Below are 144,179 nucleotides of genomic sequence, written 5' to 3'. Positions count from 1 at the left end.
TCAGCTTTTTCCATCTGGAAGAGATTTCAGGGAACAGAAAGTAGGAATAGCTTCATTTTGAAAAAAGTTACCATGTAATGGGTAAAATATTTGCAGAACTACAGATGAAGCAAGTAAACTGGGGCAGGCTCTCTGATGTAGCATAGGACCGAATCCAAAACCCACTGACATAATACAGAAAAACTCCTGATGACTGCTGTGGGCTTTGGATTGGGCCCCTCGTGAGGAGACTGCAACAGAAAGTTAACCCCCCCCCCCAAAAAAAAAGTTCACAAAATAGTAGAGATAGGAGGTATATTAAGCAATAAGTATGTTCCCGTGGTATAAAAGTACTTCCTTTAAACATGTGAAAGAGGGAACTACAGGAAAAAGAGCAATTCTTGCCTGACTTCAGTGTGTGGTTATGGTCAGAAAAGTGACTGTTAAAATGGTGTTTTTACTCACCAGGTTTGATCCATGTGTATACAGTCATACTTTTTGTTTGCTTTAACAACAGATATGATATTTTAGAACTGCAGAACTGATAAAGCTCTGAGAGAGTGAGCAGGATTCTTCTATGACTTAGGTCAAGACATAGAATTTGCTAGTGTTGTTTCATTTGTAGCATCTTTATTACTGATGGTGATACATGGGCCAGAAAAAAACAACAACTTGACTTTCAGTTTACAGGTACATTTTGTTAGGCTGGCTGTTTAAAATCTTTTCTTCTTTCCTCTTAAAATTGTGGATTTCTATTTTAAATAGATTGGGACTTCTAGACATTCTTGAAATAGTGATTTTATAAAAGTCTGCTTTTCAGTTGTGGTGGAATTAATATTTTTTCCTTACAATTGTGATGGAACCTTTAGCATACTTTAGTATTTAAGGAGTTGAATTTTAATAAATGGAATTTATTAGCTGGCAAAAATTACATTATTTCCTGAAACTTAAACACTTTTTAGATCTTTTCTTTTTGGCTTCGGAGTAGTTTAGTGTGTCCGTATTTAACTTTTCTCCCTTAGATTTATTTTTTGCTTAACTTTCACAATGGCTTAATGGGGGGGAGAAGGGACTGCAGTGAGGCTACTACTGTAGCTCTTGCTCTCTTGGCAAAAGTGCTGGTTGTAAATTCATACAATCTGTTGGATTGTAGCAGAACATGTTTGAAAGCTCTGCATTAGCCTGATAAAGGGCCTTTATCGTTTGAAAGCTTGTTGGTGCAATAAAAGGTAATGTGTGATAATACTTATCTGCAGGTCTTCAACAGCACTTGCATTTAATCCTGTAGTGTAATTAATAGCATGCCCATGTCTTCAAGACTTGAGACCCTAGGACAGGGGTAGGCAACCTATGGCACGTGTGCCAAAGGCAGCACGCAAGCTGATTTTCAGTGGCACTCTCACTGCTCGGGTCCTGGCCACCAGTCCGGGGGGCTCTGCATTTTAATTTAATTTTAAATGAAGCTTCTTAAACATTTTAAAAACCTTATTTACTTTACATACAACAATAGTTTAGTTATATATTATAGACTTACAGAAAGAGACTTCTAAAAACGTTAAAATGTATTACTGGCACGCGAAACCTTAAATTAGAGTGAATAAATGAAGACTTGGCACACCACTTCTGAAAGGTTGCCGACCCCTGCCCTAGGAGTTTATTTGTGTGTTTTGTTTTGTTTGGAAAGGTATCTGGAAATTCCAAAAAACATAAAACAGTAGGTATGTTCACCTGGTACTTACTTGAAAATGTTAACTAAGTAGTCCAGATCAGTTTGGTGTCACAAATTTTAACTTGTGTACTCAGAGAAAAGTTGTTTTGGAATTTTGGCTGCCTTCTTCAAACAAGAACATGCATGTAGCAGTGTGCTCACAAAACAGCAGACACAATGAAGAATTGTGGAAAGTCATCAGTTATAGTCAATCATGTACCTTTACTTGTGAGCTAGACTTCTTCAAACACATCAAAGGCACTTGCTCTTATGGAACACTAAGGTCATTTAGGACTTCTCTAGTTATTTTATGCGTTTAATAATGAGTTGTCTTTAGGGTGGATAATTTTGTTTAATTTAAAAAATTAAATTATTTTACTTAAATCACTTTTTAAATTTAAATTAAAACCTATTTGAAATTGACAACTTATGGTAAAGCCTAAATGTATTATAATCTATTTAAATAATTTAAAGTAAATACAAAAAAATAATATTAAGCCATACATGTTTGCTGCCAATTTTTAAAGAACATCAGATCACTGACGTGTTGGAAGTCTCTGGCTAAATAGCTGGAACCAGCATTTGCTGAAGTGCTAAATCAGCTTTAAACAGCAGTTGACTCTTCTGCAGGTGCAGAGGAGTAGTTTATTCACCTAGTTTAACCCAATGACTAGTTTGTTCAAAGTTAAGAGACAAATTGGGAGTTGAAAATGCAGGAAAGCTTGTTTTCCTCTTGCAATCTATGAATAAAAACTAAGTGAGAGAGGATGAGATCTACTAGTTCTAATTACACAGTGACCAGAAATAATCTGTTATCTGTACTAACTACAGATACTTCCTTTGTTTGTTAAATCGGTTAGCTTTAAATGCAAAACGTGTTTTGATAAAACTTTTTTCTTGTGCATCAAGCACATTTAAGGTAGATTTATTTAATAAAAATATTAGAGTGCTTTATGCATTTTTAATTGAATTTCCAGATAAATAGTTTGACACAAATTGCAAGTAAAAATTAATTATGTAGTAAATAAGAAATGCATCATTCACCATTTCCTAACATAAAAAAATGTGAAAATTAACAATCTATATAAATGTGAGTTAAGCTAGATAATGGCTTAAATAAATGTGTATAGATACACTGTCTCACTGGTTAGCAAAAAGAAGCACCAAATTTAGTGTAAAGGCTATATTTAGTTGCAACTCATGTTTTTATGGTTACCAGCCGATGAGTCAACCTTTCTTTAGGAAAATAACTAAAGTATAAATGCAATACAAGTAAAATTGATGATTTAAATCGAGTTTTCTTTCTTATTGATTTAAATCATGATTAAAGTAAGTGATTTGATTTAAATTGCTTTGATTTAAATCAATCCACCCTGCTTATTTTCCTTTCCTAGGATGCTCCTGGATATCAGGATGGGCAGTCCTCCTCACAACAGAACATACCTGAAGTCTTTGCCTTTTGTCTCACTACTTCTCAGGGATCATGATAACCTTGGCTTCACCCACACAGCTCTCTGCTCTTCAAAATGACAGGCAGGCAGAGAGAAACAGAAGAAAAGCTTATTAGATACCACATTCCTCTAGCCTTCCTCTGCTTATAGCTATCTCCACTCACACTGAAGGGAGTATTCAGTTACTTTCATAGAACCTTCCCCTTTCCCCCCATTCTCCCCCTCTAACTGCCTCAGAAGATGCTGAATAGAGTTGAAGTCTGCGCTGGAGGTCAAGGGGAGGGGGAAAGCGGGAGATGATTAGGCAGGCTGGAGGATAGAGGTGGGGAGGGCTGTGCTGGAGGTAGGGTCTTCAAAGCCAGAGCTGTGGTGGAGCTACAGGACCTCTGTGTGCATATGATTCTGGTCTCCTAATCAGGATTGTCTCTGAGATTATCTTTCTGTGAGCCCCTCTTTTTGGGTTTTATGGTGGGAGGGGAGTAACTGGCTTCATATTATCATACACGGTTTTTAAAAAAAGTTGTTAAATATGGATTAATTACCAACTCAGAAAAGTGTTTCCTCAAATGTTCTCTTAATTTATTTAATTTAGCATGCTGGTGCAGCTACGCAGCCTGGTGTGTTGGGGTTGGAGCCAAGGCTCTGCCCAGATCACACAACAGCCCACCCACCTACAGGAGGTGATGCTCCTTTACACTCTTGTGTGTCCATCAAGGGGAGGGTGGGAGGAAATGGAAAATTACAATACAGTCATAGGAACCACAAGAGGTAAAACAGTAGGGGAAAGCTGTTCAACATCTTAGATGTCTGTAGACAAATTCAGGGAATATGGAGAATACGTAAGCTAAATTATGACTTGATGGAATAAATCTCATGACTGGAATATTGGTGTAGTGGGGTATATTGTTCAGGAAAGACAGGCAGGGGAAAAAAAGGTTGCATTAAACATCAAGAATATGCATTTGTTCTGAGGTCTAGAAGGTGGTAAGAGACTGACCAGTTGAAAGTGTCTGGGTAAATGTAAATGGGGGAGGGGGGAAGAAACCGGGGTGATGTCATAGTAGACATCTGTTGTGGATCACCAAATCAAGAGAACAAAAATATCCAAAACACAAGACCTGGTAGTAATGGAGGACTTTTAACTACCCAGACATGTATTAGTAAAGTCGTACAAACATACAAAATATCCAGTGACTTTCTAGAATGTACTGGGGACAATTTCTTGTTTCATAAGGTAGAGGAAGTAACCTGAAGGACAGCTATTTTAGACTTGATTCTGACTAACAGGGAGGAATTGATAGTGAATCTGAAAGCCAACGATAATGAGGGTGAAAGTGATCACGAAATGATAGATTTCATGGTTCTAAGGAAAGAAAGGAGTGAAAGCTGCAGAATAAGGACAATGGAATTAAAAAAAGCAGATTTCAACAAACTCTGAGAACTGTTAGGTAAGGTCCCCATGGGAAGAAAAATCTAAGGGAAAAAGGAGTTCGGAGAGCTGGTATTTTCTCATGATAATATTAAAGGCACAGCAGCAACCAATCTCCATGTGAAGGAAAGATAGGTCTCTTACTATTCTGCCTATATGACTCCATAAGGAGCTCTTTAATAATCTGAAAATCAAAATGGAATCCTACAAGAAGTGAAAATGTGGGCCAATTGCTAAGGATGAATGCAAAAGAATAGCACAAACATATAGGGACAAAATCAGAAAGGCTAAGGTGCAAAATGAGTTACACTTAGCCAGGGACATAAAGGGTAACAAGAAGAGGTTCTATAAGTATATTAGGAGTAAGAGAAAGTAGAGGACCTACGCTTTCCTTTGACTTAGCATGGAGAAGAGGAGCTGATAATGGATGACACCAAAAAGGCTGGGGTGTTCAATGTGTATTTTGCTTCAGTCTTCACTAAAAAGGTTAATGGTGACCAGATGCTTAACACAATTAATATTAACAACATGGGTGAAGGAACACAAGCCAGAATAGGGAAAGAACAGGTTAAAGAATATTCAGATAAGTTAGATGTGTATTCAGATCAGCATGGCCTGATGAAATTAATCTTAGCATATTTAAGGAACTAGCTGAAACCACCTCAGAACCATTAGCGATTATCTTTGAGAGCTCATGGAGGAGGGGTGAGGTCCCAGAGAACTGGAAAAGACAAACATGATTCCTACATTGAAAAAGGGGAACAGTCAGCTTAATTTCGATATCTGAACAATACACGAACAAATTATTAAAGAATTAGCAAGCACCTAGAGGATATTAGAGTTTTAAGTAATAGCCAACATGAATTTGTCAAGAACAAATGATGCCAAACCAATCTAATTTCCTTGGTCAGTTACTGACCCAGTGGATTTGGGGAAACAGTAGATGCAGTGTATCATGATTTTAGTAAGGCTTTGGACATGGTCCCACATGACATTCTCATAAACAAACTAGGGAAATGTGGTCTAGATGAAATTACTATAAGGTGGGTATGCAACTAGTTAAAAAGACACACTCAAAGAGTAGTCATCAATGGTTTGCTGTCAGACTGGGAGGATTTGTCTAGTGGGGTCCCGTGGCGTCTGTCCTGATTCCAGTATTTTGATCAATGACTTGGATAATGGCATGAAATATTCTTATAAAGTCTGCAAATGACACCACATTGGGAGGGGTCATTTGCACTTTGGAAGATTAGATTAGAATTCAAAAGGGCATTTGTTGATAAATTGGAGAATTGGTCTGAATTCAACATGATGAAAATCAATAAAGACAATAGCAAAACACTGCACTTAGGAAGGAAAAATCAAACACACAACTACAAAATGGGGAATAACTGGCTAGTCAGTAGTACTGCTGAACCTCCAGATCCTTTTATAGTGGATCACAAATTGAATGTGAGCCCACCCCGGGGCTGAAGCCCAAAGCCTGAGCCCCACCGGCCCGGGAAGGTGGGAACTCACTGGCTGCCTGCTCCTCCTACATGTGCCCCAGGTGTCTCCAGAGGGGGGCAGGACCCAACCCTGCTGGTGGCCCCAGCAACCAACACCAAGGCTGTGCATCCAGGAGCAACAGGGAGAGGGAAGGGCTGCTACTTTGCCCCCTCCCTGCCAATCACCACCCAGGAGGCTGTGGCTGCAAGAAAAGCCCCTGGTGGCCTCATGCAGCCATGGTGGCTGCATTTGAGAAATGCTGTACTAGACTTCGTGACATAAATATTCTCGTATAGTAAGTGAAAAGAACGGAAATGTGCTGATTAATTTGTGGTATTTCTTCATTGAAAATTTATGGAGCACATAAAATGACAAATTGTTTAGATTTTAATTTGTTTAATTACATTCTGTCAAGAATTACTCAGCTTTTTTTGTTTTTGCTTTGGTTTTTAAGGTCACTTTTGGATCATCGCACAAAGTCTTCAGAGAAAACAGTAGTGATTACAAGGAAACGATGCTTAACAAAAACCAGTTCATTGTCAAGTAACACTGAAACAGGAGCACATCTCTGAAGTAAGTATCACTGTGAAGTCTTGACTATGGCAGTTTAATGTGTCATTAGTGTGGAGCGATGTTCTACAAAATACTACAGAGGTCAAATGATCTACATGTCAGAGTACAAAAGCGCCAGCAAAATCTTTTTATAAGATCATTGGAGAGGACACTGCTATCTCATAGAGTGAGATAGCTGCTGCTTCTGTCTAAGCTCCCAGGCATTCTTTGGGTGTGTGGTTGTGAACAGGTAGTGGTCTGAAGAAGACATGATTGCTACATGCCTAAAACCTGTTGGTCATATTAATAACTCTGCCTGCATCAGATCTTGAATTTGAAGCTGTAATACTTACACCATGAACTACAGTTTTCCCTAATGATACATATGTTCCACTTCTTGGCAACATGGGAAATAAAATAGTATTAAAGAACACTGGATAGTAAAGTATGAATTGTGAATCCTGGGTGGTTTGCTTATAGAACTGTCAACATACCAGCCTCTGCAGGTTCACTTAGAGATTCATTTTTTTACTGTTTGTTTTTCAAACCTGACCTGAGGTTCATAAATATAATAGAACCCATCCTGATATCCAGCTGGTTCTGGATTGTATGTGGCTATTTCAGAGCCATAGTCACCAGCATAATCTAAGATAAAGTGACCCAATTTGTATTTATAGCTGTCATTTGTAACCACCCTGTTTAGTATTTCATTAAGTATTGTTCCATTTGAGAGACCCTTTGGATTGCTGACACCTTACGCACAGACCATTAATGCTTTCCATGCTTTAGTAACAATATTTATGAGGGATGCACAATATTACTGCTTCATCTTACTACATTTGCATGGTGTTTTATGAAGTCACTTTTTGTATTCTGTGTTGTTCCTAGTCAGTGTTCATTGCTATACAAAACTCTAGCTATTAATAGTCTAGGTATAACAAAATTACTATTCTATTGTACTAAAAGGCAAGGAGGACAGACTGGGGTTATACTTCTTGTAAAGTAAGTCAAGGTTAATCTAAAGAAAATAGTGTTGGCCAACCCCTAAAAATTGCCCCAGTGATTTCCTAAGGTGCAGGAAAAAATTGTAGACAGATCAAATTGTTCTGTACATCTTAATGAATGATCCATAGTTTGGGAATTGGACTGCATTTTTCCAAATGAAGAGATATTGATAGGCTATTAGATAACCTTTTTCTTACATACAAAAAACTGTTAGGTTTGCAAAGTCAAACACTCAAATTTAGGAAATGTCAGAATTAAGATTGCTTGGGAACACTTAATTTGTCCCTCTTGCACATATACATTAGAATAGTCTCACTCAATATTACATATAAAGTATATACCAGATATAGAGCCCGTGTCCTGGTTCCCAGTCCAGTGCCTTGACCATGAGAGCATCTTTTCTCTTTTTGCATTCCTTTGTTTCATTCACTGTCCATTCTGTGCAATAAAAGATGCAGGGGTCCTGTATATCTTTCAGACATCTGTTAGTTGGTACTGGGGGATCAATTCCCTGCTCCACCATAAACTTCCTGTGTAACCTTGGGCAAGTCACTTAGGGCTAGAACCACAAAGGTATTTAGGTGCCTAACTTCCATGGATTTCAGTGGCAGTTAGGAGCCTACATGCCTTTCAGGATGTGGGCCTTAGTTCCTCTTTGCCTCAGTTCCTTATTGGTAAAATGTGAAATCATATTACTTCCCAATCTCACAAGGGTGTTGAGATTATATTAAAGATTGGAGTGCTCAGGTACTATGGTGTGATAGAGGCCATATTAAGATATAACAAATGTGATCATGTATTTAAAGATGGTATAATATATACTGTAAAATATAAGAGAGAAATATAGAAGAATTTATATAGTTTTAGTGCTTGATTGTGATCTCATTATTAAGCACATGAAATTACTCCTGAATTACAGAGGTGTAAGCAAGAGAAGAATCTGGCCATTAAAATTTAAGGAAAAAACCGTGGTTTTAGTTTGTGGCAAAAGAGCATTTTGGAATGTCTGTTAATTGACAAAGGGAAAATTATTCCTCTCTTTTTAACTACGGTACTTCATATAAAGGAGATATGTAGACAGTCATAATTTGGGCATAAAAATGTCTATGCAGATTACTGCCAGACAAGACTAAACTTTTCCTACTCAGTATTTTTTTCTAATCAAAACCAGAGAAAAATACATTGAGCTGCTGAAGTAACATTCTTATTTTCATTCTAACATTTTATTCATTTTGTTTTCTTTTTGTGGGCAAAAAATAAGTGATTTGAATCCTAAATTTTAATACAGTCAAGAGAATTAGAGAGAACCAAAATGCATAAAAATATATTTAAAAAAACTTGGGGCCAGATCCTCAGCCATTGTAAATCAGTATGCAGAGGTTTACACCAGTTACTGGTCTGGCCCATTATGTTAACTGAACAGTACAGATTTAAAAGGACTTGAGAAGTCATGTATTCTGACCATTGGTTCATTCAGTCTCAGAAACAAGGTCTAGTAACACAGATGATAATAGGGAGGCTAACGTTAGAGCAGATATTATTTCTCGTTAAAGTCTTTGTCCTTTATTAGTTTCACGTTGGGTAAAATAAGAGGAAAACATCTAGCAAATTAGCAACTTAATGAAATATTGCCTGTTTCCCACTTACAGCCTAGTTTTGGCAAGCTAGTTCTGACTCCAGAAATAATTGATTTTTCTGTTTAGTGAGTTCAGAATTCAGTCATTCCTAGTAGTAAGATAACACTGGAAAAGTTTACCATGGGAAGTGTTGAACTCAACTCACTACCATTGCTTGGGGTCTTCAAGACGAGATTAGATCTTTATAAAAGACATTCTTTAATCTTCAATCCAGGCTTTGTTCTGCAATAGCTGCTGCTCCTACTCAGAGTGGGTGCTGACAGTAGAGTTGAAATTGCTGACCAGTTTCCCCCTTCCTGCAGTCTTTCAGTGCCATATTCCCTCTTTCCTCGGCCAGAGTAGAATTGTGTTTTGAATCCCTGCACATGCTTCTTGCCTTTTAGCATATGGAATACTGTAATATAGAATATTATTCTATATAATATATAAACACAATTATAGTTAATTTTATCCATTTATTTATGAAATTGTTTCAAAATTACAGCTTGAAGTGAATGACCTTGTATGCCTCAGAACATATTTAGTTATTGAGCCCAATATTATATAATTTTCTCATTTTTAAAGAGTTGCCCAGATGGTAAGGCAATGAATTCCATGTAAAAAATGATTAAATACCCTTGGGATATGAGGCACATACTTCTCCTCCTTAGCGACATAGTCTATGGTTAATAGGTGGAGTTTCACCTTGCTAACCTGGTAACATGAGAGCAACCCTAGAGTTTCCTGAATATAGACAAGGCTTTCAAAGAAAAAACAAAACAAAACACATTGAATGTCTAATTGAATGTCAAATCTCTAAAAAGGGCTAAACAAAATTATTTACCTAACAAGAAAATAAGTACTGAAAAGCAGTTCAAAAACCCAAGTGCAAATTATTATTACCGCTACAAAAATAATACAGCACACTTATAAATAGCAAAGTAATACTACTCAGCTGCTACCTCAGCCGAGGGCCCACTGATGTCACCTCAGTGAGGGAGAGATTCTTGAAAAGTAGGATTTCCCCTGCTCTAACTCCATGTTTACCTGTTGCTGACACTGTTTTACTACCATTGCTTATTGATACAACTCTTGTGTGTGGAGGGAGCAAGAAACAATACACCTAGGAGTTAGTTTTTTAGACCATTAAAGAAGACTGGTAGTGCTGACTCTTACGTGGGCATTGATCTAAATTGTAGTATGGTCTCTTTCTTTTTGGAGGAGTTACTCTAACATCATTTAACAGAGAGAAGGTGCTTTTTTAGTGGAGTGGTTTTTTAGTATGCTAAAGAACTCTGCCTGGCAGAGTTACCACAGAGCTCTTTTTAATCAAGCACATTTTATTCTTGAAGTGAAAGCATTCAGGAGAAAACATATTAAAAACAATAAATGAACACAAATACTAAAAAGTTTAACAGAGCTTGGGACTCTGGTAGGAGTCAATCTTTCTAACCCTTCCCGGATCGGCGGCCCCCTTAGACAGAAGGACCTGTCTGCTTACTGGTTCAAAAAGAAGGCCTTGAGTCAGTTTAAACTCATACTGTTTATCCAAAAGTCCTTTGTTTGTCTGTTGATCTCTGGAGAATGTAGTTTGAACCAGTATATGTGAGCCTCTCCTAGTGGTGGCACCTCTCTGGGGGTGTTATAACCTGAGTTAATTTGCCTAATCACCCCTCACTGTTCTTAGTTCGTGGAGGGCTGTGGTCCTCCTCCTCCATGGAATTATGTACAGTCCCTGGCACACAGTGATGTATAAACTTAATATAGTAATATCTCCAAAAGATGTTGCAAGAAATTGCCATATCTGTTGCAATGTTTGTGTACAGATTTCAACTTATATACAAGGTAGTAGCTCGTGTCTTTCAGATTTGAGATATAGCACACATAAAAATAATCCTAAAATAAAATCTGAGTGATGCCTCTTCTTGCAGAATAATATAGCATGTAATTAAGATAAACATTCCACGCTGTGTGATTTGATTGGAGTAGAAGTGCTATATATGTTTTCAGTATTATTAATATCCTTTGTGTTCTGACACAAATGATCACATGGGGCAAGATCACTATTCAATTTTCTAATAACTTTTTATATGACAAAAATTGGCCCAAATGGCCTGGTAGTCTAAGAATTCGAGATGCATTTATAAATCCGTGTTGCAAAAGGTACAACTGAGGTTTAGCTAAGTCTCTTCACCATTCTGGAATTGTTAGTATATGGTTTTGAGTTCTGTTTGTGCAACAATAACCTCTTTGTATAAGAATAGGCTATGGACAGCTGCTTTTAAATCTCAGTGTAGGGGCTAACAGTAAGGCTGGGCATGTAGGAGGACTAATTGTACATTTTGGGGCAAATCAGAATTCCAGATCTAATTACTGTATATAATTGTCCTAGTAAAGATGCTGAAGTTTTGGGTATGACCATAAAGAGTCAAATTTCCCCAGACTGGTCACGCCTCCAAAATTTCTCATCTCTTCTGTTGTACATGAAAATTTGATTAGCTGAAGGATTGATTCTGGAGTGCACGGTATTTCACACACAACTGGTGTGATCAGTCTATCCTCCAAGACCCATCCATGCCCGATTGGGGAGGATGGTTTTGGATGCACTCTGTCATCCTGGAGTTAAGTTCAAAGCTGATTGTGAAGAGTTACAAAGGGATCTTACAAAATTCGGTGACTAGGCAACAACATGGCAGATGAAATTCAGTGTTGATAAATGCAAAATAATGGCTGTTGGAAAACATAATCCCCACTATACATACAAAATGATGGGGATCTCAATTAGTTGTTACCACTCAAGAAGTCATTGTGGATAGTTCTCTGAAAACAGCTGTGCAGTGACATTCAAAAAAGCTACCAGAATGTTAGGCACCATTAGGAAAGGGATAGATAATAAGACAGAAAATATCATATTGCCTCTGTATAAATCCATGGTATGCCCACACCTTGAATACTGGGTGCAGTTTTCATTGCTCTATCTCAAATAAGATATATTAGAATCGGGAAAAAGTACAGAGAAGGGCAACAAAAATTAGTAGTAGTATGGAACACCTTCCATTTGGAGAGAGATTAAAAAGACTGGGACTGTTCAGCTTAGAAAAGAGAATATGAATAGAAGTCTATAAAAGCATGAATGGTGTGGAGAAAATGAATAGGGAAGTGTTGTTTATCCCTTCACATAACACAAGAAGCAGGGGTCACCTAATGCAATTAATAGGCAGTTGGTGTAAAATCAACAGAAAGAAGTACTTCACACAAGGCACAGTCAAACTGTGGAACTCATTGCGAGCCGTGGCAGCTTCATAGACAGAAAGATCACATGTCTCATACAAGAAAATCAGTAAAGCAGCACCTGGTCATCAGTTCATACCACCTTCAAAATTCTACAAGCTGGGCATCCAGTCAACATCTGATGCTGCCTTCAGTAGAGACATGCTCCTCTCTGTAGTAACACAGTAACTATTAAGAAAGGGTTTTTGCATCAGTACATAACTGTACATCGGTGGTTCTCAAACTGGGGCCGCCGGTTGTGTAGGGAAAGCCCCTGGCGGGCCGGGCCAGTTTGTTTACATGCTGGGTCTTCAGGTTCGGCCGATCGCGGCTCCCACTGGCCGCGGTTCGCCGCCCCAGGCCAATGGGGGCTGTGGGAAGCGGTGGCCAGCAAATCCCTTGTCCCGTGCCGCGGCCCCAGTTTGAGAACCACTGCTGTACATAGTCCCCCACCAGTCTTCTCTCTCTCCCACCCCCCAAAAAAACCCTGAGGGACACTGATCTAAACATCTCCTTGTCATGGAACTGTGGCTCTCGTTACGAATAAGAAAATTTATCCATGTCGTATCTGAAAATTTCTTTATTTGGAGTATTGAGGTCCACAGATCCAGCGGCCCAAGACCTGCTTCACCTCATGGCACCGTTCTCTCCTCCTAGACGGGACAGGTTGCCGGCACTGGTCGTTCCCCGGGATCCTTCAAGGGGAAAGCCCGCTATGATGGCTGGAGCGCCACTCCCCAGCAGTGGAGCACACCCAGCAGTGCTGCCGATCCCCGAGCACGGTGCCTAGAAGTACTGCTCTCCCATGGTCATCGTTTTCAGACACCTTGGAGTCAGGCTCCTGTCGGTCCCAGAGGAGTAGGAGCAGATGGTCCATGTCAACCTGGGACCAGCACCCTTACCCGACACCGTGGCTTGCCCAATGGCAGCCACCAGCGCAATGGCCCTTTTGGACTCCCTGGGCTTTTCATCAAAGCCAAGGTCGAAGCCAAGGTTCTCTTTCCAGGGCGACAACAGTGGCCTTGGCCTCGTTTGTCCCCCCACCAGCACCGCCGGCACTGGCAGTATTGGGGGTACGCCCATTATCACCTGCGCTACCATCTTGACACCTCCACCGGCAGGGACTCCAGCAGTAACGTAGACTCCAGCACTGGCGGTGACAGCGATTCCAACATTGAGAATGACATTGGCACCGATGACACTTTCGGCACTGGCGGTGCCTGCGTCGGTGTATGCAGCCCCTACACTGAGGGGCACGACACCATCTGGGTCAGCACTGACCCAAGAAACCCAGGTGGTGCGGGACCTCTTGGGTGCTGAAGGAAGTGAGCAGCCACCCCTCATGGGGGTCTCTTCCTCATTCTCGCCAGATGCTCCACATAGCCAATCAGCGGGCCATCAGCAGCAGGTACTCCTATAACACCTGCTCGGCGATGGCTAAATTCACGGAGTTGCTCCCCTCGGACTCCCATGCCAAGTTTTCGGTGTTGGTTGAGGAAGGGAGACTCCTCTCAAGGGTGTCCCTTCAGGCAGCACTTGGTGGGGTTATGGCCACAGGAGTGGCTATGAGAAGGGGCTCATGGCTCCAGGTTTCTGACATCCCCTACGAGGTACAGCAAACCATTCAGGACCTGCCTTTTGAGGGTGAGACTCTAGCTTTTTGTCACTTTTTTCTGAGAATAAACAGCCTTAAAGACTCCAGAGCCACTCTCAGGTCCCTGGGCCTCTATATACCTTCAGCACAGCACAGACACTTCCGTCCGCAGCCTCCTCAACGGTTTGGTCATCAGAACTGCCAAGATGGCTCCAGAAGGAGAAATCGGAGCGGCTGGAGAATGCTGTGTCAACCCTCTGGCCAGGGCATGGGACATTCCAAGCCGTCTTCAGGGGCCAAATCGGTCTTTTGAAGGTGTGGTCAAGGACGGCGCACCAGAGCGAGATCTGGATCCGCCCCGACTATTCTCTTTCTACCTTGCATTACTTCGAGTATTACTTCGGACCGCTGGGTGCTCCACGCAGTAGAGAGGGGATACTCCATCCAATTCTGTGCCCTCCTGCCCTTCCACCCCCTTTCCCCATCCCTCTTCAGGGACCCCTCTCATGAGCTGCACTCGCTCCTGTCGCTAGGGACAGTGGAAGAGGTTCCTCAGGCACAGAAGGGCAAGGGCTTCTATTCACAGTATTTCCTAATACTGAAAGCCAAGGGCGGCCTCAGTCCCATCTTGGACCTGTGAGAACTCAACAAGTTTGTGAAGAAACTCAAGTTCCGAATGGTCTGTTTGGCCTCCATCATCCCCTCGCTGGATCCAGAAGACTGGTATGCCGCCCTCGACTTGAAGGACGCGTATTTTCATATCGCAATTACTCAGCCCCACAGAAAGTACCCTCAGGTTTGTGGAACTAATACCCACTAACAATTCACAGTCCTTCCGTTCGGCCTGTCCGCAGCACCTCAAGTCTTCACGAAGTGCATGGCAGTTGTCGCTGCGTTCCTGTGCAGGCACCAGGTACAGGTGTTGCTGTACTTTGATGACTGGCTGATCAAGGGCTGTTCCAGGACCCAAGTGGAAGCTCAGGTCAGATTAATCAGAGCCACCTTCGACAACCTGGGTCTCCTTCTAAACGAAGCAAAATCGACTCTGTCCCCTGTCCAGAGGATAGAGTTTATAGGGGCAGTACTGGACTCGACCCAAGCTTTGGCCATACCTGCCGGAAGAAAGGTTTCAGGCCCTGACAGATATCATTCGAGGCATCAGACAGTTTCCCATCACCACAGCAAGGAACTGCCTGAAGCTTCTAGGTCACATGGCTGCCTGTACCTACATAGTGTAGCATGCCAGACTCAGGCTTCAATCTCTTCAGTCGTGGCTTGCGTCAGCGTATCGCCCAGCATGGGACAGCTTGGACAGGATCGTGACCCTGCCTCGCCCAGTCCTCGACTCCCTCCTGTGGTGGCTCGATTCTTAGGAGGTGTTCTCAGGGGTCCCCTTCACCAGTCCGCAACAGTCTCTCTTGCAAGTGATGGACGCATCAGACTTGGCCTGGGGAGCTCATCTGGGAGACGGCAGGACCCAAGGTCTCTGGTCTCATGCAGACCTGGCTCTCCACATCAACGTCAGAGAGTTGAGAGCGGTGCGCCTAGCATTCCAGGACTTCCGTACACTCTTAATGGGATGTTGTGTATCTGTTATGATGGACAATATAACAGCAATGTTCTATATCAACAAATGGGGGCGCACGCTCCTCTCCTTTGTGCCAAGAAGCCCTCATGCTGTGGGACTTCTGTGGGGAACATTCAATACACTTGCAAGCATCATATCTCCCCGGGGTACAGAATGAGCTGGCGGACCACCTCAGCGGGTCATTTCACATCCACGATTGGTCCCTTCGCCCAGACGTCACGTTTTCAATCTTCCAGAGGTGGGGCTTTCTCCAGATAAACCTATTCACCACGCGACACAATAGGAATTGCCAGCAGTTCTGCTCCTTCAAGAATCACAGCCTGGGCTCCAGAACGGACACATTCCTCCTTCCATCGGGAGGCCATCGCCTTTCTGCCCATACCGCTCATTCACAAGGTACTCCTCAAGATCCGGAGGGAACAAGCTCAGGTCATGTTGATAGCACCAGCCTGGCCTCGTCAGCACTGGTATACATCTCTCCTAGACATGTCTGTGGAAGCCCTGGTCACTCTTCCAGGACACAAGATCATGGTCGTCTTCAACATCTGAACTGCGTGTCACTTCACCTCATGGCGTGGAAGCTCCGGGGTTGAACCCGATGGAGCTTTCCTGTTCAGACCAGGTTAGACTAGTCCTCCTTGGCAGCAGGAAACCCTCTACGAGAGCCACCTAACTTGCCAAGTGGAAGAGATTTTCAGTGTGGTCGGCGCAGCACCATTTTTTCCCGACACTAGCCTCAGTGCCGCTCATTCTGGACTACCTCCTCCATCTGAAGCAGCAGGGGCTTTCGTTTTCTTCAATAAGAGCACACTTAGCTGCCATATTGGCCTTCCATCCGGGCACGGGGGGCTGCTTGATGTGTGCTAACCCTATGGTCAGCCAATTTTTAAAAGGACTCGACAGACTGTACCCTAATGTCTGTCAGCCTGTCCCCACCTGGGACCTCAACCTGGTCCTCTAGGCTCATCGGACCACCCTTTGAACCGTTGGTGACATGCTCCCTGCTCTACCTGTCTTACAAGGTGGCATTCCTGGTAGCGATTACCTCAGCCAGGAGGGTGTCTGAACTCAAGGCCCTAATATCAAAGGCTCCTTACACATGTTCTATAAGGACAGGGTTTCCTCCCGAAGGTTGTGTCACCGTTTCACATCAACTAGGACATCTTTCTCCCGGTATTCTACCCTAAGCTGCACTCCACCTGCAGGACTTCACTCACTGGATGTCTGCAGGGCACTAGCCTTTTACATCGAGAGAAGTCATAGAGTCATAGAATATCAGGGTTGGAAGGGACCTCAGGAGGTCATCTAGTCCAACCCCCTGCACAAGGCAGGACCAATCCCTAACTGAATCCCCAAATGGCCCCCTCAAGGATTGAACTCATAACCCTGGGTTGAGCAGACCAATGCTCAAACCACTGTGCTATCCCTCCCCCCGAGAATGAAGCCATTCAAAAAATCGGTCCAGCTATTCGTGGCGGACAGAATGAAAGGTCTGCCTGTGTCGGTCACAATGCATTTAGTCATGGATCATGTCCTGCATTCGTGAGTGCTACAACCTGGCAGGGGTTCCCGCATCCCCAGTCACTGTGCTCTCTACCAGGGCGCAGGCTTCATCAACAGCGTTCCTGGTGCAGGTCTCCACTCAGGAAATCTGCAGAGCGGCGATGTGGTCCTCCATCCATACTTTCATCACGCACTATGCGATTACCCAGTAGGCCAGAGACGATGCAGCCTTCGGACGAGCAGTGCTCCCATCAGTGGAAGACTCCAACCCCACCTCCTGAACTTAGGCTTGTGATTCACCTGGTTGGAATTGAGACGAACAAGCACTTGAAGGAAAAAACGGTTAGTCACCTTCTCGTAACTGTTGTTCTTTGAGATGTGTTGTTCATGTCCATTCCAATACCCACCCTCCTACCCCTCTGTTGGAGTAGCCGGCAAGAAGGAACTGAGGTGGTGGCAGGTTGGCTGGGGTCTATATTGAGCGCCATGATGGCACGACTCCAGGGGGCCCCCAAGTCGACCTGACGGATGCTGCTAGGGAAAAATCTTCTGGCTACCATGCACGTCCTCGCACACACACCTAATGGACATGAACAACACATCTTGAAGAACAGTTACCAGAAGGTGAGTAACCGTTTTATACTGTCTTGCATGACCTTCTTATAAATAAACTAGGGAAATCCATCCTAGATGGAGCTGCTATAAGGTGCGTGCATAACTGGTTGGAAAACTATTACCAGAGTAGTTATCAGGGGTTCACGGTCAAGCTAGAAGGGCATATCAAGTGGGGTCCTGTAGGGATCAGTTCTGGGTCCGGTTCTGTTCAGTATCTTCATCAGTGATTTTAGATAATGGCATAGAGAGTACACTTATAAAGTTTGCGGACGATACCAAGCTGGGAAGGATTGAAAGTGCTTTGGAGGATAGGATTAAAATTCAAAATGGTCTGGACAAACTGGAGAAATGGTCTGAAGTAAATAAGGACAAATGCAAAGTACTATACCTAGGAAGGAACAATCAATTGCATACGTACAAAATGGGAAATGACTGCCTAGAATGGAGTACTGCGGAAAGGGATCTGGATCACAAGCTAAATATGAGTCAGCAGTATAACACCGTTGCGAAAAAAGCAAACATCATTCTGGAATGCATTAGCAAGAGTGTTATAAGCAAGACACAAGAAGTAATTCTGCCCTACTCTGTGCTGATTAGGCCTCAGTGTCCAGTTCTGGGCGCCGCATTTCAGGAAAGAGGTGAACAAATTGGAGAAAGTCCAGAAGAGAGGAACAAAAATGATTAAAGGTCTAGAAAATACAAGGGAAGATTGAAAAAATTGGGTTTGTTTAGTCTGGAAAAGCGAAGACTAGTGTGTGTGTGTGTGTGTGTGTGTGTGGGGAGGACACAACAGTTTTCAAGTACTTAAAAGGTTGTTATAAGGAGGTGGGAGAAAAATTGTTCTTGTTAACCTCTGAGGATAGGACAAGAAGCAATGGGCTTAAATTTCAGCAACGGTGGTTTTTAGGTTGGACAGTAGGGAAAACTTTGTTAGGGTAGTTAAGCACTGGAATAAATTGCCTAGGGAGGTTGTGGAATCTCTGTAATTGGAGATTTTTAAGAGCAGGTTAGACAAACACCTTCTCAGAGATGGTCTAGATAATACTTAGTCTTGCCTTGAGTGAAGGGAACTGCATTAGAAGACCTCTCAAGGTCCTTTCTAATCCTATGATTCTATGATTTAGCATCTGGATGTAACTTGCATGTTGTGGTGATGGAGGAATAGTTAAAACCAGAAGAACAAAGGTTATTTTTAAATATGCACTGGTTTTCTGGGCCAGTGTAGTATGTCCTAGGAAAGTTCATGGCCAAAAGTAATCTTTTTATTAGGAGCTTAACAACATGAAAGGTGGTCTTCAAATGCATTACAACATTTTTATAACAAACTCAAAAGGAATTAATGCAAAATTCAGACATGTAAAATAGAATTCCATTTGTAATGCTTGTTCTTTAACAGACTTGAGGAATAATTTTGTTCTGTAACAGACTTTCAGTACCATGATTTTTAGTGGGGACCATTTTTACTCTAAAATATTGCCAGTTTTGAAAAAAAAAAATTCTATCTGGTTATACTCCACAGACATTTCTCATGTGTTACAGCAGCTCCAAACAAAGGAATAAAAATTAAAGTAACCACACACATCGAAACAATGATAGGCTGCCAATTGTATTCACTATTAGTAGGGAAGGAGAGATCAAATGTTTCTATCGAAAGCTCAGAAGGACCTGTGAACTGGTATTTTTCATAACTAAGGAAAGCAAATACTCCCTTCTTGACTGCAGTAGGTTAGTTAATATTGAACATTTCAGTGTCTTCATTTAAGCAGTACTGAAACTCTTACTGCAAGCCCCTTGTTTTGAGCAGCTGCCTAAATTCTTAAAAAATACTGCAAGTTTAAATACTTCATAAAAATGGTCAAATCCTTCAGATTTATATCCTTATATCTTCATTTCAAGAGGTTCTCAAATACTTTGAAATGTAAACAGAACTCAATCAGAATGGTCGAAAGTTTCAAACAGCACTCTACTATAATTCCTCTATGTAGTGTGTGCATTATTCCTATTTGTATTACAGTAGTGCCTAGTGGCCCCAGTAGAGAGGGAAACCCATTTTGAGAGTAGCAGAAAGAAAGTTCAGATAGAGTTCAAGTGTACAGTAGCTGCGTCCCTGACTCCTTTTTAATCTCCCTTGCTTCTTGACCAATCAGAACTGATTTCTACTGTAGTGGAATGAGAAAAGTCAGCTATATAATGTGGGAGAGTGCTATCACATACCTGCCTCAACTTCTCTGTGAACCCCATGACCAAATCCTTCTGTACACCAATAGACCCCTCCCACACAGAGCCCAGCTATGGGGGCCCCCCTTGCCCAGATACTCTTCTCCCTCCCCCCCCCCCGAGCCCAGCCGTGGCCCCCACAGCCCAGACACCTGTTTCCCCCCCCCCCCCCCCCCCCCAGAGCCCAGGGATCCAGAGGGAGAAACAGCCAGATGCTTGGTCCCAGGCTTGCATGGAGTTTCCTGCTCGCCGCTGTCTCATTCCCTCAGCGTGTGCTGGGAACTGCAGTTGCTAGGACCCCTCTAGCTCCCTCCCCCTCCCACCAGCAGTGTCTTCTGTGTGCGAGCTTGGCTCTGCCGGGTCCAGCAGCCGCTAGAGGTGGCCAGCAGCACTGCAGCCCATTTCTGTCAGGGAAAGGAAATTCTGCACATAAAATGTTAATTTCTGCAAAATTCTGCATTGCACAGTGGCACAGAATTCCCCCAAGAGTAATGCTAATTAAATTCAAGATAGACTTTTCAAACCGGCGTGCCTAAAATTAAGCTCATAACTTTAGTAACAGAGGCCTGATTTTTTTTTTTATCACTTGTTTTGAGAACCTACAAATGTTCTTGGAGTCATTGGGAGGTTTAGCTGCCCAGCACCTTTGATGATCACTGTTTTTATTTAAGTATATAAATATGGAAGTAGAAGCTCAGCTGTAAGTATTCACATTTGAAAATCTTGTCCTCAACTTTCATTGTTTAATGCAGATTAAAATATGAGGGAGGTGGTAGAATAATGTTAAAATGAAATAAGGCTACAAGAATTAACTGAACAAAGCAATATAAAAAGCCCAACAATTCTTTCTTGTATATTCTTTTAAAAAGAAAAGGAAGAAATCTATCTTGATTGCTTAAATTCATACACATCTTTTTTCATACCAGTCTAACTATTACCCAACAATTAAAGCAATATGCTTAAAATATATGCCATATTATGTGTTGACATTTTTCTCAGAAAGGTAAATGCTGATTATTTTTTTTTTAAATCTAATTTCATCAACAATCATCACTAAAAGGGGCTATCTAATCTCTTATTGCATACAGTCAGTTTATGCCAGTTTAAACAGACTCCTGAGAAATAGATGCAATATTTATAGTAACTTATGATTTAGAAAAGCCTCTTCATGGCAATGTTGTAGATGTTTTGAATTCTTATAAGCTTTGCCATAATTTTGGAATGCCAATTCTGTATGAAAGTACTAGGATGAAAAAATCTTCCGGTTTCACTGATTTCAGTGTTTTTAATCATGGTATTTGTATTTTTTTTAATTGTTAAACATTTAAATTGAAATTGACCTGTACAGCTGCAAGGCCACAGTGCTTCCACTCGGTTCAGGAAATGCAGTTGGCTCAAGAAAAATCCACAGACTTGCAGTGTGAATTTGGGCTAAGCACTTAATCTGTCTGTGCCATAGTTCTTATTTGTAAAATGGAAATACTAATGCTTTTTCTTCCATCATTTCTCTCGTATAGACTGAGATCTTGGGGTCAGGGACTTCGCTTACACTGACTTTCAGTTTTAAGTGAAGAAGAGGTTTCAGTTCCATATATCCCCCAATGTGTGCATCAATTCCCTTGGACACATCCTATTCACAAGCTCTATATGAGGGATGTGAATTTCTCCATTGACTAAGGAAGAAGGGGTTTTTGTTGAAATTTTATTTTGAAAATGTCATAAAATATAACAAACCACACTTCATATTCTAACTTGCTTATCCAGCTTTGTCACCAGATACCTTTCTCTCCTGCGTTCTCAAATGTTTCCTTTCATGGTTCTTTATTCATTTTTAGAGTATTGAATGTTTACGTATTTAGAAAAATGATTACAAAGATGATATTGTCAATGCCATAGTCTGGTCCTTAGACTATGTGTTATGCTGCTGCTGTTTCCTAGTGTACTACTGTGGTTAGATTGTCCTCTAGTCTGCCAGGGACAGTGAGGTATTGTTGTGGCCTTTTCTAACTGTTTTCATTGCTGCAAGAGTCTTACTTAGTCTCTTGACTGCCACATGACAGAACAAGTAGTAAATAAAGACTGTATTGATGGCAGTGGTGTTCATCTTGGAATGTGGTGTTTAACGGTTGCAACAAGTTATTACAACACACAGTAAAATACTGGGCAAGTATAACTTTAAATTGATAAAGTTAATGGGAGCAAATTAGTTTTTCATGTTCTTCTTACCTTCTACTTAAACGTCATATTAGTTTTTCAGCAAAAACTAGAATAGAAAAGGCTTTTCTGTATTTAAAAGTTAAGTTTTACTCAGTTGATCAAATACAAATCATTTAAGCTAGTCCCTTGTTGATATTTAAATTGTGGCTTTCTATTTGAAAGAGGCAACTTAAAATAAACGGATTTAATATTTATTTTTGTATTACCATAGTATCTAGGAGCCCTAGACATGGACCAAGACCCCATTTTGCTAGGTGCTGTACAAACACAGAACAAAAAGACAGTCCCTGCATGATGGAGCACTACCTTTTTCTTAGTGCATATCTGAACATTTTATGCCAGTTTTCAGTATATCAGTTTGAGGTCAAGTATTGGTATTTCATTTTACAGGAATTCTGACCACATGTCTTGGCTGGTGGTGGAGTACACAATATGCTTTCAGATGTACAAATTACTACTGACTTCTAAAGTATATGAAGTATTCATTTAGGACTAGATTGTACCCTTGCCTTATGAGGCTGTTCAGGAGAGTAAGTGCTACTGGACATAAGTAAGGGTGTCATCAGGCCTTCAGTGTTTTAGGTTATATTGCCGATACATTTGTTTTTTCTTTCCAGCACCCCACACTCTTTCATTCTGTTCTGGTGAATAATTTGTAATTCTTTATGTTAGCAGATGAGGTACTGCATTATGGTTTTGTTTTGTTGTTTTGTTAATTAAAAATAATAGAACACCACACACTCTGCCAGTTCCCTATTAAACATTTAATCTCTGGAGTATGGCGTTCAGGAAAAAGAACATTTCCAACCTAAACATACAAGACAAGATCCAACATGTTTATTTTAAAAGGACTGAGCTAACTTGGATCAATTTTGGATGTCAATAACTTAATGATATATGCCAGCATATGATTAAAATGGATGCTGATGGACGTGCAAGATGTTTCTCATTGACTATAGTCTTCTGCTGATACATATTTTTAAAGAAAAATATGTAGGATTGTCAGACTACTGAAAGGGAAAGTGTTTAATAAAAATGATAAATTATTTGACTCATTTCTGTTTCTCCATCCCATGCTTCTCTCACACTCTCATCCCCACAGGCCAACAAAGTTCTTGTCCCCAGAATAGCTATCCAGTATTTGTGTTTAAATTGGATGAATGGCAACACTTTCCTAATTCAATTTTCAAACATAATTTAAACAATATATAGACATTACTCTGAGACAAAGCCTCTCTGAACTTAAGGATGTGCTGGGATGGGAAATTTTTAATTATAACTTTTAGTGTAGTAATATGATAATGCTTCTTATTAAATATGTAAGAATCATACCCTGATTTATAATAAACTCATAGTTCAGCTTTTGGCCTCAGAGTACCATTCAGTCCAAGATAGTTCAGGATGAAATTATTATTCTGGAAGCAGTTAGCATTCTAATATTTAGGATTAGTTAGTACTGATAATTTTTCTCTTCATGCTTCATAAAAAGGTCTCTACCATGTGTTAATGTTAGTGAGAACAATAATTTTGTGTACGTTTACCATACTATTTTGATGTACATAATGTTGCTACATCACAAAGCTCATTCAGATTACAAGATAGAAGACTTGCATTGCTCCTTTGCAATATTGGACCTGCTTCCTGCAAAGCCTTAAACACTTTATCCCAGGAGTAACCCTGCTGACCTCAATAAGACTGTTTAATTACTAAAAATATTTAAAAGTTAAGCATGTGTATGATTTTTGCAGAATTGAGACCTTAAATTGAATTGCTTTATTCTTCATTATGCCATTCCTTAGGGGATAAATTTTTCTGGTGTAGCTGTTATCCAAAACTTTCATAAAACAACTTGAAAGCTTTGCAGTTATTCATTCATTAGAATAAAATTTAATGACGTTTAAAAAATTTATCTGACCTTAGCTGCATTTTAGACTCTGGACTTGTTCTATGGCACATGTGCAAGAGTAGAATTCTTTACTTTCTTAATGAAAATAAATGCAGCCTTCCTTCCCTTTTAGAGTTAAAAAAAAAAAAAAAAAAGTTTATTTCCCTGAAAAAGCTCCAAAGATTGCAGAAAGCATAGGTATAATTTTTTTCTTTTAAGATTACTGTTTTCAGAAGGAAATGTAAGTAATTACTTTGGGGAAAGATAATATATTTTGTGCCAACTTTTACTTTTGTGAATAAAGTTTTAACTATTCAGTTTTAAAACTGTCTACAGTTACCTTTGATAGAAAGTTGTTAAATATTGGAAACCAATTAAACATAATCATACTGTACTAAAAGCATGTTTTTAGTGTATTGTGCTATATAGCATTTAGCTTACTAGATGGTTTCATAAAGATGAGACGCTGCATTTGATGATGATTAGGATAATATAAAAACAACCATATATTTTGTGATGTCCACTTTTTGGTGGATGTATAAATAATGGAAGATGAAATGACTTAAACAAAATGTAGACTCCAATCTTTGTTTCTTGATTTTTCATGGTCAGTGCCCTAATTTGTTCCAGAATTAACTTTTTAAGTATGCTCTCTCCAGACTAAAACAGAGGAATTCCTTCCTTTACCCATGTTGGCATCTGAAACATTCCTGAGGGAAACAGTGGAGGTGTGATAAAATGGCAAGCTGGGCTAGACCACTTTGACATATACAAACACACTGAGAGGGTTGGAAGGGGATACAGATTCAGCACCCAGGATCTGCAGGCTGCTGTAAAAGGAAGGTTGTTTTTGGACTTTGTGCTGCATCAGTTTCTCTACTTCTGCAGCCAAACGAAACCACCACTTTTGGTACTTTCTAATTCCTCTCTCCTCCTGGGGACAGGTTTACTATCAAAACAATTGAATTTTAAACCTAGAAATTTCCAGCCTCCTACAGGTTCACTGATTCATTACTCCCATCTTAAAAGTTTTTTGTTCCTGCCTCTCCCTGCAGGTAGCTCCTGCCAAGCCTTTCCGGTGGTTGGTGTGGAGAGTCTCTCCCCTGGTCCCCTCTCTGACCCTCGATCCCCTTCAGATTCCCTGCTGGACTACCTGCTTGTCCCTAACTGAATTCAGGTTGCCTTTTATATTTTCCCAAAAGGCCTGGTTAGTGAGCCACAGATTCCCATTGTGTTACCCCTGGAATGATTTCCTTTACCTGGGGAAGCAGGCTACACCTGGCACAGGTGTGAGGCTGAGCTGCATACATCTTAGCGGGTCAGTTCACCCTGTGACAAATGTCACAACAGGTAGAGAATATTTAAAAAAAAAATCAATTATTTTATTTTCCCATTGGTTTGAGAGAAAAGATTCTCACTCTACTTCTTCCCATTGTAGTGAGCAGTGAGAGTAACCCCATTCTCTGTCAGGTGGTGGCAGAATGAAGCTGCCAGAGTCCAGGAGAAAGGAAATGTAATAAAGAAGCCTAAACTATTCCTGTTGTTGTCAAAAGAGCAGATTTAATCCATGAGCAGCATCCTCATCAGTGGATGTCCATGAAAGAGATTAGATCCTCTGTCACTTGGAATTATATATGTAGCCCTGCTTATGGTTCCCTTGGACAAAATATTCCTTACCTGTAATACTTGTTCTCTGAGGATATACATTTCAGTGCTTTACCTTTTTTGTGTACACTTATATTTTAATCAGCTTTTATTTAGGAGTTCCCTCCTGCTTTTCAAAAGAACTGGCTGTGGTAGGAATGAGGGCAACCCGTGGCACCAACTGGAAGGGTGCTCAAATGACTTTACAAGATTCCTCAGAGACTGAAAACTTTGAAGCTGTTGGTGTTCCAACCTGGTCTCATGCTTGAAACACAGACCCAAATGTGGAAATCTACTGAGAAGTGTATTTTTAGAGAACAAAAATTTCACTAAAATAACTGTCTTGTTCAATACAACACATTAGCTGTTATGTTATTGCTCAACTTACTGTCCCATGTTTGGGTTTAAATGATTATAGTTCAAATTTGCTCAGTTAACAAGTTACTTCTTTTCCCCTAGCTGATACTGCTATAAATCTCAGCCTGGGATCCGAAACTCAAGATGGGTTCTTTACAACTAGTCCATCACCAATAATAAAGATTCTGCAGGTCAAATTATGCCTTCCAGGTACAACCAGCGCAGCCTTCCAGTGCAACTCCAATGTAAATGAGAGCATAATATGGTTATACAGATGTAACAAAGACATAATTTGACTTTCAGCATCTTTATTACTGTTGGTGATCTGCTGACAGGAATTAACCTTGTTCAGTTTTTAGATCCTTGGGTGAGTCTCTAGGGTTGGTAGTATTTAAGACAGACAAACCTTGCAAACTGACCAAATTTGATCTAAAATTACTGACACACACAAATATGAAACACCGAAGTACTACTTTTTAAAAAACACTCATTTCAGAGAACTGCACTTTACATAGGAAAATATTTGTGTTATCTAGCAAAATCACAACTTAAAATACTTGTAACTTCAAATGGTATATAATATTGAGCTGTGCTTCTAGTAAATTAAAATAATCTTTAACTAGATACTAGAAACACCAAGATTAAGTGCTGCCTTAATTACTTCCTCCTTTTGTATGATAAATGGTTTTTACAATGACAGTAGACACAAATAGTTTTGAGCTTAGGAGCCTGAAATAGCACTTTTTTCCTTTAGCTGAAATCTCTTAAATACTTCTCATGGTTCCCTTTGCCATCCGGATGTCTTCTTGGCACAATTTCAGTTACTAGATGTGAGGGTTGTTAGTTAGTCACCACGTGTTGTACAGTTTGGCCCATGACTCATTCTCACAGCAGTCCCATGTTTGTGACCAGTACTGTTCCCTTGACCTTTATGATGTCAGCTAGTGGCAGAACTAGAATCATGATTGGATATTGTTTCTAAAAGACACTAATCTGTTTCACTAATGAACAAAATGTTAAGTAAACATCTCACTAAATGAGTGCTTAGTTGTGTTAAAGTTTGCATCCTGGCTTCTTGAAATGTTCCAAACTACAGATTAACATAGGTAATTTCTAGTTTTAACCAAAAATATGAATGGAACCTGAAAGGTTTCTGATAATTTACATTGAATGTCAGAAATCAGAAAAAGATCCCAAATAAGTACATTAGGGGTTTTTGTTGTATATTTTTTCTTGGTTACAAAATATTTAGTCAAATCAGTCCCATATCTTTATTGAATATCACTATTTGAATATTGTTCACAGCATCAGAATGAGTTCTGTAATTACAAACTAATCTATTTAATCTTTAACAAAAAGAGGAGGGGGGAACAAAATGTTTGGTTTTTAAATTTCATGTTTCAAATTGAAATGGAGTGACACCCCTCTCCCCCTCCATCCCTACTGCGGCTGATTAAATTAATTCGTTTTGCTGCAGTACGTATAGCAGAACCAATGCCTGACAATAGAGATTTCACTTCCTTTATGACTACCCCAACAAGCAACACTTCTAAGCAGACTTAGGGGATGTGTGTGATGTAGAACAAATATAACTTTGTTAAATTAGAGCAAAGGTTGCTCAAGTGAATTTCCTGTCACTAAAAATCAGGGCAATTGCCAGTTACGGCATAACATGCTAGAGACAGTAGCGGTGAGGGTGATTGAATGGGGAGATACAAATACTAGACAATTCACAATATTGAAAAAAATTCATTTTAAAACAATGCATTTAAAGTATTCATTTCCCTCGATTTTTTTTCAGAACTGATATCTCATATTAATATTGAAAAGTTTGTCTTCGCAACCAGAGGTGCTTGAAATGTAACTTTCTTCAAAGAAAAAAGCTTAAAATCTCAGTTGCCAGGGCAAACTTTCCACTTGACATAGGTAGGTGAATCTGATTAATGTTAAATATGTTCATGCTGGCACCAATTCCATTCTTGGGAACTACTTAGTTTTTCTACGTGTTTTAATTTTAACATGATCTCAGTCAACATGGATTTGCTTTGAGGACCAGCTGATTGGAAACCATATACAAGAAATGAAAGAAAAAATGCAGAATGAAAATGGGAGTTCCCAGGTTTTTTGCTGGTCTTCAGTCGAGAAAAAAAATGTGCTTTGTAAGCATTTGTGTTCCTAAAAGTTATAAATGAAGGCTACTTGTTTTTAAGGTGAACCCTGCTACTCCATCTCAGTGACCACAAGCAAAATGTTACTAAATCTGAATCTTTAGTTTGATGCAGGCTGTCTCTAACAATTAGATTTTTGTGGTTCCATATAGAAGATGCAGAGATGAACAGAAACCTTCTGAAATGGCTCCAATCCTTTTCTTTCTGACTGAACCGAGCAGGTCATAATGGGCAATTGTTTCTTCACTCCCATAGCCCCTCACCTTCTGATACCCACAAGTGTTTTCCCTTGTATTATTTATCATTTACTGATAGATGAAGCCACTGGAAGACCTCCTTAGGCCACACAAACTGAAGTGCTAGCAGCATGCAGGTAACATCCAGCTCTACATCTGTTAGATTAAACAGGAATAGCACCATCTTCCAGCTTTCTCCATGCTTAGCCAAAATCAGAATATGGTTGAAGGGCAGTTGTCTAAAGTTGAATTTAGGTGACGCTGGTAAGAGAGCGGCTGCTTTGTAACATACCTGATTTATCAAAGGGCTTCTGCATTTGAGTTAAATAGCCCTACAGCTTTATGGTCCTTCTGGACTCGAAAGTGATATTGGATACCCAAATAGCCATAGTGCCAAAAAATGCTCACTATCATCTGTGATGGGCCAGAAGATTGTGTTCAATGCTGTCCTACATGGACCTAGCCATGAAGATAGATCACATACAGGCTTGACTGTTGTAACTCACATGTATTTAGGAATGGAGCCACACCTCCTGAAACAGTCCAGTTTGTACAAAATACAGTAGTGCATCTGCTCAGTAGAACAGGTTGCCATGAGCATAACCATCAGTGCTCCACTGTCTGCCGTGATTCACTGTTGAACAGAATACAGTTTAAAGTCTCTGCATGTTAGCCAAAGTCCTCCATAAGTTAGTCTCTAGCTACCGAAGAGAGCTTTTCTCCTTTTACTACCATTATCTCCCGTGGCAGCTACATTGCCTTGGAACATAATTGTCAACTGATAGGGGGAAGACTCATGATTGTAGGAGACAGAACTTTCACTGGATCAGAACCTAGACTATCGCAAGAGGTAAGTGTGACTGCAGCACTAAACTTTGCAATCCCTATATGCCATTTCCTAGCTTTGAATTATCTTTTTAGAAAATGTAATAAAGACCTAAACTGATGGGCTCCACCTAAACCAAAATGGTACCAGATTGCTGGCACTTAGTTTAAAAACTGCTCTGCAACCTTTTTAATTTTAAGGGCTGGGGGAATGCCGACAAGTGCATAGGAGCATGTGGTTTGGACAGAGACATCCCTTAGGGGAGGATCTATTAATGGAGATTCTCTATGTCCTAGTAAGGAGGAGAGGATGGAAGGTGATAAAATATGGGTAGGATCTGATGAGAAACAGTCAAATGAAAAAGAGTCCCATTCAATTACATCATGTAGTGGCAGACAGCTAAAAAGTGACAAGTTTTTAAAGTGCTTATATACAAATGCTAGAAGTCTAAATAATAAGATGGGTGAACTAGAGTGCCTCATATTAAATGAGGATATTGATATAATAGGCATCACAGAAAATTAGTGGGGTGAGCATAATCAATAGGACACAGTAATACCAGGGTACAAAATATATTGAAAGGACAGAAGAGGTTGTGCTGGTAGGGGAGTGGCACTATACGTGAAAGAAAGCATAGAATCAAATGAAGTAAAAATCTTAAATGAACCAAACTATACCATAGAATCTCTATAGATAGTAATCCCAATCTATAAAAATAAAAATATAGCAGTAGGGATATATTACCGACCACCTGACCAGGATGGTGATAGTGACTGTGAAATGCTCAGGGAGATTAGAGAGGCTATACAAATAAAAAAAATCAACAATGGGGGATTTCAACTATCCCCATATTGACTGGATATGTCTCCCCTCAGGACAGGATGCAGAAGTAAAGTTTCTTGACACTTTAAATGACTGCTTCTTGGAACAGCTAGTCCTGGAACCCTCAAGAGGAAAGGCAATTCTTGATTTAGTCCTAAGTGGAGCACAGGATCTGGTCCAAGAAGTGAATATAGCTGGACTGCTCGCAGAAACCATTCCCTGTACACAGCATGCTCTGTCCATGCAATGTCCATATTCAACTTTATTCTTCACCTCATCTTATGTTCCAGGCTTATTTTATCTATTGTAAATGTTTCCCTGGCTACTCCCCCTTATTTTAGCTAGTTCAGACATTTTGTTTCTAGCATGCTGATCCATTTACCTCCCTAATCCTGTCTACCAAGAAATGAGACCTTAACCATGTCCAATTGCTCGTGTCAAGCCAGGCTTGCAGTACTTCAGTTGCTGTTTAAGCTGACTCCAAGCCCCACCTCCTTCCATTACTGCCTCTGAGTCACCTGTGTGGAATAAAGTCCTGCAGCCACTTGACGAAAAATCGGTTACTTACCTGTACTGTAACTAACTTGTTTTTTGAGATGTGGGTGCAGATATGTATTCCATGAGCCCATGGGTGTTTATGAAGTCTGACACACAGTATAACTATTATTTATCTGTAATTTGATTACATGACTGACAAAAAATAAGTGGCAAACTATAATATACTGCTTCTGGATGTACCTACATGTATAGGTACCTTTACTTCCAGGTAGGGATGTAAATACCATTTAAAAATTTAACTGTTTAAACGATTAAAAATATTTAAATGGTTAACCGATTAAAGGGCCGGGGCTGCTGGGGTTGGGGCCACTCGGGGCGGCACAGGGGTTAACGGTTAAGGCGGGTTAATCGGTAAGACTAATTCTTACCAGTTAACATTTTACATCCCTACATCCAGGAGGGACTTTTTTTTTTTTTTTTTTTTTTTTGGTAATGGTGTTCACATTTTGCTATGTCAGCAAGACACTACATCAAAGGTAGACTTGTTAGCACTGCAATAGTCAACAATTTGATTTCATTGCAGTTGCTGCATTTTGTTTTTAATTTCCCTGTACATAAGTGTATCAGAAGAGGATCGCACTTGAGTCTGCTGCTCTTGCAAATAGCACTTCTGTGGCTCCAGAAGGCACAGCAGCTGAGTAAAACCGATATCCTTCAAGTTGAAATCCCACTTCTCCTGCTGATGTTGTAGTAGAAGTGCTTAGTGGTGAAATAATACAGGTCTGATCCCAGAGTACAGAGCAGAAACAAGGAGAAGGGAAAGAAGGATAAAAGCAGAGGAGATGTGACTAGATTGCTAGTACCAGATTTTATTTAATCTTGGACGGACCGTGATTGCCTCATCTCATATTGTTGGATAAAAAGGTTTGGAGTGCTACAAAGGCAGCTTGTTTTGTCTATGAAGGAGTGCTTTTCTGCAGTCTTGTGACCCTCCCCACCCTATAGTAAATGGAGCAGTGTTGACTGGGTCTGGAGGGAGCATTGTCCAGCCTTCCTCAACTGGAGGGTAATGTTGAATGCTGTGATGCTTTTGAGGAAGATAGAAGGGGTAGTGTATGGGTGGAGGTGGGGGTGATGGAAAGATAGAATTTGGGGAAAAGAAGAACTGGCGGGACTGTTGGGAGGGTGAGAAAGACACCCAGGATATGTCTTCACTACTGGCCAGATCGGCGTGCAGCGATCGATCCAGCGGGGATCGATTTATTGCATCTAGTCTAGACGCGATAAATCAATCCCCGAGCACTCTCCCGTCGACTCCTGTACTCCAGCTCGGTGAGAGGCGCAGGCAGAGTCAACGGGGGAGCGGCAGCAGTTGACTCACCGTAGTGAAGACACCACGGTAAGTTGATCTAAGTACGTCGACTTCAGCTACGTTATTCACGTCGCGGAAGTTGTGTAACTTAGATTGATCCCCCCAGTGTAGACCAGGCCTCAGAATACAAAGCCGGGGAAATCAAGCAGAAAGAACTAACTGAACTGATTCATATTGGTGTTGATTGTGTGTGAGTTTCTTTTGTTGTCTAGTCAGTGCAATTAGATGTAGTAATTAGCTGGATTCATAGCAAATGAGAACTCTATCACCCTCCCAAAGATATAGAGTAGGAGATTCCTGCCCCTAGACAAAAAGGACATTAAACCCCAATAAGGGGTTTTATAGACTTATAAACATGTTGCTTTTATAATCCTTAATCACTCTATTTGTGAGTAGGTAGCAGCCAGTGTAAGCTTGTTAAATATAAAAAGTATTTGAAGAGAGATGTGCTTTGTTTTTATATTTCTATATTGCTGAACGTTGTATGTACAGCATGCATTTTACCTGCATTAAAAATATTGTTTTAGGAAATGTTGAAAGTAGATGTGTTTGGGGGGGATTTCATTTTATCTAACTCAGAATTTGTCATTTTATTATGTTTAAGATATCTGAAAATGACAACTTAAACTTTGATTTTCAATGTCACACATTTTACTACCAGTTTTGAATATAGTGTTAATCAAATCAGTTAGAAAATATTTTCAATTTACACATTTCTTTATATGCAACTCAAAAGCAGTGTTTTTTACTCCACTAATGTTACAGTTCCTCATATTAATAGTTTTTCATTAGTTCAATAGGAAAAAATTAAATATTCCACTCTTGTGCCTTTATTCAATATCACACATGATACTATGAATGTAATTGATTTCTTAATCTGTACATTTTTAATTTATATACATGTGAACACCACATTTTATGAAATATGTTAATTTCTATAATCTTAGATTTGATAGCTCAGAAATATTCCCAATAATATTTAGGATCTTATCTTAGTACAAATATGTACTTTATTATTATTATGGTTGTGAACACCTACCTAGAATAGATTGGAATTAGTTGAGACTTTAAATATTGCAGAAATATGTAAACCTTTATGATCATTCCTGATAACATAATAGAATGCAGTAGAACATACATTTCGTTAGAATATACATGCTACCGTATATTCAGATATATAAACAGATTTGTTTGGTCCATTTTCCTATTCATTTGGTATTTTAACCATTTCTAGTCTGTACAAGTTTTTGACCACTACTTTAAACAGAGGTTGGTAGGTAGGTAAATTAGTGAAAAATGTGTATATATAATTAATCGTAGTTGGTAATTTAGGCCTTGATCCTGCAACCACAAAGAAGTACCTTTAGTCACTTGTGTAGTCTCTGAGAAGAATAGGAGTACCAGCCTACAAAGTTGATTACTTGCATATATTTGCAGTTATCAGGCATCTCAGGCTCCAGTAGGGTTGCCAACCCTCCAGGATTGTCCTGGAGTCTCCAGGAATTAAAGATTAACCTTTAATTAAAGGTTATGTTATGTGACGAAACCTCCAGGAATATGTCCAACCACAATTGGTAACCCCTAGGCTCCAGTCTTGAAAGATGATTTGTGCAAGCAGACCCATACAAAATCTCAGAAGAATTTAAAATGTCTGACTATAAAATGCTGAGTTTTACTGAATTTTAATTTTTTCCCTAGGTTATGATGTGGTTATGATATTCAGGTTCCATAATGCCTCCTGCCATGACAGACATCCTTGACATCTGGGCAGTGGATTCACAGATAGGAGCTGATGGCTTAATCTCTGTGGACTTCCTGCTCCCAACTGGAACCTACATCAACCTGGATGTACCTCGAGATGCCACCATATGCCATATTAAACAGGTAAATTAGTGATTGGCTTGCTATTTTAAATGAGCTCCATCGCTGATTTTGTTGAGAAGTACTTTATATATTAAATGTTATTTAAAAGTCTTCTAATAAGCTTTTAGAAGCTTGTTCCTGTCTATGAAACCAAGGTGCAACTTTAAAAAGTGAATAAAATGTAAACTTGTGCAATGTCTTACTTAGACTGTAGACCGCATGAAACAATAGCTCCAAAAAGTGTGAACTGCTCCCATTCTTCTGATCGAGTGTTACCTCTGAAACCTAACGATGACAATTTAAATGTCAGCATTAACTATTTCACTGCTGATTATTTTAGCACAGAATCTAGCTGTGCCCATCTCGCAACCCCAAAATTCTTCCTATGCCTTCTCAGGGACTAAAAACCCCAACCACCCCTTAATCATCAGCCAGAACCTTAGCTTCTCTACATGACAAATCTATGATGAAATTATACATTGTCTCACCCACCCTCAAAAAATCTAAGTTGAAGGCTGAAAGGGTGAGAACATTGCAAAATGAATTAAATTAAATATTCAAATAAATAACACAGGGGCTATTATACTGAATATATTATTTTAATATTTAACTCAAAGTGGAGGTTTTTTAAATTTAGAAATCCTGCAAGTTTCATTTAGTCTGCTATAGAAGCATGGGGGCCAGTGTACTCCCAGTTATACCTCCATACATTTGGAGTTACACCATTGACTTCAGTGGAGTAACTCAAGATCTACATTGGTGTGACTGAGAACAGAATTTGTCTCCTGGAGCCTTGCACAGATTTTAGTTTTAGTTCTCTGTGGCATACACCATGTTTTGACTATAACGATTTAAAGTACTTCTGTTAATATTATTTAAGTAATAAAACAATTTATTTTTCATTTAGCTTATATTTTGGAGGCACACATGGAGTGTGCAGTGTAGAAAATCTGAGCTAGATCTCTAATGTGAGCATGTCTTGCTGTGGCTTTGGAAAATGGAACAATGCATTTAGGTGTGTGTAGCTGTTGGTTCAGCAAAGAGTATGTATTGTGAATATAACTTTCTTTAAGCGATACAGCTAAATTTAAAAAAATCACACATCTGATTTTTTTACCTGTCGTCAAAAGTTGCACCTAAGATTACTGTAAGCAATAGGTTAAAGAAAATGTTTTCCATTTTTCTCAGTTTGTTTCAGGCATCAACAGCATTTTATACCCATATTCAGTTTCCTCTGTAGTAACTCAGTTTGCTATTTGTGTGTGACACAAAAACAAGAGAGACATCCATTGTAAACATAGGTAAATATGACTGTAAAACCCCAACTTTTCTGGTGGACTCAAAGGAAGGTGTAATGTCTGATAGTATTTTAACTATTTTTTTAAAAATTGACAATATTTCCATTTAGAGAGACAAGGTGGGTGAGGTAGTACCAACCCTGTAAGCTCAAAAGCTGACTCTTTCACCAACAGAAGTTGGTCCAATGAAAGATATTCCCTCACTCACCTTGTCTCTCTAATATCCTTTGGTCAACCTGGCTACAACAACACCGCATACAATATTTCCATTTGACAGTGTTCTTTTCATCTAAGGTCCCTGGGTTCCAGTATGTTGATTGACGGTAGTAGTAATTCTTAGAAGTGTCTTATTTGGGGCATCAGTGTAAAGAGAGTGAAAGCTTTGATTATTAAACTTGTTAAATGCTTTTTTTCCTGTAATGAACTTGGAACATCCTTGCCCATGTGTTCTAGAAACAGCTGGTTTTAATGTTCCTGTAATGTTTGTATCAAAGAGGGCTTTTACCTTTTCCTCCCCCAAGTCTTTAATTACTTTGGGATGTATTACTGTATTTTTATTTTTCAAAAGACAGTGGTGTAAACAGTCCATCCAGCAAATGAATGTCTTGCATAATTGTAAAAGGATGAATAGAATAAACTCTGGTTCCCAACATTCCTAGTTATTTTGTTCTTTAACTTGAAGCAATGGGGCTGATCTGCTTTCGTTTAAGGAGTAGTAGATTGAATGCATGGTAGGGAAGTATGTACAAAAACAGTCTTCTGCATTCTTAAACTCAAAGGTCATAAAACTGACTTGTAAGAGACCTCTTTGCTGATATCCATGCATAGGTACTGTACTGTGCTTTTATAAAGTATAAAAAATATTAGGTGGGATTTCAGATTTATTTTGTACCATGGATCTGAAGTTCATATAATATTCTAATTTCTAACCTAAGTTTGGTGCCATATTTTGACTGTTGAGGTGTAGCATATCTAAGTGCTCTAGCTCAGTAGAAGACTTCTTTAAAAGAGGGACTAACAGGCCTAAACCTTACCCATACATTGGTTTTATGTTTGTTTCTTTGAGATTTCAGTATCAGTCCTTTTAAAGCAGGGCTGATAAAGACCCACATCCTCAGCTGGAAGATGCACAAAGAAACCCAAGGTGCTATGTTCGTTGTCATCACGGATGCACAAATGAACCTATTCCTTTAGCTCTACTGTCTGTCTTTTATTATTACTTTTATTTATCAAGGACAATACAGATATAGGAGAAGTTGTTTCTCTGAGGAGGTTACGGCCTAGTTATCTGGTCTGTTTTTGCTAGGAGTCAGACTATTAAAATGGTTGTAAATGTTCCTTGGCCATAAGGATGGTGATCATGAAAAAGGCATTAAAAAGCTTTTAACTTGAGATACTCAGTGAGCCTCTTTGATCCAACAGTAAAGTAGAGGGGCTCCTTACTTTCCATGTGTCTAGGGAATACCCAGTGTTCAAATTACAGATTGTATTTGTACAAATTACAGATTACAAATTTCAAGTGCTTATGGTTTCAGGAGTGGAAAGAAACATCTCACCTTACTTCATTTAAATTATATTTTTCACTCAAATTCTGCAGGATTGCCATGGACTTCATTCCTAAACGATGACACAGTCTGAAACTTTCAATGGGCTTCTAAATCTACAATAGAATACCTCTGTTCCCTTCCTGATCTCCTCCCTCCTCCATCTTGCCTCAGAGCTTAAAATAAGGGGACTCTTTAGCTGCTTGGGGCACCCTATCTTACTTGTCTTGGCTAATGAGAGACAGAAAGGCATCCTTTAAAAAGTGGAAGTTAAATCCTAGTGAGGGAAATGGAAAGGAGCATAAACTCTGGCAAATGAAGTGTAAAAATATAATTAGGAAGGCCAAAAAAGAATTTGAAGAACAGCTTGCCAAAGAATCAAAAAGTAATAGCAAAAAAATTTTAAGTACATCAGAAGCAGGAAGCCTGCTAAATAATCAGTGAGGCCACTGGACGGTTGAGATGCTAAAGGAGCACTCAATGACTCTAAGGCCATTGGAGAGAAACTAAATGAATTCTTTGCATCAGTCTTCACGGCTGAGGCTATGAGAGAGATTCCCAAAACTGAGCCATTCTTTTTAGGTGACAGATCTGAGGAACTGTCCCAGATTGAGGTGTCATTAGAGGAGTTTTGGAAACAAACTGATAAATTAAACAGTAATAAGTCACCAGGACCAGATGGTATTAACCCAAGAGTTCTGAAGGAACTCAAATGTGAAATTGCAGAGCTACTAACTGTAGTTTGTAACCTATCCTTTAAATCAGCTTCTGTACCAAATGACTGGAGGATGGCTAATTTTTAAAAAGAGCTCTAGAGGTGATCCTGGCAATTACAGGCCGGTAAGCCTGACTTCAGTACTGGACAAACTGGTTGAAACTATAGTAAAGAACAAAATTGTCAGGCTCATAGATGAACATAACTTGTTGGGGAAGTGTGAACAATTCTTTGAGGGGGTCAACAAGCATGTGAACAAGGGGGTGCAGTGGATATAATGTACTTAGATTTTCAATAAGCCTTTAATAAGGTCCCTCACCATAGGGTCTTAAGCAAAGTAAGCTGTCATGGGATAAGAGGGAAAGTCCTCTCATGGATTGGTGACTGGTTAAAAGATAGGAAACAAAGGGTAGGAATAAATGGCCGGTTTTCAGAATGGAGAGAGGTAAATAGTAGTGTCCCCCATAGGTTTGTACTGGGACCAGTCCTATTCAGCATACTCATAAATGATCTGGAAAAAGGGGTAAAATTTGCAGATGATACAAAACTACTCAAGATAGTTAAGTCCCAGGCAGACTGCGAAGAGCTACAAAAGGATATCACAAAACTGGGTCACTGGGCAACGGAATGGCAGATGAAATTCAATGTTGATAAATGCAAAGTAATATATATTGGAAAACATAATCCCAATTATACATATAAAATGATGGGGTCTAAATTAGCTGTTACCACTCAAGAAAGAGATCTTGGAGTCATTGTGGATAGTTCTCTGAAAGCATCCACTCAGTGTGCAGTGGCAGTCAAAAAAGGGGTCTATTAAAAGAGTGGGTGAGTAAGGTTCTGTGGCCTACAATGTGCAGGAGGTCAGACTAGATGATCATGATGGTCCCTTCCCTTTTAGAGATGGGGTAATTGAGCCACAGAGCCATTAGTTCTCTGCTGCCCTGCCCCTTGTGTAGTCATTTACACATGTACAGATCAGAATGGAAGCATCGTACACCCACATTGCACTGATGTACATGACTACACAAAATACAGGACAGTCAAGAATTGGGGCCATAGAGATTGCGACTCGCCCAGGCAGTCTGTGGCATTATTGGGAACTGAATCAAATCTATGGAATCCCAGTCTGCTGCCCATCTCTCTGGATAATGTGCAAGACAGATTGTAGACAATAAAATTATGCAAGAAGATAGTGGTTTTTAACTGTAATACATGAAAAAAGACACACAACTTCAGATTTGTGAATCCAGGGATCAGTGACCCTAAAATAGTCTGAGTTTTGAAATTATGTGGGAATTGTTTTGCCAGGAGAACTTTTAAGAAAATGAAGAAAATTCTGAAGTAGTTCATCTGACAGTTGGAAACTGGATATGTATTGAAGTTTTCTTTTCATTCAGGCCCTGTTTAATTTTCATATATATCAGTAAAATCACAAATGGATATTTTTGTTCGTTCCTAAATTTTTTAATGAAATTTTCTTAAATTTCTTTTAGTTTTAATATATTATCTCTCCCTCCCACCCCCGCACCTCCCATTGACCCTTTCGGCTACTAATTCTGTGCTCTCCTTTCCCCTCATATTTTAAGCACATAACTCAAGGTTCCTCCTTCATAAATCAAGCCCCGGCTATTTAATTTACATCCAATGAGACTTGCAGCCATCAAATTCAAATATATTCATTTAAGGCTTCATTTTGTTTAGTTTCCCTCTCCTATCTGGCCCTTTGAATAAAGCATTAATTGTATTAAACACCTCTTTTAATTCAATTTTGAGAGAGGATAAAGTCTTAGTAATAAGTAATTATGAAGCCACCTGAAAGAGGCCTGCTGTTAATATTTGATGTGCAAAAAATATACACTTTAAAGTCTTTTTGTAATTGGATTTATTTTTTGTCTGTCCATGCTTGACAAATATGAAGAACATTTACAAATTTATACTGATTAAACAGCTGTGGCATTGTATGTGCCAAGAGCACTCATGTTTTGTTCCATATCAATTTGAAGTGTTTCATAAAATGCACTGAATGTAACATTTTTGTGGCTTTTCTTAAAGTATAAAAAGTTGAATCATTTTGGTGCTGTTTTCCATATGAAGAACTCAGCCTCTAGGGCTGATAAACATAAAGATGGAAATTCAGTATTGGAAGGTCAAGAGCAACTTCCCTATAGCCAAAAGAATCATGCAAGTGTCTTACAATGGAAACTTCAGTGGAGATTCTTAATTCCAGTCTCAAAAAGTGTTAGTGGAATATAAGCAAACATTGCAGAGCATAACAGTTGGAGACTTGAGAAATATACCTTTTGTTTCTAGCAACACAGAATTGGATGTCTTTCAAACCCAGCTTTCTTTACTGTAAATAAACAATAGCCCTATTTTATTCAAATTAGATGCATGGACTGACTTGGTCATCTAGTGAGACAGCTCAATTGATCTTGATTTAAAGTGCATTTCTCCAAAGCTGGAGCAGGGACCCAGAGAATGACCAGCAAAATGATTATTTGAAGCAACACTTCTCTCCTACCTCTGGCCTTAATTGGTCTCAAGCGCCATTTCAGGGGGTTAGAGGTGCATGTATCACCTGTTAAAAATAACCTAAAAATAAATATATAAATTAAATTTTAAAAAAGTAATTATATATATATATATAAAAATAGTAAAGGAGGTTTCTAGCCCTCTCATTGTGGACAGACTTCACAATACGAAAAACTTTCTACCTGAATGCTTTATTTATATTGTGAAGGCTGTCCACAATGAGAGGGCTAGAAACCTCCTTTACTACAGAAGCAAACTAGCTGAGATTAGTATTGATATTTTACAGGTCTCAAAAAATCAAGGGAATCCCAGTTGCAAACTTCAGAGCTCCAAAGATCATCTTTTTATTTTCCCTCAGGCTGGTAGAGTCCTAGAAATGGTATGTTCAGCTTCCTCTGGAGATCCTTATATTGCTGTATAAAAAATCACCTGCTAAGTAAAGTAGGATTTTTAATTTGCTCCAGAGGGAGACTTTGACCAGAGAGATGACCAGATTTGTAGACAAAGTGGGGAATTAAAAAGTCAGGATAAAAGGGGAAGACTTTCAAGACTTTGGCAGAGATGTAAAGGAACCCAAGTCCCCCTAAAAAGGAGGAAAAAACCTCATGCCTATTGTCTAAATAGGCTAGGTGGGTCAGAGGAATGCTAATGAAATAATGAAGCCTTTTCACTTCTAATTCAATGGTTTAAATAGAGTATATGTCAGCAGTGATCTATGGGCTCCTAAACTACCATTGGATGGTTTCAGAGTAGCAGCCGTGTTAGTCTGTATCCGCAAAAATAACAGGAGTACTTGTGGCACCTTAGAGACTAACAAATTTATTAGAGCATAAGCTTTCGTGGGCTACAACCATGTCAAGGCTGTATCCCCACTTTGAACTTTAGGGTACAAATGTAGGGGCCTGCATGAAAACTTCTAAGCTTATCTACCAGCTTAGCTCTGGTCCGCTGCCACCATCTTAAGAATTCCCTCCCTGGGAAGCCTTGAGAAACCTTTCACCAATTCCCTGGTGAATACAGATCCAAACTCCTTGGATCTTAAACAAGGAGAAATTGACCCTTCCCCCCTCCTTCCTTTCACCAACTCCTGGTGAATACAGATCCAAACCCCCTTTGGATCTTAAAACAAGGAGAAATCAATCAGGTTCTTAAAAAGAAGGCTTTTAATTAAAGCAAAAGGTAAAAATCATTCTGCATCCGAAGAAGTGGGTTGTAGCCCACGAAAGCTTATGCTCTAATAAATTTGTTAGTCTCTAAGGTGCCACATTGGATGGTTGTGACTATGTGAAACAGGGTGGTTTTCTCAAACCATTCCTTAGTGAACAAGTGACCACAGCACAGTCAGCGCCCTTGTTGGCATTCGTCAGCATGTCAGAGGCCAATAATTGAATAACCATGAAGACTGAATTATTTTTTTAATCTGCGGAGGTGGTCCTTCCAGATAATGGCTGCAGAACATAGAGAAGGTGTTCTAGGGACATCTGCAGTGCAGGTACCTTGCTTTTGAGAGGAAATCCTCTGTTCAAAGAATTGTCAGTGTAGTACATTTAAGGGTCTGCAGTATGAGATATTTTAGTTTCCAGTGAGCTGATTATGAGAAGTGTATTGACATGGTGGTGGCGTAATGTTTTTGTCTTCATAAAATAAGACATTCTGTACCTATTAAAATAATTTCATATGCAGTTGTTCTCTTGTATTTTAGAGTAAATGACATCTTCACTAATAATTGAATACTTAAACGAAAAGGGGAATAAATTTTACATTGCAGTCAAATAAATGTATGGTGGAAACCCTAGAAGATAGGAAGAGTGCCAGCATGCCAATATTCAAAAAGGGCAGGTGGGATGACCCAGGTAACAATGAACTGATTAGCCTGACATTATTTCTGAGTGAAATAATGGAAAAATCCATATGTCATTAAGCTGATAAAGAATTAAAGGATAGGAATATAATGTCAACATGGTTTTACAGAAAACCGTTCTCGTCAAACATCTTATTTTGTTCTTTGAGATTACACGTTGGGTTTACAAAATATGATTGTGTAGATGTAATATATTTAGACATTTTTGTAAAGTGTTTGACTTAGTACCTCACAACATTTTGATTAAAAAGTAGCATAAATAATATGATATCAATAGAGCATATGTTAAATGGGTTAAGTGGCTAAGTGACAGATCTCAAAAAGTAGTCATCCGTGGGGGTGTCATCATCGAATGGGGGTGTTCTGAGGGAGGTGTCATAGGGATCTGTATGAGGCCCAGTGCTATTAAACAGTTTTATCAATGATCTAGAAGTAGATACTATGGATAAAATACTGACACAAAGATTGGTGAAGTGATAAATAATGATGGGGCCAGGGCAATCGTACAGAGTGATCTGGGTTGCTTGGTAACCTGGGCTTATCCAAATAAAATGCATTTTAATACAGCCAAATGCAAAATTATACATTTAGGAAAAAGGAATGCAGGCCATATCTGTAGAATGGGGGAACTGTTCCTTGGAAAGCACTGACTCTGAAAAGAATGAGATCATTTGAATGTATAAACAAGAGTAGTGAGTTAGGAGTAGGGAGTTCGTTTTACCTCTTTATATGGCACTGGTGAGGCCTATTCTGGAATACTATATTTGCTTCCTATTTTTAAAAGGATGTTGAAAAACTGGAAAAGATGGAGTAAAGGGCCAAAAATGATTTGAGGACTGGAGAAAATGCCAGTGAGATACTTAAAGCTCAGTCTGGTTAACTAATCAAAATAGATTGAGATGTGAAAGTTTAAATACTTTCACGGCGAGAAAATGCAGATAACAAAAGTGTTCTTTAGTTTAGTGGAGAAAAGCATCACAAGAACCAATGGCTGGAAGCTGAAGCCAGACAACAAAAAAATAGAAATAAGACACAGATTTTTAACAGTGAGGGTACTTGTGCATTTGAACAAACTACCAAGGGAATTGTTGGGATTCTGTATCTCTTGATGTTTTCTTATCAAGACTGGATGCCTTTCTGAAAGATATGCTTTAGCCAAATGCAAGTTATTAAGGCTCAATACAGAGGTGATATTGGGTGAAATTTTAAAGGCCTGTAATATACAGGTGGTTAGACTAGATGATTTAATGGTCCCTTCTGGCCTTAAAAATCTATGGAAAAACTGGCTCTACTCAACAGAAGCACTTTGAAGGGTTCTTTGTTTAGCCGAAGATTTAAAATACTTTTGAGATCACACTATTGGTTCTTCAGTTCTTGTTCCAAAAAAGCTTTAGGAAAGCTAGGATATAAAACTTTATACACAAGACTTGAACAGTAGCTGAAGAGACAGAACTCCTTTTCTGTCAATGATTTCAGCTTTCCTGTTATGATGCTTATATCGATGCAATTTAGGAAAGTGTAAAAATGAAAGTAGCTTTAAAAAAAATCTAAATTAAAGGATGTCAGTGAAATATTAACTAGTTTTCCATGTTGAAATGAATAGGTGCAGTGTAACTCAATGTCGGGGGCCTGATTCTGAAATTATGTGCACTTGTGTAAATTAGCAGTAACTCCAGTGGTTACTGCTGGAGAAAAAAACAATGGAAGATTAGAATTGGGCTCATCGTCCATGCTGACCTTTATGAATAGTGGGTTACCTGTAAAAGGCTATTTTATTGTCCTTCTTTACATTTTTCTTTGAAACCCACTTGTGTCATGGTGCCTACAAACGTAACCGTGGTTAGGCAGCTGGCGTCCTGTGACCACTGCTTATCTTATTGATTCTAATAGTCTCATTGTTAGTCTAATATTCTAATAGTCTTGTGCTCCCCACCAGTTTGTCATATCAATCTACAGTAGAACCTCAGAGTTACGAACACCTCAGGAATGGAGGTTGTTCATAACTCTGAAATGTTCATAATTCTGAACAAAACGTTCTGGTTGTTCTTTCAAAAGTTTACAGCTGAACATTGACTTAATACAGCTTTGAAACGTTACCATTGTGACGGTCACCGGATGTGCTGAAACTACCTCTGAGCCCATTTTCCTTGCCAGCTTGGGACTCCAGAACCCTGCCTTGTTGAGCCACACATGCTAGTCTGCTGCAACACAGACCCAGGTCTGAACCACGCCCCCAAAGCTGCAGGCTTTAACAGAAAACCATTCAGCAGGTACTCCCGTCTCCAGCACCCAACACCCAGTTCCCAATGGGATCCAAACCCCAAATAAATCCGTTTTACTCTGTATAAAGCTTATACAGGGTAAACTCATAAATTGTCTGCCCTCTATAACACTGATAGAGAGAGATGCACAGCTGTTTGCTCCCCCAGGTATTAATCACTTACTCTGGGTTAATTAATAATCAAAAGTGATTTTATTAAGTATAAAAAGTAGGATTTAAGTGGTGTCAAGTAATAACAGGCAGAACAAAGTAAGTTACCAAGCAAAATAAAACAAAACACACAAGTCTAAGCCTAATACATTAAGAAACTGAATACAGGTAAATCTCACCCTTAGAGATGTTCCAAAAAGCTTCTTTCACAGATTAGACTCCTTCCTAGTCTGGACCCAATCCTTTCCCCTGGTACAGACCTTGTTAGTTCCAGCAGGCATCTTAGGTGAAAAGCAGGGGATTTCACATGACTGGGGACCCTTCTGTTCTGTTCCACCCCCTTTGATATCTTTGGCACAAGGTGGGGATCTTTTGTCTCTCTGGGTTCCCACCTCTCCTTCTAAATGGAAAAGCACTAGGTTTAAGATGGATTCCAGTACCAGGTGACATGGACACATGTCCTGTGAGACCCCAAGCCTCCATTCTTCCTGGACTGACTCACAGGAACACAGGAAGGCTTGGAAGTAAACAGAGCCATTTACAACCAATTGTCCTAGTTAGTCAATGGCAAGATTCCAAGCCACCATTAATGGCCCACACTTTGCATAATTACAATAGGACTTCAGAGTTATACTTCATATTTCTAGTTACAGATACAAGAATGGATACATGCATACAAATAGGATGAACACACTCAGTAGATTATAAGCTTTGCAGTGATACCTTACAAGAGACCTTTTGCATAAAGAATATTCCAGTTACATTATATTCACACTTATAAACATATTTTTTATAAAGCATATGGAGTGCATCACAACCATGCAAACAAAAAATTCTGCTTTCTCTTTATTTTTTCAGTAGTTTACGTTTAACACAGTACTGTACTGTTTGCCTTTTTATTATTTTTTTGGGGGGGGGTCTCTGCTGCTGCCTGATTGCATACTTATGGTTCCAAATGAGGTGTTTGAGTGACTGTTCAGTTCATAACTCTGGTGTTCGTAACTCAGGTTCTACTGTATTGTGTTAGATGAAACTTCGATTGTAAGCTCCTTTGGGCAGGGATATAATTTATATGTTTGTACCTAGTACAGCGAGGCTCTGGCGTTTAGTGTATCTGTCTCTTGTTTATTATGTAACAACAAAAAATGAAGAAATATGGGTACAATTGTATCACAGATAATCATGTTTACTAAATATACACAAACATGCAAGGCCTAGCTACATACATACTGCTGATGTGGCTTCTAAAACATTGAATGGGTCACAAACTATTTAAAGGGTAGCTACCCTATCCCTATAACACTACAGTATCTCAAACATAAGATGAAAATACCGAAAGTTCATTTTTTGGTTTGATATACTGGTAATTTAAATGTAATAGATAGATGGCATGAAAATTGGTCAAAAGACTTAGTCTGAATTTTTATGGGAAGAAATTGTTGATGGGAAATGTGTTTGCCAAAGGGTAAGGATTTTTTTTTTTTTTTTTTTTTTTAACTCAGCATAGTGATAAAATAAAACCCACAGCTTATTGGAATTACTGAAAAAAGCATGAGACCTGTATAGTATCAGTTGTTTAGCCCAACCACTTTATGTACATAGCTGTGATTTTTAGAACTGTGGAAAGAATTAATATTAAATGGAAACAATGGATACAATTATTTCAGTCTTTTATTTTTTGAAATTCTCAACATGTCTCCCCTTTGCTCACACTCTGTCCCCTACCCCTACTATCTTCTAGATTTTTCACTGTGAATGAGACTAGGAGGAAAAAATGATCCGCAAAAATTTTTGGGAAAGGAGATGGTTGAGATGCGGGGGAGGAGGGAGGCACCAGAGTGGATGGAGGAGAGTGACAGCTTGCTGACCAGCACAAAGGAGCTCTGGTTCTAGGATCTGTCTGTGCTCTGTTATTATTTTAAATCCTCGTCTTCACTATTTTAAAAAAAAAAAAAAGTGAATTTTAACTCCGGTTTCTCCAGGTAAAAATGCAATGAAGATAAGGCATGTTAGTTTTACCACCAGGTAAACTAGGAGAAATCAGCATTATACATCCCCATGGGGGCTGACCTCTCCTAGTTTGCCTCACATAAAACTACTGTGCCTTCTCTTCATTACGATTTTATCTGGAGGTAGCTCACATGCCTTAGTTACCCTGAGATAAAAATATACCTTTTTTTAGCAGTAAAGACAAGGCCTAACAAATACACTGGTATGTAGCTATAAAAATTTAATAAGCTGGCAAACAGTTCAGCCAGTTTTTCACTGTATGTTGATTTTCTAGTATACCTCTACCCCGATATAACGCTGTCCTCGGGAGCCAAAAAATCTTACTGCGTTATAGGTGAAACCGCGTTATACTGAACTTGCTTTCATCTGCCGGAGTGCGCAGCCCCGCCCCCCTGGAGCGCTGCTATATCGGGTCGCGTTATATCGTGGTAGAGGTGTATTATAATTCAGGAGCACATTCTAGTGCTCAATTTACCTTTCTCTCTCTCTCTCTCTCTCTCTCTCTCTCTCTCTCTCTCTTCGGTATTGATATGGCCCCATCAATGTAGTATCTGAATGTCTCACAATGGTCTGATTCTGAAATCAATGAGACCGTGCCATTAGGATAAAGCCCTAACATTGTGAAGAATATCAGCTTTCCGAAGATAAATGTTAAGCTTAACGCTCAACATTGCTTTTGGTACCTGAATATATGTCTGTCTATTTCTTATTTGCAGCTACTATGGAAGCAGGCACACAGCTACCCTCTATTTCATCTCCTTATGGAGATTGACTCTTACATGTTTTCATGTGTGAACCAGACGGCTGTACGTGAAGAACTAGAGGATGAAACGCGAAGGCTGTGTGATGTTAGACCCTTTCTTCCTGTCCTCAAACTAGTGACAAGGAACTGTGACCCAGGGGAAAAATTGGATTCCAAAATAGGTGTCCTTATAGGAAAAGGTAATTTTGAATTTTTTCTCTTTTGTTTTATTTGGAAAAGGGAGGGAGAATTTATTTTGTGTAAGTTAGTTTCACAGAGACCAGGATATCTCTGCCTCAGCCCTTATCTTCTAGAACTACCCATTCTAAAGCAGATAGAAAATGTAACTTGAAAAAAATTCTAAACACCATTATAACACTAACACCAGAAGTTTCAAAAATTGTAGTGAAGTCATTTTTGTAACCAGAATAAATAGAATTAACAAAAACAAACGATACAGTGTATTTCTGAGCAATTATCGCACATATCTGGTGAAGTCACAATGCACAAGAATGAAGTTCAAGTGGCTGGAACCATCTGAAAAGTGCAAGAGACATGAAGTGGATAAAGTGCCTTACTGCTAGTTTGAAATGTAATTTAACAAAAATAATAAAAATCCAAGTCACTTCTGATTAATGATGACAGTGGCATGACATTTACAGCCACTTACATCAATTTTCTGAAGATATGATCTTTAATGGCTTCTCAGTCTTTGGCCTCCAGCTCCCAGCATGAGATTTAGCAGAACTCCCTAGCTCAAAGAAGTTTGACTTCTGAGACAGAAGAAGCACTCAGCACAGACCTCCCTGCTTGCACTGTTCGTGCTCCTCCAACTGCGGCTACTTCAGCCTTAGCCAGTCCCTGATTGACCATAATCAGGCAAGAAGTTTCCTGCAGAGAGCCAAAAAGAACAGAGATGAAAGAGCTGATATGATAGTGATAATAGTTGTAGCTCCTGCCTAATCACAATCAAAAAGCATATGGCTCGAAGTTTATAAGGGTAGTGGTAGTGGCCTTTGCTAGTCAGGGATTCGTAGAACAGGACTCATTTTGAACTATTACTGCCTCAGAAAACCAAAAAGCTTTGGGCTGGGGGAATTCTGCCAGTTTCACACAGGGATCATGAGACCTATAAGTGAGAATCCCATGAGATATTTCCAAAGAAGAATTACAGACAAATATTTTCTGTAAGAGAGTGTGTGTGTGTGTGTGTGTGTGTGTGTGTGTGTGTGTGTGTGTGTGTGTAGAGGGGGTTATTTTTTATTTTCCTTGTGATACATCTTGCCAGAGAGGAGGCCCCTTGAAACTCACAGTACAGAACTTTTGTATCACATTAACATCTGTCTGAAACAGAAGATCAAGGGTTTACGTCCAATGACATTCCTAACACCTGAGTTGATTTTAAAGGCCTGTTTAGTTGTTTTTAGTGATCAGAAAAAAGTATTCTATGGTGAAGGGTGTTACGATAAGGATCCTAATGTGTGTAAGAAGGTAGTAACTAGGGCTGTCAAGCAATTAAAAAAATTAATTGCGATTAATAATAGAATACTATTTATTTAAATATTTTTGGATAATTTCTACATTTTCAAATATATTGACTTCAATTAAAACACAGAATACAAAGTGTGCAGTGCTCACTTTATATTTATTTTTGATTACAAATATTTACACTGTAAAAAACAAAAGAAACAGTATTTTTCAGTTTACCTAATACAAGTACTGTAGTGCAATCTCTTTGTCATGAAAGTTGAATTTACAAATGTAGAATTATGTACAAAAAAAACCCTGCATTCAAAAATAAAACAATATAAAACTTTAGAGCCGACAAGTCCAGTCAGTCCTACTTCAGCCAATCGCTCAGACAAACAAGTTTGGTTACAATGTGCAGGAGATAATGCTGCCCGCTTCTTGTTTACAATGTCACCTGAAAGTGAGAACAGATGTTTGCATGGCACTGTTGTAGCTGGTGTCGCAAGATATTTACATGCCAGATGCACTAAAGATTCACATGTCCCTTCGTGCTTCAACCACCATTCCAGACATACAGGGCCGTCCCTAGCGGGGTGCGGGGCCTGGGGCAGAAATGACGGATTCATCTCTTCCGGGACCGACTGCGCCGGCCAATCACACCAGCCCGCGGGGCCCCCCAAAGTGCAGGGCCCAGAGCGGTCGCCCCAATTCGCCCTACCCAAGGGATGGCTCTGCCAGAGACCATGCGTCCATGCTGATGATGGGTTCTGCTCAATAACGATCCAAAGCAGAGTGGACCGACACCTGTTCATTTTCATCATCTGAGTCAGATGCCACCAGCAGAAAGTTGATTCAATTTTTTGGTGGTTCAGATTCTGTAGTTTCTGCATCTGAGTGTTGCTCTTTTAAGACTTCTGAAAGCATACTCCATACCTTGTCCCTCTCAGATTTTGGACAACACTTCAGATTCTTAAACCTTGGGTCGAGTGCTGTAGCTATTTTTAGAAATCTTACATTGATACCTTCTTTGCGTTTTGTCAAATCTGCTGTAAAAGTGTTCTTAAAACGAACATGTGCTGGGTCATCATCCAAGACTGCTATAATATGAAATATATGGCAGAATGTGGGTAAAACAGAACAGGAGACATACAATTCTCCCTAAAGGAGTTCAATCACAAATTTAATTAATGCATTATTTATTTTTTTAATGAGCATCATCAGCATGGAAGCATGTCCTCTGGAATGGTGGCCGAAGCATGAGGGGGCATATGAATGTTTAGCATATCTGGCACGTAAATACCTTGCAATGCCAGCTACAAATGTGCCATGCAACAAATGCCTATTCTTACTTTCAGGTGACATTGTAAATAAGAAGCAGGCAGCAGTATCTCCCGTAAATGTAAACAAACTTGTTTGTCTTAGCGATTGGCTGAACAAGTAGGACTGAGTGTACTTGTAGGCTCTAAAGTTTTACATTGTTTGAGTGCAGTTATGTAACAAAAAAAAATCTACATTTGTAAGTTACACTTTCATGATAAAAAAATTGCACTACAGTACTTGCATGAGTTGATTGAAAAATACTATTTTTTATCATTTTTTACAGTGCAAATATTTGTAATAAAAATAATAATATAAAGTGAGCACTGTATACTTTCTATTGTTTTCATAGAAATCCATATATTTGAAAATGTAGAAAAACATCCAAAAATATTTTAATAAATTTCAATTGGTATTCTACTGTTTAACAGCATGATTAATCGCCATTTATTTTTTTCAGTTAATTGCGTGAGTTAACTGCGATTAATCGACAGCCCTAGTAGAAACCTATTCTTGTTTTGCGTAGTTGGTGGCTTTTTGATTCAGCTAGCTTGGTATGATTCATGGTTTCTTAATAGTTGCACTTAGACATCTTTCAACATACAATGAAAAGCTGTTAAGCTATTTTGTAGAGGCTTAACACTGCTCTATGAGTGAATTGCTTTTGGCCTTTTTAGTACAGAATTTTCATCTTTAAATACATCGTCAAATTATTCACTTGCAGACACAAATGAAGATAAATAGGGACTAGTGAGGTCATACATTGCATAGCAAAACAATGGAGAATTGTTAGTCCTTTTATACAGACTACAAGTTTTGTTTAGGTTTCAGCAGCAAACTGTCTGCTTGTTTGTTCAAACTGACAATGGAGCCATTACTGACATAGCCTGTTTAAACACTCCAAAAATAGTATTCTGAAAGATTATTTGATTAAGTATTCCAGTTTTTATGACTCTGCAAGACATTTATGTACAGAGCTAGCCTTGGGCTCCTATTTTGTGCTTTGGAAAAATGATTCATTCCAATATGAACTTTGCCTGGTTCTCAAAAGGTGCTTTAACACAATTTGGAGAATATTTTTCTAAGTGTGAGAGAAATGTGATGTTTGTATATGCCCTTGTTTCATTAGGTATTGAAGAAGTAGAGCTGATATCCTTCTCCTTTTGGTTTACATAGGTTTAGCAAAGCTACACCAGTGAATTTGGTTTGTGCAAATTTTTAATCTTTTGGTTTTGACTGGAGTATCAGATTTGTACTAATTCAAAAATCACCAAGAGAAATGCTAGAGTAAACTTGTCTGTTTGCTACACCATTAGTTCTTGTAAGCCACCCAGACCATCTTTCCATCCTCTTCTTCTACCTTCTCCCAATTATTTGTGGGAGGGAGAACTGGTGGCTTGCAAACCATTTCTCCTTGATGTCTTCAAGCTATGTCTGGCCACACTGCTTTACCTACCGTCTGCTGCCTTGCAGGATAGGAGGGAGCAGGGAGGTAAAGTGGTTTAATCTTGCGATCTTTTGGGGTCAGGGAGTAGGAGTGCTCTCTTATTTAGCAGTGACATGGAGAGGCTTTTGTTCTTGCTGTTGAACTGAGTCCTTACCCCAGACTGCATTAACATTTCTGCCCTCAAAACTGAACTAAAAACTGTATGGAACGCTCAACGCAGAATAGTCAGTTCACTCTTCAGCAGCTCTTCGGGTTCTGCAGGATGAACAGGAATAAAGTGAAGTTAAAACTTACTTACTAAGCAAAATAAGCATAGAATCATAGGACTCGAGAGGTCATCTAGTCCAATCCCCTGCACTCATGGCAGGACTAAGTATTATCTAGACCGGGGTGGGCAAACTCCGACCCGCGGGATTGCCAGCTCTGCGGTGCCACGGGCCTCACACCACTCCCAGAAGCGGCCGGCACCGTGTCCCTGCTGCCCCTGGGGGAGGTGGGGCAGAGGGCTCCGCGCGCTGCCCTTGCCTGTGGGTACCGCCCAATGCAGCTCCCATTGGCCAGGAATGGGGAACTGCGGCCAATGGGAACTTCGGGGGAGGGCCACGGGGACGTGGTGCCGGCCGCTTCCGAGAGTGGCGCAGGGCCAGGGCAGGCAGGCAGGCCATCCCGGAGCCGCTCCAGGTAAGCAGCGCTGGGCCGGAGCCCAAACCCCTCCTGCACCCCGCAGCCCAACTCCCTGACCTGAGCACCCTGCCTGCACCCCAACCCCCTCCGCACCCCTCCTGCACCCCAACCCCCTCCCCTGAGCCCTCTCGTACATCCCGCACCCCTCCTTTGCCCCATCCCCTTGCCCTGAGCCCCTTCCTGCACACTGTACCCCTTCCCACAGCCTGCACTCCCTCCTGCACCCCAGCCCTACATTCATGGCCCTGCGTGCAATTTCCCAACCCAGATGTGGCCTTCTGGCCAAAAAGTTTGCCCACCCTGATCTAGACCATTCCTGATAGGTGTTTGTCTAACCTGCTCTTAAAAATCTCCAATGATGGAGATTCCACAACCTCCCTAGGCAATTTATTTCAGTGCTTAACCACCCTGACAGGAAGTTTTTCCTAATGTCATATATGGATCTGAACAAAAAATCTTAGTCCAGGAGATTTGCCAAACAACCAAATTTTCTGCTGTATGTTTAAGAAGTACCATTGCTTGTATTTGGCTTCAAGGGGAGGAATCTCAGTTTGGATTATTCATTTTCTATAGATTTCTGAGGTAAAAAAGGCCAAACTCTTCTATCTTCTAGAATTTTTTGTTCAGAATGTCTCTTTAAAATTATTTATCTAAATCCTATTAAAAATGGTAGAGTCCACAAGTAAGATCCAGGGACCATACTCTGGCAAGAAACTGAGGAACTCTCCCCTTTTTGGTAGCTGGGCTGGAGAGCAGGGTTTCTTGCCAGGATGTTGCCCCTAGAACAAATTGGGCTCTGGCTAATAGGTGTCATTAAAACTTTTCAAGCCGTGACTTGGTATAGTTTTAATAAGTCTCTTCATAATCAAGTAAAAATGTTATGAGGTGAAGAGGAACACAAATGTAGTGTTTTAATTGCTTTATTTTAGAAATGGGGTGTGTTTTCTCCCCAATTTTATGCATGACTTTTTGTTCTAGGGCATACAAATTCTATAGAAAAATGCTGTATGCAAAATATTAAGTATCTTGTAATATCTTACATAGGTTGTGGTAGTGACTCCATGGTTAACATTGCATTGTGATTTTCTTTTAGAGCAGGACTAAAGTTCTTTGCATTACTGATTGAATTCCAGGTCTGGTACAAAAACTGTCCTGGAGAGATTAGAATTTTCTGTGCCATCTTGGAAGTAAAAAATGTTTAGTTGGGAAAACATGTCAACTGAGGCTAATGGAATATTCATTTAGCCTTAACTGGTGATTTTCTTTGTTTTTAGTGATTATGTTGATTTAAAAAAAGCACATAAGCAATCTTAACACTGTTAACAAAGGTTTTGAGGGTGTGTGGGTGGGAATAGCTATACAATATTTATGCAACTAAATATTCCTTGTTTGATTGAATCTTTTTAGGCCTCCATGAGTTTGATGCCTTACAAGACCCTGAAGTGAAAGAATTCCGTAGTAAAATGCGGCGAATAAGTGAAGAGAAACTCCTGTCGCTTGTGGGCCTGTCTTGGGTTGACTGGCTAAAGCACAGTTATCCACCAGAACAAGAACCCTCAATCCCAGAAAACTTTCAAGATAAACTCTATGGTGGAAATCTTGTAGTGGCCATTCATTTTGATAAGTGCCAGGTAGAGTTACTAGATGCCAGAATAGAAGTCTTTTTACATACATGTACTTTTTGATTTGGGATCACAGTTCATATGTGAACTACACTTCATGTTGGCTTTGACGTGAGACGAACAATCTGCTCTCTTTATTTGTCTTGTAAATAATAGTGCTCATGCACAAACAAAAAACTTTATTTAAAAAATAGTTAATGTTGGAACTTAAGTGTAGTCCAGCTAATAACCCAGAAAATTGCACTTCCTGTCCAGAAGGGAAAAAAGCACTAGTTTCAAGCCAGTTTTATTTTACTCATAGACTCATAGACTTTAAGGTCAGAAGGGACCAATATGGTCATCTAGTCTGACCTCCCGCATGATGCAGGCCACAAAAGCTGACCCACCCACAACAGAATCCTCCAGCCTGCGACCCCTGCCCTATGCTGCGGAGGAAGGCGAAAAACCTCCAGGGCCTCTGCCAATCTACCCTGGAGGAAAATTCCTTCCCGACACCAAATATGGCGATCAGTAGAACCCCGAGCATACAGGCAAGATTCTACAGCCGGACCCTCATTTTACCCGCGATGGCACGTTAATGCCTAATTGACTAAAATCACGTTATCCCATCAAACCATTCCCTCCATAAATTTATCAAGCCTAATCTTGAAGCCAGAGAGGTCTTTCGCCCCCACCGTTTCCCTCGGAAGGCTGTTCCAAAATTTCACCCCTCTGACGGTTAGAAACCTTCGTCTAATTTCAAGCCTAAATTTCCCCACGGCCAGTTTATATCCATTCGTTCTCGTGTCCACATTACTACTGAGCTGAAATAATTCCTCTCCCTCCTTGGTATTAATCCCTTTGATATATTTAAAGAGAGCAATCATATCCCCCCTCAGCCTTCTTTTGGTTAGGCTAAACAAACCGAGCTCCTCGAGTCTCCTTTCATAGGAAAGGTTTTCCATTCCTCGGATCATCCTAGTGGCCCTTCTCTGTACCCGTTCCAGTTTGAGTTCATCCTTTTTAAACATAGGAGACCAGAACTGCACACAGTACTCCAAATGAGGTCTCACCAGCGCCTTGTATAACGGAAGCAGCACCTCCCTGTCCCTACTAGAAATACCTCGCCTAACGCATCCCAAGATCGCATTAGCTTTTTTCACAGCCACGTCACATTGCCGACTCATAGTCATCCTGCGATCAACCAGGACTCCGAGGTCCTTCTCCTCCTCCTTCACTTCCAACCTATGCGTCCCTAACTTATAACTAAAATTCTTGTTAGTCATCCCTAAATGCATCACCTTACACTTCTCACTATTAAATCTCATCCTATTATTGTTACTCCAATTTACAAGGTCATCCAAGTCTCCCTTCAGAATATCCCGATCCTTCTCCGAATTGGCAATACCTCCCAACTTTGTGTCATCCGCAAACTTTATCAGCCCACTCCTACATTCGGTTCCGAGGTCAGTAATGAATAGATAAAATAAAATAGGACCCAAAACCGAACCTTGAGGAACCCCACTGGTGACCTCCCTCCAACCTGACAGTTCACCTTTCAGTACTACCCGCTGCAGTCTCCCCTTTAACCAGTTCTTTATCCACCTCTGGATTTTCATATCGATCCCCATCTTTTCTAATTTAACCAATAATTCCTCGTGCGGCACAGTATCAAACGCTTTACTAAAATCGAGGTAAATTAGATCCACCGCATTTCCTTTATCTAGAAGGTCTGTTACTTTCTCAAAGAAGGAGATCAGGTTGGTTTGGCACGATCTGCCTTCCGTAAACCCATGTTGTAATTTGTCCCAATTGCCATTCACCTCAAGGTCCTTAACTACTTTCTCCTTCAAAAATTTTTCCAAGAGCTTGCATACTACAGAAGTTAAACTAACAGGCCTGTAGTTACCCGGGTCACTTTTTTTCCCCTTCTTGAAAATAGGAACCACATTAGCTATTTTCCAGTCCAACGGTACCACCCCCGAGTTTACCGATTCATTAAAAATTATCGCTAAGGGGCTTGCAATTTCTCGCGCCAGCTCCTTCAATATTCTAGGATGAAGATCATCCGGTCCGCCCGATTTAGTCCCATTTAGCTGGTCAAGTTTGGCTTCCACCTCTGATACTGTAATGTCAATCACCCCTCCTTTATTCCCCTCTGTCCTGCTCTCTCTATTCCTAAGCCCTTCATTAGCCTTATTAAAGACTGACGCAAAATATTCATTTAGATATTGTGCCATGCCTAGATTATCCTTAATCTCCACTCCATCTACATGCTTCAGCGGTCCCACTTCCTCTTTCTTTGTTTTCTTCCTATTTATATGGCTATAAAACCTCTTACTATTGGATTTAATTCCCCTCGCGAGGTCCAACTCTACACGGCCTTTGGCCTTTCTCACTGCATCCCTACATGCTCTGACCTCAATAAGGTAGGTTTCCTTGCCGATCTCTCCCCTCTTCCATTCTTTGTACGCTTTCTGTTTTTTCTTAATTGCCCCTTTGAGACGCCCGCTCATCCAGCTAGGTCTAATTCTCCTGCCTACTAACCGTTTCCCCTTTCTCGGGATACAGGCCTCGGACAGCTCGTGCAACTTCAGCTTGAAATAAACCCAGGCATCATCTGCCTTTAGCTCTCTAAGTATGTTAGCCCAATCCACTTCCCTAAGTAGTTGCCTTAATTTATTAAAGTTGGCCTTTTTGAAATTGTAAACCTTAGTCAGAGTTTTATTTGTGTTAATCCTTCCATTTAGTTTAAACCGAATTAGCTCATGGTCACTCGAGCCAAGGTTGTCCCCTACAACCATTTCCTCAACGAGGTCCTCACTACTCACCAGCACCAAATCTAAAATGTCATCCCCCCTCGTCGGTTCAGCTACAACTTGATGAAGGAATTCATCTGCTAGCACGTCTAGGAACATCTGAGCCCTATTATTGTTACTAGCATTTGTTCCCCAATCTATGTCTGGGAAGTTAAAGTCCCCCATGATTACACAGCTCTTATTAGTTTTTACTTCCTTAAAAACATTAAATAGTTCTCTGTCCGCATCCAGGCTAGATCCTGGCGGTCTATAGCACACCCCAAGCAGTATCTCAGGGGAGGCTCTAGTAGTTCTTTTATGCAGTGTAATTATTGCCCATACAGACTCCATCTTATCCATTCCATCACTTATTATTTCTTTACATTTTAGCTCATTATTGACATACAATGCCACACCCCCACCTTTACCTTTTTTCCGGTCATTCCTAAACAGCACATACCCTTCCATACCTGTACTCCAGTCATGACTACAGTTCCACCACGTTTCGGTTATTCCTACGATATCAGGTTTCATTTCTTGGACCAGGAGCTCCAATTCCTCCATTTTGTTACCTAGGCTTCTCGCATTTGTGTATAAACATCTTACCGTATGCTGTCTATCCTTTCTCCCATTAGTTATGCAATTTGGTACGGACCCCGTACTGTCCATCCGCCCCCTCCTTCTTATGTCCAATTCCCTACCCCTACCTATATCTGTGCTTATCTCTTCGCCCTCTTTTTCAGTGTTGGAATCTGGCGTGGAGATTAACTGGACATCTCCCAACCGTCTCCCCCAAGTTCCTAGTTTAAAGCCCTTCTGATGAGATGAGCCAGCCTCCCTCCCAGAAGTCTATTTCCTTCCCTACTCAGGTGAAGTCCATCCCGTGAGAACAGCTGTCTATCCCCGAAAGCCTCCCAGTGGCCATACATCCCAAAGCCCTCCTTATAGCACCACTCCCTTAGCCAGCTATTTATCCTCACAATTCTGTCTGCCCTTTGCTGTCCTTCTCTAAGAACAGGCAGAATCCCACTGAAGATAATCTGAGCCTCGACTTCCTTAAGCGTCTTCCCCAGCCTGGCATAATCTCCCTTGATTCTCTCTAGCGAGAACCTAGCCGTGTCATTCGTTCCTACGTGAAGGACGATCAAGGGGTTCTTACCTGCTCCTTTTAGGATCCTTTTCAACCGCAGGTCCACATCCCGTATCTTAGCGCCCGGCAGACAGCACACCCTTCTGTTTTCTGGGTCCGCCCTGGTCACAGGCCTGTCTAACTTCCTCAGTAAGGAGTCCCCAATCACATAAACCTGCCTTTGCTTGGGGGCAGCGCAATCTACTAATCTATCCCCTGATCCCTGCGGCCGTAACTCCTGTCTGTCTCTATTTTCCCTTATAGTCCCCCTATTGCCATCCTGTATCCTCCTGGGGCCGAGTATTGATGCCGTCTCCATCAACTCCTCCCCCCTGTCTATTGGACTAGCTGCCCTTCTTTTCTTCCTCTGCCTCCCACCATCAGTTACCACCTGCTGCGTCCCCTCCTCGTTAGCCAAACACCCAAACCTGTTCCTGAGTTCTATTTCCCCCTCACTAGCCCTCCTTTTCCTTGGCCTGCTTCTCACGGTCACATGCTTCCACTGCTCTTGTTCTCCCCCCGACATTCCCCCCTCACAGACCATAGCCCCCGCTTCCATCTGCACCCCCGAGCATTCCCCTTCAGCCACCCCTTGCCTTTGCTCCATTAGCTGCTCAAACCCCCTTCTAAACTCTACCAGGGTCTCTACCTGCATCTCCAACCCTCGGACCTTTTCCTCTAACAGGGCAATTAGGCGGCATTTCATACAAACATACCTCTGATCAGGTGCCCCTGCTAGGACTATTTTAATTCTCTTTGGATTATTGCTTTCACAAGCATGAAGAGTTACTTTTAGGGGTCCAGCACAAAGAGGTCTTATCTCATGCTTCCCACTGTTTTCCCTTTGCTTTTTTTTTATAAACTATTTTTATTTAATTAATAAATATTAACAGGTTTACAAATCTTCTAATTTAAATATTAGAAACAAAACAATAAGCATAACAGTGAGTTATCATTTAAAGAAACATACAGGAATAATCTGCCTATTTAACAGGGTGTTACCTTTTTACAGAATGAGCATAATTACCTCACATATATTGTCATTTCTACTAATTTTATAAAATTGAATAAAATCTCTGATTATACATTTAACAGACCAGGCATGTCTATCAAATATTAATATTACAAAAAAAAAACCTGGGCAGATGTGCTAATTTTTTGGAGGTGAATGTACTTTGAGTAATGAATACAAGGTACCCCATTATCTAAGTATCTATTTGTCCTCTATTTTGCTGGGTACGTAATTGGTAGTTAACTTTTCCATAACCACAACCTTCCATATTTTTCTGAACCATACCTCTGCTGTTGGAATATTTTTCCTTTTCTGGTGAGATGCTATGAGTGTCCAAGCACCTACCAGAAGATAAGATATTAATTCTTCTTTTTGTGCGACTTTCTGCTAGGAAGTCCATGGGGTATTAGTAATAAATATCCATCCACTTGTGATATTTGATTACAGATTGCATCCCAATACTCTCTCATGACAGGACATATCTACCATATATGCACAAAGTGTCATTTTTTTAGAAAATTTCTCCAACACTTATCCCCATTCAATCTATATCTTTTTTAACATGACTGGAGTGGGGAACCACTGAAACAGTACCCTAAAGACATTTTCTTCTGTGGTGCTACAGACTGAGGTCACTGGTCCTCTTTTCTAGATCAAATTCTATTCCTCTGGGGTAATTTGTCTATCCTGGTTCTTTCATATGTGGATTTTTTTTTTGTTAGGAAATTTGTCTGCCAACATTGATTATAAATTAGTTTAAAATTTTTGTTTCTTAATCATGGTTGATACTATTACTTGTATTAAAGTTATCTTTCTATATGAAAGTTTTTTTAGAAAGCTGAGAAACGTAATACCTAACTTTGAAAGTATTCATACCCAGGGAAAGTGGGCAACTTAAAGCTAGTTTTGAGTTCTAAACAAGTTAGAAAAGTTTCTTTACTGAATAGGTGACCAACTATTTGTATTCCATCTCTCCCAATCTTTAAAGCTCTCTGGTTTGTGATTAGGTTAAGATCTGGATTTTTTTGAAATGGGTATCATTGGTAAGGGGAAAGCACTTATCTCTAGTTCTATCCCAAACCCATAGAGTAGCCTTTGCTAAAGGATGTGTATAAATTTCTGGAGAGCATAATATTTTATTAATCCATGGTAGCCTAGCAGTGTTTACATTGCCACAATTGTTCTATAACCCAGTGTTTGGCTGGGTTAGAGCTCTCCCAATCCACTACCCCTTTGATTTGTTTTAATAATACTATAGAATATTTGGATTAGCTAGTCCCCATTCTGTTCGAGAAGTTCTGTACAAAGTATCTGCACTCATTTGTAGTGTTTTCTTATTCCATATTAATTCTAACAATATCCTCTGTGTTCCTGCTAGGGTTTTATCTGGGATGATCACTAGAAAGATTTTGAAACAAGAAAGATAACATTGGCAAAATATTCATTTTGACTGTGACTGTTCTTTCCAGCCAAGAAATTGCATACTTCCTCCAGCACTCCAGATCTTTTTGTTGAAGTAGTGACATTCAAATTGTAGAGCTTTTCATGATTGCATACTTCCTCCAGCACTCCAGATCTTTTTGTTGAAGTAGTGACATTTAAATTGTAGAGCTTTTCATGATTGTCTGAGATTTGAATCCCCAGGCATTTTATAGAATTTGTTTCCCATTTGTACCCAAATGTTCTCTGAAGGAATGACTTCTTGGAGTCTGGCTCCCTTTGTTTTTACAGCACTAGAATGAATCAGGATGGCTGATTTTAAAAGAGAGTTCTCAGAACCATTGAGTACATATGGTGCAAATTCTGACCCAATTCTTAGCTATTCATGCTCTTAAATCAACTGTTCTGATTTTAAACTTGATACTAATAAAATCTCTCTGATTGAAAAGTGATTGATTGGAAACAGTAAAGAAGAACTTTGCTGATCTGGTGAAAAAGAATGAGCCTGACTACATAGTTGAGGCTGGATAATCAGTGACAAAACAACAACAACAACATTCTTCCATGTCCAGCTTAATATGAATCTTCTCTCGTACCTTCCCAACGAAGGCCTGGCTCCAGAGGCTCATGTATTTGTCACTTCCAGACTAATTTACTGTAATTCTTTGAATCTGAAGCGGATACAAAAACACTGTGAAAATTGTAGCTAGTGCAGAATGTGGCTGTTTGCCTTCTCCATAGTTTAGATTGCCGTGAACACATCAAACCTATCTTGTGGTCCCTCCATTGCTTCCCAGTCCATTTCTCCAATAGCCATTAATAGTTCCACTTTGGTACATTAGCGCTATCTGGGTGTTTCTGTTTGTGCTTTGTTAGTTTTATAAAAGCAATAATCAGAAGAGAATTAAAAAATAAAGAATGGAGAGTGGCGTCTCCTTTCAACCAGAGAGAGCAAACTGAGGAATTACAAAAAGGGTTATCCCCAAAATAATTATCTAATAATCCCCAAGATTAGCTGCCTAGAATACATCAACCAACTATGACATTAATCAAACTGGCTCCTTGATCTAGAGAGAAACCACCTCTCTCACACATTTAAATACATGTAAAGATACTCCCCAAATAAGAGTCTGTAATTCAGCATCAGCAATTGTAGGGAGAGACTGCTTCACTCCATGGCTCCCTCACATTAGTTATGGTGAGGGTTAGGGGACAAAAGAGGCCCCTGGGGTCTGGCAACAGCTGTAGGAAGGGAGGCTGATGTGGACCATACCATTTTAAAATTGAGAAAATGTTGAATTGATTTTGACTTAGTTTATTATGGTTATAATTTTCCATTTGAGAGGCTTGGCTTTTTACCAAGAAATCTATATATAAATAAAACGCAAGACAAAATAATGCAAGCTAGACCACACTACATTTGTAAATTGCTTTTAGAGTGATTACATTTTTCTAGAGTATTTTTTAAATGAAAACTCTGTGTGAGTTGTTACAAATCAACTTGTGCATAACATATGTTGAGACGGGAGAGAGGGAAGGTTTCTATGGAAGAAATATATTTCTCCTTTTTGAGACTCTCTTTAATTTCACCGTAACTTGTATCTGTGGTAGTCTCAAAGAAACTAATTTAGGTACAATAACTACATAACTTTCTCTTTTAGAACAAAAAATAGTTTAGAGCAGCATGGGGAATATGCATATAATCTCTGAAATCAATCTAAAATGTTTAACTGAAAATTCAGGTTCTTCCAATATTCTGTACATAATCGCATCAGGTATCTGCCACTTCCCCCCCAAAAATCAAATATATATTTTTTTGAAATATAATTCTGTTAGCATAGCCTAATTTTTTAACTGCCCGCCTGTTTTTTTTTCCGTGCAAGATTTTACTTACAGAACAATTTGATAAATATCTCTGTGTTGCGTTGCATCTGTTTTGCCCACTTGTTGCATCTTGTATTTAGGCCATAATCCTGAAACTGACTTCATGGGTAGCTTGTGCAGAGGCAGTTGCAGGTTTGAGTCCTTGGGTCCAAATCCTGCAAAGACCTATGTACATGTTTAACTTTATTCACTGTGACCAGTTCCATTAAGAACGTGCAGGATTGGGTTTTAGATTATAATCTTTTTGGGCAGGGTCTGTCACTTGCTATTTGTCTTGACCTGGTTGAACCCACTAGGCACTGCTGCATGACAAATAATGATAATCAATAGTTATATACAGGCAAGTAACTTTATGATTTAAAGCATGCAAACTCACAAGCTTAAAACAGATAGATATTACAAATATAGACTTTATTTTATGTTTTCCTTATTTGAGCTTGGCTGCAAGTCAAGGGCTCCCAGATACACTGTTCTCATATTATTGATCCCTTTGTGGTAAAATTTAAAAATAAAAATCATAAATAGAAAACACTAAAATGTTGATTGTGTATTCAGTTTTGGTAGACTAATATTTCTACTTAAGCTTTTGTGCTCTTAAAAGTTGTCTTGATGATAGCCAGGATTAGGAGATAACCATCTCATAGCTTCTAGGAGGGTTACTGTTTCACTCACAATAGCTGTATACAGATTAACCATAGTTGCCTTAATGATAATATTAAAAATAGATTTTCATAATTTTTTTCATTTTTTGTGGAAAGTGCAAATATGAAATCTAGATAACCTCATTTTGGCATGTATCTGTATATCTGAAGTAACCTTTCCTTGAGATAATATATTCACACAAATGAAATAACTTAAAATAGTAATAATCAAACCTATACACAAGCATTGTATCAGGTTATGAATCCAACTATGACAGATACTTTTGCGACATTTATCAATACACCTCTACCTCGATATAACGCTGTCCTCGGGAGCCAAAAAATCTTACCACGTTATAGGTGAAACCGCGTTATAGCGAACTTGCTTTGATCCACCGGAGTGCGCAGCCCCGCCCCCCCGGAGCGCTGCTTTACCGCGTTGTATCCGAATTCGTGTTATATTGGGTCGCGTTATATTGGGGTAAAGGTGTACAACTAATATCCACTCCACTTGAAATATATTGAGCAAAATTTTCAAAAGCACCAAAGTGATGTAGGCTCCTAATTCACTTAGGTGCTTCTGAAAACTCTCACTTATTTGTACACCATGGTATGAAACTTTATATTTTTTCCTTACTTTTAATACATTTCTCTGAAGAGTTGAGTGTTAAACAATCTTTCTTTTTTATGTTATTAGGATGTATTTAGTTTTCAAGTGTCTCCTAACATAAATCCTGTCAAGCTGAATGAATTGGCAATCCGAAAACGTTTGACTATCCATGGAAAGGATGACGAAGTTGATCCTTCTGACTATGTGTTGCAAATTAGTGGAAGACTGGAATATATTTTTGGTGACCACCCATTAATTCAGTTCCAGGTATTTAAATTTTTTGAATTCTAAATTTAAGACAAAAGTGGGTTTTGCCTGGAAACAAGGAAAATTAATTCACAATTATGCTGGAGTAACTTCTGGTTGAGGAATTAACTTTTTTGGAACAGCTGGGTTATTTATTTTAGAAGCGTTGTTGACCACAAAAATAAATTGTTGTTTGAAAGAAAATTTCACGAGGATTATCATGCTGAGAAGTAGAATGTATTTCCCAACAAAGCTATTTTATCTTGCTTATTAGAACCAATTTAGCATTATATCATGATTCAGAAAATAAGGACAACATTAGAATATTAAAAATAAGGCTGACTGCTCCCCCCCCCCATCACACCACTTCAGATTGAAGTGTTGTCATGAGCTTAGACATTTTTTTTTTTTTTTTTTTTGTCAGTTTGTCTCAACTTTAAATTTTAGACATAATGAGCCAAATGTTCAGCTGGTGTTAATCAGTAAAGCTCCACTGACTTTAGTGGAACTATGCAAGTTTACATCAGTTGAGAATCTGGCCCATTATTTTTAATATATATAATTATAAAATCAGTTTTATTTGGATGGTTATTTTGTCAGTTGACAATACCTCTCAAATTTATAATAATAATTCATGCCAAAGGCTCTTTTTCTCCCTGTAAAACAATAGTGTATCTGCACTGCTGCTGGCTCATTACATACACTTCAAGTGCATTCTCTGTGACTCTCATGGTAATGAGAGAAGTTTCACATTAGTGCTTAAACTAATACCCTTTTTCTATGAAGTTTCCTTCCAAATGCAATAAATTTCAGGAGTTAATTGCTCCAAATTTGGTTTTGACATAACTTGTGACACCACATAATATTTAGAAATCACAGAGGTGTCAGGTTTATCAGGAGAGGAAGTATAACATTTTATTAATTGCATGGGCACGTGACTCCATCTGAGTCTTCTCAGACTTTTGGAACATCTTGTTCATAAAAGGCATGTTCATGTATTAGTATATGAGTTAGTTCCTCCTGTAATAATTAAATACTGCATTTGTGTATAAATATAAAAATATATGGAGGTTAAGCATATAGAGGCTTAGCTTAGAGGACCTGAATTTCCAGTATGTGATCAGTATGAAACAGAAAATCATCCTGAGGTGGTGTGACATGGTCAATTCGTGGCTATAATGTCATTTATTGGGTGCAGTTCTTTCAGAAGACATCTTAAAAAAACAAGGTTCTGCCTGCCCTGTGTGGACATTAATGATTCCTTGGCACTCACCTTAATGGTTAAACTCTTTGTCCTTGGCCATATTTTCCACTTCTCATTTCATCCACCATTGTCCAGTGTTCTCCGCGTGTACCAGTGTGTTGCCTCCTTGCATCTGAGATGTAGAAAGCTTTTCCTAATATCTAATGTAAATCTCCCTTGCTGCAGATTAAGGCAGTTACTTTAACCTACCTTCAGTGGACATGGAGATCAATAGATCACCATCCTCTTTATAACAGCCCTTAACATACTTGAAGACTGTTATCAGGTCCGGACTCAGTCATCTTTTCTGAAGACTAAACATATCCAGTTTTTTAACCTTGTCTCTTAGGTCCTGTTTTCAAAATCTTTTTTTTTTTTTTTATGTATTTTTGTTGCTCTCCTCTGGACTCTCCAATTTGTCCGCATCTTTCTTAAAGTGTGGTGCCCAAAACTGCACACAGGACTCTAGCTGATGCCTCACAAGTGCCAAATAGTGCAGAACAAAAACCTCCTGTGTCTTACATATGACATTCCTACGCCCCAGAATTTTTTGAAACTGCATCACACTGATGGCTCATAATCAATTTGTGATCCACTGTAACCCCAGATCCTTTTCAGTAGTATTCCAGTTATTCCCCATTTTGTATTTGTGCAATTGATTTTTCCTTCCTAAGTGAAGTACTTTGGAGTTGTCTATATTGAATTTAATCTTGTTGATTTCAGACCAACTCTCCAGTTTATTAAGGGCCTTTTGAATTCTAATCCTGTCCTCCAAAGTGCTTGCAAATCCTCCCTGCTTGGTGTCATCCACAAATTATATAAGAATACTCTCTGTGCTGTTATCTAAGTTATTAATTAAAATATTGAACAGACCCAGGACAAACCTCAGCTGGACCCCACTAAATATGTTCTCTATTTGGCCACAAACCACTGATAACTACTCTTTGAGAATGTTTTTACAACCAGCTGTGCACCCACCTTATAGTAATTTCATCTAGACCACATTTCCCTAGTTTGTTTATGATAATGTCATGTGGGGCTACGTCAAAAGCCTTCCTAAAATCATCTTAATTTAATTTTCTTAATTATCTGAAGTTCATGAGTCAAATTTAGCATGAGCTAAAATGGTTTTAAACAATGAGAGTGGAATTATGATTATCAGCTTGTAACAACTATTTTCTGTCTGGCTTCAGTATATCCGTAAGTGTGTGATGAACAGGACTCTTCCTCACCTGACCCTGGTTGAGTATTGCAGCATAAAGAAAATGTGTGAACAGGAAATGATTGCCATAGAAGCTGCCATAAACCGAAAATCATCCAATCTTCCTCTTCCTCTGCCACCAAAAAAAACACGAACAGTTACTGTAAGTTGATATGGAGAACATTTACTAACAAAAATAACTTAAGACACACCACTGATGACTTTTTTCTTTGTATGTTTTTCCTCTCATACTTCTTTCCCAAGAGTCTCCTATAGTTACTCGAGATATTACATTAAGGATAAGAGGCCTTGTAGCCTTTACCCTGTCCTTTCCATTTTGATTCTTTTACCCTTTTCCAAATTAATGCCTCTTTTCCACTATTACTGTCACTACTTTTTACTACAAGCCAGAAGAGCAGGCGATTACCTGTAACTAACCAGTGGAGAAGTTACATGAGGGAACGATTGAGTCCACAGCTTCAGCTGCATGCCTACTCTTCATCAGCTGCAGTTTTGTGTCTGCTTCTTAACCCAGATTTGCTGCACAGTGCTGCCACTTCAATAAACTCTGAAATATTTTTACTAATTATTAATATCATGTCGGACAATTGGATTTTTTTTTTAAATGTTATCAGTCTATGTTAATTAAACTGCTATCCTCAGAATGTGATTGCAATTTATATATGTGTGAATCCTGGGAACAAGGAGAGACTTTCTTCAGTGATACAGTAGTTAATTACTGCAAAGTTTTGTTTTTAAACAGCTTGTATGTATGTGAGATGAATAGGTTTGAAACTTACAGGAGGTAACATTTATTATTCTGATTTGTCAACCATCACAGCAGGCATATTTTAGTCCCAAGATGTGGTTTACATGGGTTATTTCCTCTCCTGCTCCCTCAGGGCATCTGAAATGGTCTTGTGGCTATGATAGCTGAATTTTTCTTCATTCATTTAAAAAAAAAATCTTATTAATTAGTTTAAATATTTAATCATGCATTTTTAGCTTTATCCATGAATATTGCAAAAATATTTAATACATAAAATACTAGATCACTAAATTGCATTTAAAAAAAGACTTCCACATTTCTGTTTTCCTTGCAGCAGCTGACTCAGAGTGTGTGGGATATTAGCAGCCCTTTCAAGATTATGCTGTTAAAGGGTAATAAGTTGAACACAGAAGAAACTGCCAAAGTAAGTAATGTAGAGCCTAGTATCAGGAGACGTTCTTCTGACTGATCATTTTAATTTGCAAAGTGTTTACCGAATGTCAGCTCATAAAGGCTCCAGTTCAGCAAGGGCCTTAAGCAATATGCACATGAATAGTCCCAGTTGCACTACCCACCTGCCTAAAGTAAGATACATGCTTTAGTGCCTTGTCTAATTTGTCCCTGATTTTCAGCAAATGTTTTTCTAATGTTTGGTGTGATCGTGGCACAAAAGGTATGCATTCAGATCAAGCTATTGTGATATAGACATGTATGCCTTATACATGAGCACAGATTAAATATGAATGCACTTCTGATTCAACACTAGATATATATAGTGTTTTATGTAGCTCTAATTAAACTGTATCTTGTATAAGGCTAAGGGTCTAGATCACATGCTGCTGTGTAATCTATCCTGTTTTTAATTTACTAAACATGCTGAACATAGCAAAAATTGCAACAGCACTTCCGGTAAAACTGTAGATGGCTACATCACAGACCACAAGTTGTTAACACATGGGAATTTATTGCACAGTCCCACACAATTACATAAAGACCTTACAAACTCTTTGCCTCTGAAATAGAACAGCATGAATTTTCCTAATTTGTTTGGATGACAATTAAATAAAGAATAATCATACTGAGGCCTGGTCTACACTATAGAGTTAGGTTAATGTAAGCTGCCTTAAGTATCTGAGCACCTTACTTGTACAATGAATATCAATAGTAAATGCCCTTGTCAACATCATGCAGTCTCTGGCTCTTCTTCCATTTTAAGTTTAAATATAGATTTATTTATTTTTTAGAGCCAAATATAAGAGGAAATTTTCTGTCCAAAGCAAGATAGTTTCTGTTAAAAACTAATTCACAACTACTCACTGTCCAACTTCTCAAACTTATTTTAGTTTCATTTATGTACTCTGGAGTACTTAGATACACACCATAGTATCTCCTAAAGTATCATAGACCTCATAATTGGCTGAAAACTTCAGGAAACCACTTTCTACATTTTAATTATGGAGCTTTAAGCAAAACTAACTTCTCATCTCTTCATTCTTAAAATGAGTCATTAGTAAATCTCAAAAGATTTGATGGTATGGTGCTAATAAAATCCTCAAAGCTTCTATGCTTATCTGAATCTTTGGGGCTTGGACTGGGAACCTTCAGAGGTAAGGATCTCTTTTGAAATTTCTGGCATTTCTTCATTTTGGCATGAACACAAATACTATGACAACAGCTTCTAAGTTTCCTTGAAATAGGTCCATGTTCCTGGTTCTTTGCTTCTAATGAATGACTGAAATATACTCTTAGCTTGAAAATTTGATCTTTTGTTACAATGGAATGCACCCTGAACTTTCTGATAATTCCACAGTGATCCTAGGTCATTTCTTATCACACATGGAGGAGGAGGAGGAGCTCGCTAGTGTTGCTGTTCCAGTAGCTCAGCTGTTGCTGATTCATGCATGTATGTGCAGTGTTTTATTACATTGCTTTTTCATGGCCTAGTTTACTACAAAGTTTAGATTAAATGATTCCGAACATGCTAAAAATACATTTGACTCATGGCGAGCAAGCTGAACAGAAGTCTAGATTTTAAAAATAGAAAAAAGTCTGACTTCAGTAATTTTGGATTATTTGTTTTTTCTCAACTTTGATATAACAAATTGTGACAGACTCTTCCACAAATACAGAATTGGGGTACAATTCTATATCTTCAGTTTAAATGCTAGAAAATAAGGAAGACACAGGTGTAGTTTCTATTGATCAAATGTCAGTATCTTCTTCCTCTTCTAGGCTCTAACCTCTGTTTGGTTTTTCCACAGTTTTAAAATTTCAGTTTTGTCTTTGAAGTTCCAGTTCTTTAATTAGATTAGGCCAGTTTTGCACTGAGATTTTGACACTAGTTTCACAACCCCACTCTATTCTATAGATTCTTATACAACTCTTATCACTGTAGAATCTGAATGCTTTCCAATAGTGCACTATCATCTGTCATATGTGGTTTGTTCTCTCTTTCTAGAGCAGGGGTGGGCAAACTATGGCCCGTGGGCCGGATCCGGCCCCTCAGGGCTTTGGATCCGGCCCGCAGGATTGCCACCTCCATGGTGCCGCAGGCCCCGTGCCGCTCCAGGAAGCGGCAGGCACCACGTCCCTGTGGTCCCTGGGGGAGGGGTTGCAGAGGGCTCTGTGCACTGCTCTTGACTGTGGGTACCTTCCCCGAAGCTCCCATTGGCCAGAAACAGGAACCGCGGCCAATGGGAGCTTCGGGGGAGGTACCCACAGGCAAGAGCAGCGCGCGGAGCCCTCTGCCCCCTCTCCCCCAGGGACCACAGGGACGTGGTGCCGGCCGTTTCCGGGAGCGGCGTGGGGCCACCCCGGAGCCGCTCCAGGTAAGTGGTGCCAGGCGGAGCCCAAACCCCTCCTGCACCCCACCTCCCTGCCCTGAGTCCCCTGCTGCATCCTGCACCTCAACTCCCTGCTATGAGCCCCCTGCTGCACCCCTCCTGAGCCCCCTGCCACACCTCACACCCCTCCTGCACCCCAGCACCCTGCCCTGAGCCCCCTTATACACCCCGCACCCCTCCTCTGCCCCAACCCCTTTCTTTGAACCCCTTCCTGCACACTGTACCCCCTCTGACACCCCGCACTCCCTCCTGCACCCCAACCCCCTGCCCCGGCCCTGCATGCAATTTCCTCACCCAGATGTGGCCCTCGGGCCAAAAAGTTTGCCCACCCCTGCCCTAGAAGGAAAATTGTGTGTGCTGTTCAGGATTTTGTTTTTGGTAAGGTTTTGTTTGAGGTTTTATTTTCCTGTGTCTTGAGAGAAAGTGAGATTGAAGGCTTGCAATTGGAACGGAAGATGATGTGGGTTGTAAAGGTCCTTAATTCATGTGGGAGTTCATTCCACAATCTCCAGCCAGCCCCTGAGAAAGCAGTCTCCTGCACAGATGAACTGTGCCTTTATAGTACAAAGTTCCATAGTGGCTGAGGAGCTGAGTTGTTGACCATGGTTCTCATCTCAGAGCTTTTGGTGATCTTTTAGGTACACAAGCCCAAGCTATTGAGCACCTTGAAGATAAAGCCGGAAATCTAGTCAGCAATGAGAGAGCCCAATGACCTGAGGCCCGCAAGCCCAAGTCAGCTGGCCCAGGCCAGATACAGGTTTTTCTTTTCTGTGTAGACATACTCAGAGAGAGGAACAGGGACTTAATCATGAGCCTCTACCACAACAATAATAGCCTGTAGAGCAGACTCATTTTATCTCTCTCTTTAAGAGGTCTCAGTGCCACTAGATGGGACAGAACACCAGACCGAGAAGGTGTGTGGGTTACATACTTCCCCTAGCTGAGTAGGCGCAACCTGAGCTTCAGAGACTTCCCAGTTGAAATCCCGGATGAGCCCCCACTTGTAATGCCGACAGACCCCGGTCGTTGGTGGGGGACCTCTGGAGCTTAGTGCATGAGCCTCTTCAGCATGAGCTAAAAGCCAACTGGCTGTTAGTGAGTCTGCTCTACAGCCTTTGCTATCTCTCACTCTCTCTTTAAGTGGTCTCGGTGCCACTAGATGGGACAAAACACCACACCCAGAAGGTGTGTGGGTTACACCATCTCAATACAATTCCTCTAGACCCTGCCATGTGTCTGAGTTGGGACAGTAGAGTTCTGTGGCTGACCATATTGAATGTTTACCTGGTATTTGTTTTCCTAATTAGAAGTAAAGAATTACCAGAAATCACACCAGGCAGCTTTAGATTTCCTTTTTAGTGTTAGGAGCAACAGAGGGTCCTGTGGCACCTTTAAGACTAACAGAAGTATTGGGAGCATAAGCTTTCGTGGGTAAGAACCTCACTTCTTCAGATGCAACACTTTTTAGTGTTGTAGATCTAAGTAGGTGAAATAAAGAAAGAACCAGCCTGAACTCTGAGGCCTGGTCTACACTTAAAATTTAGGTTGACATAATCCCAGTGTAGATGCAAGTATGTTGACAGAAGAACAGTTCTGTCGACCTAGCCACCAGCACTGACGGAGGTGAGGTCCTACAGCAACAGAAAACCTCCTTCTGTTGGTGTAGGCTGCATCTACGCTACTGGGTTATGCAAGCATAGCTATGGTGCCCTAGCTTTGCCACTATAGTCCCTTTAGACATGGTCTTACCCAAAAGTCAAAAGAAAATGTTTATAAGTTCAAGAAAATTAGATTAACTTAAGTTTGATTTAAAAATTGTATTTCTGTTTACATGCAATTGCTGCAGAGGATGTGGCATAATACTGTGGGAGAGGCTGTTATCCTGGTATTTCTTTCTGGACCGGAAATAAGGAATTGTCAGAAATCTCACCAGGGAGCCTTTAAGATTTCCTTCACAGTTTTACAGACCTGAATAATTTGGATAAGCATCTGAACTTTTTGAAGTTCACCCAAGTCATCACTACCCTTACCATGCATTTAATTCTGTCCAGAACTGAATTGTAAATCCACATATATATTTTTGCTTTTTTCTAATGGGTTTTTAAGGCAACAGTTTCAATGGGAATATATAAGATTTTGAGAATAAAAAGGGGGGAAACACCCCACCATGCGTTTACTTTTTTGTATCCAGATTTTGTAGTAGTTTTGCTTTAGCATGTGGACTTTGTATAGAACAAAAGGCTTACCTTCAATTCAAGTAGAAAATAGAAAACAAGGATAGTATTTTGGACCTGACTCCTTTCCAGGAAATATTTTAAAGGGAAGAAGTGAAGTCAGTCCTCCTACTCATTATAGGCTCAAAAAAGAAGCAACTATAAAATACTGTCAGCACTTTTCTTCACATAGCTAAATACATATAACTTTATCACTACACGTTCAGTTTAATACTTATTCTGCCAACATGAGCTATGTGTGAGCACCAACAGTAATAGACACCAAAAGTGAAGTAATTTTTTTCAAGATATGATTTAGTTTCCTGTACAGTGTATGCTTTTAGGTTAATAAATACTCTGTTTTTTTAATAGACCTGGCCAGGATATGGAAATCACTTCCTGCAAAAAAATCTGGGTTTTTGAAATAAAAATTTAATTCTAAATCAGGACAAAACATCAAAATGCATAATTTCTCATGGGTATGGTTTTTGGCTTCCTGGCTGCCTGCCTGGAAGGCCCATTTCACTTGTGAAATTGACAAGAGCCTGCCAGCGAGACAGAGAGCCCCAGTGCTCAGCCTCCCTTCCCCTCCCCTATCTCCAGAGCCGGAGAAGCTAAGCAGTGAACTCTCTGCCTCTGTGGTGTCAGACCTGGGAGGGTGGTGGGGAAGTTGAGTGTCCAGGCTCTCGGGCTTTCCAACCCTGGAGCTGAGGAGAAGCTGTGATGCAAAGAGCCCTGGTGCTTGGCCTCAGCAGCCCTCTGGGAAAGCTTTTTTCAGTTTCAAATGAAATGACAAGAGCCTTCTAGGAGAACAACATTGGAGCTGTCAATTTGATTTTCCTTACAAAAAGAAAATTTTCCCATGGAAAATTCTGATTTTGTGAAAAGGGCTTTTTTCATCAGAAAATCATTTCAAAGAAAAACTTTCAACCGGCTCTTATGTTTTTAAGTAAATATTCCTGGCTTCATGGAATGTTTTTGGATACTTTTCTGTCACACCTCTATTACAGGTTCATGTCAGGGCTGGTCTTTTCCACGGAACTGAGCTCCTTTGTAAGCCGATTGTAAGTCCAGAAATATCTGGGAGAAGTGAACATGTTTGGAATGAAACACTGGAATTTGAAATCAATGTCTGTGACTTGCCAAGAATGGCTAGGCTGTGCTTTGCAGTTTATGCTGTGATGGATAAAATGAAAACTAAAAAGTCAACCAAGACAATTAATCCCTCCAAATACCAGACCATCAGGAAAGCTGGAAAAGTGGTAATGCTTTCATTTGTTTTCCCGTAATGTACCTCTTGATGTACTGAGCAGTGTATTTATAGGCATTTTATTTTCTCACCTTGGAAATCTGAAACATAAATGAAAAAAGTGGGTGACCTTAATTGAAGTAGTGCTCAGTTAAAAAAGCAACTTATTTATGAACTGTTTAGTCTCAGGGAGCTTATTTAAAACAAAAAAGGATAATTTTTCCTCCTTTTGTTAATTACTAGTGTTTATTTTTTCTTTATCCTTTTTATTCTAGCAATTTTTTTCTTAAATAAAGGGGTATTGTGAAAATCACATTTTAAAATCTTCACGTGTATTATTAATGACATCTTATATTCAAAGTAAAAGATTTTTAAAAATAAACTAATTTATTTCACATCATTTTTGTTTACTTTTTTGCATTTTACTATTCAATTTATGGTTTCCATGTACTCAGACCAAGGCTGTTTACATTCCCCAACACAGGGGAATATTCTGTTCTTATTGGGTTTTGTAAAAGCTTTTGGCCCTCCCCACACACAGAAAAAGGCCATAAACTTAAAGTAATTGGCAATGTCTCTTTAATGAGCTGAAGCTTTAAAAATTATTAGTATTTGTGAAATTGTATTCACATCTTTTGAGCTCTGAACAGGATAGGTTTTTTTTTCTAGACTGATCCAGAAAATCACATATTTAACTTTCAGTATTGAACTAAAGACAATGGGACTTAGGTACATGCTGAAAGTTGAGCATGTGCTGAATTGCTTTCCTGAATCAGTGTCTTAGTCTAGAACAATTTTTTTTTACTCTTTATTTTTCTAGTTTTGTGTCATTTACTATTTTAAAGTTTCAGATTTATTGTTAGGTTCCATTTAAACAATAAAGTCTTTCCTTCAACAGCACTATCCTGTAGCCTGGGTAAATACCATGGTATTTGATTTTAAAGGACAGTTGAAGAGTGGAGACCTCTTACTGCACAGTTGGACATCATTTCCTGGTAAGGTTTGATTTGTAATCCTGGGATTTGCTGTGTACCTTAGAGTACTCATGAGACTAAAGAACATCATTAATTTAGGATAATGGAATATTATTTGTTTTTGCCTGCCATTATCACTGTTCCAAATAGGGAAAGAGAGAGCTAACATTATTATTGCATAAAATATGTCTATGTCCCCTCTGCTTTCCTTCTGATATTCTATGCAGTCTCCTTAGTCTGGTGTTTGTTAAACTTCTGTACAGTTTTCTTCAATCCTTCTTTAAAAAAATACCAAATTTCTTGGGGATGTTTCTTGTTTAGTTTGGAAATCCGTTCTATCCTTGAAGTGTTATCCATTACTGAATAAGGACCCTTTAAAAATGGCAATGACTGTTATTTCTAGCAATTTATAATGTTTGCCATCTTTAAGATGCCATTATATTTTCATTGCTTGTGTTGGTTCAGATTCCTATGCCATAAAAAGCAGATGATTGTTTTGGTTAGAATGAAGAGTGGCACCTAAATTTCATATTGCTTTATAAGCAACCTGTATATTTCAGTGGACCAAATGTTATTATAATAAATTTCAGTCCATGTGGTTTTTATTAACTCAAAGTTAATTGCATTATCATGTCATATATATATATATATATATTACAGAGAATCTGTTCCGGCAAATTAGAGAGCTTAATCTACATTAATTTTGATCTATACATTTTTTTCTTTAATTAAATAAGAGCAGCTTTTAAATATTTATTTTAAAAATCATGCTAAAGATATTCATTCTGGATCAGATCTGCAGCTGGTGTAAATTGTCTTGGCTGGATTGAGGATCAGCGCTATGCCAGTTTATAGCTGCTGAGGATTTGGCCGTTTATTTTGTTTAATTCAGTAACCTTTTCTGTGGAAAATGGGAATTATAATGTGGTGGTTTATGCTGAACAAGCGAAGTGCATAGAATAGCCTCTGTCAGTAAATCCCAACTACTTATAATTGCCTCTGAAGTTTTGGGGAGACTTTTTATTCCAAGGATCTGTGTTTATAAGAAGCTAATTAAACCTCACAACCCACCTGTGAGGTAGGTAACTATTATGCCTATTTTGTCAATGGGGAAAATGAGGTACAGAGAAATGAATTGCTCAAAGGCTTGCATTAAATAAGTGACAGAACCAGAAATAGAACATCCAAAGTCCTAAGGACATCCTTGTGCTTTCCTGACTTGTGCTGCTCTCTCCCATAAAGCCCCACATCGTAGTCACCTTCCATCTGCGTGAGGAAAACTGGACAAAATGCCCTTTTGAGCTTATTAATCTTGCTCTTTCATTATAGAAGCAATTCAGCAACACGAGGGACTCTTGTCTTCAGTGGCTTAGAACTCCTGTTAGATGCTGGGTCATTCCCCCTTGGACAAAGTTATGGGAACCTAATCTATCCATGGGGCTGAAACTGCAGCTAGAGATTGGCATGCTATAGGGACAATTTTTACTGCCCACCTTCCATTTTCTGAAACAGTAACAAGTGGAAGTGTCATAAAAGCCAAGCTGGTTCTGTAACCTGTCTTCCTTTCAATGGATGATACTCTTGGGCATCAGACATGTTGATGTTAGGAACAGATTGTGCCAGAGATCCATTGCAAAGTAGGAGAGAATCTGGCCCTCTGTGAACAGCTATGTATATTTTTACAATCAACACAGGAAGCAGTTTCTCATGGCATTGCTGCCTTATCCAAAGACACTTTGTACTATAACATAAATTGTTCTGATATTTTAGATGAACTTGAAGAAATGTTGAATCCAATGGGAACAGTACGAACTAATCCTTACACTGAAAATGCAACGGCTTTGCACATTAAATTTCAAGAATATTCAAAACTGCCTATTTATTACCCTCCCTTTGATAAGGTAAGATATAATACACTAAATAAAGAGAAGCCATGAATGCTAGTATATAAATGGCTATCTGGTATTTACTTTCTTCCCGTTTAACACTGGCTTTTGATTAAATCCACCCTTCCTGCCTTTTAGTTTACATATTGTAGTTACTAAAACTTGGAACATATAAGTAAACCTCAGTATTCTGGCTTCCATATCTTTAGAGAACATATTGAACAGAATTTTTTAAACATTCTGCACTTCTAGTGCATGTTATTTTGAGTGTCAGAAAAAACACTGTCTATTTTTAATATTACAACTGCCTTTGACAATAATATATCACAGTTGCATTTCTGTAAACCTCAGTATAAACACATTCAGTGATATCAAACTGTACTTAATCAGGACTGAAAAGGATCTGACATTTTACGTTTAAGACTATATTTTATCCATTCTCTGTTCCCTTCAACAGTTAAAATCCTTTTCTGGAGAAATACACTTTTTATGTCTGTTTCTACACTGAAACACTTCTTTAGTTTGCTCTTGAACAAAATTACCTTTAGTTGTACTATACAATGTCACAGATACAAATAAGAATATCTGCCTAGGGACAGGAAGTATATGTGAGTGTGTGTTCAGAGTACAGCTGATGCATCTACAGTGTAAATACTAGAACAGCTAGTCTATTCACAAACCAGCCAATAAAGCTGATCCCAGGTGACAATATAAGTGCAGTTTCGCAGCACTAAGCAATTGGTACCATTTTCCTGACAGTAGTGGGAAATCTTATTACCGATTCCTGAAGAAGTTATTTCTCTTGTTTAAAAATATTTGGCAATTTTATCACCTTTTAATTATAATACTTGTTCTTTTTCTGTTAATTAGCTTGTGTACATTTATTTCTAAAAATATTTAAACTCATATGTATTTGTGTTCCTGAGATAATTTAGAATATATACTACCTTTACTAGTTAATATTTTTGTTTCTGTGTTCAGATTTTCTTTTGTGCTTTTAATTACTTACAATTGAAAATTCAAATATTCAGGCATGTTCAAACATTGTCATAAATGTGGTCAGAGGATTTTATTGAGTGCAGTACATTATATAGTCACAGTGGTTTAGTGTGATAATATGACTGATAATATTCCCCTGTCTGTCATAACTCTTGTTGGGGAACTTTATCCTCTTCTTCAACTGTACCTGAGCAATTCTGTACATCAAACTCAGGGAAATTCTAGTGCTTTTATGTGAAGTGATTTCACAGCTGGTAGAAGAAAGGTTGCTGGAAGCACTCAGTATTGGAGAACTTAGATACAAGTCCTTTTTTGGTGGTTCTTGGTTGCTCAAAACTTTCTGCTGCTTTTAATTCTCGAGAGTTGAGTAATGTTTTGTAACATCAATGGGAAACTGAAAGCATCAAAATATTTTGCTTCAGATATTTAGTTCCAATATTGAGAATGAACTGAGATCAGAGCTGCTGAGGATGAATTGCTGAGATCAGGATGGTATAGTAATTAATCTTTTTGTGAAGGAATAAAGCTCCCCTCTTTGAATGAAGGCCCCTTTGGACCAAAGTGATGGAGACAATGGGCCATATCCTCAGCTGGCATAAATTATATTTGTAGCTACCTGTTTTATACCAGCTGAGGATTTGGACCCTCATTATTTGTTTAAATTTGCAAGTAAGATTTAGCAAATACATAATTTGTTTTAATTGTTCCAGTTTTCAGTGTTGGTTGAGGGCATTAGACAGAATACCCTTAATTAGATGTGTGATCGTGGTTTGAGAGTCACAGATCCTGAAGATGAAACTAACTCTCTCTCTCTCTCTCTCTCTCTCTCTCTCTCTCTCTCTCTCTCTCTCTCTCTCTCTCTGATTTATTTATTCATATATATATATGATCATAGCATCAGTCCACCTGTTAGTAGAATATACAAAGACCCTCATTATAGATGCAAATTGATACTTCACTTTAGCCATCTTCGCTGACGCAGCAGCTAATTATTTAATGTTGTTAATCATGTGTCTGCTGTAAATGTTAGACTGTATTTAAGTAGAATTAATTCAGAAGTCCACTGGAACTGAGTCCTGAGTTACAACACTAATCTAGATTTGCCTCATCTGCTCTCTAGGATCTATTTCTGGGCTGGGAAGTCGAGCTCTCACCACTTTTCTTGAGATGATTGTATCTTGTGTTTTATTTATTGTGTTGTGGTGGAGTTTATAGCTGAAATTACCCACAAATTGCATTAAAAGCATGTTAAGGTTGCAAAGTCAAGCGCTCAAAAGATAGGAAATGCCAGAATTAAGAAGGTTGGCTGTGCTGCTTGAATTCAGCCCTGCTATGCATACACATTGATACAGTCTTTAATTCCATTATCACATACTACTATTTCCACAGGGCCCCTTTCTTATTCAGTTCACCGAATGGACGGTGTTCAATGAATGACAATCTGATATTTCTTTTATCCTCATTGTTCAAATGTGGCATCATGCCTTACTTATTGCACACTGTTCAAATCCTGCTATGAGGACAAAATTATTAATTTCTTCATAGGCTCTTCTATAGCACTCATCACTGTATTATGAGTGCTTCACAAAAACTGATGGATTTCTTTTCACAACACTCCTGTGAAGTGAGAAGGTAGTAGTATCTCCATTTTACAGATGGGGACCTAAGCACAGAGAGAGAGTAAGGTCAAAAGTGTGCACTAATTTTGACTGTCCAATTTTAGATGCCTAGGACCTGATTTTCAGAGCACTTAGCATTTTATGGCACTTTATATATTCAGAGCAGAGCCCCCATTGAACGTAGTAGCCATTGTACGTGCTTAGCACTTCTGCAAATTAGAAGTGTCCAGAAAATGGAGGGAACACAGTGGCCACCTGTGAAAGTTTTGTAGTATGTGACTGGTTGAGCATCACATAAGAACTCAGTGGCAGAGGTAGGGATAGAATCCAATTCTCCAGGGCAGCATTCAGCAGCCTTAACCATAAGACCATGCTTTTCTCTTCCTGCAAACCCCTGCCTCCTTCACTAGTTCCCTTCCAATTTCTGCAACAAAAGAGGCAGGGACCCTACAGATAAGGACTTTCTTCACTAAACTGCACTGGTTCATCCATTGCCCCTCCTCCCCCCCCCCCCCCCGCCCCTTCCCCCGGCTCCTTGTATGATCTCAATCTTCCCCTTGCTTTTCCCTTTATCATACTAGCTTCCATTCACCCCATCAGCTCCTATTCCATTTTCTCCCCTCTCCCAACTCTTTGTTCCAAACTACTCTCTCTCTCTCTCTCTGCTGTTGCCAGCCCCTGTCTGGCTCCTGTCCTATCTGTATTTGAATCAGAGTAGCCTTGTGACTGCCAGGAGCAACAATTATAGGTAATGTCCTGCCATTGCAGCACTAGGCCAGAGTTTGCTCAGTACAGATAAAACCTTTGGAGAAGTTAGCTGCCAAACTCTAACAAGGCTCTACTGAGCATGTGCAAACTGAGGGTTTTTTTTTATTTTTTATTTTTTTTCCCCCAAAGGTTTATAATTTGAGTGGGAGGTTTTCCATAGACGCAGCAAAAGGCCCATGCCTGCCATATTCCAAGACCACCCCCAAAGCATGAAGGTGCAAGAGCTTCTCAATAAAATGATAAAAATATTTTTAACATGGCCAAAGATGTATTTTCCCCTTAATTTCGCTCTGGGAAATGGCTGAACCATTTTTGCTGAAACTTTCAAAACAAAAAACTCAACATCAGGCAGAGACTCACTATTGAAAATTTCAACCCAAGCAATTTGGAAAAGTTGCATGCAACTGAAAACAGAATCTTATAATAGAAAGCATCAGGCAGCCTTAACTATAGGCACTGCTACTGGCTCCACCTATAATAATTGTACAGTGGATGTTGATTATACTTTTAAAGAAAGACTATGTATTTGATTGCTTCTATAAGCTGATTGCTGATATAATCTTTAGATATTTTTAAATATGAAAAACATCTGGTTTGAATACACAGCTTTCTTATACTGAATACAGTCTATGATGGAGAACTATTAAATAACCTAGAGAGGATAAGTTACCTGCTCATAGTTATATGCATTGTTCCACTGAGATGTGTCAATCAAAGCTTTTCTGGCTTTAAGTGTGTGTGTATATATATATATATATATATATATATATATATATATATGTTGGGCAAGACATGATCCACTATCTCCTTCCCCTGGCTCAGGGCTGCCACCTTCATGGTGCCATTTCTAACTTTCAAAGTACTGTTCGTGCTTGGGTGCAGAATGGCTCAGGATATTTGTAAAGGAATAAGTGCTGTTGATTCAAATCCAGCCCAGGTCAGTAAAAACCAAATGTTGTTACTGTATGTTCAGTGAACTATGCAAAATAGGTTGGAGGTCTCAATCTAATTTGCAGTGGGATAGGCAGGGGTGAAAGTAAGTTAAAGGACTTACCGGTACGCTGGAGTCCTAAGCAGGGGTGTGGCCTCAACCAGAAGAGGCGGGGCCTTTAAATCAAGATTTAAAGGCCCCAGGGCTCCGGCTGCGGCTGGGAGCCCCGGGACCTTTAAATCACCCCCAAGCTAACAGCTGCAGGGGCGATTTAAATGGCCCGGGGCTCTGGCCGGCGCTACCGCAGCGGAGCTCCAGGCCCTTTAAATCACCGGAGCCCTGCTGCTGCTACCCCGGGGCTCCGGCAGCCGGGCTCAGGCGGCGATTTTAAAGCTGGGCTCTGGCGGCAGGGAGCCCCGGGCGCTTTAAATCACCGCCAGAGCCCAGCTGCTGGAGCCCCGGGGTAGTGGCGGCAGGGCTCCGGCGGTGATTTAAAGGGCCCGGGGCTCTGGCCGCTGCAGGGAGCCCCGGGCCCTTTAAATCGCCAGCCTGGGGAAGCCGGTCCGGCACGGCATACCGGCTCTTGCTGCTATGCCGGACCGGACCGGCTTACTTTCACTTCTGGGGATAGGTATCTAAATCACAGAACATCTCATACAATGGACGCTACTTGACAATAATTTTGGAGGTGTTGAGCACTGAGCACAGCCACCAAAAATTGGGTGGACGTGGAAATTGAAGTACTCATCAGATTACTGAAGGGACAGTGTAGGGAAGCTGACATTATAGAAGATGTGTTTTGTGGATAGGTAGAGGGCATCAGTCTCCAAGAATATTAACTTGCAGCTTTTCACAGATTTAATTCACATGTATAATTGTAAAGATGAGGGGACAATATTGTACTTCCTTGCCCTGAAGTGGAACCAAAGAACATAGATTTATGCAAGGATACCATCTTCAGAGAACACCAAATTGCCTGAGAAATCCTTTTGCTTTAGGTGCATTCCACTAGTACTTGCATTTTTCACATGGGTAGCTGGTATGTAGCACTCCTTTGTGCATACTATACTGAGTTTTCTAGACCAGAATCTGTTTTTTATTAGATTAGCTATCTATATTCATAAAAAGACATTTTATGGAAGAGTAATAATACACATAAGGTTGTGATATAATATGATACATAAACACATTTGTATACCACACTTACAGTATAAAGAATTAACAAATATGGGTAAATAATCAGCTCTCTAACTAAAGAGAGAACTTTTGCTGTATCATTTCACCACTTAACCTTTATAACATTTTTCCTTCAAAATGTAGTCCAATTCTTTATTTCAATCTAATGCCTAAACTATTATCCTTTTGCAGATACTTGAAAAGGCAGCTGAGATTGCAAAAAGCAGTGAGAATGCTGGTATGGCAGTAAGTATCCAACCTGAAAATAGCATCTTCAAAATTAGAAAATCCCAATATCCTATTTCTCTGTCACTTTATGCTTGTATTATTCTAATAGAAAATAAATATATGTATTCAGGTAACATTAAAACCCTCTAGGTTTTTTAGGTTGTTTGTTTGTTTTTAAATGACCACCCACTTTTGTGGGAGTTAGCATTTCCTTCAAATCAAGCATATATTCCTTGTATTGGACACTAGTCAGGCTACAGAGTGGACAAGGGATGCTGTGGCTGAATATATTTCATGGATTATACCTCATCCATGTCTGAAATTTGGTTTCATACAGCATACAAATGTAATTAATAGTTAGTTGTAGCAAGATAATCTGTCTGGTTGTCAGAAGCTTCCCAATAATGACCATTTTTGAGCTGGATTGATCTTTGACAACAATAAATTCCTTAATTTTTTGTATACCTGTGGAGTGGAAATATTTGATCTTCTGAAGGAGGTGAACAGTTCTGGAACAGAGGTTGTACTTTTTAATATGAAGTCTTTAACTTGAAATTGCTTTCTTAATACATACCTGCCTAATGTTGAGGGGAAAAAATAAAAAAAATACAGAAAACTACAACCCTGCTAGTTCTACAGTCTGTTACTGGAAAGTACCTGTTCTACTTACTGATCTACAGTAAGAACTGTGTGATGTTTTAGAATACAGAAGTTAGTCAACAAGTACATCAAGTGTAAATAACACTGAATATAGCACTTTAAACATTATGCAGTGTTCAGAAACACTGAAAACTCATAACTTGTTTTGTTACAAGCGACTGAATATGTAAATGAGATTATCACTTACACAGCAGAATGTCAACTTGATGTTATTTGTAATCAAGACCTTTTATTTATTATCTTTTAGAAACATGAAAACTGCTTTCTTGAATAAAGCTTTCAGTTACAAAATCACTTTCTTTTCAAGACTTTCTCGTTTACTGTATATTTTGACATAAGCACAAAGTACATACTTTTCTTAGCTCACTAAACAAACATTTCAATTACACCAGCTATTTTAAGTCTATTCTCTTAAACAATTTATTCTTAAATGATATTTTTGCTTGAAGATATTTACTTAAAACTTTTCAGCACAATGCAAGGCTCAGGCACTCATCCTTTCTAGTAAGAACTAAATTTCAAAGTAATAATGTATGTAGCATTTGAATTATTTTGTCAACTAGGAACTCTCTACGGAATGTTACTATGAAGTGAAACTGTTTACGATACATAAACAATATTGTCTTCAATTTGGCCTATAATTTTAACTAAACTTTTACAAGGAAGCAAAAAGGTTTTCATGCAAAAAGAATACCACTTAAAAAAATCTGAATCCACTCTAATTTCACAAGATCCAAGGAAGTTTCCATACTAATTGCTCAAGTTTTCAGGTTGCTTCAGAGCTTCATATAATACACAGTGAAAATAGATTATCAATGTCTTTGCACAGAGTACATCTTTGTCTAGAAGCAGGAGCTTCTATTACATTTAATTATGTGTCTATATGGCTTTCAAATTATGGTGGTCAGCTTTATTTCTTTCCTTGCAGTTTGCATAGTAAGGATGCATCCTGTGACCAGTGTGTCTTTTAAATGAAGTTTTGTTCTTAGTAAACCTAATTTTTAAAAGTAATGTTAATTTCCAAGTTCTAGTAATCAAAGTTACGTTAACTTTTAACCTATGATAATAATTGACATAGGATAGTTAAGCACTGGAACAAGTCACCTAGGGAGGTTATGGAATCCCTGTCATTAGAGGATTAGAACAGGTTAGAAAAACACCTCTCAGGGATGGTCTGTGTAGACTTAATTCGGCCTCAGAGGCGACTCTAGATTTAATCCTGAGTGGAGCGCAGGAGCTGGTCCAAGAGGTAACTATAGCGGGACCGCTTGGAAATAGTGACCATAATACAATAGCATTCAACATCCCTGTGGTGGGAAGAACACCTCAACTGCCCAACACTGTGGCCTTTAATTTCAAAAGGGGGAACTATACAAAAATGAGGGGGTTAGTTAGACAAAAGTTAAAAGGTACAGTGACTAAAGTGAAATCCCTGCAAGTTGCGTGGGCCCTTTTTAAAGACACCATAATAGAGGCTCAACTTCAATGTATACCCCAAGTTAAGAAAAACAGTAAAAGAACTAAAAAAGAGCCACCGTGGCTTAACAACCATGTAAAAGAAGCAGTGAGAGATAAAAAGACTTCCTTTAAAAAGTGGAAGTCAAATCCTAGTGAGGCAAATAGAAAGGAGCACAAACACTGCCAACTTAAGTGCAAGAGTGTAATTAGAAAAGCCAAAGAGGAGTTTGAAGAACGGCTAGCCAAAAACTCCAAAGGTAATAACAAAATGTTTTTTAAGTACATCAGAAGCAGGAAGCCTGCTAAACAACCAGTGGGGCCCCTTGACGATGAAAATACAAAAGGAGCGCTTAAAGATGATAAAGTCATTGCGGAGAAACTAAATGGATTCTTTGCTTCAGTCTTCACGGCTGAGGATGTTAGGGAGATTCCCAAACCTGAGCTGGCTTTTGTAGGTGACAAATCTGAGGAACTGTCACAGATTGAAGTATCACTAGAGGAGGTTTTGGAATTAATTGATAAACTCAACATTAACAAGTCACCGGGACCAGATGGCATTCACCCAAGAGTTCTGAAAGAACTCCAATGTGAAGTTGCGGAACTATTAACTAAGGTTTGTAACCTGTCCTTTAAATCGGCTTCGGTACCCAATGACTGGAAGTTAGCTAATGTAACGCCAATATTTAAAAAGGGCTCTAGGGGTGATCCCAGCAATTACAGACCGGTAAGTCTAACGTCGGTACCGGGCAAATTAGTTGAAACAATAGTAAAGAACAAAATTGTCAGACACATAGAAAAACATAAACTCTTGAGCAATAGTCAACATGGTTTCTGTAAAGGGAAATCGTGTCTTACTAATCTATTAGAGTTCTTTGAAGGGGTCAACAAACATGTGGACAAGGGGGATCCGGTGGACGTAGTGTACTTAGATTTCCAGAAAGCCTTTGACAAGGTCCCTCACCAAAGGCTCTTACGTAAATTAAGTTGTCATGGGATAAAAGGGAAGGTCCTTTCATGGATTGAGAACTGGTTAAAGGACAGGGAACAAAGGGTAGGAATTAATGGTAAATTCTCAGAATGGAGAGGGGTAACTAGTGGTGTTCCCCAAGGGTCAGTCCTAGGACCAATCCTATTCAATTTATTCATAAATGATCTGGAGAAAGGGGTGAACAGTGAGGTGGCAAAGTTTGCAGTCAAGATAGTTAAGATCAAAGCAGATTGTGAAGAACTTCAAAAAGATCTCACAAAACTAAGTGATTGGGCAGCAAAATGGCAAATGAAATTTAATGTGGATAAATGTAAAGTAATGCACATTGGAAAAAATAACCCCAACTATACATACAACATGATGGGGGCTAATTTAGCTACAACGAGTCAGGAAAAAGATCTTGGCGTCATCGTGGATAGTTCTCTAAAGATGTCCACGCAGTGTGCAGAGGCGGTCAAAAAAGCAAACAGGATGTTAGGAATCATTAAAAAGGGGATAGAGAATAAGACTGAGAATATATTATTGCCCTTATATAAATCCATGGTACGCCCACATCTCGAATACTGTGTACAGATGTGGTCTCCTCACCTCAAAAAAGATATTCTAGCACTAGAAAAGGTTCAGAAAAGAGCAACTAAAATGATTAAGGGTTTAGAGAGGGTCCCATATGAGGAAAGATTAAAGAGGCTAGGACTCTTCAGTTTGGAAAAGAGAAGACTAAGGGGGGACATGATAGAGGTATATAAAATCATGAGTGATGTTGAGAAAGTGGATAAGGAAAAGTTATTTACTTATTCCCATAATACAAGAACTAGGGGTCACCAAATGAAATTAATAGGCAGCAGGTTTAAAACAAATAAAAGGAAGTTCTTCTTCACGCAGCGCACAGTCAACTTGTGGAACTCCTTACCTGAGGAGGTTGTGAAGGCTAGGACTATAACAATGTTTAAAAGGGGACTGGATAAATTCATGGTGGCTAAGTCCATAAATGGCTATTAGCCAGGATGGGTAAGAATGGTGTCCCTAGCCTCTGTTCGTCAGAGGATGGAGATGGATGGCAGGAGAGAGATCACTTGATCATTGCCTGTTAGGTTCACTCCCTCTGGGGCACCTGGCATTGGCCACTGTCGGTAGACAGATACTGGGCTAGATGGACCTTTGGTCTGACCCAGTACGGCCTTTCTTATGTTCTTATGTTCTCAGTGCTGGGGGATAGTAGATGACTTCTAAAGGTCCCTTCCTGCCCTACATTTCTTTTGTTTCTGCGTTAAAATGAGAATTGTGAGAATAAAACAAATCTGTATTAGAAAACATAATGTGTGTTAGTATTTACATATAAAACCAGTCTTTTTTTGTTATAGTTGGAAGTGCATCCTTAACATTTGATTTTAATTTGACTTTTACCCTTACAATGCCATGACACTATTTAGCTGACAAATAAATGGGAAAAATACTTGCTGTCAAAATAAGAATTCCCCCATTTAAATGGGAAAACAGCAATATCGCCATCTAGTGTTATCACAGAAGTATAATTTTTTTCAAATACTTTTGTAAATTGAATTTAGATTCTGCTGTATAAATACGTTCTACCATCACCAGAAATTTGAGGTCTGAAGTAAAAGCCTGATAATCATCCCACTGTGATCTAAGAAATGAATCCAGGTCACTTAATACTACTGTTCTCCTAATATAGCTTTATCATAGACTATTAGAGCAAGCTAGTCAGTCTGCATCGTGTATAACATAAATTTGGTAATTCTTGAACTTACTTTGCTAACTTTAATTTACCTAGGGTCGAGGTGGCAAGAAGTTCTATATTGAACTAAAAGAAATCATGGAAAGGGACCCCTTGACTCAACTATGCGAAAATGAAATGGATCTTATTTGGACTTTGCGGTATGACTGTCGTGAGAATTTTCCACAATCACTGCCAAAACTGCTGCTGTCTATAAAATGGAACAAACTTGAAGATGTTGCTCAGGTAAGGCAAATGGCAAAGGCAATGTAAAAATATGCCAGGCAAATCATGAGCAAAATTTTTCTTGTACACAGAAACATTGAAGTGTTGTGCTAAACTTTGGTTTATAAAAATAGGCATTTAGGCCATTGATTTCAGTGGAGGTTGGGAGCCTAATTACCTTTGTAGACCTGGGCCATAACTCTTTTGCTTTCAAAGAACCTATGTCTCGAGCCAGATTTTAATACTAATTTAGAAGTTAAACATGAATAACCAGTTCCCAAGCACTTTTTTCTCAAAAAACTTCAGGCAGATAGCGTGCTTGAATCCTCTCTGAGTTAACAAAGCTTTCAAATTACTTCTAAGAGGATGTCTCCATAATCCACCACCGATTGGAAAGGACAGTGGTAGACAAGCCCAAGGATGCAAAAGAGAAATAAGATTGACAGAGTTAAATTGTTTTATTCCCCTCCATTGTTTCTTTAGTTCTCTTCATGTCCCAGATTTAGGCCGTGATCCTAAAAACATACATCTGGTCAACTTTGAGCATGTGCCTAAGCATTTCCAGGATCAGGGCCTTGATTAAAACTGCAAGTCCAAAAACTTAGATTCAGATTGACTGTACTTTTTCAGATGGTAAAACCTTTGGAACTTTGTGAAAAACGGATTGTTCAAACCAGCTGATATATAATTATTGAAGAGAATAATTAATTTTCAATTAAATATCTTGCTACAAACTATAGTGTCACTCACTTCAGTGAGACTACTTGCTTGAGTAAGCTGTTCCTAAAGCTGCTATAGAGATAATTAGGGGCTTCAAGTTTTGATGTTAATATCAAACAAAGATTGCATTTTGCCAAACAAATTGAAACTAAAATGAGGATGACACAATGTCAGATATATAGGTATACGAGTCTGTTTTATTACTGTAATTCATATGTCTACGTTTTTCACATCATCCCAAATAGAATCCTAGTTCTGTAATGCTTGTTGAAAATAGGCAGAAATGTGTGTGATAGCTTTAGAATGAATCTCCTCAATTTGCATAGCAATGCACAATTGGATTCATGACTAAAAAACTATACTTTGTCAGTGTTTAATATTAGTGGAGTATATAATTGCCCTGAATTCAGTTGCTATATCCTCTGAGTTACTGAGATGAACTGATACTTGTGGAATTCTGGTTTCTGAATGAAATGTTTATTTTTCTGAGGTGATTATAATGTGAGATCCTCCTCTGTTATGGAGCTATCTAGTAATAGCTAGATCGCTATAGGCCATTTACATTTTTAAGTTGTGGAACGATGTTGTTTGTAACTTTGTATAGGAAAAGTATATGGATTTCATAGTCATCATAATATTTCTGTATCTCAGACTGATTTAAAAGTGTAAATGTAGCAAAAATAATGGATTTCTATATTTTTTTTTGGAATTTTGCCTAGACCTTCTGTGTACTCAAAAAAGCTTACTATTGCAGTGGGCAGGGCAAAACTATACAGACCCAGACAGCTTTAACAGATCCAACACGCTATGTAACAGAGAACCAGATGCTCGCTGCAGTATGTCTGTTTGCTTTAATTTAAAATTTACTGTTACTGGAACCATGCATTGAATGGCATTTGTGATTTTAGAGACCATCACACTAAGATTGTATCTGTCATCTGTGGATATAATTGGCAGTATTATAGTAAGCTATCGTACTAACCTACCATACTAATAATTTGAAAGAGAAACTATTTACTTTTAAAATGTTTGTGCTAAAAATCAACTATATTTTATGGAGCATAATGATCACAATATAAACATGTGTTCCGATTAGTATCTGAATCTAATCTGGTACTCCACCACTTACTAACTATAAAACTTTTAACCTTTTTTAGGAGACTGGGAAACCCATTCATCCGCTATGTGGAAACCCCTTCCCCCCCCCCCCCCCCCCACCATCACCATCAACAACAACTTCTGTCGACCTTACTCATCATGTGGCCCTTTTGATTGGACAGTCCAGTTAACATGTTGCCCCAGGGTCTAGGTAGCAAAGAGCCTAAGGAGAACATATGCACTATTCTGGAAGATCTATTTTTTTCCATTATATCCTTCTTTCCAACATGCCTTAAGTTACTCTTGAAGCTATTAAAGTAATTTGATTTTCACCCTCTAAACTTGCAGTTGAATGGTTTACAGCAGTGAACTCCAGACTAGTCATATGCATCACCCACTCATTCTTCACCCACTTGCATTCTTTTGTACACATGAATTCTCTCACATTGTTTATTCATTCCAATATGCTCTTGCATGTCTACTGTTCACTTAAGCTTTTGATTTGTTTTTATTTAGTATGTTAAGAATATTAAAACTGGTGTATATTTACCCATAAAAATGAGAATGTAGGGAAGGGGCTTTGGGGTATGCTCACCACAAGTCAATGCCTAAACAATTGTAGGAAATGAATTGACAGGTCCACATTACTTAGAATATGTTTTTTATTTGGAAATAAAGATTAGAGAAAAATAGATTAAATGACATTATGGCACTTCATTTTAAAAATATTTTAAAATAAAATGCCTAAGATAATATAGATATTTTAGCCATTTATCATGTATCTTAATGTGCACTTTCTGGAAGGAATGTGGTATTTCTCTTTGCTAATGTAGAGAAGGGGATGATTTGACAATTGAGTAATGTATTTGGCAACATTAGTAACCTATATTTGTGAGGAATACAAAATTCTTCTTCGAGTGCTTGCTCATGTCCATTCCATTCTAGGTGTGTGCGTGCCCACATGCACAGTCATTGGAGATTTAGCATTAGCGGTATCCGTAGGTCCAGCTGTGGCGCCCCCTTGAGTGCTGCGCTCATGCATTGGTGTATCAGGCGCCGCCAACCCTATGACCTCTCAGTTCCTTCTTACTCCCGTGATGGTTAGTTGGAGTGCCTTTCCTTGCATAGCAAGGGCTAGCGGTTTTGTCTCTTCTGACTTTGAGCCTTAGGGCCTTGTAAATAGTAGTTTATAGTAGTTAGTGTTAAGTAGTTGAGTGTAGTTAGGAGTCAGAAGGTAAGAGTCCCAGTGGGGATTTCGCCCTAGGTGGGGCATGCCTTGGTCTCTGGGGTTTAAGCCCTGTGTGGACTGTAACAGACCTATCCCTGTAAGTGACCCCCCACAGCAGCTGCCTCAAGTGCGTGGGGGAATCACATGTGAAGGACAAATGTCGTATTTGTAAAAATTTTCGACCCAGGGCTCGGAGCAGGATATTCGTTTGCGGGCTCTCCTCATGGAGGCTGCCCTTCGTCCGGCTTCTGAGCCATCCCGCCAACACTCGCCTTGTGCCTCAGTATGCAGCACGCCCCTGGTATCGGGCTCCGCCCCGCACTGCTCCCCATTGCCAATGCCCAGAAAGAAAACTTAAGAACCACGACTCCCTGGCACTGGGCAAGAAAGGCCATGGGGCATCGGTCAAAGGACCCAGTTTAGGCCGCCTTGCCACTCTGGAGCCATGTGGACGTGCCACCCCAATTTGGGCCCTTAGCCCCTTAAAGGATCAACCACTGACTCCCAGGAGTAGTAGGGGACCCAAACTTCTAATGGCATCGATGCCTTCCCAAGCTCCCCTGGCGCTGAGGGAGCAGAGGCCTCTGCCTGCGCTGCCGGCACCATCTGTACTGCAGGAAGTGGCAAAGGCTCCCCACCAGAGCAAGCCACCCACTAAGGGGGCAGTGGAGCACCATCGATCTCCCAAAGTAAGGCAGTGCTCTCCATCTCTGCACCGCAGATCTCCGGCGTCGCAGCCCAGATCCTCTGGGGCTCGCCCTCAGTCACTGGCACCATGATCGTGGTCCCCGCCACCTCGACATGGATCGCCTGGGGGAGGCACCAGTCTCCATTCCATCGGCACTGGTTGTCCTCCTTGCACAGATCTTGGTCGCATGCCCCATGGAAGTGCTCCCCATCGTGATTCCAGTCCCCCCAGCCCTGGCACTGGTCCCCTCGATACTGGCACCGATCCTCCCACTCCAAACACCTGTCTCCGGCAGCGACAGTCAGCAGGCAGACACAGGCATTGATGGCCCCACCGTGGTCACCGGAAGGGGATTCCTCTGGCACAGAAAGGCAGTTCAGCCCTCCGCCCAGACTCCACCGGTGCGAATGGTCATCTGATGCCGCATCAATGTCTACGGCGCCACCTTGGCAGCGTGGCCAGCGCAGTGGCCTTATTGGAGTGCCTGGGACATGCTGGTGATGATGATGCCCCTTTCACACCACTCATCTGCTGCTGCCTCGGAGCAACAGCTGACCGCACCGGGCTCCGTGCATGAGACCCGCTCGGAGGTCGGGCTAGAGGAGACAGCGCCCATCCCAAAACCCCTCTCCCCCATGAGGGATGATGACCCAGAGCCTACCCCGGCGGTACAATCGTCGTTCTCATCCCTGGATGAGGCAGTCGTGGGGCCCTCGAGGGCCAGACGATTTTAAGGAACACCAGGCCCTGCTTCGACGGGTGGCCGAGAACTTGGGCCTAGAGGTGGAGGGGATGGGGGAGGGGATGGCAGAGCAGGTGGACACCTTGTTCAATGTCCTCTCCGCCTCTACCCCGGCACGTGTTGCACTACCAGTGCACGACGGGGTCCTGAAAATTGTCAAGGCCCTCTGGCAAACCCCGTCATCCATCCCTCCCATCTCCAAAAGGGCCAAAAAGAAGTACTTTGTCCTGGCCAAAGGTTCGAGTACCTTTATACCCACCCACCTCCGGGCTCGCTGGTTGTCTCTGTGGCCAATGAAAAGGACAAGTAGGGGCACACTAGTTCAACTCCCAAAAATAAAGAGGCCAAAAGACTGGACCTTTTGGGGAGAAAAATTTATTCAACAGCCAGCCTGCAGTTCTGGGTGGCGAACCATCAGGCCCTCTTGGGCAGGTACAATTTTAACTTATGGGACTCTCTCCGTAAGTTCAAGGAGTCCCTCCCTCAGGGTCTGGCCCAGGAATTCGGCACCCTGGTGGAGGAGGGCACTGAGGTGCTTTCTCCAGATGGCATGGGACGCGGTGGCTAGGGTGGTCATGGCAGCAGTGGTCATGAGGCACAGCTCCTGGCTTCAGACCGCCGGCCTGTCCCAAGAGATGCAGACCGCTATCCAGGACCTCCCATTCGATGGGAATGGTCTCTTTTTCAGAGTAGACTGATGTGAGGTTGCATGGGTTAAAGGACACTTGGGCCACCCTTTGCTCGCTGGACATGCATATGCCGCAGTCTGCACAGAAACAGTTCCGGCCACTGCGTCAAGGATCTGCAAGGAGAAGTGATAGAGACACGAGCTTTAGTCATCGCCACCCTTCCTCCTCCCACTCACCCACACAGCCCCGTCCGGCCCAGCGAAGCATCGCGGGGGCCAGCATCCCGGGAGCTCATTTTGACGGTGCGCTTGAGAGCGACGCCCCAGTCAATTCCCCAGATGCACCTTGTTCTTTCCTCGACCGCCTTCGTCCCTACTGTTTAGTCTGGTCACGGGTCACCTCAGATCGCTGGGTGCTGGACATAGTATCTTGGGGCGTATACCCTGCAATTTTCAGCCGCTCCCGCACCGTGGTTCCCCATTCCCGGCCAATGGGAGCTGCTGGGGGCGGTGCCTGAAGCAACAGCCACACACACCCCTGCGCCCCTCCTTCCCGAGGTTCCACCGGCTTCCCGGAGTGGCGCGGGGGCAGGGCAGGCAGGCAGGGAGCCTGCCCTGCCCCCGATGCGAGTCGGGCCGGAGCCCGCCCCCCGAACCCCTCCTGCAGCCGACCCCCCCCTGCCCTGAGCCCCCTTGTGCACCCTGAACCCCCACCGCACCCCGCACCCCTCCTGCACCCCCTGGGGGCAGGGAGGGGGCGGAGTTGGGTTGGGGATTTCAGGGAAAGGGTTGGAATGGGGGCAGGGAAGGGGTGGGAAGAGCCGGGGCAGGGGCGGGGCCTCAAGGAAGGGGTGGAGTGGAGGCGGTGCCGAGGGCGGCGGGGGGGGGAGGTGTCAGTAAATGCGGCCCTCGGGCCAATGTACTAGTCCTCATGTGGTCCTCGTGGTCATTTGAGTTTGAGATCCCTGTTGTAGATCCTCCCCTTAGGCTGGGGGAGGTCCTTTCCGTCTGCCCGCCCGCTTCCCGGATCCCAATAGGACCAGGAACGTCTTGGTGGATTACCTCAACAGGACTTGCTCATCTCTTCATGAGTGGTTGCTTCATCCGGAGGCGGTCAGCATAATTTTCCAGAGGTGGAGGACTCTGAGCAGAACTGGTGTTCTGTTCAATCCGGGGGATGGACAGGGCTTCCCTGTCAGACATCTTTCTCATTCCTTGGTCAGGGGCGCTGATGTATGCCTTTCCACCAGTGCCGATGATTCATAGAGTCCTTCTGAAGATCAAGCAAGACAGGGTGAGAATTATTCTAATAGCCCCCGCGTGGCCTCGCCAGCGCTGGTTCGGCACGTTGCTGAGCCTTTCAGTAGCCGCCCTACTGCATCTGCCCCCCTGGCCAGATCTGCTGTCCCAGAACCACGGCAGCCTTTTGCACCTGAACCTGGCGGTGCTGCACTTGACGGCTTGACTACTGCATGGTTAAGCGCGGACGAACAGGCATGCTCGTCCCGTGTTCAGCAGGTCTTGCTGGGTAGCAGGAAACCCTCCACTAGAGTGACTTACCTGTCCAAATGGAAAAAGTTCACATGCTGGGCCTCAGAATGGCGTATTCGGGCTGAGCAGGTCCCGCTGCAGGAGATCCTGGATTATCTGCTGCACCTCAAACTCCAAGGTTTGTCCCTGTCATCGATCAAGGTCCACCTGGCCGCTATCTTGGCTTTCCATCCTCCGTTCCAAGGCAGGTCGATCTTCACTCACGACATGATGGCACGGTTTTTCAAAGATCTGGAATGTCTCTACCTGCGCATCTGGGATCCTGCCCCCACCCCGGACCTGAATCGCTGTTGAAGCTCATGGGGCCTCCCTTTGATCCTCTGGCTTCCTGCTCTCTCCTAGAAGGTTTTGTTCCTAGTCACAATAACGTCGGCCCACAGGGTGTCCAAGATCAGGGCGCTTACTTCGGAACTGGCCTATACAGTCTTCTATAAGGATAAGGCCAGCTGTGACCACACCCAGCGTTTCTGCCCAAAGTCATTTCCAGCTTCCTACTGGCCAGGACATATACTTACCCGTCTTTTCCAAAGCCTCATGCGTCAGATGAGGGGCATAGGCTATGCACCATGTATGTCAGGAGGGCATTGGCCTTCTACGTAGATAGAGTAAAGCTGTTCTGTAAGTCAACACAATTGTTCTTTGTGGTGGCAGACAGAATGAAAGGTCACCCAGTGTCTGCTCAGAGGATTTCATCCTGGATCACAGCCTGCATCTGCTACTGCTATGAGCTGGCGAAGGTGCCTCCGCCAGCGCTCCTGACAGCACACTCGACTAGGGCACAAGCGTTGTCAGCGCCCTTCCTGGCACAAGTACCAATCCAAGAGATCTGTAGGGTTGCTACCTGGTCGTCTGGCCACACATTCACGTCTTATTATGCGCTTACCCAGCAAGCTCGAGACGACGCTGGCTTTGGCAGAGCAGTGCTGCAAGCTGCAAGACCATGAACTCCGAGCCCACCTCCATGGATACTGCTTGAGAGTCACCTAGAATGGAATCAACATGAGCAAGCACTTGAAGAAAAAATGATTACCTACATTTCATAACTGTTCTTCGAGATGTTACTCATGTCCATTCCATTACCCGCCCTCCTACTCCTCTGTCAGAGTTCCCGGCAAGAAGGAACTGAGAGGGCATAGGGCCGGCGGCGCCTGATATACTGACGTATGAGTGCGACACTCAAGAGGGTGCCACAGCTGGCCCTACAGATACCGTTAAGGCAAAAATCTCAGATGACCGCGCATATGGATGCAAGTACACCTAGAATGGAATGGGCGTGAGCAACACATCTCGAAGAACAACCGTTACGAAAGGTAGGTAACAGTTTTTTCTATTCTAAAATGTTTAAGATGTTGTTTCCTGCAAGCACTCGTCCATGTGGATAGTTCCATTGAATTCAATGGGAGTTTCATGTGCCTAAAGTTACTCACTGGGTAAGTGTTTGCAGAAGCAGGGGCATACTTCGCTGTCAAATATGTATATTTTTTTGTTATTACTCTGTTACGTGTTTATGTTAAGAATAAGAAATAAAGAGCAGATTCTGTCCCCCATGCCACTCTTAAATCAGGCTTGGCTCAGTGGAGTCCCCTGGAGTGGGAGGAAGGAATCCTCCATGCCATACTCTGTGTCTGCAATAGCATCCACAATACTTGAACCACACTTCCATGAAGAGAAATGGCTCTGAAATCCTCAGAGCTGTCTCTACTAGTATTTGTCTCACTCCCATGGTTTCCTTTTATGCTGGGTCAGTGATAAAGAGTCAAGGGCTCCCCTGCATGTAGTCCCAGAACCCTGCCACCCTATCCTCAATGCAGCAGAATCATATTGATCTTCTTTGGATAGGGCCTCCCAGTGGTGGAAAGGTGGGAGAGTTAGCCCTGTGGCAGTGGCTAAATGAGTTTTCTAAATTATAAATCACATTTGGCCCATAAAGGAATATTGTGTGGCGTTCATGAATGTTTGTTACATGTTTGTACATACCTTGTGCACTGCCCCAGACATGTAGTAGGGATCTTGCGCTGAATGGAAAAATAGAAAAATAATTATTAAAAATCTCTTTTCAGGATAATATAACTTCAATTTGGATTAAAAATGAAACAGTTGTTTGAACAGGACCCTTATTCGATTAGGTTGTAATAGATCCCATACAGGGGAACTATGCGAGGTCTCATGCACCACATAAGATATTCATTAAAGGTTTGTCACACTTATGTGGTATACAGGACCTTGTGTGGGTCCTCTGCACTCAGATCAGTTTCACTCAAACTGCATACACAGTGTATTTTAAGAAGGTTTCTTTATCTAAAGAGCGTTTTGTGCATACAAGACTTTCAGAGCTATACACAGTAAATATATTTGTGCAAAATAAAGACAGGAAAAAATTGTAGGTTACAGACACCCTCTCTTTGTGAAGCACATTTTAAAAAAATACTGAAGCATGTTGGATGAACATCTGAATTTCCCATTTGTTGATTGATATTAAAAGGACATTGTCAAATTATTTAGTCTCCTGAATTGAGTTTTGGAAAATAATTCAAATTAAAAAGGATGAGTAATGCATCCCAAAATGTATTTAGCTTATTTAATTTCACAGTTGTAGTTTAGTAGTATTGGTTATAATAATTCATGTGTTAATAAATACAATGTAGTATATTTTACAAAAGTAATAAAGTATTACTTATGATTCCTCATTACAGGCCTATATTATTAAATCTGTTAGCGGGGAGAGACTGCCACTTTTGTATGAATTATGAATTCCAAAAATTAGAGGTTCTACCGTTCCTCAAAAGTTGTATCTTATAGTAGTTAATGTTTGCCAATTTTAAAATAAATGTTGTTATGGCCGAGGACCATCACAACAGCATCAACTAATTCCCGCTGTGTAAAATACAGTAATTTCTTGGCATTAGAGGTTTGAATAATGTCTTTTACTGGCAACAGACATTGCACTGAGTCTGACATGTGGTGCAAAAAAGATTTTTAACAGCTGTTGTCACTAAATGTGATCAAAACTATTTTTCTGGGTGTTTTTAAATTTTGCTATTTGCAGTCAGAATCTAGTCTCAAGAAATTGTGTAATGTTAACAGCAGAACATCTTACTGTAATAAATTATTTTAGATGTTCTGAAAATAGCAAATAAAATACTGTAGACCAACAGCAACTCTCAGAAAATAATGTAATTTAATTTACTATTTCTTTTACATACTACATTCTTGTAACTGTTACAGCAGAACAGTCATCCAGAATTAATTTGTCTAAGTAATTACCCTTATTGTTGCTGAGGTGCCTCGTGAATACCAAAGGCACTTACTTTGGCCCAGCAGCAGGATGGGAGAACTTGGTTAAGTGAGGGAATCGTAGAGAATGTGTGTGGAAAGCAGACCCCAGATCTTATTAAACAGATCATCCAAGTTAACCCATCCACTCTCAGTAGGATGTCACCCTCTGGGAGGAGAGAAAGAAAAGACAACTCAGTTGGGTATTTTGAAATGTCAAACAATTTTAAATAAAAATATAGAGTTTTTAATTCAACTGTATTGCTTAATGTGGTAAAGAAGTCTCACTTGGAAAGAATTCTTGGTGCATATGTTCATTGACTAGTGAAAAGCAAGTGTTTCAAACCTATATAAAGACCAATCAGATTTCAGGTGTCATTCAATCTTTTTTGTATCTCTTCTAGAACCTTAGCAGCACTGAGAGTTGAGAATCCTCACTTCTTGGTGTAATGCTCCTGGTATTGTCTTCATGTATGTGAGATTCTAAGGCATGTCTACAATGCAGCAGGGAGGTGTGATTCCCAGCAAGAGGTAGACAGACTCTCACTGGCTCGAGTAGAGCTAGTGTGCCAGTGTGGATGTTGCGGAACGGCCGGTGGCTCAGGCTAGCTGCCCAAGTCTAAGCCTGCTCAACCCCCTGGGTCTGAGCTTGGGCTGGTAGCATGAGCCACTACCAGTTCTACAACCTTCATGCAGCTATTTTTAGTGTGCTACCTCAAGCTGAGCTAGCGTGAGTCTGTCTACCCGCACTAGGAATCACACCTCCCAACTGCAGTGTGAATATAGCCTTTCTGTCACAGGAATGAGTGCTTAATCTCATTTACTTTTCATGCACTGATTTGTTTTGTGTTGTATTTTTTAACATTGTTGATACTGAAAAGAACACATTTAAATAAAAATAAAGTACTCTAGATGTAAGTATTCTTAAATGTTTGGAAAACTTCCAAATAAACTTCCTCATTGTCCTAATAGTTCTGCAGATGTGCTTTTAAAAAATGGATTTAAGAAAGGAAAAATTATCCAGCTGTGACTAGTACGTCTGATGTCCTTTGACCTTCACATTTTGATCAGCAGATGCTCACCTGGGACATTGAGCTAGTTGGCCTACACTTCCCTCTTAATGCAGATTCAGAAGAGGAATGTAAACAAGAGCAGGCTGTATTTTTGGAATTTTCTTGGCTCTTTCACAAGTCATCTAGCTCTTGCTTCCTCTAAGATCACATCAGTTAACATTTCCTGCTTTAATACCCATTGTCTTTAATTTTAACAATTTAATGCAGTCATAGTCTAAGTTGTAGGAAATAAATATTTTAAATTATTACTTAAGCTCATATTTGGGTAGTATAGGGCTATAATTTTCAAATGTAGTTGCTTAAAATTGAGCACCTAAAACTATATTTATACATTTTAATAAGTGTCCTGATTTTCAGAGGTACCACTGAGATCAACATTCAGCCATAACATATCAGCATCTGGGGTTTTTATCTGCCTCAACATGTAGGTCTCTGTGTTTTTGATGGTTCAGCACCTGCACTGGTGCTCTGGCATATTTGTTTTGGTGTTTAAGTGTTGAGGTGCCTATGTTGTCAGTGCTTCAGTACCTGTGTTTGTTGGTGCTCAGCACCTGCTTTGGTGCGTCAGCATCAGTATATTTTTAGAGTTCCAGCACATGTGGTTGTGGTACTTCAGCTCCTATGTCATGCTGCTCCCTGACAGAGGGAAATAGTATGACTGGATATTCCCATCTCTGGGCTGAATATCTGGTACATCAGGTAGTTTGAATATATATTTCTATGGCAAAGCAGTATTTATATTCCAGATAATCTTTGTACTATCTTTCAATCTTTCTGAAGCCTGCAAATATCAATTCTTCTCATCAGTCTGTGTTACTGAAAATAACTTCACTGACTGAAACATTGATTTTTTTTCTCAGGGATTGTAACATGGGCATTTGAGCTAATTTTTTTTAATGGATCTGCATCCCTGGCAACACTGTCAATGAGATTGCACAGGATATAAATCAGCATGGAATGTGGCCCCTTAAATTTTAAATGACGGCCTTGGATAGTAATTAACATTACAAAATAAGTGCACATTTGTCATATTTGAGTGAAACCATTCAGCTCTGATCTGATATGCAGTGGAAAGTGGAAATCTCACTTTGTGGATAAAAGGATTCACTAATCAGAGCGAGAACATGTAAATTACTTTCATCATTCAGCTTTTAATTAATAAGTGGTCTTTTCATTGTGAAATATTCGTATTATCCTACTAACAGGAAGGGTTTTTTAGTATAGATGTTGCTTACCACTAAAGAAAAGTGTGTATTAAAAAAAAAAAATGTAGTGTTGATATCCCATTTACATCCCCTCTGGGTTGCTGATTTAACACTGACCAGACCTACTGTCTCACTACTACATGGATATATGCATTAGAAAAGGTATTTTCAGAGGGCAGATTAATTTTAAAAGTGCCTATATTTTAATATAATAAAAGCAAAACAGTGTTCTGATAATATGATCACTTCTTTTCAGCAACTTTTATAGATCTATTTCCTCAATTATTCTAATATGTGCTCTAGTGTTTCTTGTACTAACAGATCTTTATTCATATATACTTGGTCAGGGCTAGATCTACCATAAGGGATAAAAATAACAAGGGCAGTAAAACTTCACTAATTTTACTAATCGCTGATAGTGTTATAGGTGACTGTGAGCTAGAAGTGGATCAACTTTTGCTATTTAAATAAATATTTCATAATTTCAAATTATAGAAATACATGCCCCTTAACCAGTTTGAGAAATAATGCTTCTGTTTGCAGGCATGTAGCAATTTAGATCAATACTGCAGCTGTAGCATGAATTAGGGAATTAGGATAGTCTTGTGGTTAAGGCAGCTGGAATCAACTCCCAGTGATGTCACAGGCTTCTTATGTGACTTTGGGCAAGTCGATTAATCTGCCTGTTCCTCAGCTTTGCATCTCTAAAATGGGGATCTATATTCCTTTTCTCCCACTGATATTTGTGGAGCAGTGACAGTTTCTTACTGAGTATATATACAGTGCGGTCCTGATCCCACATTTGGGACCTCTAGACACTACTATGAAGTTTATAATGATGAAGTGTATATTTTTAACAAAAGCAGCCCTCAGGAAAATTGTGCACCTTACTGGATGACTAATTTAAACTTGTAGGGTCAGATCCCGGAGTACAGCTAAAATGTACAGAACCGAAGTCAAGGGGTGTGTTTTGAGTTGTGCTAAAGCTTTCATTTGTACTGCCCTGATCTTTGTGGTGTTGTGCATATTTTTTCTTTCTTGTGGTCTGTTAGACAGAATGCTACTCTGATCATTTTAGGGGGTGAAAATCTAACCCAGGATCTGCATAGCAAAGGGGATCCAGACCATGCCCTCTTTTCATTAACCACGTTCTGTAGCTTTAGCTCTATGGGCAATAGCTTCCTTTTCCCACTATGCTGGTAGCAGGGAGTGTGTATGGAATTTGAGTACCCAGGTCATCTGCACACCATTATAGGATCATGCTTCACTGTGGTGTTCTTCCCTGGGTCACTTATACTCGCAACCAAAGTGACATTAGTACAGAGCAAGTAGTCAGATTACATCCAAAGATGTGCTGCAGAATTTGAATGGGCCAAAATGTATAATATGAAAAGCTTTTTTGTCCGTCCATCTCCCCTCCCCCCCCCCCAAAAACCTTAATTTTTCACAAAACGTTTTTCTTTTTCTTCATCAAAATTTTCATGTTTTCAAGAAATTTTCCACAAAACTTTGCAAATTTTTTTACTGAAATCATTTAGAACATTTATCTTATTTTTAGTTATCTGATTATTTTTCTTTGCTAAAACCACTGTTTACTTACTGAAAACCAGGTTTTCAGAAAACAAAACTCCACCAAAAGAACCCCAGAAGAACAGCTGAAAAATGAGAAAATTTTCAAAAGATTGTTTTCCTGGGTTTTGAACCAGCTAGCCCCATAATCTTCTTCCAAATAATTATGATCAGGAAAATCTGTCCATCTAATTTCTCAACTATGTATTGAACAGGTGACTGACTATAGATATTATTGTTTTTAAAACAGCTTCAGGCTCTTCTTCAAATATGGTCAAAACTGCCTCCTAGAGAAGCATTAGAGTTGCTGGATTTCAATTATCCGGACCAGTATGTGAGAGAATATGCAGTGGACTGTTTAAAGCAAATGAGGTAAGTTATGGTAATTGTTCAGCTGTAAAAGTATTATTGGGGGGGAAATTGCATTCTACTTTTTTACAAGAGAAGAAAGGACTCAGAATCAAAAATGGTCTAAGAACACATTCTTTCCCACACAAGGATCCCCAAGTAAAATAATACATACAAACAATTAGATAAACTCTTTTAGACTGGCCCAATTATAGTCTAGTCTGGCAGCCCATTAACACCTCAGTATACTGCCATTCTAGGAACAAAGTTCATGTCCTTCTCTTCCAAGAAGAGGCTGGCAGTGTCCTTATCCCAAAGAAAGGAAATGTCTTTCCTCCCCACTTAGGGCGTCTACACTTACTGGGGATCGACGCTGCGGTGAGCAATGCACCAGAGGTCAATTTAACAGGTTTAGTAAAGACCTGCTAAATTGACCACAGAGCTCTCTCCCATCTACTCAGTTCTCCACCAGAATGAGAAGAGTAAGGGAAGTCAACGGGAGAGCGTCTCCCGTCAATGCAGCGTGCTGTAGACACCACAGTAAGTCGACCTAAGCTACGTTGACTCCAGCTATGTTGTTCACGTAGTTGGAGTTGCGTAACTTAGGTCGACTTACCCCCGTAGTGTAGACAAGGCCTTAGTCACTGGGAGAATCACTGTAATGTGGGGCCTTTGATGATAGGGAGAAGTACATGGAGAGTGAAATACTGTGAGGATCACAAACCAGCTACTCTGTGCCTGAAAATAGTGGCCCAATTACTCACTGTACCATTTAATAAAAAGCTAAGATTTGATAGAGTTGTTGATTTCAGTTTCTTCTCAGAGTTAGTTTCTCCTGCTTGCAATTCTTCCTTTATAGTGTGCATTTCTGCTGTTGTATAAATTTTGCTCCACAATAAGTTGAACTTTATCATTTGCAGAATTACTGCATTTCTCCTGTCCTTGACTCCTGAACTTTGTATGTGATGAACAGCTTTTTTATTGTCAAGGCTAGGTTATTGACAAAATATTTTGACTTCTTTCAAATGTAAACAAGTAATTGCTCTGTTAACCCTGGCTCACCTAATAACGCTAAATTGGTTATCTGGAATGATTATTCTTAGTAATGTCTCCAAAGCAAAATTCCCTTCAACAGGATATAAGAACTCAGTTTCAGACTTTTTTATATGCCTGATAAAATACCTCAAGTAAAAATGTAAAGAAAATGTAATCTAAATGGTGGTTAATAATAGAATGGATGGAAGGAACCTTGAGAGGTCATCTAGTCAATCACCCCCATGCTGAAGCAGAACCAAGTGTATCTAGACCATCCCTGACAAGTGTTTGTCTACCTGTTCTTAAAAGCCTCCAATGATGGGGGTTCCACAACCTTTCTTAGTAACCTATACTAGTTAGAAAGTTTTTCCTAATATCTAACCTAAATCTCCCTTGCTGCCAATTAACCTGATTACTTCTTGTCCTTACTTCAGTGGATATGAACAACAACTGATCACCATCCTCTTTATAACAACCCTTTACATATTTGAAGACTGTTAGGACGTCACCTATTAGTTGTCTTTTTTTGAAGGCTAAACATACCAGACAGCAGAAAAATACTTGTATTCTAGGCTTTCTTTAAAATTCTAAAATAGATTCTTACAAATACTTTATTTATAACTATTATTTATTATCTTTGTTGGAATTTATGCTACAACAGATTTCAATACTTTTATCCAAATTAAACTTTTTCAGAATATCACTTTAAGCATTCTACCAATTATCATGATTGAGTTTTCAGTAACTTGTAAAGTTTTAATTTTTACTTTTGTCTCTCTTTTGGGTAAAGAGTTCTGTAGGCAATTCAGAAGTGTAAAATCTAGAAAGTTCAGCGGGGGAGTTCAGATATGTCCTGACATCGCTAAAGCAACAAAGTCACTACATAAAAAATAGAGAATGCAAGTGTTTATTTCTTTTGGAAATAGATGGTTTCCTGAAAAGATGTATGTTATGTTTGAGAAGGAATAAATTTTTTCAATTATAGAGAACAATTAAGTAATAAAAAGGGGGACTTGAAAGGTTATTTGGGTGGCTTTTTGGATGAATTATTGAATACTACTTTAGTTCTGGAGTTTTTTGGTTTGTTTACTTTTTTGTTTTAAATTTTGGCTGCTCTTGACATCTTTTTATGAGAGCCATTCTAAACCAACATGCCACATTTTCATTTTTTAGAGCTACATGACTGCAAAATTATCCAGGTGAAATTGGTGCTGAACCTCAAACAATTGTAGGCTGAAATTTTAATTCAGATCTTGGGTGCTGTGGTTGCATAGATATAGAGCTACCCATTTAACTTCAGATGCAGCTGCAACCTCGCAGAGGGCTGGCAGAATTGTAAGGCCCCACAGAGATCTTGTAGCTCACCTTGACTGTCTCATTAGAGCCATAGGATTGACCTCAACAGTTGGATGACCATGAAGGATCAAATCCTTGGGAATGGCAGAACTGTACTTAGTGCACTTCCTTAGACCTGGGACCACTAAGAATCTAATTTTTCCCTAAAGACAAAGTTTGGCCATTTAGTCACCCTTACCCTTACCTAGCATCCCTGAGTAAGCTTACTGAGTTTCACTGACCTGGATTGGGAGTTGCTGAAGTTTATTTTCTTAGGCTAGGTCTACACTACCCGCCTGAAGTGGCGGGTAGAAATCGATCTCTCGGGGATCGAATTATCGCGTCTCGTCGGGACGCGACAGTCGATCCCCGAATCGACGCTCTTACTCCACCAGCGGAGGTGGGAGTAAGCGCCGTCGACTGGGAGCCGCGGAGGTCGATTTTGCCGCCGTCCTCACAGCGGGGTAAGTCGGCTCCGATACGTCGAATTCAGCTACGCTATTCACGTAGCTGAATTTGCGTATCTTAAATCGACCCCCCCCTGTAGTGAAGACCTGCCCTTAGGTGATTTCAATGTCCATTCCTGTCATGCCTCTTGGGGGCAGGGTGAGCCTGACTTGTTGCCTTAGATCCATCTCCACAATCAGAGTAATTGAAAGAGGGGCCAATGATCTGTTATGAAGCGTTGATGGCAGTTAATCTGACTATACACACACACTGGAAAAAATTCCTGTTGATTTCACCCAAAGCATTTTATGTCCCTTGATTTCCATCAGAAGTTTCTGCTCTAACCATAATGGTGTTGCTCCTTATCATTCAAGGTCTTCTAGAACCTCTTTGGCAGATTCACACACAGCCTACGTGCATTATTTTTTCTTCCTCATTTGCCTGAAAGGTAGAAACCTTTCCTGTTAGATGTGGACCTTACCATTGTTACAGACTTTGTGTGTGTGTGTGTGTGTGTGTGTGTGTGTGTGTATCAATCTAGTTACCTGGCTGTTTATGAGATTTTATTATCTCCTTCCAGTGATGAAGAGCTCTCTCAGTATCTTCTCCAGCTTGTGCAAGTTCTGAAATATGAACCTTTTCTTGATTGTGCCCTCTCCAGATTCCTGGTAGAGAGAGCACTTGCTAATAGGAGGATCGGGCAGATGCTATTTTGGCATCTAAGGTAAGAATTTCCCCTTTTTACTAATGTTGGTGGTGTGTATCCTCAGCAGGCAGAATGAACTCTTTCATACCAAATACACGTTCTTGAGGATTTTTCATCTTAGCTATTCCCCAGTATTGTGTATTTCTTGATCTTTGATGTTGATAATATGAAATTCTTCATAAAATGGCTTAAAAATCAGAAAATGTAATAACAGTAGCGCAATCTCCAAAACAAAAGCTACATTTAAAAAAAAATATTAAATTGCTCCATTTTGGAATTAATATTGTCCGACATTTGCAAGTCTTATTTCTATAATTTGTTCTGCATATAAATTTAAATGTTTGTTTTGTTTGCATTGGAAATGCAACATTTATACCTCACAAGTTTGAATGAATTTCACTTTTATTTGAATTCTTTTTGAGATATTAAATTTCTTTGATTCTTAGTTGCCACTTTTTGAAGGCAAGAGTAGAACGGCCTTTCTGTGAATGACAAATACCTTGTAGGAAGAGCTTTAGTTTGTCTCAAGCTTAGAAATGTAACTTGTTGCTGTTGGTTTTTTTTTTACCTAAAAATAAAGTAAATACAGTACTACATGATTAATTTTTTTGTGGAGGATAATTAGCTTTTGTCCTAATACCTTTAAAATGGTTTGTTTTGGAGGAAGGGGGACTCCTTTGGAAAATTTCCACATTCCTCGTGAACCCTTGAGACTGCCTCCATTTTTCCTCACAATACCCCTGCAACTCTAGCATAACTGAAGCCTAGCCAGCATCGTTCCCTCCATAGATTATCAACACCATTTCTGGCCAAAGAGTACTGACGACTGATATAAAGGCATTCCTTCCTTCCTAGTGATTTAAAATGCCTCTGAAATATTCCTAGGCCAAAGAATGAGGAAACTCTAATAGAAACTAGCTCTTCTGCTTCAAAGTCTAGCACCTAGCCACTGAACTATGCTGCTGTCCTTTGGGAAAGTGGCCCTGCATTAGGATTTTGTTTTTTCAAATGTAGCTTTGCATTTTAGTTAAGTCAGAGTATTGTGTTTTGTGTTTAATTACAGTAGTAATAAATTCCTATTGTAATAGCGTGAAGATTTCTTAACTGTAAAATGGATACAATCTATCTTTGCAACTCTGATTGTTTTTTTCTGTTTTCACATGATGCTTCCTGTAGGTCAGAGGTGCACATACCCGCTGTCTCAGTACAGTTTGGTGTAATACTTGAAGCTTACTGCCGAGGAAGTATTGCTCACATGAAAGTGCTTTCCAAACAGGTATTGATTGTTTAAATATTTGTCTTCACTTATTCCTGACTTGCAAGTGAAATATCTATTCCATCAATGATATGGGGCTCAGCTGCAAGCTCCTTCCATACAACAGCTGTGTGTGAAAAGGGAAGGGAGGTAAAGAGAAGAAAGGGCTAGTAAGCGAGACATAGGAATGGGGAGCCCCTGCCCCAAGCCACTGACACAGGAAGTAGCAAGGGGTTGGGGAGCCCCAAAGTTCTCCTGCATGGCAGCCATTTAACTATTCCTGATACTTGCAAATAGGGTGCATGCATCCCGAGGGAACAATGGATTTAGTAGATTACTCTAAAAGGTCACTTCCTGCAGCTTTGGCTTTTGTTAGAAGGTAATTCAAACTGTTGCTTTAATAAAGAGGCTGAAATAATGCCTTAAGTTTAATAAGTCTACATAGATCGCTATAAAGAGAAATTACAACAGACATAATTTTTGCTATCACTGTGGGGGTACCAGTCAAGAGAAGAGGTGAGGTTCATTTTTAAATATATTATAGTGTGCTGCTGTTAATGATCTGCCAATGTTTACATTGCAAAGCTTGTTCTGAAGAGTTTAATGTGTCAAAATTGCATTGGCTTAAGACCTGGGCTGCTACAGTAATACGTATTTCTGAAAAACAGAGGTAATATCTCTGTCTGTTCAGAAAGCATTGAAAAAGCCATCTCTTACACAAATGTGCTTGTTAGTATTGTTAAAATCATAAAAAGACTAGGTGATGAAATGCTGTCAGTAAGAGACTTAAGGTCAGTGAAGTTTTCTGTGCACTTCTCAGGAAACAAATGTCAACACAATCAAAGAAGGGGCAAAAAAGTTCCCAACTGTGCAAACACGGAAGAAATTCAAAGTAGAAATACTTCAAAAAGTTCCTGTTTGTTCAGCACAGGTTCCATTTTGTCCCCTTGTCAGTGGTGTTTGTACAGCTCCTGGAATTGTGGAAAAGCAGAGTGCTTTAGGTTTTGACAGATGGCTGACCTGGCAGGTCCTCCATTGCCTCAGTTTTATAATCAAACTGCATACAGCTTCCACAGCATCCTGCCTGACAGTTTATCTATAGAAATTTTGAGCTTTAACTCAACACTTTACAGATTAGGCTGAAGTTTCCTTGTGTAGAAACTAACTGTTGCAAATGTGAAAGTAGAATATCCTTGAGTGAATAATAATCAGCGCTAGATTATTGATCAAGTTAGCTTTGGTTTAAAGAGGATTTTATGTATACAGTTATAATAAAGACCCGTTTTATAACCACTTATCACTAGTTGAGATTAAAATACAGCATGCACATGTTACTATGTTAATCAGTAGCAAGCCTAGACAGAATGTACAAAGGGCTTTGCTATATTGACGTTTGGTGCTGTAATGTCACTGCATTTTCTTCAGTGTCTTTCCTCAAAAAGATTGCCACAAAGGAATAAACAGTTCAGCGAACATCACAAGACATAATACGATATTGGTTACAAATAATTGTCCAGTTACAAGCAACAAGATTTAAAGTTGTTGGTTAAATAATAATAATCTCTTATAAACCCCTAGTAATCAAGATATTTAAGTATGTGCCTAACTTCCTCGCGTGAGCAAAGTCAGTGAAGTCAGTTGAAGTTAATGGGATTGCTCAAATGCTTAAAGGTTAGGGACATGGTTAAGTACAGTTGATTGTGGGACATATAGCACTTTTCTTCCATAGTTCTCAAAGCACTTTTAACTCATTCTTGGTCACGTTAAAGTTTCACTGCAATGAGGATTTAATAAAACAAAAACCATACTTGCTTTTCTTGAATTTCCCACAGATATACAATATGCCTTACCTGTGTGGCTGAGGTCAAACAATTGTGATCAGACAAACATTTCCCCCCCCTTAATTATTTAATTAGGGAGTATTAACAGTTTTACAGATCTTTGCCATATAAATATAGGAAACAGAATCATTACAACAGTGAACTTTTGCTTAAAGAGACATTATACAGAAATATATTCATCAGATCTCTCTGTTAACAGGGTGCTACCATATTAACAGAGTGAGCATTACTACACCACCAGTGACATGTCATTTCTAGTGATTTTATTAGATTGATTGATAACACATATTTAACAGACCAGGCATGTCTATCAAATGTTAATATTCCAAAAAAATTGGACAGGTGTGCTGGGTGTTTTGCAGGTGAATGTACTTTGTCTGAGTATTGAATATAATTTAGCCAGTTATCTAAGTACTTGTTTATCCTCTGTCTGTTTTTTCTGGGTATGTGATTGGTATGGAAAAATTAGCATAACCACAACTTCCCATATGTTTTTTGAACCATTCCTCTAGAATTGGGCTATTTTTCTTTTTCCAATGAGATGCTTTGAGTAGCTGAGCAGCTACTAGCAGATGATGGTCACACAAAAGGAAATGAAGAATTAGTCTATTTCTGGAAGCCCCAGGAGATTACCAAAGGATCATTTAGTAATACCCATCAATTGGTGATATTTGATTACTGATTGCATCCCAGTACTTTCTGGGGTTGCCAACTTTCCAAACCCCACCCCTGCCTCGCCCCTTCCTGAGGCCCTGCCCCTACTCCATCCCTTCTCCAAGGCCCTGCCCCTGCTCACTCCATTCCCCCCTCCATCACTTGCTCTCCCCCAGCCTCACTCATTTTCACCGGGCTGGGCAGGGGGTTGGGGTGCAGGAGGGGGCACTGGGCTGAGGCAAGGGGTTGGGGTGAGGGCTCTGGTGTGGGGCCAGGGCTGAGGGGTTCGGAGTGTGGGAGGGGGTGCAGGCTCTGGGAGGGAGTTTGGTTGCAGGAGTGGGCTCAGGGCTGGGACAGGGGATTGAGGTGCAGACTCTGGGAGGGAGTTAGGGTGCGGGAGGGGATTCCAACCTGGGTCAGAGGGATGGGGTGCAGGACGGGGTTTGGAGTGCAAGCTCTGGCGGCGCTTACCTCCGGCAGCTGCTGGAAGCGGCTGGCATTTTCCTCCAGCTCCTAGGCAGAGGTGCGGCCAGGCGGCTCTGCATGCTGCCCGTGTCCTCAGGTGCCGCTCCTGCAGTTCTCATTGGCTGCGGTTCCCAGCCAATGGGAGCTGTGGAGCCAGTGCTCAGGGCAGAGACAGCATGTGGAGCCCCTGTGGCCGCCCCTCCGCCTAGGAGCCAGAGGGAAATGCTGTCCTCTTCCGGAAGTCGCACAGAGCCAGGGCAGGCCAGGAGCCTGCCTTACCCCCGCTGTGCTGCCAACCAGACTTTAATGGCTCGGTCAACAGCACTGCCAGGATCCCTTTTCGACTGGGTGTTCCGGTCGAAAACCAGATGCCTGAAAACCCTAGTACCTTCTAATGACTGGACATGTCCACCATGTATACATAAAGTCTCCTTTTCCATCACAATTTCTCCAATTTATCCCCATTCAATCTATCTATATTTTTTAACCTGTCTGGTGTGAGGTACCCATTAAATAGTATCTTAAAAAGAAATTTTCTTTTATTGTGCTACAGAGTGAGATTACTGGTCCTCTTTTCCAGATCAAACCCTATTCCTCTGGGGTAATTTGTCTATCCAGATCCTTTTCTCAGCATGTCATATATGGGCTTTTTTTTTTTAGGAAAGTTGTCTGCAAAGACTGATTCAAACTAGTTAGATTATTTTGTTTGTTTCCTAATTGACCAGATGCCATTGCTTCTATTAGTTAGCTTTCTGTATGAAAGAGTTTTTCTAGAAAGTTAAGAAACATAATGTCCGCCTTGAAAGTAGTGGTATTATGGGATAGTAGGCTAGTTAGTTTTGATCTCTAAATAAGTTAGCAAAGTTTCTTTACTAAATAGCTGGCAAACTGTATATATTCCATAGCCTTCCCAGTCTTTAAAGCTCTCTGGTACATGATTTGGATTAAGATCTGGATTATTTGCAATGGCTGTCATTGGCAAGGGAAAAAAACTTACTTCAGACAAACCATTTCTAACTGGGTAGCTTTTTGTGTCCTCCCCTCAGTTCATTTGAAAGTGAGTCAACTCTAGTGAATAACTAACAAAAATATTTAGAGTGAATTCCTGTTCCCATTTAAATCAATGACAAAATGCCATTAACTTCAGTGGAGCCAGGATTTCACTTTTTACATTGTCAGTGAAGATAGGAAAACCAAGCGGATAAGTCCCGTTTTAATGTTATAGTAGGGTCGTTTTCAAGTGTTTGTTATAATGCTGGGTGAAATGGAGGGGTTTAGCACAATTTTATTAAACCAGTGTTCACTATGGCCCCAGTTCTGCAAAAACTTAAACTTAAGCATGTGCTTAATTTTTTGTGGGATCAGTGGCATGATTGTACTGAACTGATATAAGTCAGTTAAAGCAAGGTGCCTGAATCCATATTTAGATTCTTAAATAAATTTGTTTTTTTCAGAGGTGATGAATGCCAACTGCTCCCACTGACTTCAGTGTGAATTTAGGTGTCAAATTTTAGGCATCTAGTTTGAAATTTGGCCAGAGTTCTTGTATATGGAAGAGATAATGCATGTATATAGACCATACACTAAAATAAGTTTTATGGGGAAATTTTTCAAAAACACCTAAGTTTTATTTTCAAAAATGATTTAGGAGCTTGTCTCATTGAAAGTGTGTGGGACTTAGGCTCCTGAGTGCTTTTGTCACTTTAGAAAATGCGACTTAGAAGTCTCAGGCACTTAGGTGCTCTTGAAAATTTTACTCTCTCTTCAGAAATGGCATCTTCATTACAATCTACTCTTACAGTATTGAAAGAAACTGTTACTATTGCTGGCTTTAATATTTTAACCAAATCTTTAATTGGCCTTTTATTTTGAAAATGAGACTTTGCATTTGTAGTTGTATAATATGGATTTCAAATTATCCTTTTATTTAGAATTTCATAAATGATTCAGAAATTAATACTTTAAAAAATCTATTTCAGGTTGAAGCCCTCAATAAATTGAAGACCTTAAATAGTATAATAAAACTGAATGCCATGAAGCAAAGCAAAGCAAAAGGAAAAGATGCAATGCACACCTGTTTAAAACAAAATGCATACAGAGAAGCACTTTCTGACCTCCAGTCGCCTTTGAATCCCTCTGTTATACTATCAGAACTATAGTAAGTTATATACGATTGTCTGTTTACATTTTCACCATAACTTTAATATGGAAACACTTTGATTTCGGTTGTCTGTGCAGCTCAGCAGGCGCTCTGACACAGAGTACATTTTCAAGGGTGGGAGAAGGTCTGTCGGTCTGGTATCATCCTAGCTATGTAAGCAAATTTCTGCTTTCTTAAGGTTAAGATGTCAGTTTTAGTTTGGTGTTGAAGATTTTTGCTATCCACCTTAAAACTTAAAGCTCTTTCTGATCTCTTAGTTAAATATATGTGACGTTGCAGTCTATATGATTTTATGAAAATATGCTGATGAGTGTGAATATAATGTAACTAAAATATGTTTCATGCAAAAGGTCTTTTGTGAGGTATCATTACAAAGCTTATAATCTATTGAGTGTGGTCATCCTATTTGTATAAATGTATCACTCTTGTATCTGAAACTAGAAATATGAAATATAACTCTGAGGGCCTATTGTAATTATGCAAAGTGTGGGCCATTAATGGTGGTTTGGATCTCATCAGCCAGGACAGTTGACTGTGGATCGCTCTGTTTGCAGGCAGGCCTTCCTGTGAGTCAGGCTGGGAGGAATGAAGGCTTGGGGTCTTACAGTGACATGTGATCATGTCACCTGAACTGGAATCCATCTTTAACCTGGTGTTTTTCCATTGAGAAGGAGGGGTGGGAACCCAGAGGGACAAAGGATTCCCACCTTATGCAAAAGATATGTAAGTGGGTAGAACAGAACAAAGGGGGCGACCATCATGAGAAATCCCCTAGCTACCACCTGAGCTGAAACAAGGGTTGTACCAGGGGAAAGGATTGTGCCCAGACTAGGAAGGCATCCAGTCTGTGAAAGAAACTTATTGAAACATCTCTGAGGGTGAGATTTTTATCTGTATTCAGTTTTATTACTGTACTAAGCTTACACTTGCGTGTTTTATTTTATTTTGCTTGGTAATTCACTTTGTTCTGTCTGTTACTACTTGGAACCACTTAAATCCTACTTTCTGTATTTAATAAAATCACTTTTTACTTATTAATTAACCCAGAGTATGTATTAATACTTGGGGGGTCAAACAGCTGTGCATCTCTCTCTATCAGTGTTATAGAGGGCGAACAATTTATGAGTTTACCCTGTATAAGCTTTATGCAGGGTAAAACGGATTTATTTGGGGTTTGGACCCCATTGGGAGATGGGCATCTGAGTGTTAAAGACAGGAACACTTCTATAAGCTGCTTTCAGTTAAGTCTGCAGCTTTGGGGCACGTGATTCAGACCCTGGGTCTGTGTTGGAGCAGACTGGTGTGTCTGGCTCAACAAGACAGGGTGCTGGAGTCCCAAGCTGGCAGGGAAAGCAGGGGCAGAAGTAGTCTTGGCACATCAGTTGACAGCCCCAAGGGGGTTTCTGTGATCCAACCCGTCACAATATATATAAACCTAAAAGTGAGTCAGAGTACAGTCTTGGCTTCTGTTCACAACAATAAACACGTTAGCCAGTACAATACTATGCTCAGCAGTTAAATACAAGCATAAAACTAAAATTTGACTGGGTTGGATTTAAAGAAGGTAATGTATTTTCTTAGAAAATACAGACAGCTATTTCAGGCATTAGGTTTAGTAATTTCCAGATATAAATGTATATAGATATAGATAAATAAGTAATGTAAATTTGCCAAGTATAACTGACACGATAGTGCTGAAATGAAAGTTTGGAATGGCATTCAACCAAAGTATAAGAAAATTCCACACTAGAACTCTAAAACTTTTTATTGCCCTTCATTCTTACAAATAAAGAGTGTTTACTTAATTGAGTAAAATAGTTGTTGTATTTCCCTCCAGTGTTGAGAAGTGTAAATATATGGATTCTAAAATGAAGCCTTTATGGATAGTATACAACAATAAGATGTTTGGAGGGGATCTCTTGGGGATCATCTTTAAAAATGGCGATGGTAAGTGACATTAAGAATTTATATTTTTTGTTTCTCCTTTTGCATTTAGACTGTATGGCTTTTTTATTACCATAAGTTACGCATGCCTTCCGATGGCTCGATAAGCAGATATTATTAAGCCTATCACATTAGAAACCCATCCATGTGTCAGTTTATCTGCTAGGGCTCCATATTATTTATTCGCCCCATTTAACCTTTGGAACTGATGTAGTATTTGATTGGGCAGTATTCTTTGAATAAAATGTTATAATGTTTACTCTGTATGTTTTGATGTAATTGACTACTGACTTTTTAATGCCTTTAATACAAACAGGAAATTATTTAATTAAAGTAGCAATTTTTTATCTTTCCCTTGCAGATCTACGACAAGACATGTTGACGCTCCAGATTTTGCGTTTGATGGACTTACTTTGGAAAGAAGCTGGTCTTGATCTCCGGTAAGAATTTTTACTGAATCCAATGCAAAGAGAACCCAGTTTCCCTGAGTAGACAAGGTAGTCTCTAATGTGGTACATTTTCACTTCTCATATCAGCAGTGATGGGAACATTTCATTAGTCACAAGTTTTCAGGCCTTCTGGTTAACAAATGTGCCTGCAGTTATCATGGTTTCACATGCAATAGTTCTAAATGTATTCACAAGTTATATGCATATTCAAGCAATTATTTGATTATGTCTTTTTGTGCAATCAGACATGGTCCACTATAAAGGTCCGAGGTCTTGTTCTGCTGTGCAATCTTTAACCTTAACTCTTACTTTGCTTTCCTGAATTCTTTTGCTTAGTTTTCCTGCAGTTCAGTGTGCTGATAAAGACTGATAAAGTGGAGAAGGCTTTGGGAAAAACAGATTAGTGCTGCCCTTGTGGCAAGGTAGTTCAATCCAGTCTGACTAAGTCTGTCTCTCTCTTATGCCAGAAATCTTAACTGTTAACCCAGGGTCTTCAGCACAGTCTTTACACCAGATAGTGAGGAATAGTCTTCAACAAGCCTGGAATCTGGGAACCAGGTACCTTAAGCTTTAACAAAGGGAATTGACCGTTGAGGATGTGACTGTTTTCCTTGTCCCAAACTTATCTTCTTCACTGGACAAGGCCTTTTTAGTGACAAGAATACATCTGACTAAAACAGCCTCAATGCCCACTTAAAAGAAAGAGGTTCATCATTAAAAGCTCACCTGCTGTGCCAGCTAGGGTTGCCTTTGCTTCCTCAGTCTTTTTCTGATGAGATTTCACTTGCCAGTGATTAAAATTCAGATGACCTTTCTGCTGCTCATTGTCCCAGCCTCGGGCAATATGGACCCGCAGTAAATGAACCTGACTTTTCAACTAAGGGAGGAGTCCAAGAAAGCATCCCCAACCATTCCCTGCATTTTGTCCTTAAAGACCATTCAGTGTTACAAAGGAACACCTCAAAGTTACTAACACTGACTCGCACAGCTCTCCTCAAAGGCCCTCCACATAGGTTTATCCTCCTTGAAACCTAACAATGCTGTACCCCTCCGCCCATCTTATCCAAAAAATTGATTCATAATAGTCAAACGGTGCCAGACTTCCACTTTGCACTCACAATTAACTCCTCCAAACTGCAGATTGCAGGTGGACAGGTGCAAATTTAAGGATTTACACCCATATAAAGGTGAATTCTGCAATGGCCAAAAGTTTTGGTAATTCCATTTTTGCCAGAGAAGTCAATGCTATCTTCAGGAATCTCCTAACCAGTGGTTCTCAGCATTTTTGGATTTCTGACTCAAAATGGTCCAAATTATTGTGGGAAAGAAATAATGGAAGTAGTGAAGTGAATGGAAAATGATGTACTTTTTTGTTGTGTACCAAGCAAATATGCTGTCACCTTTGCCATGGTGAAGTCTCGTCATGTTATTTCTATACATTTCTGCCTCTCATTTGTATGACAGCTTTCATGCCATCAATTGCTTTGTCTGTTTGGCTTTCTTTTGGAACTTAGGCCCAGATTTTTAAAGGTAGTTAGGCATTGCCGCATTCAGCGTTAAAATGCCTAACCAAATTAGGAGCCTAAATTCCATCATCTGCCAATGGGATTTAGGCTCCTAAGTGCCTAAATCAGTATTGCAAATGAGATTTAGGCTCCTAAATCATCTAGGCGTTGCAGCACTGAACACAGCAAGGCCTAAATACCTTTAAAAATCTTGGCCTTAGTCTTTTGGTGACAGGAAACACTCGAATGAGGGTACAGCAGACAATTTTTATGATCCTTTGGTATATGTCAGGAATATATAGTTCTGGAAAACAGTGTCTGTGATATTCTGTCATGTAATGATTTTGTGGATTATCTGTTAACTTGGTCTTTCAGATCTAATATAAATATGCTTCATGTTGTGGTCCAGGAAGTGGTAGTCCTAGTTAGCATTCATGCTGTGTATGTCCAAGTGAGGTAAAAACTTAGAAGGCAAATCTCTGTTTGCCAGCCAGAATAGAGAATTTTGAACAAAGAGCATACTTACGTTTGGCTAAAGCTAGGGGGCTAGCTATTGGCCGAGCCATGAATTATCTAGGGGACTAGCCACTGGTTGAGCTGTGAACTAGCTGGAGGTGGGGCTAGCTACTGTGTTGAATTCTGGGAGTGTGTGGATCTGGAATACAACTTTGCAGTTCTCTAATAACCAGACCTAAGTGGCAGGCAGAAGAGAATTGGAAATTAGACACATTAAGCTATTCATGAGTAGATATCCATATGGATCCCTTACAGGAGGATTTCAATATCCGACTGAGAAGTATTAGATCTGAGGGAGACCCAAAGGCCATGGAAGGAAGTAAAGGTTCTTCCCCTGACGGTTGTTTTTTTTTAAATTCTCAAGGCAGTGTGAATTGTGTCATTTTGATGTATTCAGAGTTATTGTATCATAATATATGGAGATATACTTATCTCATCGAGCTGGAAGGGACTCTGAAAGGTCATTGAGTACAGCCCCCTGCCTTCACTAGCAGGACCAAGTACTGATTTTGCCCCTGATCCTCAAGTGCCCCCCTCAAGGATTGAACTCAAAACCCTGGGTTTAGCAGGCCAATGCTCAAACCACTGAGCTATCCTTCCCCCCAAGAGGGATCACTGACCTGCCAACTCCAGTTAAGCACTTTAATCTCATACAGCCCTTGTGCAGCTCTCAAACTGAGAATACATTTATGTGGCAAGTATATGGCATAGCTGAGCACCTTTGAGGTCATTTGTTTGCTCTGCTATCCTTAATTGCCCTCAGTGGTCTGGGGCAATGCTGAATGGGCTAGAATGTTTGAATACCAAGTTCAGCTGACTTGTCTTTTCTCTGTATCTCCAAAAAATACATAAGTATGAGGCCATTGGCTCTGTAAGTACACCTTCCCCTGGTATAAATCATCCTTCACATCTTCAAGACAGGTTTCTATTAGTAGGGTGGCTTTTCCCACAATGTCCAGTACACAGAATTCATGCATACATATCAGTTAACTATTACTTTTCAAGGACTCAAGACATCACCTTGAACAGTGCTTTGTTACCATCTGGAGGGAGGCGGGGTCTTTTCATGTCTCTAATATAAATATGTTACACACATTATTAAAATCATCCAAATTTATAGACTGATAAAATCAGGCTAGATATGGCCATCACAGCATGTCATTTTAGTAGTTTTCATAATTCAAGTATTTTTACTGGATTGGAGTCCTCTTTGATTTGTTGTTTTACTGGCATTCATATCAGTTGATATTACTGGAAGTAGGTTTCGTACTGCTTCTTCATGCCAAAAAGTTGGCTTATGACCATCCCCTGCATATATTTATAACCCTGTAGCTACTTTCATTAATAGCAGAGGCTCAACATTTCTGTAGAGTGCAAAAATGGCCACAAAGGAAACAATCACAAAGTGCTTTGGGAAAAAATTATGTTCCTGTATATGCACTTGTAGTTCATTATTGAAATCACTCACTGAAGAACAGATATTTTTTTTTATTGCACAGCATATTAGTTACCACTGTCTTTAAATGTTAATATTTATCTTTTTTTAACCCAAACTGAAACCTGAATTCTGTATTTTATTTTGTCTGATAATTTGTATTAAATTGGATTCTTACTTAAAATTTAAACTGGCAAGTTTTACAGTAGAGGGAAAGAAGAATGTAGACCAAGGTTCAAGACAAGACTAGGAAAGATTACTATCCCCCATCCACCCCTTCCTCTCCCTCGCCTGGAGTAAGTATTTCAGCTCATTTGTTTGGAAACAGTTTTTGCACTAGTTCGGTCTATCCTAATTCTGCAGAATTGTGGGATGTTTTTCACAGTGAAAAGTCTCTAGCATAGAAACCAAATGCATGTTAACACCTTATATACAATGACCCAAAAATAGACACAGGTAATCTAATTATCTAAAAGGAGTAATCTAAAAATAGTTAATACTGTAATTTTTAATTAAATAAAACCAAGGAATTTCGCAGTTTTGAGGAGGAAATGGAGTTTGCCAAATCTCCCAGTGTCGTCTTACCTGTTAAGAGAATACTGCCTGTCACTGCAGGAAATTGCCTTTGTGAATTTCTGTGCTGAAATTGAAACCTATCCTCTTAAAGGCATTTAGGCAAAAATCTTCTCTCAGCTTTCTGTGGTGTATTTAAATAAGTGTCTAACTTAAGTTGGGTAAATAAAGGAATATTAGAGTTAAGATCATCAATCTGATCTCTCTTCAACCTTTTATATAGGTATCTCAGTTGTGTATGATGATTCATGCTACATGAGGTGCAATACTTAGACTGATCATTTTCACTCTGCCTAATTTTATAAGTTTGTCAGAACTTTAACTTTTTTAATGTAGTTTTGTATTCATTCTAGTCAAATTTGAAGCATATTTAGCACAGTTTAATATAGCCCGAAGGCAAAATGAACAGAGGCAACAACATGTGGGACTGTTACAAATAAGCCTAGTTTCTGTTTGATGCAAGGTAATGCATGCCTGGTGAAAGTAACTTTCTTTGCTTAGTTTTTTCTACTTCTGTGCTATGTTTAAATAAACCTCCAGTGAGTTAACTCTTAAATGCTCTTTTTTACTAGAGGTGTGAGCATAATTTTCAAAAAATTACATTTCCTTACCTGTTAAGTTTGCCTTTATTTCCTAATGGCAGCTTTTTAAGTTAAACAGTTTATATATGGCAGGCTCTAAACTCAGTTCTTCTGAACTGGAACACACCTCCAATGTGAATAATTATTTCATCTCATAGATGATGTATATAATATCATTGAGGTTTAGTTCCTGCACTGAGCCCCGAAAAAGTGCACTTTCATTTATTCTTATAATTGGATTATAACTGATTCTCATGAAAATCGTCAGAAAATGCTTTTGACTTCTGCGCAGTCAGACTACAATAAAAAAAGAGAACAAACAAATTTTATATTAAAGACAAGAAGGACTAGTTAAGTATGATATCCCTGTAATAATTGCTTTCTTACCACTTGTTCCCCGATAATAAAGGGAACAAAGGGTGAGAGGGAGAAACATGATGTAATAAATCTGTAAAGCAGTTTATCTGTTTCACTTCCTGGTATACATTATGGGGGATCTTTAAAAATGGGTATATTTACCTTACCATGCTATAAATCCTTCATTGCTGTATTATATTCGAAGTATAGGAAAATGCCACAGTTTATCCGAGTAAAATTAATATTGAAATAAGATACTGTAAATGTTGAAAAGTAGCTCAATGTACTGCAATGAAAACATACATGATTTTCAATAATTTAGGGATTGGAGACTTAAATGAATAGTGCAGATATCACTCATTGTGGACCAGTTTTGAAATGCTATTTCTGAATGCCAGTGGAACAGAATATAGTGTTGATCTAGCTATTATCATGGGTTTATGCTAAGGAAGGAATAAACATATTTTCCTGCACCTAAAGAGAGGTAATGATGGTTGCTTAACTGCTGTAGAACTCTGACATATGATTTACCATAATGTACCTAATGAAGAGGGCAAATTTTTTAATCATCTATGTAAATAGTCATGAACTTGACACTTTTTTTTTATACCCTCCATGTTTTTCTTCCTAAGGTTCATCTTTAGTACCCCTCTTAAAGCTTAAGGGTATGTCTACACTACGAGAGTAGTTCGATTTTACATAAATCGAATTTGTGGAACCGATATTACAAAGTCGAACGTGTGTATCCACACTAAGGACAGTAATTCGACTTTGTGAGTCCACACTAACGGGGCAAGCGTTGACATTGGAAGCGGTGCACTGTGGGCAGCTATCCCACAGTTCCCGCAGTCCCCGCTGCCCATTGGAATTCTGGGTCGAGCCTCCAATGCCTGCTGGGGCAAAAAATGTGTAGAGGGTGGTTTTGGGTAACTGTAGTCATCCAACCGTCACTCCCGCCCTCCCTCCCTGAAAGCGCCGGCGGGAAATCAGTTCGCGCACTTTTCTGGTGAGTGACAGCGCGGACGCCACAGCACTGCGAGCATGGAGCCTGCTGCGACCATCGCTGCAGTTATGGCCGTTGTCAACACCTCGCACCTTATCATCCAGCTTTTCCAGAGGCAGATGCTGAGAAATCGGGCGAGGAGGCTACGGCAGCGCGGTGAGGACATGAAGTCTGAGAGGGGCACAGACCCCTCACAAAGCACGGGACCCCGCGCCGTGAACATCATGGTGGCAATGGGTCATGTTGATGCTGTGGAATGGCGATTCTGGGCCCGGGAAACAAGCATGGACTGGTGGGACCGCATAGTGCTGCAGGTCTGGGATGAATCACAGTGGCTGCGAAACTTTCGCATGCGGAAGGGGACTTTCCTGGAACTTTGTGAGTTGCTGTCCCCTGCCCTGAAGCGCAAGGACACCCGGATGCGAGCAGCCCTGACTGTCCAGAAGCGAGTGGCCATAGCCCTCTGGAAGCTTGCAACGCCAGACAGCTACTGGTCAGTCGCGAACCACTTTGGCGTGGGCAAAACTACCGTGGGGGTTGCTGTGATGCAAGTAGCCAACGCAGTCGTTGAGGTACTGCTGTCAAAGGTAGTGACCCTTGGAAACGTGCAGGTGATCATAGATGGCTTCGCCGCGATGGGATTCCCAAACTGCGGTGGGGCTGTAGATGGAACTCGCATCCCTATCCTGGGACCGGACCACCAGGCCAGCCAGTACATTAACCGAAAGGGCTACTTTTCAATGGTGCTGCAAGCACTGGTGGACCATAGGGGACGTTTTACAAACATCAACGTCGGATGGCCGGGCAAGGTTCATGACGCTCGTGTTTTCAGGAACTCTGGTCTGTTTAGACGGCTGCAGGAAGGTATTTACTTCCCAGACCACAAAATAACTGTTGGGGATGTGGAGATGCCTATAATAATCCTCGGGGACCCAGCCTACCCGCTAATGCCCTGGCTCATGAAGCCCTATACAGGAGCCCTGGACACTGAAAAAGAACTCTTCAACTACCTTCTGAGCAAGTGCAGAATGGTGGTGGAGTGTGCTTTTGGACGTCTCAAGGGGAGATGGAGAAGCTTACTGACTCGCTCTGATCTCAGCGAAACCAATATCCCCATTGTTATTGCAGCTTGCTGTGTGCTCCACAGTCTCTGTGAGAGCAAGGGGGAGACCTTTATGGTGGGGTGGGAGGTTGAGGCAAATAGCCTGGCTGCTGATTACGCCCAGCCAGACAGCCGTACGATTAGAAGAGCACAGCGGGATGCGCTGTGCATCCGGGAGGCTTTGAAAGCTAGGTTCCTCAGTGAGCAGGGTAACCTGTGACTATTAAGTTTGTTTAAAGAGAAGCTGAACCTGCCCCCGTTTCTTTACCCAGTTAATGTTGACTATCCTCTCTAGTTACATACCCCGTTCCCCCCCTTCCAACACACGTTTAAAAATAAAATAAATGGAACTTTGTTAATGAACACCGTTTTCTTTATTACTTTTCGGGACTCTGTGTGTGGGGGCTATGTGACTTTGTGGCGGGGGAGGACGGTTACAGATCCCCTGCTGCGTGGCTCTGTGATCTAGGCTAAGGACCGCTGCATAAGATCTCTAACCGCCCTCCCCCGCCACAAAGTCACCTACCCCCCCCCCCCCCACACACACACACACACACAGAACATGAAAACCACCTCCCAGACTGACCAGGGTGCCTAGTGACTGCAATGTGTGTGTGACCTTCTGCTGAACCTGCCCCCGTGTCTGTACCCTGGTAAAGGTGACTGTCCTCTCCAATTACCAACCCTCTTCCCCCCTTCAAACACACTCTCCTCTAAAAGAACATGACGGAAACAGTAATTGACGGAAACGTATTTTTTATTAGCAACTACACAGTTAGGGGATGACACTGGGACAGGGGCTTGGGTGAGGTGCTTTTGGAGTGAAGGAAAGGACTTATCAAAACTTGGGGAATGAGAGCCGTCTGGTACTTGAGCAGTCTGCAGGGGTGGAGTGACAGTTTTCACGGCCCCTGCCGCCCCTCCTTCTTGGGACTTTGGGTGAGGGGGGGTATGGGACTTTGTGGCGGGGGAGGGCGGTTAGAGATAGACTGCAGCGGGGCTCTGTCCTCCTGCCTCCGGTCCTGCAGAACATCCACAAGGCGCCGGAGCGTGTCCGTTTGCTCCCTCATTAGTCCAAGCAGCGTTTGAGTCGCCTGCTGGTCTTCCTGCCGCCACCTTTTCTCCCGTTCAATATGTGATCGATGGTATTGCGACATGTTCTCCCTCCACTGGGTCTGCTGGGCCGCCTCGGCTTGGGAGCAGCCCATAAGTTCTGAGAACATGTCGTCCCGTGTCCTTTTCTTTTTCCGCCTAATCTGCGCCAGCCTCTGGGAGGGGGATGCCAGGGTAGGTTGGGAGACAGTCGCAGCTGTGGGATGGGGAAAAGGGAGTGAATTCCTCAAAAAGATAATTTTTTGTGAACAATGAACATAGTCTTTCTCTGTGAACAAGACCATGCACAGCACCTATCACATGCGCACTCAGGACAAGGTCGAATTTTCGGCCTTCGCATTCAGTGCCTGGGGTCTTGCAGTGGAGATCAGACAAGCGGGGCAGGACAGCGGAATTCGGGTAGCAGGCTGACATGGTAAGCCGTAGACTTTTGGCTGCTTGAAACTTAAATTATAGCAGTGCCCTCCTTTCACGTTCAAAGCAATGCTCCTAGCATTGGCCAGTTCCTGCTGCCAGCAAGCATGAACTCTGCCCCTGTCCCACCCCCTCGCGGCTGTCCCCGGGAAAGATCCCTGTTTGCTGCCCCTCTCCCGCCTCCACCGCGTGGCTGTAAACCGCCACTTACAGTTCTGTAAAGGAACAGGCAAGCAGTCCCAATAGTCACATTCCCCTAATTCTAAGCAGGTCACCATGAGCGACATCACTCTGCTGAGGATTTCTGAGACAGAGAAAGAACTCATGCTGCGTGAAAGCCAGCAAAAACCAGGGCCGTATGCTGCCATGCTCTGCAAGGCAATGATCCCAGAGTACTTGATGATAGCCTGGCGCGGAAAAGTTTCCTACCACGGAGGACACAATAAGGCTGCTCTCCCCAGGAACCTCATGCAAAGGCTTTCCAATTACCTCCAGGAGAGCTTTGTGGAGATGTCCCATGAGGATTTCAGCTCTATCCCCGGACATATAGACCTTATTTTCCAGTAGCTGCACTGCCAAGGACTTAAACATTAAGCGCCTAGGGCAAACTAATCATGAAAAACCCATTGTTAATATTCCTGTTCTGTTCAAAATAAATGGTTACATGTTTAATACACTTACTGACTGATCCTTCCCCTGATTCAGGGTCCGGGTTAACGCCTGGGGACGGTTGGTAGGGGATCTCTGTGAGGGTGATGAAGAGATCCTGGCTGTCGGGGAAATCAGCGTTGTAAGCGCTGTCGACTGCCTCGTCCTCCTCATCATCTTCCTCATCTTCCCCGTCCGCTAACATCTCCGAGGAAGCGGCCGTCGACAATATCCCATCCTCAGAGTCCACGGTCAGTGGTGGGGTAGTGGTGGCGGCCGCACCTAGAATGGAATGCAGTGCCTCGTAGAAACGGCATGTCTGGGGCTGGGATCCGGAGCGTCCGTTTGCCTCTTTGGTCTTCTGGTACCCTTGTCTCAGCTCCTTGATTTTCACGCGGCACTGCGTTGCATCCCGGCTGTATCCTCTCTCTGTCATGGCTTTTGAGATCTTCTCGTAGATCTTTGTATTCCGTCTTTTCGATGGCAGCTCGGAAAGCACGGACTCATCGCCCCACACAGCGATCAGATCCAAGACTTCCCGATCAGTCCATGCTGGGGCCCTCTTTCTATTCTGAGATTGCATGGTCACCTCTGCTGGAGAGCTCTGCATCGTTGCCAGTGCTGCTGAGCTCACCACGATGTCCAAACAGGAAATGAGATTCAAACTGCCCAGACAGGAAAAGGAATTCAAATTTTCCCAGGGCTTTTCCTGTGTGGCTGGTCAGAGCATCCGAGCTCGGACTGCTGTCCAGAGTGTCAACAGAGTGGTGCACTGTGGGATAGCTCCCGGAGCTATTAGCGTTGAATTCCATCCACACCTACCCTAATTCGACATGGCCATGTCGAATTTAGCGCTACTCCCCTCGTCGGGGAGGAGTACAGAAATCGAATTTAAGAGACCTCTATGTCGAACTAAATAGCTTCGTTGTGTGGACGGGTGCAGGGTTAATTCGATTTAACGCTGCTAAATTCGACATAACCTCCTAGTGTAGACCAGGCCTTAGAGTTGCTCCCATTATTACCATCTTTAACATACATCCCCAGATCGTAGTCACCCTCCTTCTACTCATTGATGACTGGACTGGACAGCACAGAACTCCTTTCAGAGCTAGTAGGTCCTGCTCTTATATCTTCCAGTCTTTGTTACAGAGCAACATAAAGAACTCACCTCCTTCCACCCACTCACTACTGCGCTGAACATGATAACTGTGCACTAGTACCAATTCCAAGAATTGAAATGACAAGATAAGGAATATAGCATTGTAATGCAGGACACTAGCTATTAGGCAGCTGCCTCTGCCACTTCACTCACTTCTGCGGATACATATACAAGCACACAAAAGTTAGTTTTATTTGACTACTTCCTCCCTTCCCCCTCCCCCCGCCCCCCAAAAAAGACTGATTTCTAAGAACATCTTTGGAACTAATGTTTCTAACAATACGTTGATTTTTTTAAGTCTTGCAATTTAGCATTCCATGCCCTATCATTATCCATAACTTGAAACCATGTGAGGTACAGAGCTGTAATCTTTACAGTTTGTGATTTTAATTGCTAAACTATGTACATCTTTGCAGTAAGCTAGAAGTCAGCATATTTTTAAATAATATTCAGGCTGCACCAGCTGGAGAATTTGATCTCATCACTTAAGCATTTGTAGTTGAAGACTCATAGTATGATTTGCACAGGCACATCGCATCAAACCACACAGATATGGAAAATTATAAACAAGTTACCCATCAGGAAAATATGCTATTTATGAGAAGATTCCTTTTAGTAAAGTCTAAGATAGAAGAAGAATTTAAATAGACAAATTACTTCAGGAAGTGTACTGTTTGCTTTAAGGTAATTGAATGTTTGCTTAGTTGCTGTAAAGTTGAACATTTGATTTAATTTTTCTTTGAAAAGATGAAAAAATATTTGCAGATAATTTATACTATTATGAATAGCCTACAGGAGGTTGCTCTAATACTTGGGGGCAAGGACTGCCTTCCTGGCAGCTGGAGAGCACCAGATCAGGCATTCTCAGTTACTTCCTTCTCAGGGGTAGACTCTATGACTCCAGCCCAGCCCCACACACGGCGTCTGGCAATTGGGAATTAATTTGATGGGTCATTAGATATGTTTTCTCTGACTGACCTACTTTCTAAGGTCGTCAACGGGAGATGAAGAGAGATGCCATGCAGTCCAAAGATTGTCCCCATAAACTCTCAGAAAGAGTCAGAAGGGGAACCCCCAGAGAGAGCTGAACCTGTGGATCTGTTTGATTGGGAGCCCCCTCTCAACCATCTTTTATAATTCATGCTTATAAACAAAATTCTGAGGGGGTGTAGAGGCTGCGAAAAGAATTAAGAAGTATGCAGGCAGCAGCATCCAGATGGTGATCCAGGCACACTGAAATAGCCTTAGTTATGACAGTAACAGCATCCAGCCCCCACAGTAGCATATGCTGGAAGCAGGGGAGAGAACCATAAGTCACCCCTACTGCAAAATCAAATGTAAATAACCCCATTTCTCCAGCACATGTGTCTCATCAGAAAATATAAAAATAACCAGGCTGGGCTCTTGTGAAGGTCAGGGGTTGGGTGTGTCTGCTGTTCACGAGGCATAGAGCCTAAAGAAAGGATGAATAGCAGGCTTTGAAAAATATGCCCTCAATTTATTTGCTTGAGGACTAAAGCTATTAGCATAGGGTGAAAATACTGGTACTGCCATACAACTGAAGTCTAACCATACTTAATTTCCACTGACACATCTTCAATCCCCCAAACAAAACAATTCAATCTTGCTGAAAAAAAATCACACCTACCCCTCCAGTCCAGTCAGTTTTGCCCCTTCCCCTCCAATCCTTCTGCCCCCCATTTCTTTGAACAATAGGTCTCCCTTGCACTGCTGCCCCTTGTGCTCTCCTGGGTGCACAGAAGGCCCTAGGCTTCCCAGCTTCTCCTACTTCACCTGGAACCTCTGGATCCTTAGCCACCAACCACACTCCTGTGAAAACAGCCAGGCTCCAGTTGCTCTATTGCTTCTTTTCTCCACCTTTCCTTTTAAAAGAGCAGGAGCACTTGCTTACTGCCTCAATCAATCTTCTCATGGGAGTCTTACCCAATCTGGGGCCCCCTGCCACCTCAGATTTTGCAGCTTCAGTGAACTGGCCCTGGTGCAGAAAGCGCTACGCAGCAGATGAGCAATCTGGGATGGGGGCCAGAATTCTCTTATAACCACCACAAGCCAGAATGTTTATTTTAAAGCAATTCTAAATGGAGGCTCAGTCCAGTTCTTCTCTTCTGCTTGGAGTCTACACAAGGACAGAAACCCCAGCAGATCATCCTCTCCTGGAAGGGAGACACAGTATTCAGATACTTGGGAGCATGTGTTGGTCTTCTGTGCTGCAAAGCTGGACGGGGTAGGAGACTGAGACCAACCTTTCATCTGGATATATTGACTTGCTTTACAGTCAGCTTATCTCATAACTTCAGGTTTGTCTACACTGGGAAAATGAGTGGTATTTTTAAAATATATTATCCAACACATTTTTAAACACCATTTTGCCACAGGATTGTAGGTAAAGATAGTTAAGTTTAAAAAACATGCTACCTGGTCATGGTTAACTGTTCGAGGGGAGTGAATGTTAGTCAACACAACTTTAAAATACCACCCATTTTCCCAATGTACACAAATGGTTTCAATGGCTGTGTATTTTTTTCCAGGACTCAACTGAACTTTCACATATAAATCAAGATGCTTTAATCCAAAACCTACATATTACAGTGTTTGGTACATTGATAGGCAAAGAGGGTTATATACATATATTTACCTTTATTGTCAAGAAGCCTACAGTGGATTTTCATTTTTACCTGTATTGATAGGTGTGAGGTCTGGCATTGGCATTGTGGGTACTACAAGTAAATTAAGGGAAAGTTTATTTAAAAAAACCCAAAGAAAATCTTTCTTTAAAGTCTGTAGGATTTCAGTCATTTAGTAAACTGAATGCTATACCTGAAAATAGAAGAACATGCTGATGTAATGATGTACCAATACTCTCCCATTTATTTGGAAGAGATCCCTTTTGAAGAATTAAGCTTTTGAAATAGTTAAGGATTGAAAGACATTAGAGAAAATAAAGTGCGGAAAGAACATTATATTTATTGCCAAAGATTGCTTATAGATCTGTCAGTGATCTTTACATGGTCTTTAAAAAGGAGGAAGGTATCCTACTGACAGATGTTGAAGGCAAAAAGGCTAGAAGGGGATGGACAGAGCCTTGAGGATTTGTCCCCAATTTGACTCCTGTCAAACTGTCTCTCTGACAAGAATGTTTTTTCCTCCAGTTGTAAGCACACTGTCCTCCAGGGGCTGAATAGCTTTCATCATTGCTTGCCTTTGAAGGGGAAGTTGTTGGATATGTGCCAAGTTTAGCTGCAAGTAGGATAGGTTGAAATGCCATGGAAGAGCGCCAGCTTGCACTTTAACCTGGCAATACTTGGCTTACATTTTCATGTCGTGATAAGGATGGGAAGTGTTTCCTTGCATCATGAACCCTGGTGTTATGCAGTTGTTATATGTATTCTTTAATTCCAGTGTGAAAACTCTGTCTTGGATGTTGGTTTTTTTTAATTGGGAAAGAGACTAATTAAAAAGAAAAGGTTACAAATCTGAATTTTTTTTAGTTTATTTTAAAAAACAGATTTCGGAAATACTGAGCAATAATCTGGATATTTTGTAACCAAATCATCTACATTTAGGCTTTATTTTATGGGTCTCAGACAGACAGATTGTATTACATATATATGATGCTGTTATTCCACTGAATGGTAGAGATGGAAAAAGAAGTAGCGCTTCTCACTGCCAATGGAAGATTATTCCTGACGGTATGTTTTTTTAGTGCTTACCCCAGTTCAATTTTATATGTCCCAAAAACACAATCAGTTTCCTGAATTGTGTAGGGGCTGTTAAGAGATGTTTACGAGAGAGGAGGGTGGGGGGGGATAGTCTGTGGATGGGCCAGGGTTGGGATTCTCAATCCATGTATTCTCTTCAGCCTGCCTTCTAGCTTTGCCCCAACTTGTCGTTCTGCTGCTCCTATCCCTGCCCTTAACTAGGAAACCATAAAAGGGGTTGGTGGCTTTCAGCGGTGAATTCTTGACACAGATTCTGAAATGGTCCTGCATGAAGAGATAATATGGGTGATTGGCAGCAGGAGGCATTCTGCCTGCTCATAGCAGTCCAGAATTCAAACATTTACATAGTGTAGGGTGACCAGATAGCAAGTGTGAAAAATCGGGATGGGGGTGAGTGGGTAATAGAAGCCCATATTTAAAAAAAAACAATCAAATATCAGGACTGTCCCTATAAAATCAGGACATCTGGTCACCCTAACATAGTAAGAGAGGGCTAGAGAAGTTGTGAGGGGGGAGAATGTTCTGCGGCTAGGAGTGAGGAGAAGGGAAAGGTGTGAGTGGGAAAGTAGAGGAGGCTGGTAGGAGCAGAATTAATTCAGCTTCTGCCCTCACCCTAACGGACAAGAAGGTCAGTTCACCTGTCAAGATCAGTGGGTAGTAATTTTAACTATATACTATTTAGCTCGTGTCCACTATATTTGGTGCCATATTTTGGTCTAATTACATAAATCCTAAAATCAGTAACCAGCTTTTTAATATTTATGAATATTTTGTAATTTCTGTTATAATTAATATAGTAAATTTCAGTTTTAGAATCAGTTACTTTAATGAAGATGTATAAAATAGTCTTCTTAGGGTTAGTGATGGGAATAGTGCACAACTAGAACTCCAGATTTGATTAAACTGCTTCATATTTATTTGTGTTGTAAATATTGCTAATATCTATGTGACCCTATTCTCCATACTTGTAAATATCTCAATTAAATTACTTCTGCATTAAATAATCCTAATCCTGGTTTTTGTATCCCCGTCCATACCTCCTCACCATATTTGTTGCATTTGTCTGCTCCAGTTCAATCTTAATTCATATTGAAGTAAATTAGAGCTATCAAAACTGAAAACAGAATAGATTACCATTGTTGAGTATAACGTAATTATGTGTTGCCAATATGCTCGTCTCTAGATGGACTTCGCTATCAACGTCAGTGCCTGTGGTGTGCACTTGCTTGTATTTGACAATTTTCTTGATTTTAAATTAGTGTGGTGGTGGTGGATGGTAGAACGGTAACCTTTTGGTGTCCTGTAAAAGAAATTCCGGATTTGGGTTTTTGTCTGTAATCAGCAGTCCATAATGAAGGAGTGTACCAACTTTCAGAATTTTAGCTTACCTATGGCACAGATTGTTAAAAACAAAACATATCTAACAGAATATATATGCATTATTTTCTATCTCTTTGTAATGCACCCAAGCATCCTACAGTGGTCATTCTTAAACACTCTGGGGGAGATACTGTGCTACCTCTTTATTAATTTCTTGAAACTTTTAAATTGAACTAGGAAGAATGGAAATCCGATAAATATTGTGCTAAAACAGAGGGGCTGGATTTTCATTTACACTCAGGCACCTTTAAACCACTCTGACAGTACAAAGGAATCTTAAAGTGAATGTGAATGTAATTTACTTCCTCTTTACAGCCTGTTTACACTCTAAACTAGCAACTGACATGAAATGGCTCCCTCTATTGTTTTTCTAACAGAATTACACTTCAGTAAAAAGCAAAGTGTTGCCTATTTCCCATATAGTAAGAATCCCTGTTTTTACAAACTAATTGGGGACTGAGGAGTGTGTAAAGTGGAAAAGGTCTTAAAATTAAGCACTAAGAATTACAGTAGGTACGGTGTATTGTGCACTACATCATTTTCTTCTTGTCCTTCCAAGCATTGCAAAGCAATTTCCAATTCCCCTGAAGGCATCGAAATGTGAAAGAATGTTGACTTGTTCTTCATCTACATGATTTTTGTTATGTGATATCCGCCCTCCCTGCCCTTCTTACCCTTCTCCCCCCCCCACCCCCGAAAAAAAATCAGGAAATTGTTTCATATAAGTGGCCATTTGTAAGATTGGTATTTGTAAAATTGAGCTTCTACAGCAGTTTCTGCATTTGTGTAGTGGAGGGAAAATACTATTTGTAAATAAAGCGTTGACGTTTTCACTCTGGAAACCTGTCCATTTATTAATTTCTGAGAGTTTAGCCTTAAAATTAGCATAGACATTCAGCCCAAGAATGTTTGTGTTGAAAGAAACAATCTTCCTAATTTTTTTTAATAGTGTCTCTGTTTTGTTTCAGGATGTTGCCATATGGTTGTTTAGCAACAGGAGACCATTCTGGCCTTATTGAGGCTGTTTCTGCTTCAGAAACCATTGCAGATATTCAGTTAAATAGTAGCAATGTTGCTGCTGCTGCTGCATTCAACAAAGATGCTCTCTTAAACTGGCTAAAGGAATACAATTTAGGGTAAATTTTCATGTGTATTTCTTGCTTATAACTTATGTTATAAAAATTTTTACAAGGTGAAATTCTGTTTTGAGGATTAAGGAAAAAAACACAAATCCCATTTTAGGGTCCAATCCTGCACGGTGATGCAGAGCACCCTCTTTTCATATAAATTTTCAGAAAATGTATTCTGTACTCAGAATTAGTAAAGGATACACTGTATTAGCCACACATAATAAATAGGTTTGATCCCCTCTTTAAATTCAAAGCAACCTTAATTCTGGAGCCATTATAGCATCACCCTAATGCATATCCAAAAGGGTTGGGTGAGATTCTGCACTGCACCTCTAAGAGGCTCAGCAGAAAACTCAGAGCCCAGGGATTGGGAAAGGCTAAGGTGGCTGTAAGCTCTGCGGTTTCAGGCATAATTTAGACAGCCCTCAGGACTTGTCTGGGGCCATTGGGCCACAGTGCTGTCTGGAATCTCCAAGCACTGTGTGCTGTAGCCCTGCCTCCAGCACTCCCTGTATGCCAGGGCTTGCCAGGGAGTCCTCAGACAGCAGTCTCATTGCTGTCTTTCACTGTACCTGTGCCTTGAAAGTCTTCCCTTGGCTGGATCCAAGACTTCTAGATTCCTTTTACATTGCTCTGTCCCTTTTACCCAATGTAAAAGGGCTCAGTGGAGTGAGGATCTCGCCCATTGTGTGCATGCATGTATGCACAAGTACACACATATATAGCTGTCTTTGCAAGTTTGTTGCCTTTTTCGTTTTAGATACCGGATCCATATTCAGATTCAGGTTTCTCTTGGAGTTCAAACAGCAGTCCACACACCGAATTCTAACATTGGCAGCAGTCTGTGCTGTGCATCATTGGATAAGCCATGAAACATAATTTAAAGAAAATAATAATTACACATACCTAATGGCTCAATGCCATTGCCTATTGTAACAGTTTCATTTCTACATAGTGAAATGGTTTAATAATCCTGCAGTTGAGCTGTTTTAAAATATCCATATCTGATCTTAGTTTAAGCCAAATTGTGTGTTTTCTTAAAGTGAAAATAGAAGGTGAATTATTGCTAATGTGCAGAATTATTGTTTGCCTTTGTGTTTTTAGAGATGACCTGGATCGAGCCATCGAGGAGTTCACCCTGTCTTGTGCTGGCTACTGTGTAGCTACTTACGTACTGGGCATTGGTGACAGACATAGTGACAATATCATGGTCAGGAAGAATGGTCAGGTAAGAATCCTGTTAGCAGTTAGATGAACTCTATTTAAAAAAAAAAAAAAAGTCTTCGCCATTGTAGTTCTTGTACAAAGCTTATTTTGAGAGTTTTTTTCAGGTACATTTGTCTTATTCTAGCTTTGGTGTCTTATTAAAATAAAACATATAAATATGGAACTAAATATGTAAATAGTAGTTGTTATGGTTAACTCAGTTCTGGTAGATGGGGAGAGAAAGTGAGTTTTGAGAAAAGATTTTAATCAAGAGAGGATAGCAGCTTAGAGACCACCGCATATATTGTAAATAATTATTTGTCAAGTAAGATTGTCCTGAATAATTCATCACTTCCCTAAAACCCAATAAGTCTCCTTATTAGAGCTGGGCACATTTTTTTCATGCTAATCATTTTTTCACTGAAAAATGCTGATTCTGTTTAAGCGAAACACACATTCAAGTCTATTTCAGAAAATTTTTTGGTCAACTGTATATATTGTGAAATGTGCAAACAGTTCATTTTCAGCATTTCTACAATTTAATATTTTAACGTCTTATTTCAGAAAGACATTTTGTTTCAGAATTTCACTGTTTTGTTTTAAAAAACATGTTGGAAAGGTAATCTTGAAAACAAAACACTGTAGTTTCAGGTTGAGCAAAATGTTTTGTTCAACCTAAAACAGATTTTTTTTTCATCTTCTTTGTTCCTTCCAAAAAACTGAAACGTTTGTGTTTTGGGTCAGCCCAAACAGAAGTTTTTAAGTTATTTTTTGGTTTGGTCACCAAAGCAGAAAAATCAATTATGTACACGGTGCTACTCCTTGTGGCCCTAGATGTTTATAGCTATGATCAGATCTCAGTGTATCTTGCAAATGAGCAACCTAGAAAATCCAAGTATAGAGTTTTGAACTGTATGGTTCCATCAGGGTTAGACATGAATAATACTCTCAATAAAAATGTTATTCATAATGAATTTTTTTTATTTCTAGTCTAGCCTTATCCAGATTTCAGTGACATCACTCTTACATCTACAAGACATTTTCTCATTTTTAGAACAATGTTGTCAGTATTTTATTAATTTGTAGAATAATTTTTCCTCTACTATCCCCGACACTGCCCCATCACCAAAAACATGAAATAAATTAAATTTTAATAATAATTAATTATTTTTTAAAAGAAACCCTTACCTGACAGAGTTTCAACCCTGAAAAGGTAGAATGCCAGAGACTCCTTGAAGTCTACAGGGGACTTCACTATTGCTATGGATTTCACGTGGAAGACACTCAGATACTATGATGTTGGGCATCATGGTAAAGCCCTAACACAGATAAATAATGTTTATTGCTGTACTTTGGAAGCTTGAAACTGAAATTTCCTTTCTGACTGACAATATTTCCTCCTGTGTGGACATTGCTTTGTACTCAGAGTGGCCAGAAGAGCCAGGCTGCTGGCACTGATATTTCTATTCAGTTTTGAAACACTGAGAATAAAAACCTAAACAAGAAATTACATCTCCTTCAGAGACACACAAAAGATGAGGTGTTAGGGCAGGAATGGGGGATTACTGTGAGTCTCATTTTTAGCTAACCATTCCTGACAAGGTCCCCTTTACGTTTTTTAAACAAATTAGAAAAATAGAATATTTTTCTGGAGAAATTAATTTTTATTTCTTTTTGTTTAGCTCTTTCACATAGATTTTGGGCATATTCTTGGGAACTTCAAATCCAAATTTGGAATTAAAAGGGAACGAGTGCCTTTCATTCTTACCTATGATTTCATTCATGTCATTCAACAAGGCAAAACGGGGAATACTGAGAAATTCGGCCGGTAAGTATTGCTTTGATGTCTAAGATAGTCATAACTTCTTTCCTCACCTTATAGCTGGAAAAAAGTATGTTGATCAGTTCCAGCACACAGTCCTATGCATAATCAGCATGCAGTAAAATAATGCAAAGTGATCACCCATCCAAGTGGACCTAGACTAAGGAAAAATACACCTTGGCAAACTTGAAACATTTTTGCTTTTTAAGAGAGAAGTAATTTTAACTCATTTAATTTGAAAACAAAGTATTAAGAAAATACTGTACATCCTGTGTATATAGATGAACTGAACTACTCATTATGGTACATAACCTATCGCTTAAGTCAGCATCTATACCAGATGACTGGCAAATAGCTAATGTAACACTGATTTTTTTTTTTAAAAGGCTCCATGGGTGATCCTGGCAATTACAAGCCAGTAAGCCTACCTTCAATACCAGCAAATTGGTATTTGCTGGTATTGCTGGTAGGAATAGAATTATCAGACACCTAGATTAACATATGTTGGGGAAGAAAGAACATGGCTTTTGTAAAGGAAAATCATGCTTCACCAATCTATTAGCATTGTCTGAGCATGTCAACAAACATGTGGACAAAGATGGTCCAATGCATATAGTGTACTTGGACTTTCAGAAACATTCACAAGGTCCCCCACAAAAGGCTCTTAAGCAAAGTAGGTACTGATGGGATAAGAGGGAAGTTCCTCTCATGGGTCAGTAACTGATTAAAAGACAGGAAACAAAGGGTAGGAATAAATGGTCAGTTTTCACAGTCGAGAGAGTTAAATAATGAGGTCCCCCAAGGATCTGTATTGGAGCCACTGCTGGTCAACATATTCACAAAAGATCTGGAAAATGGTAAACAGTGAAGTGGAAAAGCTGAGAAGATTATACAAAATTCCTCAAGAAAGTTAAGTCCAAAGCTGACTGTGAAGAGTTACAAAGGGATCTCCAAAAACTGGGTGACTGGGCAACAAAAAGGCAGATGAAATTCAGTGTTGATAAATGTAAAGTAATGCACAGTGAAAGACACAATCCCAACTATACATACAAAATTATGAGGTCTAAATTAGCTGTTACCACTCAGTAAAGAGATCTTGGAAACATTGTGCATAATTCTCTGAAAACAGCTGCTCAATATGCACCGGCACTCAAAAAAGCTACCTGAATATTAGGAAAGGGATAGATAATAAGACAGAAAATATCATAATGCCATTATATAAATCCATGGTACGCCCACACCTTGAATATTTCATACAATTCTGATTGCCCGATTTCAAAAAAGATGTTAGAGTTGGAAAAAGTATAGAGAAGGGCAAAAATATGATGAAGGTTATGAAACAGCTTCTGTATGAAGAGAGATTAAAAAGACTGGGATTGTTCAGTTTAGAAAAGACACGATTATGGAGGGATATGACAGAGGTCTACAAAATCATGAATGGTGCGGAGAAAGTTAATAAGGAAATATTATTTACCCCTTCACATAACACAAGAACCAGGGGTTACCCAATGAAATTAATAGGCAGCAGCTTTAAAACAAACATAAGGAAGTACTTCTTCACACAATGCACAGTCAACTTGTGGAACTCGTTGCCAAGGGATGTTGTGAAGGCCAAAAGCATAACTGTTTTAAAAAAAATAATTCGCTAATATCACAGAAGATAGGCCCATCGGTGACTATTAGCCAAGTTGGTCATGGATGCATCCCCATGCTCTGGGTGTCCTGAAGTCTCTGACTGTCAGAAGCTGGGCTGGACAACAGGATGATCACTCAAAAATTGCCTAGTTCTTTTCATTGCCTCTGAAGCATCTGAAACTGGCCACTGTCAGAAAACAGGATACTGGACTAGATGGACCATTGGTCTGATCTAGTGTGGCCATTCTTACATTCTTAAGTCTGCATTCACAGCAATGATGTCTCAACCATGAAACATAGCTATCTTTAGCCATGTGATATAACTGATTTGTGGTGGGGGGGTTGGTGGAAGAGAAAAATGAGGAAGGATTGCTTTTATAATATAGATTGGTTGTATCTAGATCTGATTCATGTTCATATTTTTATAAATGATTTTCCTGAACTTAAAACCCACCCATTGTTAAAACACACAATTATTTTAACACCCCCCTTGAGTACTGAGAAATAGCACTGTTTCTATCACTGCCAGAAATTATCCTGCAATTCTGCGGTCATCAAATTCTAGGATTTATAGCACAATTTAGCACTTTTGGTGATATTTCTAAAACTAATTTTCTACTGATCTTTGCCAAATGGCTAAATGTAAATGTATGTACCATTGTATTCGGCAACAAGCAATTATTGAGAGCATTTTAGGTCTGCCTACCAGAATCCTAAAGATAATATATCTATCAGTCAAGGCTTCTAATTTTAAGCTCCACTTCCTTTCCATTTGTTTTGGTTGCCTGACCTAAATGCATAGATGGTAATGTGATTCCCCATTTCTTCTTCTAGTGATTGTTCATATGGATTCCATTCTGTGTGCATGTGCCCCATGCGTTCAGAACATTTCGTCCAAAGGAGAGAGCGTCAACTGGATTCATAAGTTTCAAGGCTAGAAGGGCCTGTTGTGATCATCTGGCCTAACCACCTGTCTAACACAGGCTATAGAATTTCCCCCAAATAATTCCTTAGAGCAGATCTTTTAGAAAAACATCCAGTCTTGATTTAAAAGTTGCCAGTGATGGAGAATCCATTGTGACCCTTGGTAAATTGTTCCAGTGGTTAATTACTCTCACTGTTAAGAATTTACATCTTATTTCCAGTCTGAATTTGTCTACATTCAACTTCCAGCCATTGGATCGTGTTTCACCTTTTTCTGCTAGATTGAAGAGCCCATTGTCAATTATTTGTTTCCCAAATAGGTATTTTATTGATTGTAATCAATTCACACCTTAACCATCCCTTTAAGATAAATAGATTGAGCTCCTTGTGGCTTGTTTACTAATCTTTTAATCGTTCTCGTGACTCTTCTCTGAACTGTCTCCAGTTTATTAACATCTTTCTTGAACTGTGCGCACCAGAGCTGGACACAGTATTCCAGCAGTGGTTGCAGTGCCAAATACAGAGGTAAAATGACCTCTCTACTCCTACTCAAGATTCCCCTGTTTTTGTATCCAAGGATCCCATTAGCCCTTTTGGCCAATGTCATACAGGGAGTTCATGTTTAGCTGATTATCCACCCCCACCCCCAAACCTTTTTCAGAGTCACTGCTTCCCAGGATAGAGTCCTCCAGCCTGTAAGTATGGCCTAAATTCTTTGTTCCCAGGTGTACACATTTACATTTAGCTATATCAAAAGTCATATTGTTTGTTCGTTTGTTTGCGACCAGTTTGCCAGGTGATCAAGATCGCTCTGTATTAATGACCTGTCCTTTTTGTTATTTACCACTCCCCCAGTTTGTGTCATCTCCAAACCTTATCAGTGATGATTTTATGTTTTCTTCCAGGTCATTAATAAAAAGGTTAAATAGCATAGGACCAAGAACAAATCCCTGCAGGGCTCCATTAGAAAGATACCCACTCGATGATGAGTCTTCATTTACAATTAAGTTTTGAGACCTATGAGTTAGTCAGCTCTTAATCCATTTAATATGTCCCATGTTAATTTTATATCATTCTAGTTTTTTAATGAAAACGTTGAGTGATGCCAAGTCAAACACCTTACAGGAGTCTCAATATATTATGTCAACACTATTATTTTTATCAACCAAAGTTGTAATCGCATAAAAAAAAAAGTATGAAGTTGGTCTAACAGGAAATGTTTTCCATAAACCTATGTTGATTTGTATTAATTATATTGCCATCCTTTAATTCTTTATTAATCGACTCCTGTATCATTCACTCTGTTACCTTGCCCAGGATTGATGCCCAGATTGGCAGATCTATAATTACTCAAATCATCCCATTTAACCTTTTTAAATATTGACACAATATTAGCTTTCTTCCAGTCTTCTGGGACTTCCCCAGTGTTCCAAGCCAGCTCTTCTAAAATGCTTGGATACACGTTATCTGGACCTGCTGATTTAAAAAGTTTAACTTCAGTAGTTGCTGTTAAAAATCCTCCTGAGATACCAGTTGAATAGAAAGAGTGTTAGCTTTATAGGTCAGTCTATTTGATAAGTGGAAAAGGATTTCTATGTGGGCATTTCATCAGCATCCATTTCCCTCAACACCTGTTTCAGTAGTATTTTATTGTTTGTTAGTTCAGAAACAATCTGGACTTTTAGTTTCTGAAGGGTCAGTATAGCAGCAATATCTGCACATCACCCTCTTTATCCAGGGCCACACAATATTTTCTCATCCTACAGCAGCTAGATTCCTTAAGAGCCTTATTCATGTTTTCCCCCCAATTTGGGAGCCCTGTCCCTCTTGGAACTTCAATATAGTATTAAATGTTGATGGCTCCCTTTTTGAGCCCATAGCAACCTGTACCCTATACCGTGTATCACTGAAGACTGGTTTTTTAGTAGCCATTGCATTAGCTCAAAGGGTAGGGGAAATCAGGCCCTTCTCTCTTATATAGTTTTTCATAAGGACAACATTACTCTCAGGCTTCATCCCAAGTTCCTCACCAAGGTTCTTTCAGAGTTCCATATGAACCAGTTTATTCATCTCTCAGTTTTCTTTCCTAAGCCTCACTCAAACCCAGGGAAAGCTAAACTTCATACATTTGATGTAGTAAGGGCATTGTCATACTATCTTAACTGGACAAAATCATTCAGGAACACACCTAGACTGCTAGTGGCTTTCCCTGATAGTGTTAAGGGTCAGGCAGTATCCTTACAAAGATTATCAAAATGGGTCTCCAACTGTATAACAACATGTTATGAGATAGCCAAGTTAGCTAGGGCACAGGCAGCTGGTTCACATCTTTACGAGACACTGTTCCTTGGCAGAAGCTTCCAGATTGGATACCCGTTTGGTAGGGCTGTCTTGCATTCATTATTTGTTGACTCCTAGTATCCAGGTCCAAGCAAACAGACAACTGTTGTTGGTTACCAAGAGCAGAATACATGTGGACAATCATTTGAACAAGAAAGAATGGAGATTCTTTGAGATGTGTTACTCACATGGATTCCAAGGCCAACCCTCCTTCCCTGAAACTACAGAGTCCTGCTCCTCTGGGATTCTGGATTCTCAAAGGAGTTGAGGGATGGTTGGGCCCGTTCCACCCTTTATTCCTTTGGGCCAGTGTACACAGGACATATATAGGGCGTAGGCACTGCTGGACGCTACATGGGGTGTGTGTGTGTCCCAAGAAGGGAATCCACTTGGACAACACCTCTTAAAGAACCATAGTTACTATCAGATAAGTAACAGTACTTTCTTAGCTCTTCTGTTTCTTCTCAATTGTCTTTCAACTCATTTACGTAAATGAGAAAGAGAAGAGAAAAAGGAAGAAAAAATCTAGTTACAGGAGAATGAAGAGGGAGGGAATAGCTGTATGGATACCTCCAAGCCAGCTCACAGCTAAAAGGCTCTGTAGCTGGTAGGCAAGAATTACAGGGAGCCAGCAGGAATAAACCATCCTCCACACCAAACCTTCCACTCAGGGGCTCTGAACCATCTCATTGGCAGGGACACAGTAATGTCCCTGAGGTTCGACTTCATCTCTCTGACTTCTCTACCTACCTGAGAGCTTGTCACACAGAGCTTGTCTCTGAAATCTGGCCAATTCCATAGCCCTCATGGCTATCAGTGTTGTGGAGACCTTCTTTCTTTGTGCCACTCCAGCTTGGGCCTCTGCAGATTGGCTGCCAGTCCTTCGACCCATTGCTTACAACAGCCACTAACTGTGTTTACTGTCATTGGCTAGTGTGAAAGGTAAGGTACATGCAACAAGGGAAAATTGCCCACCAGTAATTCTATTTGTCAAAGTCCTTTCTTCTCCCTTTCTACATCGTTCCTGACTCCTACCCACTCTGACTTGTTCCCCTTCTATCCACACACAAATAGGTCAGACTCAGGTCAGCAAGCACTCAGGACCTAGAATCCTGCTGGGGGGGGGGGAAGGAAGCAGTCAAATATAGAGTTCTACTGTCACTTGGGTTCAGGCCCTGTCATTTTGAAATGTGGATGCAGCTCAAGCCACTGACCCAAGTCAGAAGGTCCGTGTAGTGCAGTATTGATGCGTTAGCAAGGTCCAGCAATTGTAAACCCAGGTTTACAATGCAGTGTGAACTGTCAAGCGTGGGCTTAGAAACACCAAGTCCACAAGCCCGGGTCCCATAGACCTGGGCTTAGTGTGCAGACTCCTCTTAGGAGGAGTCTCTCAGAGATTTTACTTCGATGTAAGTTATCACTTTGCGACAGAAGCCCATATTGGCAAAGAAGTGGGCATATTGATGCTCATACATTCAGTTTGACTGACCTTTTGCCTCCTTGCTTCTGGTAGGTGGAGCCACAATGCTGTCTGTAGTTGGTGCTGTTGGATAAATGGAAAACCAACCAAATGCCAATGAGCCATTTTTCTACTGTAGAATAAGTAGTTAGCCCACAGTTCCATTTGATACTGTCAGTATTTACTGTATGTATATTGGCAAACAAATGCAGGATTGAAAGTGGAACAGCTGGAGGGTTAAATAAAAGTTCACAAGTGTCATTTCAGACAGTAATTGTATACTAAACTTAATGTCATTTGAAAAAAATATGTATTGGGCCAGATGACCTATGAAGAGCTATCTCACTGTATCTTCTCCTGCTTCATGTCCATTGCATGTATGTTTTGTGATGGATGTTCAGGTTCCGCCAGTGTTGTGAAGACGCATATTTGATTCTGCGAAGACATGGAAATCTATTTATCACACTCTTTGCACTGATGTTAACTGCAGGGCTTCCAGAGCTAACCTCTGTCAAGGATATCCAGTATCTCAAGGTAAAAACCAGAACTACATCTCTATATAATTTAGCATTTCTTCTGTACGTGAATTTGTGGTCAGATAGCAAATGCGTTTCCTTACTTTTCTAAGCCCTTTCCCTAGGATTCCAATCCATATAATAGAACTTTCTTCAAGTGGTATCTGGTACTGAGGCACAGACCCATATCCCTCAACTATTTTGTATGTAAGATCCTGGAATGACTAGTTGCTGTCTCTCGAGATCTGTGATGCATCCTGGGGGTACAAAGCATTTTGAGGAACCTTGCTACCACCAGGCCTTAGCATGAGGAACGCTTGTGTATGCCTGCTGTGGGTCAGTTCCCCAACTCCACCAGTCTCTGGCAATGCAAGCACTGCCTTCCAGGCCTCCATCAGCCCCACTCTCCTTTACTAGTTAATGATAGGTACACTCCAACCCCTGAGACCTCTGAGCGGCCCCCTGGAATGCACAGCCCATGATCCACTAGACACTCGCAGAACTCCCAAATTCTCTGCTCCCAAAGGTACACTACAGCCAGCTTATCAGTTACATCTTAGACCACGGCTCTGCTTACCACACAATACTAGATATGTTTACAGTAAAAACAAGAAGTTTATTTAGCAAAGAATAGATTCAAGAAGCTAGTAGAACATATAAAATATACAAACATATCAAATGAAATCATAATATGCTTTCTAGAGCCTAAGCTTAACTAACAGGACGTTCCGATGTCTCTCAAAGGTTAGTTCACCCAAAGTTTCTCTTCCAGTGTCAAACAGCCAGACAGGCTGTGATCCTCCATTCAGAAAACAAGCGTGCTGGCAGCTTGTCCTCTCAGCGAAGGATAACTGGGTGCATCTCTGCACCTCCAGATATAGTTCCAATCATTCATTGTCTTCACTTGTAAAATGGGTAACCCCCACTGCTTGTTTTTTCCAATCTAGAATCTCCCCTGGAGACACTACTATCATTTGATTTGCATTTTTCTCAGACTGTATGTAGTTGTTCATTATGCAGATGACACTAAACTGGGAGGAGTGGTAGATACGCTGGAGGGTAGGGATAGGATACAGAGGGACCTAGACAAATTAGAGGATTGGGCCAAAAGAAATCTGATTAGGTTCAACAAGAAAAGTGCCGAGTCCTGCACTTAGGACAGAAGAATTCCATGCACTGCTACAGACTAGGGACCGAGTGGCTAGGCAGCAGATCTGCAGAAAAGGACCTAGGGGTTACAGTGGACGAGAAGCTGGATATGAGTCAACAGTGTGCCCTTGTTGCCAAGAAGGCTAACTGCATTTTGGGCTGTATAAGTAGGAGCATTGCCAGCAGATCGAGGGACATGATCGTTCCCCTCTATTCGGCATTGGTGAGGCCTCATCTGGAGTACTGTGTCCAGTTTTGGGCCCCACACTACAAGGAGGATGTGGAAAAATTGGAAAGAGTCCAGCAGAGGGCAACAAAAATTATTAGGGGGCTGGAGCACATGACTTATGAGGAGAGGCTGAGGGAACTGGGATTGTTTAGTCTGCAGAAGAGAAGAATGAGGGGGGATTTGATAGCTGCTTTCAACTACCTGAAAGGGGGTTCCAAAGAGGATGGATCTAGACTGTTCTCAGTGGTACCTAAAGACAGAACAAGGAGTAATGGTCTCAAGTTGCAGTGTGGGAGGTTTAGGTTGGATATTAGGAAAAACTTTTTCACTAGGAGGGTGGTGAAACACTGGAATGGGTTACCTAGGGAGCTGGTGGAATCTTCTTCCTTAGAGGTTTTTAAGGTCAGGCTTGACAAAGCCCTGGCTGGGATGATTTAGTTGGGGATTGGTCCTGCTTTGAGCAGGGAGTTGGACTAGATGACCTCCTGAGGTCCCTTCCAACCCTGAGATTCTATGATTCTATGATAAGCACACAGTACACAATTTGCATATAGCCAGACAGGTAGATAAGCATCTCCTGCCTGAAAGTAACTTGTTTAAAACCTTCTGGTTACCAGTCCCAAGGCACAGATCTTAAGAACATAATTTGCAGTATACATACATAACTGCTTACATATTATCCATACATACATTTTGCAATGATTATGGGGACCATTGTGACTCAGGCTTTCAATAGAGACCTTACATGACACTCTTTGGCAAACTAGTATGTGGATACCAGACCCGGGGGATCTCTGTGACTCTTATGAACCCCTGTGCCCTCTGCCAGTTGGCACCAAGAGGTCAGATTCTGACCCTCTGCGGTGCTGATCTCATTAAGATCAGTGGGAGGTGAGGGTACTTGCATACCCTCAGAAGTTTTTTTTATGACCTCACAAATTGGCCAAGGAGCACAGTGCTGTAAAGAAAAAGGCTTTTCTTAATTTCTGGGTCAAAATAAAAAAATAGTTTTAAAAGTATCTTATCATCTAGATAGGTAGTTCATGTTCATATGAGAGAGCTAATGGAATGTTTTTCACAACAGAACAGTACAGCATGTTGCAAATTGCTTCACTCAGGTAAAAGTACATTTTTCATACCAGCTTTTCCTGGCTGTCACTTTTTTAGATTATCCGTCAGTTCATTTCTTTTTTGCCAACGTTGAGTTGCCATCTGCCTGTATGTTACTCATAACTTCTAGTTACTGAACTGCAAATTAGTGCCATGTTCTTCTTCAGTAGTTGTTTTGTTGCTTTAACAGCAAACACTGGCCAGAGTTGGTTAGTTTCTCAAAAACACCTGTGATTTCCTCTTTTTTTTTCTTTCTAACTTTATCATTAAGTCCAGAAAATATCACTGTATATTGATAAAAGGCTAATAGATTTAAGAGGTTTATAGTAGAAAAAGAAGAATGTGATTTAGAAAAATTAAAAATGCTGGGAAGGGGGGGAACATAACTGGATTTTAAATTCCCAACAGTACCTTTTTGTTTCCTTTTTGTTTTTAGGACTCTCTTGCCTTAGGGAAGACTGAGGAAGAAGCGCTAAAACAATTTAAGCAAAAATTTGATGAAGCGCTCCGGGAAAGTTGGACTACTAAAGTGAACTGGATGGCTCACACTGTTAGAAAAGATTACAGATCCTAGGTGGTTTTTAGATTTGCACTAAACTGAACATTACTCTGACAATAAGTGTTTAAAAAGGGAACTGTAGGCTTGACCAACAAAATGTATTTCAAAACAGAAAAAAAGGAAGTGGCCTGGATAATTGCTGATTCTTTTGCACTCTGCTTCTGAATGCTTGATCCCAAGACTTTCTGAACAAATAGTAAATATCCTGGATAATCAGTTCCTGCTGACTTTGCACGCTGAGAGCTACTAGATACTTTTTTTTTTTTTAATTATTTGGTACTTTAAGAAAGTGTAAATATTTGTTTTTGTATGTTGAGGTCATGTACTCTACACACTCGGGAGGTATGGAGACCTCTTATGAAACTGCTCATTGTTTTAAAATTGGGGCTTACAAGAAGGGTGAAAGTTTTTGATATCTTAATTCTATCTAAACATGACCATACTGTATATATTTTTTCATATGAAATCTGCCCTACTTGCATAAATGCATTAATTAATTCTACTGTAAAGAGTAGCCACAGTTATTGTACTACAGGGAGGTGCTTAAAGTCTTGTACTGCTGCTGAAAGAACAGTATACAGATATTTGTAAGATTTCTAATGGGAGTTCTTCAAAAGCACTTAGTTTTGGCCTAACTTTGCTCCCTGTGACTTCACTAGGAGCAATTAGACCAATGCTGAATGCTTTTGAAAATCCCTCCCAAAAGGTGTATTGTCTTCAATTCAATCTGTTTTTTAACTCTTTGCAAAAAGCAAAGTTATTTCATCTGTGTGCAAAGAGTTGCTTGACTCAGTCTTCCATTTAAGTTCATAACACTGATGCACACACAAACACACGGTGTAAAGTATGTACAGTATATGGAAAATTTTACTTAAATATAATACAAATACTGATTAACAGAGCCTATGTACCAAAATAATAAGGAAATTGTACCACCAAGTCGGTACTTAAGATTTTATAAAAATAAAGTCCATACTTAAAATTCAACATGTTATAAAACACCAGTGAGGAGTCATAAATCTGTTCTTACTGTATTTATTAAAAGCCTGCAGTAATATTACTTTTCCAGGATAGTTGTGTTCAGTTTAAGATGGTTGCTAAAGAAACTGGATTTGTTTTAATTTATTTAGTGAGGTATCCGTTTTTTAGGTGCCTAAATGGAGAGCAATTGTGATAGGTGCAATAGAAACTGCTGTTTTAAAGGTGTAACATATACTGTTTCTGAACATTAGCAAGATGGAACTTAACTACTGTTCATTCTCCAAAGACCACTGGTAGCTCTCAATTTGTGTTGACATTTGAAAGAGAATTAAATATATATTTACCTTTGGACTAAACAATTGTTTTACACAGGAATTTCATTAAAGATGATTTTACTTTGTTCATAGAGTGAATTGTTTTGTCCTCTTTAAAGACCAAACACAAAATCTAAGCCAGTTAGAAGTACAGCATTTTACACAATTACTTGGTTTCTTTTTTATCAGATATGAAAAGACTGAAATGTTGTTTTGCCCTAACTGTTGGGTATACTCTGTCCTCAATGTTCTGTGCTGCTACTGATGTTTCTGGGAAAGCCTGTTGTGTTAATATGCTAACATATCAATTGTTTTAGTTTCCTATCCACTTTTGGTAACCGTGTACCATATCATCCCTCTGCTTTTAGGAGCAGACAGGAAG

At 40.2% G+C, this 144,179-nt stretch overlaps 1 protein-coding gene across 2 annotated transcripts; it reads left to right on the top strand.

Moving 5' to 3' along the window:
- The first annotated feature begins 33,757 nt into the window (after positions 1-33,757).
- PIK3CB (phosphatidylinositol-4,5-bisphosphate 3-kinase catalytic subunit beta) lies at positions 33,758-142,517 on the top strand. 2 transcript variants are annotated; one of them, XM_065410609.1, is made up of 22 exons: positions 33,758-33,924; positions 47,014-47,239; positions 53,365-53,588; positions 63,160-63,339; positions 65,755-65,925; positions 66,878-66,955; positions 72,598-72,849; positions 73,735-73,831; positions 75,581-75,711; positions 81,382-81,435; positions 86,316-86,504; positions 100,509-100,630; positions 104,004-104,147; positions 105,306-105,405; positions 110,324-110,502; positions 112,343-112,452; positions 112,811-112,889; positions 129,393-129,560; positions 130,659-130,782; positions 132,443-132,588; positions 139,342-139,474; positions 142,380-142,517. In XM_065410609.1, the coding sequence occupies exons 1-22, from the start codon at positions 33,772-33,774 to the stop codon at positions 142,515-142,517; spliced, it is 3,198 nt and encodes a 1,065-aa protein (XP_065266681.1). In that variant the 5' UTR covers positions 33,758-33,771. The 2 variants fall into 2 exon arrangements, with proteins under 2 accessions (XP_065266681.1, XP_065266683.1); XM_065410611.1 differs by lacking the exons at positions 33,758-33,924; positions 47,014-47,239; positions 53,365-53,588; ... (2 more) ...; positions 66,878-66,955; positions 81,382-81,435 and having other exon boundaries at positions 72,736-72,849.
- The last annotated feature ends 1,662 nt before the right edge of the window (positions 142,518-144,179 follow it).

Source organism: Emys orbicularis, chromosome 9, assembly GCF_028017835.1.
Source record: "Emys orbicularis isolate rEmyOrb1 chromosome 9, rEmyOrb1.hap1, whole genome shotgun sequence".
Lineage (NCBI taxonomy): Eukaryota > Metazoa > Chordata > Testudines > Emydidae > Emys > Emys orbicularis.
Note: the sequence above shows the minus strand (reverse complement) of the source record. Positions and strands in the feature narration are given on the sequence as shown.

Coding starts and splice junctions, on each gene's coding strand:
- PIK3CB (XM_065410609.1), top strand. CDS start 33,772: ATGCCTCCTGCCATGACAGACATCCTTGACATCTGGGCAGTGGATTCA. Junction 53,589..63,159: donor TTCATTTTGATAAGTGCCAG/GTAGAGTTACTA, acceptor TTATGTTATTAG/GATGTATTTAGTTTTCAAGT. Junction 132,589..139,341: donor AATACTGAGAAATTCGGCCG/GTAAGTATTGCT, acceptor ATGGATGTTCAG/GTTCCGCCAGTGTTGTGAAG.